The sequence below is a fragment of the Anomaloglossus baeobatrachus genome, chromosome 4, assembly GCF_048569485.1.
Source record: "Anomaloglossus baeobatrachus isolate aAnoBae1 chromosome 4, aAnoBae1.hap1, whole genome shotgun sequence".
Taxonomy (NCBI): domain Eukaryota; kingdom Metazoa; phylum Chordata; class Amphibia; order Anura; family Aromobatidae; genus Anomaloglossus; species Anomaloglossus baeobatrachus.
This window is the reverse complement of record NC_134356.1, coordinates 630711571-630855749: the sequence shown is the minus strand read 5'-3', so window position 1 is coordinate 630855749 and position 144179 is coordinate 630711571. Positions and strand designations below refer to the sequence as shown.

General features: G+C 49.8%; 2 protein-coding genes across 2 annotated transcripts in view; one reads left to right on the top strand and one right to left on the bottom strand.

Moving 5' to 3' along the window:
* The window catches only part of TACC1 (transforming acidic coiled-coil containing protein 1), a 156569-nt gene extending 98920 nt beyond the window's left edge, over nucleotides 1-57649 (bottom strand). Inside the window, exon 1 of the mRNA XM_075346378.1 lies at nucleotides 57506-57649. Coding sequence (XP_075202493.1) covers nucleotides 57506-57570 — 65 coding nt within the window. The 5' untranslated portion in view covers nucleotides 57571-57649. The remainder of the gene's footprint in view (nucleotides 1-57505) is intronic.
* Nucleotides 57650-83356: 25707 nt separating this feature from the next.
* Nucleotides 83357-138307, top strand: LOC142301955 (nodal homolog 2-A-like). The gene is made up of 4 exons (XM_075343017.1): nucleotides 83357-83414; nucleotides 86065-86216; nucleotides 128852-129609; nucleotides 137954-138307. The coding sequence occupies exons 3-4, from the start codon at nucleotides 128878-128880 to the stop codon at nucleotides 138104-138106; spliced, it is 885 nt and encodes a 294-aa protein (XP_075199132.1). The 5' UTR covers nucleotides 83357-83414; nucleotides 86065-86216; nucleotides 128852-128877; the 3' UTR covers nucleotides 138107-138307.
* The last annotated feature ends 5872 nt before the right edge of the window (nucleotides 138308-144179 follow it).

Below are 144179 nucleotides of genomic sequence, written 5' to 3'. Positions count from 1 at the left end.
CACCGGCAGGGGAAGTGCACGGGCAGGGGCAGTGCGCCGGACACCGGCAGGGGAAGTGCAGGGGCAGTGCGCCGGACACCGGCAGGGGAAGTGCACGGGCAGGGGCAGTGCGCCGGACACCGGCAGGGGAAGTGCACGGGCAGGGGCAGTGTGCCGGACACCGGCAGGGGAAGTGCACGGGCAGGGGCAGTGTGCCGGACACCGGCAGGGGAAGTGCACGGGCAGGGGCAGTGTGCTGGACACCGGCAGGGGAAGTGCACGGGCAGGGGCAGTGCGCCGGACACCGGCAGGGGAAGTGCACGGGCAGGGGCAGTGTGCCGGACATCGGCAGGGGAAGTGCACGGGCAGGGGCAGTGTGCCGGACACCGGCAGGGGAAGTGCACGGGCAGGGGCAGTGTGCCGGACACCGGCAGGGGAAGTGCACGGGCAGGGGCAGTGCGCCGGACACCGGCAGGGGAAGTGCACGGGCAGGGGCAGTGCGCCGGACACCGGCAGGGGAAGTGCACGGGCAGGGGCAGTGCGCCGGACACCGGCAGGGGAAGTGCACGGGCAGGGGCAGTGTGCCGGACACCGGCAGGGGAAGTGCACGGGCAGGGGCAGTGCGCCGGACACCGGCAGGGGAAGTGCACGGGCAGGGGCAGTGCGCCGGACACCGGCAGGGGAAGTGCACGGGCAGGGGCAGTGTGCCGGACATCGGCAGGGGAAGGGCAGGGGCAGTGTGCCGGACACCGGCAGGGGAAGTGCACGGGCAGGGGCAGTGTGCCGGACACCGGCAGGGGAAGTGCACGGGCAGGGGCAGTGCGCCGGACACCGGCAGGGGAAGTGCACGGGCAGGGGCAGTGCGCCGGACACCGGCAGGGGAAGTGCACGGGCAGGGGCAGTGTGCCGGACACCGGCAGGGGAAGTGCACGGGCAGGGGCAGTGTGCCGGACACCGGCAGGGGAAGTGCACGGGCAGGGGCAGTGTGCCGGACATCGGCAGGGGAAGTGCACGGGCAGGGGCAGTGCGCCGGACACCGGCAGGGGAAGTGCACGGGCAGGGGCAGTGTGCCGGACATCGGCAGGGGAAGTGCACGGGCAGGGGCAGTGCGCCGGACACCGGCAGGGGAAGTGCACGGGCAGGGGCAGTGTGCCGGACACCGGCAGGGGAAGTGCACGGGCAGGGGCAGTGCGCCGGACACCGGCAGGGGAAGTGCACGGGCAGGGGCAGTGTGCCGGACACCGGCAGGGGAAGTGCACGGGCAGGGGCAGTGTGCCGGACACCGGCAGGGGAAGTGCACGGGCAGGGGCAGTGTGCCGGACATCGGCAGGGGAAGTGCACGGGCAGGGGCAGTGCGCCAGACACCGGCAGGGGAAGTGCACGGGCAGGGGCAGTGCGCCGGACACCGGCAGGGGAAGTGCACGGGCAGGGGCAGTGTGCCGGACACCGGCAGGGGAAGTGCACGGGCAGGGGCAGTGTGCCGGACACCGGCAGGGAAAGTGCACGGGCAGGGGCAGTGCGCCGGACACCGGCAGGGGAAGTGCACGGGCAGGGGCAGTGCGCCGGACACCGGCAGGGGAAGTGCACGGGCAGGGGCAGTGTGCCGGACACCGGCAGGGGAAGTGCACGGGCAGGGGCAGTGTGCCGGACACCGGCAGGGGAAGTGCACGGGCAGGGGCAGTGTGCCGGACATCGGCAGGGGAAGTGCACGGGCAGGGGCAGTGCGCCAGACACCGGCAGGGGAAGTGCACGGGCAGGGGCAGTGCGCCGGACACCGGCAGGGGAAGTGCACGGGCAGGGGCAGTGTGCCGGACACCGGCAGGGGAAGTGCACGGGCAGGGGCAGTGTGCCGGACACCGGCAGGGAAAGTGCACGGGCAGGGGCAGTGCGCCGGACACCGGCAGGGGAAGTGCACGGGCAGGGGCAGTGTGCCGGACACCGGCAGGGGCAGTGCGCCGGACACCGGCAGGGGAAGTGCAGGGGCAGGGGCAGTGTGCCGGACACCGGCAGGGGAAGTGCACGGGCAGGGGGGCAGTGCGCCGCACACCGGCAGGGGAAGTGCACGGGCAGGGGCAGTGCGCCGGACACCGGCAGGGGAAGTGCAGGGGCAGTGCGCCGGACACCGGCAGGGGAAGTGCACGGGCAGGGGCAGTGCGCCGGACATCGGCAAGGGGGAGTGCGTGGGCCGCGGCTCCTGCTCAGACACATTGTGCGCTTTTTCTTTTATTCTTTGGAGCCTTTTGTTATTTCCTTTCTTTTTCATTTGCAACACAATAGGAAATATGGAGGAGAATCCTGGGAATGTGGAGAGCCCCGGGCCATGGAGTGAAGGGTGGAAAAGTGTCATTACAAACCAGCCACAAGTCTATGGTGTGGACCCAAGTCCACCGCCCCCCCATCACTCCTCATCCTATACCGGACAGGCTGCCGCACCATATTACCAGGGGATCGTCCAGCGGGTCTTGGTTTTGGCAAAGTAAGACTATGTTCACACAGGGCGTTTTTGCAGCATTTTTTTTTTAAAGGGAACCTGTCACCAGAATTTTCACTATTAGGCCGGATTCACACTTGCATCGCATCACCCGGCACGGCCGCACACTCTCCTGACATGAGCGTCTCAGCTAAATGTATTTCTATGCAGCTGACCCGCTCCTGTCCAGAGAGTGTGAGGCCGTGCCAGGTGATACGATGCAAGACTCAGGCGAGTCTCTCTCAAGTGTGACTCCAGCCTTAAACTAAAAGAATCCCTTTCTGCAGCTCCTGAGTTGCATTCTATAAGGGTTCATCTTGCTACTGGCCCCCCTTTCAGACCTAAATAACAACTTTATCAAATATTACCTTTTGCTTTGGTAATGAGGTTTGCTGGCCCCGGGGGCGGGCTGTGTTTCATCTGTTATCCCCCCTCCTGCCGCTGTTCGCCGTCCACCAGTGTTCATTTACATAGATGAGGCCGCCGCCCTCATGTTCCGCAGTGCTCCGGAAACTCATGCATGCGCAGTGGCACTATCGCGGGACTGAGCACTGTTTTCAAATCGCGAGCGCCGGTAATGTTATTGCGCAGGTGCGAGATTGTGGGCGGGTACTTGGATGACACTGGTGATGACATTCACATTCATCACCAGCGTCATCCAAGTACCCGCCCATAACCTCGTGCCTGCGCAATAACATCACCAGCGCTCGCGATTTGAAAACAGTGCTCAGTCCCGCGATCGTGCCACTGCGCATGCGCGAGACTTCAGGAGCACTGCGGAACATGAAGGCGGCGGCCTCATCTATGTAAATGAACACTGGGAGATGGCGAACAGTAGCTGGAGGGGGATAACAGACGAAATACAGCCCGCCCCCGGGGCCAGCAAACCTGATTACCATAGCAAAAGGTAATCTAATATATAAAGCTGTATGTGTATGTGTGTGTGTCCGGGATTGGCATCCGCACCGTCGCAGCTACAGCCACAAAATTTTGCACACTCACACTTCTGGACCCCGAGAGCGTCATAGGCTATGTTTTGAGGGGAAATTGTAACACCGCGCTTTACAGTTATTCACCAAAAAACCTGCCTCCATTAAAGCGAATGGAGCTGGGAGCCACAGTGCAGCCAGAACTTCAGAAGAATGCGCAGCCACGCCCTTAAATGAAATGTTGGTGTGTAAAAATGCAGCGAGGGAAAGAGACAGACACAGACAGGGAAAGAGGCAAACACAAAGAGACAGACACAGACAAAGAGAGAGACAGAGACAGACAGGTAAAGAGACAAAGACAGACAGGGAAAGTGACAGACAGGGTAAGAGACAGACAAAGAGACAGACACAGGGAAAGAGGCAGACAGGGAAAGAGAGGGAAAGAGACAGACAGGGAAAGAGACAGAGACAGACAGGGAAAGAGATTGAGACAGACGCAGAAAGAGACAGAGACAGTCAGAGACAGACAGGGAAAAAGACAGACAGACAAAGAGATAGAGAGAGACAGAGAGATATATACAGGGGGGGAGACAGACATTATAATTACATTTATATCTATTTGTTTTGTGGTTTTTGTGTGCAGAATACATTTTTGTTAATACATTCTATTTTAACAGCAGTTATTAACCCGGGTGCAGCCGGGTAGTACAGCTAGTATTTTATAAAGTTTTTATGTAGGTCTGAAAGGGGGGCCAGTAGCAAGATGAACCTTTCTAGAATGCAGCCCAGGAGCTGCAGAAGGGGATTCTTTTAGTTTAAGGGTACGCTCACACGAGCGACAAAAACGGACGAGAGCAATGCGAGAAATTCTCGCATTGCACTCGGACCAATACTAGTCAATGAGGGAGAGCTGTTGGTCAGCTTTTCTTGCATCCAGATTCTGGATGTGAGAAAAGCGGCAGCATGCTGCGATTTGATCCAGAATACGTCCGAGGCTCGCCAATACAAGTCAATGGGTGCAAGAAAAATCGGATGTCACACGGACGGCACACGGACCATCCTAGTGACATCCGTTTTTCTAAATACAATCCTATCATGTAGCACAGAACACTGTAAATTCTCCTGTACATGACTGTAAATGAGTAACAGCTGCTGTGCAAAAAAACGGATTGTATACTGACAGCATACTGACAGCACACTGAGTGCACACTGATGACAAGTGAGAAAAATTCGTCCGACTCTCGCAAACGAGAATGGGACCGTTTTTTAATATGTTCGTGTGAGTCCAGCCTAATAGCGAAAATTCTGGTGACAGGTTCCCTTTAAGTGTTTTTGGCTTGGCTTTATGCAAATGCATGCTAATAAAATTTGACAAAACAGTCAGGAAAAAAACTGCAGGTGTTTGTGTGTGTGCATGAGATTTGAGAAATCTCAAACTTTGCTGGGACGGTAAAAAGCAGCACTTTTTATTACCATGGATTTGCATAAAACCAAGGCAAATCTGCAGCTAAAAAACACAGCAAGAACTTACCAAAAAAGCCCTGTGTGAACATACCCTAAGGCTATATTCACACAGGGCTTTTTTGGTAAGTTTTTTTTTCCTGACAAAAACCTGATCTTGTGGCTGGAAATCTCCTTTGAGTCACCTGTGTTTATCATGCATTATTTTAGTGGGGTTTTTGGTGCGGATTTGCTGCTTTTTTTCTACAAAATAGGTTTTATTAATGAAAAAAAGCAGAAAATCTGCAGCAAAGAATTGACATGCTCATTCTTTAAAAACCTGACTAAAAACGCAGGTATTTGACAAAACAAGAAAAAAAACCTGGTGTGTGTGTGTGTGTGTGTGTGTGTGTGTGTGTGTGTGTGTGTGTGTGTGTGTGTAAGTAATCTCATAGACTTTGCTGGGACTGTAAAAAGCTTTTTATTAGTAGGTATTTGCATAAAACCAAGGCAAATCTGCAGCTAAAAAAACGCAGAAAAACTTACCAAAAAAGCCCTGTGTGAACATAGCCTAATATGGAGCAAGTGGAATGCAATAAAAAAAAATCACATTCTACTCGGACCAATATTACTCTGTGTCACTCCCATGAGCAATTTTTTTTCCAGCCCTAATTGGACCTAGAAAACAATTGCAGCATGCTGCGAGTGGAATGCGATCCTATTTCATGCGCACCCATTCATGTCTATGGGGACAAGAGAAACCTTGCACTGCACTTGCGTTACATCGGAGTGCACTGCGATATACGCATCAGCCGGCAATGGAAGAGATAGAGAGATAAATCTCTCCCCTCCGCAGCGCCGGCCCTCCCCTCCGCAGCTGTGGTCTAATCGCAGGATCGGACCACAGTCGCATGACACTGAGCTCCCACTGAGCTGCGAGTGTGAGCCGTGTGTCCTGCGAGCACTCGCACTAATCCTTGTGTGGCCCCAGCCTTATAGAAAAAACGCTAAAAAAAAATGCAACAAAAAACGCAGATGACTCCCAGTAGACATCCTGCCACAAGATCAGGTTTTGGTCAGGAAAAAAAACTGCTGCAAAAATGCCCTGTGTGAACATAGCCTCATGGACCCCAAAGGGTCAGGAGAAAATAACCCCCTTTAGGGTATGTGCGCATGTTGCTTTTTACCCGCTTTTTACCTGCTTTTTTGCTGCTTTTTCTTTTGCGCTGTTTAATGCCAAAATGGATGTGTTCTTCTATTCTAGCAAAGTCTATGGGAATTTGGGTTTCTTGTTCACACTATGTTGTTCAAAATGCTGCCTTTTTGAGGCAGAACTTTGGTCAAAAACTCAGCTTTTCAAAGAAGCAACATGTCAATTGTTTTTGCCATTTGGGTTTTGCACTGCAAAGCTGAGTTTTTGACCAAAGTTCTACCACAAAAAGGCAGCATTTTGAACAACATAGTGTGAACAAGAAACCCAAATTCCCATAGACTTTGCTTGAATAGAAGAACACATCCATTTTGGCATTAAACAGCGCAGAAGAAAAAGCAGCAAAAAAGCAGGTAAAAAGCAGGTAAAAAGCAACGTGCGCACATACCCTTAGAGCTGACTTTGGGGCCGATGTCCTCTCTCCACCTGTGGCAACTCAATCCAGAACTGACGGCCATCACTCAAGTCTTCTCCAGAGGGGAACACGCACAAGACATGCCCTATGCCCCAGCGTCATCCGGGAACCTGCTTATCCACTCTCCGCAGCCCTATTTGGCCACTAGAGTTCCACTGATGTTCCTGCATCACTAGCCTCCACGGTCACCTCTTTACCACTTTCATGGCCCACCATGAGTAGAGGACCACTGGTGCACCCTTGGCAGTAAAATGCACATACTACGGGCATATGCCCAAACTACAGACAAGCCTGGTGTTTATGTAGCACCCACGGGGCAGGTGATAAATACTCGTCGTCGGCCTGGTGATGTCGGGTCTGGGGATGTCATGGGGTGGCCCTTGTGCCCAGTTTTGTGGCCCCGAGGTGTGCAATAAAGGAAGGGGTAGTGATAATCGAGGTTTGATTTTGTGACGCCACCTGCAGTATGCGGCGAGGGAATTAGCCGCCACTGCTGTCGCTGTCCTCCGGGGCGGATGGTAGTAGCAGCTAAGATGTTTTTGCTCCCCACAGGTGGATGATGAGGGGAGTAGTAATGGTAGGCGCAAAAGCACGGGGCGGCGGCAAGAACAGGCGGACACAGTCTCTGTGGGTTCCCGGTGTTTTACTCACATTTCTGTAGGTAACCCAATTGCTGCTCCCGAAGTACTGGCCACCGCTGTGATGGGCCCCAGTCGATCCTGGATCCATTGGAGGTCAGACCCAGTGCAGTGGTTGGTGGGCCCTTCCTGCTTGCGCCTGTTGAAATGGATCCCCGTGCCCTAAAGCTACTTGGGGACCCCTGCACTTGACTTGTTGTCTCCCGTCCCGTATGCCGGTGCCACGGGTCCGCTGTGGGGCCTGACGTAGGGCTTGACTCCGGACCCTATGTAGCACTGTGCTCCGGGAACTGTGGTGGCCAGAGGGACATACAGTCCTGCAGATTCTGATGATCCAACCTGAAGTATGGTTCACCATAGGGTTCTGCACCCTGAGCTGCGCTGGTCCTGAGGGAGCAAATGAAGCTCTCCCTTCAGGGACCAAGGTCAAGATTACCAAATCCTCCTGTAACGGCAAGCCAGCCACTAAGCAGGACCCCGAGGTACCCCAAAACCCATTAATCCCTATACAGGGATCTGGAATTACTGCAGGGTCCAGGGGTTCACTGCCTATGGTAGGTGGCAGTCCAGAGATGGGGATAGTCAACAGGCCAATTCAAACCGAGATGTCAGGCGAGGTACAAAACAGTAGGCAGGAGGGACATCAATAAACAAAGCCGAGTTCATACAAGACAACAAACAAGGTGCACAGTACGAGGAAGGATGTGGCTCACAGCAACACAAGGCTATATCTGGCAAAGGGCCAAGAACACTGAAGGACATAAAAAGGGTGTGGTGCCTTCCCATAGGCTGAAGTAGAAGCTGATACTAGCTGGAAGGCACACACCCCTACAGTCAGTCAGCAGTACTGCAAGTTCCAGTCAGACCAAGCCTGGTGAATGTGCGGCGACTCCACCCACCAGAGCCACGGGAACTGACTTCTCCCTCATCACCAGCACTGCCTGCAGTGTGAGTAGAGCAGCGCCTGGTGACTGGGGCAGACATCACTGGAGTAGGACCTAGTGGAGACATGACAGTAGAACGGCGCCTGGTGACCAGGGAAGACGTCACCGAAGCAGGCCCAGGAGACGTGACACCTCCTATGTCTCTCAGTTTGGGCAGTGTCTTGGTGGTAGAGCTGCTCCAAATGGACAAGGAGTTTAGACGTTTGAGACCCTGGGGAGACCATAGCAGATGAGAGTAGAAGCTGGAGAGGTAAGAGTACTAGCGGGACTGAGCCCTCAAATTGACACTGTCCGCTGAATCTGGGATGGTTGAGAGCTAGACGTTAGACCTCCTTCACATGTCCATGTTTCTAGTACTTGTTGTATCTATCGCTTTAACAGATCCCACATGTATGGGCCTGCTCACATGTCCATCTTTTTATGCATATAGCAGGATAAGGCACAGCCACAGTGTAAGAGATGTTAAGGTGCACTTGTAGGTTTCCACACCATATGTCCAGAGAATTAGAAACAAGGCACTAATCTTTTTATGCACACTGTCCATGCAAACAACATGGAGACATATCTATTGTTTCTGGTAGCACCGATAACAAGGGCCAATGCGAGTCTATGGATCTATGAAAAATATGTGCAGCACACAAGGTAATAAGCATCAGCAGCAATCCTACATGAGGCAATAGTTTGGCTTGAACCGAAGTATTACACACTGTGAGTTATTTGGTAATTTGTATTTTTGATGATTCATTTTATTATTGAACATCTCCAGTGGTGTCGGTCAATGTTAAGCTCTTTATCTGTTGATGATCCAAGTTTTGGGCAGCACCAACCAGAACCTCCCAGACACTGATCAGAGAGGCGACTGTATTCCTTTACCATAAATATCCCATTTAAGAAGGGTCCACAATTCTCCACAGGGTTTAGGTCCGGTGAGGAAGGTGTCGGGTCGTTATTCTTTTATCTTTAAGGTCTTTACTGGCAGTCGAGCAGTGGAGACTCCGAAGCTGTGATGGAGCATTGTCCTGCATAAAAATCATGGTTTTCTTGAAAGATGTAAATGTTTTCCTGTCATTGCTTGAAGAAAGTGTCTTCTAAAAACTGGCAGTAGGCTTGGGAGTTTATTTTGAGTCCATGTTCAACCCGAAAAAGGTCCAACTAGCTCATGTTTAATCATCCCAGCCCAAAGCAGAACTCCACCTCCACTTTGCTGGCATCTGAGTGGAAGTGGCGTTCTGTGCTTGTTTTTGATCCAGCCCCGGACACATCCATCTGGTCAGTCAAGTTTCACTTTCATCTCATCAGTAGCCCAGTCTTCATGTTTTCTGTGTGTTCTTCAGCAGTGGTCGGGTTTCAGACTGCCGTAAGATGGTTGCTGGACATGTAGTCAATGGGAGGTGATTATCCTCTGTGATGTAAATCCGGATGCAAGTGTGGCGCCCTGGACAAGCCAGGGGCCACAGGTAACAACACCACCACACCCCATACTCCCTGTAGGCACATCAAGGTCAGAACACAAAATCCTTGTTGCCCTCCCCAGGGGCTGATGTCCACACCAGGGGGTGGAGCCAGGTGGTTGGTCTCCACCCACCAAGGAGTTCACAGTCCTGGAGGAGGGAAAAACACTGGCAGTTAGAGTTTGGAGGAGGAAGTGGAAGGAGGGAAGGAGTAGAGAGGAGAAAAGTGACAGCAAAAGAGCCTGAAGTTAGTCCGGGTGTGTGGCCCGGACAGAACAGCAAGGTTGGCAGACGGTGGTGACCGTCTGCAGGAGTGGCCTATCGGAGTTGCCGTAAGGACCGTGGACGGGTGGTGGCCCGGTGGTACCGGACCGGTACACAAGGAGAAGCCAGCACCATTGGCAGGGGCCTTTCGGATCCCGGCAAGGCTAGGAGTCGCCGTGAATTTGCCAAATCCGTTAGTGAAGGGGACCTCCTGGGTTTCCAAACAGTCAAGTCCCGACAGAAGGCAACCGTCCAACCGTGAAGGGGAGACACCGCCAAGGGCAACCGTCTCCCAGGGCCAGCGCCTGCGGGCAAAAGGGGCTCCTCCGGCCCATATCCAAGTCGGGGAGCGGGTTACAGGTGGGAACCCATCGCTACCAACACTGAACTTAGGTGCAGGGAGAGACAGTCACCACTAACCTGCAGGGAGGAACAACCGCAGCCGTCTGGGGGACCCGTCCATCCAGCCGAGTGTTTTACCAAGAACTGTGTCCTGATTACTGGCTGAGTGAGTACCCCCGTGCCGTGCGGCACAGCGCTGCCCCTGCGACCCTGCACCTCGCCAGGCCCCGCAACCCGCCTGCCATCCACCCCTACCTACCCCATCACCGGGCCCCGGGACAACCAACCCCCTACCCACGGAGGGGAGAAATACCATCAAAGCTGCTCCCTGTCACCGCTCCCGGGATCCCCGTCCAGAGTAGCGGTGGTGTCACCAAAATCACCACAACCGTGGGTGGCGTCACGGACAATATCCAAATCCCCCGTAATCAATTCCCCCCTTTTCACTCACGGGCGAGGAACGCCGCTCGAGTCCCCGGGATCCGGCCCACCGCTCGAGCCACCACCCAGCAGCAGCGGCCGCAGCAGCCGGACCCAAGCAGTGGGAGAGCAGAGCGCGTCCTCCTCCGCCCGCGACAACTTGGCGTCACGAACAGGATCTTACCGCTCTGCCGTCTGGTAGAGGTGCGCCTTGTAACCGCCGGAGGTGTCCGGCCGAAAATTTCGAGAAGCCGCCATCTTGGGCGCGAAGAATTCCCGCTCGAGCGTCTCCTCGAGTAGTGGAGGCGCGAAGGCCAAAACCCCGCCCCTATAGAGGAGGAGCCGGAAAGAGGCTAAGGGGACGGAAACAAGATGTCTGCGCCCGAAGGAGCCGCTGAAGGAGCGGCGGACGCAGCCGTGGAAGTACCCGCAGAGGGGAATGGGCCTGCCCAAGTCCCGGCCGCGTTGGCGGGGGGCGCCGCAGCCCCAGCTCTCGCTCAGGTGATGCCGTTCTCTTTGCCCTATGTGCCCGGAGCTGTCTGGTTACCACAGTACGATGGGAAACGTGATGCTTTGCAGGTTTTCCGGAAAAAGCTTAGCCCGCTACTGGAACTGTACCCCCTGACTGATAAGCAACGTGCAGCGCTAGTGCTGGGGCAGCTAACCGGCGCGGCTGAGCAAGAGGCGGAGACCTGGGCTGAGGGGGACCGGTCCTCTGTGGCCACCATCTTTGAAAAGCTGCAGACTGCCTTTGAGACCCGTACCGAGGCCGAGTTGCAGATGCAATTCTATCAATGCCAACAGCGGCCCGCAGATAGCATTCGGGACTATGCCCTGCGCCTGCAAACCGCACTCCGCACACTGAAGCGGGTGGACACCATCAACAGTGTGGACAGTAACAAGATGTTAAGTGAGCAGTTTGTGCAGGGGATGAGATCCTCAGAGGACCGCAAACAGCTCCGGCTGTGGGCTCTAGAACACCCTGACGCGGACTTTGCCGTATTAAAGGAACGGGCCATCAAGGCTCTACAACCTCCCGCATTAGAAGCTCCTGAACCAGCCCCGTGGCCAGTGGAGACTGCTCCCGTCGTGGTGGCCCCTACCCCACCAGTGCCTACAGCCCCGAGTGGGGAAATGGAGGAACTCTTAAAAATTAACATTAAACCCTATTAAAACTTAACATTTAATGGAGGAACTCGCTGCTCGAGTTCGCCGCATGGATGGGGACCTTGCTAAGATTCTCGCCGCACTCCAGCCTACAACCAGATCCCAGGCACCGGTGAAGATGCAACTCACCGACAGCCCGGAGGACGTCCCCTGGATGCAGCGGAGAAGGGCCAATGACTCCCGGAATGGGCCCCCAATCTGTTACAAGTGCAGCAAACCCGGCCACTACTACCGACGGTGTCCGTTAAACGAGCAACCCCTGGGGCCACGGGCCAATCCTCAGGAGTAGAACCCCATGGCCCCCCCAGACTGGCGGGACCGGTACATCGGGGCCCGGCCCATAATCCCCGTGGCTGTGGACGGCATACCGGTGATGGCTCTCCTGGACACTGGATCACAGGTAACCACCATACCATACACACTGTATCAACGGTATTGGGGAACAGACGATCTGGCTCCCCCAGATGCCAGCATAACACTGATTGCCGCTAATGGACTCCCATTGACCCAAGTGGGATACAAACAAGTAGCCATGACCGTGGGGCGAGCTGAACTGCAGCACCAGGCTATGATTGTGATAATGAATGAACCCAGTGATCATAACCCGAAGATAGTGCTAGGGACCAATGTGATGGAGCACTGTATGAGTGATGTGCTGACCCTATTGCAGCAGCTGGCCGCCACGGCGGCAGGAAGCCAACAGAGAGCTGTGCAGCGTGAGATCCGAGCCTTGATGTACCGCCAACATGTGAACTCGACAGGAGGAGAGATTGGTGGGGTGAGAGTGATGGATGTTGCCCCGTTGATTGTGCCTCCCAGGAGCGAGATGATGATTTGGTGTAGGGCACCAGTAGGGCCCCAGGGGCGTGACTACCCTGGGGCGTGACTACCCTGCCATGATAGAGTCCATGCCCTCCGAACACTGGCCCACAGTAATGGCCGCCCGAGGGGTGGTGGATGTAAAGAAGGGGAGAGTGCTTGTGAGAGTGCTGAACTGTGGAGAGGAAGAAGTCAGGCTTCCCCGGTACGCTACACTTGCCAAGTTGCTCACTCTGGATCCCCACACCATCCATGAGGCAGCCCCCCCAATCTCACCACCTGCTGCCAACACTCCCCCGCCCCAAGGGGAGGTAGATGAGTGGCATCGACAGCTACATGTAGGCACTGACGATACACCTACACACCACAAAGAAGGGGTATACCGGGTGGTCCGGGAGTATGAGCAGGTTTTTAGCAAACATCCTCTAGACTTTGGGCAGATTAAAGGGGTTCAGCACCATATCCCCACCAGTGAGCATCCCCCTATTAAGGAAAGGTACAGGCCTATTCCCCCTGCACACTACCAATGTGCCAAGGACATGTTGAGGAACATGAAGGAGGCAGGGGTTATCAGGGACAGTAGTAGTCCCTGGGCCGCCCCGTTGGTGCTGGTTAAGAAGAAGGATGGCACCATGCGGATGTGTGTGGATTACCGGAAGATCAATCAGATAACGCATAAAGATGCTTACCCTCTGCCCCGTATTGAGGAGTCCTTGTCCGCGCTGAGAACCGCAAACTACTTCTCTACTCTTGACCTCACCAGCGGGTATTGGCAAGTGGCCGTGGCGCCCGAAGACCGAGAGAAAACTGCCTTTACCACCCCTATGGGGCTCTGTGAATTCAACAGTATGCCATTTGGGCTGTGCAACGCCCCTGGTACCTTCCAGCGGCTGATGGAGTGCTGTTTGGGGCACCTGAATTTCGAGACCGTCCTGTTGTACCTGGATGATGTGATTGTGAATTCACAGACATATGAAGCCCACCTGGAGCACCTAGCTGAGGTGTTCGCGTCCCTTGCTAAGTACAGGATGAAGTTGAAGCCCTCCAAGTGTCATCTGCTGAAACCCAGAGTGCAGTACCTTGGGCATGTGGTGGGAGCAGAAGGTGTCGCCCCCGACCGCGAGAAGATCACTGCCATCCAGGACTGGCCGAGGCCAACCACGGTGAGGGAAGTAAGGCAGTTTTTGGGCCTGGTAGGGTACTACCGTCGCTTCATCAAGGGCTACACGAAGATGGCTGCCCCCATGCAAGACCTCCTCGTGGGACAAACCAAAGGTGGTAGACCCCTCGGAGCCCCGCTGAAAGCGGCCTTGACTGGAGAGGAGATCCTAGCGTACCCGGACTACAGCCACCCATTCATCCTCTACACCGATGCCAGCAATGTGGGCTTGGGGGCAGTCCTATCTCAGGTCCAAGACGGGAAGGAAAAAGTGATTGCTTATGCTAGCCGAAAACTCCGACCGACTGAAAGGAACCCAGAGAACTACAGCTCCTTCAAGCTGGAGCTCCTGGCGCTGGTGTGGGCTATCACTGAGCGGTTCCGCCATTACCTGGTGGCAGCAAAATTCACTGCTTTCACAGACAACAATCCGCTGACCCACCTGGACACAGCCAAGCTGGGCGCGTTGGAACAGCGGTGGGTGGCCAGGCTAGCCAACTATGATTTCACCATCAAATACAGGGCCGGCCGTGCCAACGTTAATGCTGATGCACTCTCCCGGATGCCCCACCTGTCGGAAGAGGGGTGCGAGGATGACGACCTCAAGGAGATAGAGTTGCCTGCATTTCACCAACCGCCAACTGAAAAGGTGCATGTCTACCAACAACGGGTGAACCTGGACCCACTGCCCAGTCAGGAGTGGCAGGAAGCTCAGGACCAGGCGCCCGCTGTCCACCTAGTCAAGACCCTGGTGGAGCAAGGCGCTACTGGGATAGACCCTGCCGCCCCGGCTGAAGCCCAACGCCTGTGGCGAGAACGGACCCGGCTGTACCTACACCAGGGAAAGTTGTACCGTGAGCTGATCAACCCAAAGACTCATGAGAAAATCTGCCAGTTGGTGATTCCCCAAGCTAATGTACCCACCGTCCTACAGGCATACCATGATGGTGCTGGACACTTCGGATGGAAGAAACTGGAGATGCTGTTGAGAGAGCGGTTCTATTGGAGTGGAATGCGGGAATCTGTGGAGGCCTGGTGCCGAGAGTGCGGTCCTTGCACACTGAGAAGGAAGGATGAGGCCAGCCAGAAGGCCCCCCTACACCCGATCGTTACACATCAACCGCTGAAGCTGGTCACCCTGGACCATGTAAAGCTCACCCCCAGCCGAAGTGGGTACACCTACGCTCTGACCATGGTAGACCACTATTCCAGATTCATGGTGGTCGTCCCAGTCAAAGACCTAACTGGCCGTACCGCCGCTAGGGCGTTCCATTCTTATTTCTGTCGACCACATGGATATCCTGAGAAGGTGCTTACTGACCAAGGCCCGGCCTTTGAGGCGGAGGTGTTCCATGAGTTTTGTCAGTTGTACGGCTGCAAGAAGATCCGGACCACACCTTACCATGCTCAAACCAACGGCATGTGTGAGAAGATGAACCACCTGGTCCTGGGCCTCCTTAAAACGTTGCCGCTAGAAGAGCGGAACCTGTGGCCGGAGAAGCTACCTGACTTGGTCGATATGTACAACAATAACCCTTCCAGCTCAACGAAATGCACCCCAGCCTACCTGATGAGGGCTCGCCCCGGCCGGCTACCGGTGGATCTGGATATAGGATTGGAGGCCCCAGAAGCACTCCCTTCGACAGCTGACTGGGAAACTCGACGGAGGGTGCAATACCGACAGATTCAGGAATACGTTGAGAAAAACTTGAGTCGAAGTTGGGAACAACAGGAGCAGCGCTTCAACCAGAAGGCGTCTGCTGGCCCTTTCCAGCCTGGAGATATAGTGCTGAAGCGGAAAAGGAGAACCCACAAGCTGGATGATCAATGGGAACAAAACCCATATGTCATACAGCCCACAGGGTGGGAAGACCTACCAGATCAGTCGTGACCAAGGGGGCACTTTGGCCACGGTTTCCCGGGACCATCTAAAGAAGTGCCCACCAGCATTGAGGTCAGCGGCTGAGGTACCAGTTCCTACCCCGGTGGAGAAGGCAAAAGATGTCATCCACACCGCAATGGGTGACTTTCCAGCGGACTGGCCTACACAAAACGGCGCAGTGATTCTTCCAGTGATACTGTTCCCACAACCCGTGGAGGAGGAAGTGATGGAAGTGGTCAACCGTGAGCCAGTGCCAGTGCCCAGGGATGAACCTGTGCCCAGCTCCCCTATGCCTCCGCCTACCCCACACGATAGCAGGGGGGAGGAACTGATTTTTCCCTCTCCCCCGCTGCCTGTCACCACTGACACCGGACCCCGGAGGTCCACCCGTCCCAACCTAGGTAGACCCCCACTTAGGTACAGGGAAACCACTATCTAGGGGGGGGGGAAACCTTGTGTGTTAAAAGTTTTGAAAGTTTGTGCAAAAATGATAAGTAAATGATTAACCGATGAAAGTCACCTGATTGTCATGCTGATTGAAACCGGTTGTTGCCGGCACCGTTGTCCCCGTGGGGACTGTCTTAAGTTTGCGTAAGGGACTCCTTACAGACAAGCCCGTGAACTTGCAGGGCAACCACAAACTTGTGGAGTGTAAATAAAAATGTTGTTGTTACAGCTTCCACCGTTACCGCCTCCGGAGAGGCAGATTGGAGGAAGGGCCCGCAGTGGAGTAGGCTGAGGCCCAGCCACCACCGGAACCGGTGGCGATCCTCTGGAGGGGAAGGACAGATCCCGCTCGGGTAACTTGTGCAGGACTGGGGTCAAGGGGTGCTGCCTGTTTGCTTAGGGGCAGCATCAGGGCCAGGTTGCTTGGGTGGGTGAGAGCGGAAGCCGTAACCGTTAACCGTTAGTAACGTTTAAGTAAAAGTGCCTCCCGTTGTGGGATGATGTTAGTATGCTTGTATATGTTACCGTTTTCTTATCTTTTGCAGTTTAAAAGAAAAATAAAACCGGTGATGGACGGGCAGCCCGAGGACGGTCTTCATTTTGCTAAGGGGGAATGTGGCGCCCTGGATAAGCCAGGGGCCACAGGTAACAACACCACCACACCCCACACTCCCTGTAGGCACATCAAGGTCAGAACACAAAATCCTTGTTGCCCTCCCCAGGGGCTGATGTCCACACCAGGGGATGGAGCCAGGCGGTTGGTCTCCACCCACCAAGGAGTTCACAGTCCTGGAGGAGGGAAAAACACTGGCAGTTAGAGTTTGGAGGAGGAAGTGGAAGGAGAAAAGGAGTAGAGAGGAGAAAAGTGACAGCAAAAGAGCCTGAAGTTAGTCCGGGTGTGTGGCCCGGACAGAACAGCAAGGTTGGCAGACGGTGGTGACCGTCTGCAGGAGTGGCCTATCGGAGTTGCCGTAAGGACCGTGGACGGGCGGTGGCCCGGCGGTACCGGACCGGTACACAAGGAGAAGCCAGCACCATTGGCAGGGGCCTTTCGGATCCCGGCAAGGCTAGGAGTCGCCATGAATTTGCCAAATCCGTTAGTGAAGGGGACCTCCTGGGTTTCCAAACAGTCAAGTCCCGACAGAAGGCAACCGTCCAACCGTGAAGGGGAGACACCACCACCGCCAAGGGCAACCGTCTCCCAGGGCCAGCGCCTGCGGGCAAAAGGGGCTCCTCCGGCCCACATCCAAGTCGGGGAGCGGGTTACCGGTGGGAACCCATCGCTACCAACACTGAACTTAGGTGCAGGGAGAGACAGTCACCACTAACTTGCAGGGAGGAACAACCGCAGCCGTCTGGGGGACCTGTCCATCCAGCCGAGTGTTTTACCAAGAACTGTGTCCTGATTACTGGCTGAGTGAGTACCCCCGTGCCGTGCGGCACAGCGCTGCCCCTGCAACCCTGCACCTCGCCAGGCCCCGCAACCCGCCTGCCATCCACCCCTACCTACCCCATCACCGGGCCCCGGGACAACCAACCCCCTACCCACGGAGGGGAGAAATACCATCAAAGCTGCTCCCTGTCACCGCTCCCGGGATCCCCGTCCAGAGCAGCGGTGGTGTCACCAAAATCACCACAACCGTGGGTGGCGTCACGGACAATATCCAAATCCCCCACAATCAATTCCCCCATTTTCACTCACGGGCGAGGAACGCCGCTCGAGTCCCCGGGATCCGGCCCACTGCTCGAGCCACCACCGAGCAGCAGCGGCCGCAGCAGCAGCAGCCGGACCCGAGCAGTGGGAGAGTGCAGCGCGTCCTCCTCCGCCCGCGACACAAGCTCTAGTACATTTACTTCTATGTTCTTAGGGCCGGGTTTTTACTAGCAGAGGAGAGATGGGCAGGTCTGGCTGGTAACATACCCCCACCCATCGGTATGATATGGGAGTTAAAATGGAGACTGTTTATCTCACACATGGTCTGTGTGTGGAGGTTGTTACACCTCCAGTGGGAAACCTCTGTATAGAAGTAGAAAGAGAAAAATTCAGCTCACCGAGTTGCTGCAATCCGCTGCCTGTCAGGACCCGCGCACGGAGGGCCAGGCTTGCCAGAGAAACAATCAGGAGAGAGGAAAGTCCAGCGCAGTCCAATATATCCAGTTAAAAATCACATTTATTTGGTAAATCCATTAAAAATAGAAAGATGCAAAGAGGTCAGCAGGATAATACAGGGATATTGTGCAGACCCCACAGAACTACGCGTTTCGACGTTCAGTCTTAGTCATGTTCTGCACATGCACATGACACAGAACATGACTAAAGCCTGCTTTACACGGTACGACCGATTGTGCGATTTCACAATCGATCGTACCCGCCCCCGTCCTTTTTGCGTCACGGGCAAATCGCTGCCCGTGTCGCACAAAGTCAGTAACCCCCGTCACACACTTACCTCTCGTGCGACCTCGCTGTGGGCGGCGAACGTCCACTTCCTGGAGTGGGAGGGACGTTCGGCGTCACAGCGACGTCACACGGCCGCCGGCCAATGGAAGCGGAGGGACGGAGATGAGCGGGATGTAAACATCCCGCCCACCTCCTTCCTTCCACATAGAGCCGGCGGCGGCCGCGGGAGGCAGGTGAGTTGCTCATTGTTCCCGTGGTGTCACACGGAACGGCGTGTGCTACCACGGAAACGATGGTCAACTAAATCAACCGATATTATGGAACCTAACGAGCAGTACCCGACTCACGATTTGTGAACGATACTGCGTCGCTAGGAGGTGTCACACAGGCCGGCATCGCCAGCGATGCCGGATGTGCGTCACAAAAACCGTGACCCCGACGATCTATCGCACGATAGATTGCCTGGTGTAAAGCAGCCTTAAGACTGAACGTCGAAACGCATAGTTCTGTGGGGTCTGCACAATATCCCTGTATTATCCTGTTGACCGCTTTGCATCTTTCTATTTTTAATGGATTTACCAAATAAATGTGATTTTTAACTGGATATATTGGACTGCGCTGGACTTTCCTCTCTCCTGATCTGTACAGAAGTGGATCTTATCCCGGTGGGTGAGCCCACAGACAAAACTGGCTTGCTATTTTCTATTATGTTCCTTTATACCTTTGTAAGGCTTGCATTGTTTCCTCCTGGAAAGCTGTTTATGTGACCTTAAATAAACCAACTGGACTGATGAAATGAAAAGCGCTCCTGACGTTACCTGAAGCAGCAGCTGAGTGAGTAGCATCGTCACACTCCCTCACCTCGGCTGTGTCTGAGCACTGAACACCTGGCACTTCTGGGCTCTCCATAGAAGCTGCAGTTCTGGAATATGACAGCAGCGGAGGATAATGGCTTCCTGGTCGCTTCACATTTGATTCTTCTCAAATCTTTGTCACTTAATATGTGTCTTTTTTTACCTCAAACTCATTTTTTGTGATAATGTTTACTATCTGCAACACAACTTGATTTGTTTGTGTGATCGCGTTCCAGTATCTTAGCAGTTTGCAGAGTGCTGCATTTGCCTGAAGAAAACAAGCTGCCTAATAATTCTGCACACCTTTATAAAGCGCGTTGTTTCTTTAGGGCTCATCCTTCCTCATTACACAAATACACATCACCTAATCTGCTTCCAATAAGTTTATACAAGTCACGCTTGCTGGGTGCAGCAAGCTTGGCGAGGTGCATTCAGACCTCTATGCGTCTGATGCACAACAAAAAACACATGAAAAGGGGGGCACTGGGGACACAAAAACAACGAAGGGCCCTGGAACTAGTGAGAGGGGTAGGTGGGCACTTGATAACCTCACCTGCAACTGTCCCTTCTCTCCTCACCAGTCCCTATAAGTCTCCGCAACTGTTGCCGAACAGGAACCTGAAACCCTCGGAAGACCCTATAGTAACCCTGACTAGTGAGGGGCAGGTGGGGTTCACTAGACCTCACCGCTGCACTAATAACACACCAGGGAAGTAAAGACAAACAGGGGGAAAATTAACAACCAAAAGGATATAGCCTGATCACAGGAACTTGACTAGCAGAACCTTCCTCAAAGGCGGCCAGGACATAAATGACTTTGTCTCTTCAGCAGGGAATGCTGGGATACACCACTATTTAAAGCTGAAGGGCGTGACTATTTAGTAAGTGCAGCTGATTACTCAGCAAGGAACTGCTTTGGAAAAGCTGCAATAGCAAAATTGGCACTTAACCACTTCAGTGCCAAGAGAAATTAAATTCATTTAAATGAAGAGAGCCAGATGAGAGGCTCCAGACCAAAGGCTGTAACTGGTCTCAACATGCAGGGAGGAGATCATGACAATACAGCTTGGAGATGGACAATCTGAATAAAAACGATGATATGATCAAATACTCACTGACTAATAATTGTGCACACAGTATAGTAGACACAGAGGAGACACTTCCTGACACCTGCAACAATCTGCTGACACTTGTGGCCGTCTACTTGCACTTTCCTAAGCAGTATCAGGAGTACATCCCACATTCACGGTGCTGGTCACAACGCCCCTCATGGTCACTTCTCTCAAGCAGGAATATCTTTCTTGTGTGGCACTTTGCACACTTTTATAGCCTACCCTTCATAGCCCCGCCATTACAGTACCTCACACACGGGCATCTTCTGAGCCATCTCTGGCATGGCACTCCCCGTCACACTTTGGTATCTCCTTACAGGCTCCTCAGGGGTGTCTACGTTTCTTCCTTCACAAGCAGTTTTTTCTTCACCTCATTTAGGTGGATAGACTCTTCACAATCATGAATAAGCTTCTGTTTCCATTTACCGTGACACACCTCGCCCCTATATGCAAGTAGCCTCTCTGGAAAAGAAGAGGTCAGCAACCCTAGTGCAGTGTTCCTCAACTCCGGTCTTGAACCCTCTACGGATCAGTATTTCCAGGATTTCCTTTGTATTTCACAGGTGGTAATTACATCTTCTGTCCAATACTAAGGAAATCCTGAAAACATGATCTGTTGGTGGGTCTTCAGTTCTGGAGTTAATAACAACCTTTTAAAAGGGTCTTGCAACATGATTTAGGATTAGAAGCCAAACCAGAAACTCCATTTGCAGACACGTGTTTCAAGGTGTTTGCCTCTCATAAGTGCACAAGCAGCAGAACTGATTTTTCTGGGTGAGTAGACTTTGATGGGATCTAAGGGATAAAGTTTTGCTTTGTGGAGAGCGTCAAGTTGATGTAGGGAGACGTATAGGACATGCAATGCTCCCTCGTCCATCTAATGGGAGGACTCTTACATAGCTTGACCTGTCTCCTCTACCGTAGATGGTGCCTCAGAGTAAAAAGCTTCAGCCTACCTAGGCCTAGGACAGCACATTGTGACGCCCTGGCCTATCAGGTCGTCACAGGGTATTGCGCAATCTGCCCTTCTGCACGGTATCCACATCCTCCTTGGTTAGGGGTCCCTGGTCTTTGGTGATGCTAAGAACAAGCTAATCAAAATCCTAGAAACACTCTGCACCACACCCACCACACACACCAATGGGTAGCTTGAAGGGAATAGGGCCACCCACTTGGGGGGGTTGGTTAGGGAGGGTCAGGAGTGTCAGGAGACAGACACTTGAGAGAGGGGTAGCATTGGAGGAGGTTGGGAGTAGGGCTCCTTGAGAATACTAGGTGGCAGACCAAGGGCCTGGTAGGAGCTGGAACCCCGGTCGCGGGGATCGCGAAAAGAGGCACGGAACTGCCGAGGAGGGCAGCCGACGGCCTTGTGCCATCTCCGGGCAGGGGCCAGGGCATAACGGGGTACATGGACCCCAGGCCGGGAAGTAGCTTCAAGCATCCTGGTAATTCACCCGACGAGGACAGAGCCTTCAAGATTCGTTGTCCACCCGCTCCAAAATTGGGGTACTAGCGCAACGAGGGGATAGGACTTTCCCAATACACACAATAATAATAACGAATAACGTTTGGAACACCATTCTAAGTCTGAACTGGGTGCAAAAACCTAAAAAAACATCACTATGGGGAGATAAGGTATGCACACCAGTGACTATGTAAGGGGAATACATGAAATAGCAGAAACTGCTGTGTGAATACTGACTTGAAAAATCCAATAGCTATATGCAAGAGTGAAAATGTGAAAAATGGAACCTGCATTACTGCCATGAACATATGAATCAAGAGAAATTTAGCTACTGAATTGATCAATGCAATAGAGCCCCAACACTACGCCAAAGTATTTCTCTACGTTGGGGTCCCTAGCTTGTGTGTGTCCTCTCATGCAGTTAAAAAAACTTTTTAAGGTTTAGGTTTTTGCACCCAGTTCAGACTTAGAATGGTGTTCCAAACGTTATTCGTTATTGTTAGTAGTTTTTCGTTTGTGAACCCTCCCCAACCACACCTATTGCCAATCCATATCATACGCATAAATAGCCTGGGTCTCAGCTTCCCATACACGGTAAGTTTTTTTAACTGCATGAGAGGACACACATAAGCTAGGGACCCCAACGTAGAGAAATACTTTGGCGTAGTGTTGGGGCTCTATTGCATTGATCAATTCAGATTCCATTTTTCACATTTTCACTCTTACATATAGCTATTGGATTTTTCAAGTCAGTATTCACACAGCAGTTTCTGCTATTTCATGTATTCCCCTTACATAGTCACTGATGTGCATACCTTATCTCCCCATAGTGATATTTCCCAATACACAGTCCACAAAATCCCAAGCGTGAACCCTGAGAGTAAGCTCACTCCGTTAGCCATATGGGTGAACGGGACCCGACTAGTTCTACACTACAGGGGCCAATCAGTAGAAAGGTGACAAGGCAAAGGTCACAGGCTAACAAGCAACACCAATGGGCACGGGATCCAGGCGTGCTCACTCCCTGCTGCAGCGGTGCTGAGAACTTTGGTTTACAAGTTGTAGGTGTCAGCGTCATTGGACTGAGTGAGTACGCAGTGACCCTTACCTCCCCAACGGTATCCCTTTGTCAACATCACCGAGCCCCGGGGCATTCCCTCCTACCCACGGAGGGGTCAAACACCTGGCTGCCATCCCATCGCCACCGGGTGCTTCCAACGGCAGCAGTGGTACTCCACCTTACTACACACCGTGGGTGACGTCACGAACTTTAAACACACAACCCCCTGTAAATATCCCCCTTTTTATTTCGAGTGGCCGCACGACCCCTACCGGGTCCGGAGACCCCTCGAGCCACCGCGGATCAGGATCCGAGCAGTTCTGGCTGCTGGCACGGGGGCGGCAAAACATGACAGGGGAAGCTTACGCACCCCCACTGCTAGCTTCCTCCTTACCAAGTCTGACCCTACTGGAAGGAAAAGTGCCAGTATATATGCTCTGTAAAAAGCTACATGGCCTTGCAACACAGACTGGTCTATGACCCAGCCGTTTCACCTGTCACCTTAGCACACTCAAATGAGACAGCAAAGAAACCCTCACCATATACTGGCAGTAGCTAAAACCGTCTATCCGCTACCAAGTGACATGAGGAATTTCTTAAGGCTATGGTGACTCTCCCTGCTAAGTTCAGTCTTGACGTCATCACTCACTCATGTAGCACAACGTCTATCCATCACACATCTGCAAAGATTGCAGCAGAGAGGAGGCACCAGACCGGAGAGCAGTGACACCAATTGGATCGGGCCGCCCCTTAGGTGAGTATTATAAAGGTGTTTCTTATGTTATACAGCATGGCCTTGACTCTTATACAGTATACAGTATTCTGGAATGTTGTATATAGGAGCTCAGTGGTGGTGGCCGCAGCTTATAGTCGCCAAATCTGGTGACAGGTTCCCTTATATAGAATATTACAATGAGCTCAAAGCCTTCAACTATGTTGACCACCAGAAACTTTGGAATACCATGAAGGATATAGGCGTGCCAAACCATCTGATCAGCCGCAGCAGGAACCTTTACATCGACCAAGAAGCAACAGTCTGAACAGAACACGGTGACTCGGCATGGATCAAAGTAGAGCGAGCTGTCAGACAAGGCTGCATCGTGTCATCATTTCTCTTCAATATATATGCAGAAGTTATTTTCAGGAAGGCTGGACTTTCCAAAAAAGAAGAAGGAATCAAAATTGCTGGACAAATCACCAATAATCTTAAATACACCGATGATACAACATTGAAAGCAACAAGTGTAGATGGAGTAAAAGGACTTATGGAGTGTCAAGATGGAAAGCTCAAACTTGGGACTCCTTTTCAATAAAGAGAAGACAAAGATATTGACTACTGCAAGGTACGGGACATATTTGAGATGGACGGCGACAAACTGCAAGTTGTAAGGGATTTCAGTCTACTCGGATCAATGATCACTCAAGATGCAGCGACGACACCATAAGTCAACAGGAGATTAGCTACGGGCAAATCAACAATGAAGTCATTGGACAAGGTCCTCAAATTGTGAAGTATTTCACTGGTGACAAAGACATGATTCGTACATAGTCTGGTCTTTTCTGTGGTAACATATGGATGCAAAATCTGGCCGATAAAGAATCAAGATATAAGAAGAATCAACGTCTTCGAAATGTGGTGCTGGAGGAGGATGTTGTCAATAACATGTCTGGCAAGAAGAACAAAGTAACCAAGCCAGATATGTCACTCAAAGAAAGCACCACTAAGCTACGACTTTCTTACTTTGGACACATATTAAGAAGAGAACAGACACTGGAGAAAGACATCATGAATAGAATAGAAGGAAAAATGTGAAGAGGAAGACCAGCAACCCAATAGCTTGATACAATCAAGAACACGTTGGAGAAGACTCTGGTGGACCTATCTAGGGTTGCACAAGATGGATCTTCCTACAGAGCGTTCATTCATCAAGTCGCCATAACTCAAGATAAAGCTGAAGGGCATTAAAAAAAAAAGATGGCTCTTTGCAATTTATTTTTTTTGGAGGGGGGAAGGGAAAGGAGCATACAAGAAAATTACTGATTGTAAAAACTGACACACTATTGGAATCTGATGGAAAACGGTCCATTTTTACCATTCGAGAACAAAATGTAATGGCTGATTGGAGCCACAGACTCAGACTGGCTGTAAGGGGAGTCTAGAGAAAAGCCACTCACAAAGCAGGACCCCAAGAATTCAGCAACCCTTTAACCCCTATACAGGGATTTGGAATTACACAGAGCCCCTACCTGTGGTAGGCTGTAGTCTGTGGTCGTCAGGCAGGGTCAAAAACCAGGAGATACTAAACAGGAACAGAATAGGCAGGCAAGGGCGTAGTGAGGAGACAAAGCAGAGGTCAAATCCGGAACTGGCAGCAAGGTACAAAAACGACAGGCAGGAGGGTAGTCAAAAAACAAGCAAAGGTCAGCGCACAGGAATCACAATACACACAGCACATGAGCCAGGAGTACAGAACTATCTCTGGCAGTGGTCATGTGACAGGAGGAGGAATAAGAAGGGTGTGGTGTCTTCCCATTGGCTGCAGGTGAATGTTGGCAACTTCAGCTGGAAGACACACGCCACCTACAGTCAGCGAGTGCTACTGCAGGTTCCAGGGAAACCCAGACTAGTGGATAAGCGGAGCCTGTGCTCCGCAGAGCCACGGGCACTGACTCCTCTCCCATCACCAGCACTATCCATGGTGGGAACATGGCGTCGTCTGGCGATCGGAGAAGTAGTCGCAGGAGCGGACTCAGGTGGGGACGTGACTCAAAATGGATGTCTGAATAAGGTTTGAAAAAGGTATTAGAGCTCCGTTGTCATGTCTAGTGATACCAGCTGAGATGAGTGCGCTGTCGGCAGATACCAGTACACATGGATCCACTCAATGTGGGAGTGAACTGAACTGCAATGCCCCTTTAGTATGCTGGTTTCAACACTCAAAAATCACCACATTCACAATCTATAGCAGGAAAACATATAAACAACATCAAGGTTTTGTAGATGCTATTTGGCCTTTGGACACCTTATTTTAAATAACTGAACTAATTTTTCATGAGAAGTTAAATTTACAGCCCCTATAGGACAAAGGTTCAATCACTTATTGAACTATATGTTCAAGAAAGTTGGAGTATTATGAACCAGCACCAAAAGTAGGTACCATTTTAGGTATGGTCATTGTTACAAAAAGGTTTGTGCCCCTATATATGTGTTTGTTGACTCTGGCTTGGTGGAATTTGGGTTAGTGTGTCTCTCTTAGTGTAGATACTTGGGCACTTAGAAATGATGGTAACTCAAGACGGTATGGCAAATAGGTGAGAAATTCCAATGGAAGAACCAACAACAGCTGCCGACCGAGTCATCCCGAGCGGAGGTCTCTCCGACTTGTCTCACTGCCCATCCAGCTGTCTCCTGGTTATTCATCAGCATTCTCATATAATGATATATTAAACATTAAACAAGATTAAACCTTCTCCAAACTTACTGAGGCATATGGAGCCTCTGGTATGTAGAGCGGAGGGGTGCAGTCAGAGATCAGGATGGGTAATGATGGCGGTAAGCACAAAATTATGATAGACACAAAGAATCTGAAGCTCAACTCCATCTGTAGTTGGAAATGTTCTACTTGTGTAGTACCAGTGACGTCCCACTAATATCAGCAGACCACGCGGTCCGCTATGGAGTCTGTGAGTAGAGGAGAGGTCCGGTGCCAGTGCTGGAACAGCTCCCCTCTCCCCACCCAACATCATACTTTTAACTGCATCTGCATCCTGGAGGGCATACTGTTTGGAGGGCTGTGTGTGGACCATTATACTGTGTAGGGGGACATTATACTGTGTAGGGGGACATTGTACTGTGTCAAGGCCTGTGTGCAGACAATTATATGATGTAAAGGGCTATTATAGTGATGGGAGGGCCATTTTACAGTGTGGAGGGTTGTGTGCAGGTCATTATACTGTGCAAGGGGCAATTACACTGTGTGGAGGGCTGTGTGTGGCCATTATACTGTGTGTGGCCATTATACTGTGTGTTTAGCCATCATACTGTGGGCAGGTCATTATTCTGTCTGTGGGCCATGTGAGGGCCATTATGCTGTGTATGGGCCATTATACCATGTTGAGGGATATGTGGGGCCATCATACTACGTGTGGGGCAATTATACTATTTGGGGGGGCTAGTGGGAGCGATTATGCTATGTGGGAGCCATTAAACTGAGTAGGGCCATTATATTGTGTTGAGTGTCATGTGGGGGCCATCATTCTATGTGGAGGGCTGTGTGAGGGTCATTATACAATGTGGAGGGCCATTATACTGTTTGAGGGGCTAGTGGGGGCCATTATGCTGTGTAGTGGCCATTAAACTGAGTATGGTCATTATATTGAGTGAAGTGTTGTGTGTGGGCCATCATACAGTGTGGAGAGCTGTGTGGGGGTCATTATACAGTATGAAGGGCCATTATACTGTTTGGATTGCCGTGTGCAGTCCATTATACTGTCTGTGGGCCATTACACTGTGCACAGGCCATTATACTGTGTGGAGAGCTGTGGGAACATTATACAGTGTGTGGGGCCGTTATACTGTTTGTACAGCTAGTGGGAGCCATTATGCTGTGGAGGGGGCCATTGTATTTCGTGGAGATTTGTGTGGGAGCCAGCATACTGTGTTGAGGGCTGTACAGAGCCACCATACTGTTTGTGGAGGATGTATGTCTGCCACTGTAAGGGGGTCAGGGCTACGTCAACCCCTGCATAAGTAGCCGAACACTTAGGGGTTATATTCAATGTATGCTGATGTATGGTATTTTGTGTAAATGTCCACCAGGTGGCAATGTGGCTTAGTATTCAGCAACAGCAGACCTGGCACCTGGGTAGGCAGATTAGGAGTTAAGTAAGAGGAACAGAAGAGCACATATAAAAAGGACAGGAGATAGAAGTGGGTTAGGAGAGTCCCCAGGAGGAGAAACTGAGAACAAGGCCCGTATGGGACCTGTCCGAGCGCAAGTGAATCCCTGTGGGTTGGACGTAAGGACCCTAGGACTATTTGAGTCGGTTCGTACAGTGCTACGTCAGCCGGGAGAATGAGGGGTATAGTGGTGTTTTATGAAGCCCAAGTGCCAGGAGAGCGGTTGGCCATTAAATTGTATTGTGGAGGGGAGTCTAGAGGGAGACCCAACAGGACCATGAACGGTGCCCGTGTAGTGCAGATGAAGATAGATGCTAATAATGCTGTGAAGACAAGAAGTAGCGTTGTTTGAAAAGTATACTACGGTGTGCCGTTTATTGACTCGGAGAGAAAAAGAAGTGTATGGACTGTGGCGGAATCATCCTTTACGTAGTGCGGTGGTGGGAAGGCAAGGGGTTACAGAGCGGCTGCGATGCGGCCTGGTATCCCCTGAACACACGACCACCACTGCCTGCCCCATCCCCATTACACCACTATACAGTGCTGGGGTCACTGTGACGACAGCAGACGTTTTAGGGAGTATTGTGGGATTATAATACTGCGCATGTGGAGGGCAGTGTGGACGAATTCACTGTGTCGTATTATACTGTGTTTGGGGGGCATTTTTGTTATTGTGGCGCCCTGGACAAGCCAGGACGTCACAGGTACTGCAACAACACACCCCACACCCCGGTTAGGAACATCTGAGTCAGACACAAATCCTTGTTGCCTCCCTCCAGGGGCTGATGTCCACACCAGGTGGGGTGGAGCCAGGCGGTTGGCCCCACCCACTGAGGAGTTCACAGTCCTGGAGGCAGGAAAAGGGAGTTAGTTAGAGTTTCGTAAGGGAAAGTGAGAGGAGTAAAGTGGTAAAGGAGCAGACTGACCATGTCCGGGTACGTGGCCCGGGCACCTACGAGCAAGGTTGGCAGACGGTGGTGACCGTCTGCAAGCGAGGCCGATTGACGCACAACCATAAGGACCGGGGTCGGGCGGTGGCCCGCCGGTACCGGACCGGGGAGCGAAGAAAAGCCAGCACCATTCGGCAGGCCCTACGGACCCCGACCAGGCTTGGAGTCACCGTTAAACCGGTCAAATCCGTCAGCGACGGGAACCTCCGGGGTTTCCCAGCAGTAAAGACCCGACTGAAGGCAACCGCTCAACCAGGAAGGGAAATACAGCTACCACCACAGCTAGAGTTCCCAGGGCCAGAGCCTGCGGGAAAACAGAGGCTCCTCTGGCAAACACACCGCTGGGGAGCGGGCTACCGGGGCCGAGAACACACTGAAGGTGCAGGGAGAGATAGTCACCGCCAACCTACCGGGAGTGACCACCGCAGCCGTCTGTGGGACTCGTCCATCCAGCCGTTTGTTTTACCAGAGACTCCGTGTACGTTACTGGCTGAGTGAGTACTACCGTGCCGTCTGCCACTGCGCTGCCCCCGCGACCCTGCATCTAGCCAAGCCCCGCAATCCATCTCCCAGTCGCTATCCCCGGGCCCCGGGACCACCAAATCCCCCTACCCACGGAGGGGAGAAAACATCTCAGCTGCTCCCTGTCATCGCTCCCGGGATCCCCGTCCAGAGCAGCGGTGGTGTCCCAACCTCACCACAAACCGTGGGTGGCGTCACGGACAATATCCCCAAACCAAACCACCCCTTTCACTCACGGGCGAGGAGCGCCGCTCGAGTCCCCGGGATCCGGCCCATCGCTCGAGCCACCGAGCAGCAAGCAAGCAAGCAGCAGAGCAGCGCCGGACCCGAGCAGTGGGTGAGCGCAGCGCCCTCCCCGCCCGCGACATTATCATACATTATGGGGGCCATGAAAGGGGTATCTTAGTATGTGGGAAAACTAAGGGGCTTCAGTAAGGGCAAAAATATTAATTTTTAAGAGCTGCAAAGTTGTGCGAGATACTCTTTTCTAATCCCTCCAAATATATTGTGTGTGTGTGTGTGTGTGTGTGCGTGCCTGTTTGTGTGTGCGTGTGTGTGTGTGTGCATGTGTGTGTGTGGATTAAGGCCAAATTAGATCTTCTGCTATGGAATTGTACCGCCCCGGTGCTCGTCGGTGGGTGGCTCGAGCTCTCCACGGACCCGGGGATCATGTTGCTCTGAAAGGGGGGTTGGCGCTGCACGTAGGGACTTCGGTGGGGAGATCAACGGCCTGAACCGCGGTGGTTTGTAGGGAGATTTAAGTTCGTGATGCCACCCATGGGTTGTGGTGAATGGATGGACACCACCGCTGCCATTGACTAGGCTCCCGGGGACGATGTTGCGCAGCTTGGTGTTGACCCCCTCCATGGGTAGGGGGGGATGATGGTCCCGGGGGCCCGACGGAGATGCTGAGGCGAGGGGATGGATGCGTGCTGGGGTGTCGGTGCGGTGCGCAGCCCGAAGGCACTGGTGTACTCACTATGATAAACACGCTGGAGTCTCTGGTAAACCAAACAAGATGGTGAACGGTGCCCGCAGCTGGCTGCAGCTTCCCCTTAACAGGTTGGTGGTTTCCGCCTTTCTCCTGCACCTCTTTAGTGTAACTGTTATGACTCTTATGCCTAAGCAACGGTAGTCTGCTCCCCGGCTTGCTGTGTGTCGGGAGAGCCCTGGTGGCCGCAGACGCTGGGCCCTTGGGTCTCTATGCCTTGGCGGTGGCTTTACCCTAATGGTTGGGCTGTTGTCTTCAGTCGGGTCTTGTGTGGGAAAGGTCCTAAAGTCCAGTCCTCAATCAGTTGATTTGACTTAGCCTAGTTGTTTCTGGGCCTCATACTGGGTCTGAGTACCCCTCCTGGTGCTCCGGTTTCCAATCGGTTCCTCGGTTCCGTACCGGCGGGCCTCTGCCCGTCCCCGGTCCCTACGGTTCCACCGGCTGTAATCCCAGCTCCTGCAGGTGGCCACCACCGTCTGCCTCTTTGCCAAAGGTGACTGGGCTCCAACCCAGACACTTGGTGTAGACTTTGGCAGGCCTGAGCACAGGTCTGCCCTTGAACTTGACTCTCCTCACTCCTTCCACCGTCAAGACCCATCTCTCCTGTTTTTCCCGCCTCCGGGCCTGTGAACTCCTCGGTGGGCGGAGCCAACTGCCTTGCTCCGCCCCCTGGTGTGAACATCAAACCCGGAGGGTGGTGACAAAGGTTTGTAGTTTGGCTGCTGTTACCTTTCTAAGGGGAGAGGTGTGTGTGCATGCGACTACCAGGGACGACCTGACTAGTACAGGGCGTCACAGAATCCCATGATTTTTGTGTAGGCCACTGGTTGTAGTTGTAGACTATGAGGGAGGCTTATGATGCTGTATGCACTGATGGGTCAGAGTCAGTTTTTTTCATTGATTTGGACTGGCAAAATACCTCATGTCAGGATAAAATAGGTTGTCCGGGAGGTGCAATGAGAGTTATCACTGGATTTCATATTTAAAGGGACCATGTTCTGAGTTCTGACTTGTTGAAGTAGGCAACAGCTGCAGGCTTATGCTGCGGGACTGTATTGAGCAGACATGGTAGGGCGCTGTGTTAGAGTTTGTCAAATTGTTTTGTATGATCTCTTTGGTTTGTGTCCCTTCTTCCCTGTAATCCTCCATGTTGTGATGATAAAGATAACAGTTACTTTATGTCCTTGATAAAATAGTTAATTGTCCCACAATGTGTGAGCGCTGATGAATCTGCTAAAAGCTGAAAGTTGCAACATCATTATCCATAGAACAGTAAGAGTGCATCGGTGCGAGTTACTGAACTGTAACTTCCAGGAAAGATGTAAAGAAACCCACATAACAGAATGTGATGGGACGGGGGTGTGCATGGTGACAACTCTTAGTTTTCCTACAAATTAACTCCCACAGTGGGATCTTCCAACACGCCTCCATGACAGTATAATGAAAAGCTTCCAAAAGGGCACAATTAGAGAGCGTTTATAGCTTATGATGCCAGCCATTTTTATATTACCTCCTAATACTGACGGCTAGACTTTAGGATTGAGCGTAGATTTCACGTAACACTCCTGCCTCCCCACCTGTAAGCCCTACAATGGGTAAGGGGAGGGGTACTGAACTTAGCAATATGGAAATATGTACCATTGGAAAGTAATATTATACTGCCACTCTGTGGTTATAAGTGGTACTTCAATTTAAAGAAGATTTATCCTTAGAAGTTACTACTAAGTTACTACTAGGAGCCACTTATCAGTGTCACGGGTGACAGACAGTCATGTGGTTTCTGGCAATAGAAGGTCACAGCGTTTGGCTGAGCAATATGCTCCCTGATTTTCTATTGTTCCTCCTGTTAGTATTCATTGAACTAGGTAGCTTTCCAGCTGGATTTTCATCTATTAGGACTGAGGGGTGCTAAACTTCCAACCAGCTGCTGATTATTAGTATTCCCCTTGTGTTTACATACTCCCTTCTTCCCTGGACTGGTGCTGGTGATATTATTCAGTTCATTCTAGCTCTGGTTGCAAGCATGTGGCTTGTACTCATCTTTAGTATCGTTACTGAAGCTCTGCTGAATGTCTACCTGAGTCATTTAACGATAAGTAGTTAATGCATTTTCCCCCTGTGTGTCCTCCTTGAGTTTTCCTTTAGCATTTAATGGGGTTGACAAAGAGCTTATCCCATCCATTCCCTATTTAGGGTTCAGCACTAGGGATATCTAGGGTCAGGTATCCAGCTCGGCGCATAGGTGCGGAACCTATCTAGGGTGGTGAGGGTCCCCAGGGACCAGCGTTAGGTTTGGTCAGGGGTCACCATCTCCCCCTTCCGTTATCTTGTACCGCTAGCTTGGTACTTTCCCGTACCTAGCGTGACAGTCAGCCTCATAATACCATTTTAATGATGCCTGTATAAGCCCTAAACGCTAAATATAAGTGCTTCAAAATTAAGTTTAATGGTCCCTGCTCTACACCAGGACCACTGTTAAACAATACAACTGCATATGTTGGAGCACACCCACAGCATTGTAATGGAAATCCCTTTATGAGCACAAAGGAGAAAAAGGATGGCTCCCGGTGATGGCAGGCAGGGAGAGAAGGGGCAATTAAATTAGTTTCTAATCACTTAGTTCTCCTGTAGATGTCCATAAAACTTGGTCTGAGCATAGACTGCAGGATCTCATCCACTAGCTATGTATATGTGCATGTAGCTCTGTCAAAGACAAGTCCAGCAATACCTCTACATGGTCAGTCCGTTCCTCCGTTACTGAGAAATCAGAATTCATTTGCAGATGAGGCTGAAGAGCTACTTGTAGATCTGAAGCCTTCGCCACTCCAGCTTTATTCCCTGCTCAGCGCTGCTGCCTCCTCCTTGACTGACCACCTCTGCACTGTGTGACTTTAGGAAAAGGAACTGTCAGTCAAGCAGGAGAAGGCGGCACTGGGCGGAGAATAGAGGTGGAGTGACGGAGGCTTCAGATTTACAAATAGTTCTTCAGCCTCATTTCCATGTCAATTCAAAATATCTCATTAGTGGAAGAAAGGAAATGTACAGTATGTCATGGACACCTCATTTACCTCGCAGGCTGTAAAAATGCTGTGATGGCCTCTCTATTTCAACCATGTCTATACCCGTGGCAGGTGGGGGATGATGCACATTTGGGGACCTAGATCAAAGTCTGAAATCAAGAATTTGGTCTTCATTGGAGGAATCGTATGTGCAAGAAAATGTCACATATAACACCCATAAAAAATGATTTTTGGGGGGGAAAATATAAGGTATCCTCCTCTACTCCTATTAGTCTAACATACAGTGGATATACAAAGTCTACACACCCCTGTTAAAATTCCAGTTCTTTGTCATGTAAAACAAAATCATGCCAAGAAGAATCATTTAAGAACTTTTCCCACCTTAAATGTCATCCACAATCTGTACAAATCCATTAAAAAATAAACAAATCATGTTGAGGACTAAAATAAACATAACAAAACTAAAATAATGTAGTTACATAAGTGTGAGCACCTCTTATTATTGGGGGATTAGGCAATCACATTTACACTCATGTTACATAGTAGTCAGTACAGAGACGCCATCATTTACAGGGATTCTGATTAACCCTATATAAAGTTTCGCTGTTCTAGTAGGATTTTGCTGGATTTCCTTAAGGCTACTTTACACACTGCGATATCGGTCCCGATATCGCTAGTGTGGGTACCCGCCCCCATCTGTTGCGCGACACGGGCATATCGCTGCCCGTGCCGCACAATATCGCCCAGACCCGTCACACATACTTACCTGCCCGGTGACGTCGCTGTGACCGGCGAACCGCCTCCTTTCTAAGGGGGCGGTCCGTGCGGCGTCACAGCGACGTCACTGAAACGTCACTGAACCGCCGCCCAATAGCAGTGGAGGGGCGGAGCTGAGCGGGACGTAACATCCCGCCCACCTCCTTCCTTACGCATAGCGGCCGGGAGGCAGGTAAGGGGAGCCTCCTCGTTCCTGCGGTGTCACACGCAGCGATGTGTGCTGCCGCAGGAACGAGGAACAACTTCGTTACTGCTGCAGTAACGAGATTTGAGAATGGACCCCCGTGTCGCCGATTAGCGATTTTGCACGTTTTTGCAACGATGCAAAATCGCTTAACGGTGTCACACGCAACGGCATCGCTAATGCGGCCGGATGTGCGTCACGAATTCCGTGACCCCAACGACTCCGCATTAGCGATGTCGTAGCGTGTAAAGCCCGCTTTAAGTGCATTTTACAGCAAAGGCCATGGACAATAAACAGCTTACAACACAGCAAAGGGACCTCATCATTGAAAGTTATGAGTCAGGAGAAAGGAGCAAATTTTTTTCCAAGGAATTAGATACACCATGGAACAGTGTGAAGACGTCATCAAGAAGTGTCACAACAGTGACATTACCTAGAAGTGCAAATAGCCTGTAACATCTGCCTGGAACCACAGTCTCAGGATGGCTGTCACGGACAGACTAAACGCTAGCCGCACACGAAGCAAAGCAGGATACCGAGAACCCCAAAACCCTTTAACCCCTATACAGGGATTTGGAATTACTATAGGCCCCCGGAGATTGCTACCTGTGGAAGGCTGCAATCCCAAGAAGAGTGGTTGTCAGGCAGGCTCAAACCAGAGGGTACAGAAAAGGGACAAAATCGGCAGACAAGAGTGCGTAAGGAAATCTGGCAGAGGTCAAAACCGCAGATGGCAGCAAGGTACAAAAACAGCAGGCAGGAGAGTAGTCAGAGAGCAGGCAGAGGTCAAATCACAGGAATCAATATACAGAGCAGAGTGAGAACCAGAGACTAGCAGGATAAACTAGACTCTGGTGGTGACCATCAGACAGGAGGAGGAATAAGAAGGGTGTTGTGGCCTCCCATTGGCTTTGGTTGTAAGGTGGTAACTTCAGCTGGAAGGCACATGCCGCCGAAGTCAGCCAGTAGTCCTGCAGGTCCCAGGGAAACCCAGCTTGGTGAATGGGCAGAGCCTGTGCCTACCAGAGCTACTGGTACTGACTCCTCTCCCATCACCAGCACCGCCCACAGTGGGAAGACCGAAGCTGATGTCACAGGAGACTCTGGTGTAGATGTGACATAGCCCCTTCAGAGAGGAAGAGGACTTGAACTTTAGTGGCAATCCTAAAAGTCAATATCTACCCTTTAACGAGCCTACCCATATGACTTATAACAAAAAGGCAAACCAGAACCTCCATTTGCCGACACGTGTTTCAGTGTGTTTGCGCCTCATCAGTGCAAAGTAGGAGATCTGATATGGTTAGCTGAGAGGCCTCTAACTAGGAGACAGAAGGGGGACATTGCTTCTTGTGGAGATTGCGAAGCCGCTGTAAGGAAGCCATACAATGCTCCTCAGGGAATTTAAATATCACATATCCTCTTCCGAGACTTTAGATCCCAAGTCAGAGGCCTTTCACCTAACCAAATCAGATCTCCTGCTTTGCACTGAGGAGAAGAAAACACACCAAAACATGTGTCTGCAAATTGAGTTTCTGGCTTGGTTTCTGATCCTAAGTCATGTGGCAAGGTTGTTAAAGGGTTGATATTGACTTTTAGAATTGATACATACAATTGGTGGCACTAGAGTTCAAAGCCTGAAAAAGCTATTTTGCAAATTGAAATTCCCTAAAGGCCACTTTACACACAGAGATAAATCTGCGGCAGATCTGTGGTTGCAGTGAAATTGTGGACAATCAGTGCCAGGTTTGTGGCTGTGTACAAATGGAACAATATGTCCATGATTTCACTGCAACCACAGATCTGCCAAAGATTTATCTATGTGTGTGACGGGGCCTTAAGGAGCATTGCATGGCTTCCTTACTTCGATGGCACACTCTACATGGAGAAACCTTCCAACTTAGATTATTTAGAACTGGATGTCACTCACAAATTGATGAAAAGACAAAAATAAATTTGGTCTGGGAGGCTGGCAAGTGGCCTAAAGTAAGTAAAGGAGCTGCAGTAATTCTGACAAGTACTGGTTGTGTACTGCATGTGACAACAATCCTGTATTCTTCATATATCTAGCCTGTGGCGTAATGGAAGCCTTTTCTGACAAAGAAAACATTGAAGCCCGGCTATATCTTCCCAAAACACCCATCAAGTCTGCCAAAAGCATGTGGGAAAATGTGTAACGGTCTGATGAGACCAATGTTGAACTTTTTGGCCATGATGCCAAAAGGATTGATTGACACAAAGTCAACACTGCACTTTACCACAAGAACACCATACTCACAGTGAAGCATGGTGGAGGCAGCATTATGCTTTTGGGGCTGTTTTTAGCAGCTGTAACTGGGTGTTTAGTCAATATGTAGGGAATAGGCAACAATTCTAAGTCTCAGTCAATTTTGCAAGAAAACCTTCAGGCTTCTGCAAAAAAAAAGCTGAAGATGAAGAGGAATGTCATCTTTCAGCAGGACAACAACCATAAGTGACCTCCTCATCATCAAAAGAATGACTTTGCCTGAAGATTAAAGTTTTGGAATGGTCTAGGAGGAGACTAGACCTCAATCCAATTGATAATTATCAACTAAGATTAGGTCTGGCTCCTGGCTGGGCAATTCCAAAAATGATAATCTGTCCTATTCTAAAAATTATAATCTGTGGGTCAACCTGAAGATGGCACTGTACACAAGAGATGCCCCCATAATCTGAAGGATTTAGAGTCATTACAAGGAAGGGTGAGCAAAGATTGACAATTCTAGATTCGCCACCTTGATGGACTCCTCACCAAAAAGACTGAATACTGTCATAAGTTCTAGGGGCACTTCAAAAAAGCATTAGCTTAAGGGTGTGCATATTTATGCAACTACATTATTTTAGTTTTTTATTTTTACTTTTCATCACAAATACATTTCAGTTTATTTTTCAATTGAGAAGTACAGATTATGGGTGACTTTAAAGGAAAACGTTCTAAAATGATTCTTCTTGCTATGATTTTTTTTTTTACATGACATTTTAACAAGGGTGTGTAAACTTTTTATGTGCATGGTTTATACTACAATCACACATCTGGTAAAATAAACAATTTCAACATAAAACTCAACAATGGAAAGTTATTGAAGCCGCCATGCATAGAAATCACTGATACACCATCTAGTGGTCACATATGGTACTACAATTGACCTCAAGTGATCCTTTTTTTATCCTGGGTACAAGTAATGGCATGTAGCCAGCGCACCATAAAGGAGCATTTATTTCTATCATATTAGTCACATTTCCCAGGGCGTTGCTTGCATCATTTTTGCCATTTTAACTGTTTTAGAGCTGCAGGCCAATCAATAACACATCTCTATAGTCAGAGCTGGATGATGTCAGTGACCGTGCACCCTCCTGTAATGCCAAATTCCTGAGGAAAACACTGATTGTGATACAAAGCTGCTATCAAATGATTACAAAGCTTTCTGTATGTGACCAGGTCTATCCATCACCCTATCACGCTAGGTACAGGGAAGTACCAAGCGAGCGGCGAAAGGGAAGGGACACCCTATATCTGGAGAAGGGGGAGATGGTGACCCCTGACCAACCCTACAGCTGGTCCCTGGGGTTCCTCACCACCCTAGATAGGTTTGACATCTCTGCGCCGAGCCGGATACCTGACCCTAGGTATCCCTAGTACTGGGCCCTAAATAGGGAACGGGTGGGATGAGCTCTTCGTCACCCCCTCTAAGTACTAGAATAGACACAAGGAGGACACACGGAGGAAAAAACATGAACTACTTATCCACAGATGACTCACGCAGGAGTTCAGCAATGATACTACAGATGAGAGCAAGCCACCTGCTTGCAACCAGAGCTTGAATGAACTGAATAATATCACCAGCACCAGTCCAGAGAAGATGGGAGTATTTAAGCACCAAGAGAATACTGATTATCAGCAGCTGGATGGAATTAAGGCACTGCTGGGTCCTAAAGGGGAAAAGAAAAATATCCAGCAGGAACGCCACCTATACCAATGAATACTGACAACAGGAACAATAGAAAGTCAGGGAGCATTCTGCACAGCCAATGCTATGACCTTCTATTGCCAGAAACCAGATGACTGTATCACCTGTGACACAGCCTCCTCCAATAAAAAAAACAGCTTTCTTGTGTCACGTATTTCAATTGGAGGAGGCCAGTGGACAGGCCCGATCACATGTCCCTCTGTTAGTGGCCATTTTGAGAACAAGGGGAGCTCTGTAGTCTGTGAAGAAGGCTGAACAAATATGTCCAGGAGGAGGACCTCTAATTCCTATATTATTTGTATTATTATTATTTATCATTATAGCGCCATTTATTCCATGGCGCTTTACAAGTGAAAGAGGGTATACATACAACAATCATTAACAGTAAAAAATATATACTATATACTAGGAAGTGCTACAAAATCAAGTTTCCAAACATATATGCTCAAATACAAATAAAGTGAACAATCCCTTTAAGGCTGGAGTCACACTTGTGATTGGAAAATCGGACCGAGTTTCATGCTAGAAAGTAGCATGAGCTCTGTCCGAGTGTTGATCCATGTGCAATGCAACTGCAATGCGATTCTGTGATTTTTCTCAAGCTTGTAGTCCGTGTGCAATCCGTGTGTGATCCGTTTTTATTCTCAGCAGCTATGTCATCTGCCATTCAGGTCTGCTACCTGGCCGCTGACAGCAGAGACCGACAGAGCTGAATGATCAGAATGACCTCAGATGAACTTCACCCGACTTCATTGTCATCCCTCGGCTCTGTCTGTGTGTCGTCGCCTGATTTTCGGTCACCGGTGAAAGTTTCACCGGTGACCGCAAATTCCCTGAGTGACTTAAGTGATCTGCGCTATCAGCGGTGCCGTCACTGACGATATCCGCGGCCACAGCTGAAGTCCTCCACCTGAGATCTGTGGCCGTGGGTAACCTGAGTGACGTCATCGCTGATAGCGCGACTCACTTCAGTCGCTGTGGGGAGCTCACAGAGAGAGGTCATGGTCTGTGGCCGCTCTGTCAGATTCTGATGTAGTAGAGCTGAAAGCGTCGTGTGACCTCTGTGGATTACGCCGGACCTGGAGGGGTATTTGGGGACTTGAATAAAGTGGTGAAAGAGGGTGTTTTTTTTGTCATTTATTTCAAATAAAGGATTTTTGGGCGTATGTCTTTATTTTCTTTAACTTACAGGTTAATCATGAAAGGTATCTCGGGGAGACGCCTACCATGATTAACCTAGGACTTAGTGGCAACTATGGGCTGCTGCCATTAACTCCTTATTACCTCGATTGCCACCGCACCAGGGCAATTCGGGATGAGCCGGATAGAGTCCTGGGACTGTCGCATCTAATTTATGTGGCAATTCCGAGCGGCTGCTGGCTGATATTTTTAGGGTGGGGGGCTCCCCATAATGTGGGGCTCCCCATCCTGACAATAACAGCCTCCAGCCGTATGGCTTTACCCTGGCTGGTATGAAAATTGGGGGGGACCGCACGTCGTTTTTTAATTATTTATTTAATTTACTGCACGATATAGACCTGCCCACTGGCAGCTATGATTGGTTGCAGTGAGAGAGCTGTCACTCAATGTGGGGGCGTGTCTGACTGCAACCAATCAGGCGCCAGTGGGCGGGGAAAGCAGTGAATACTAGATGAAATAATGAGCGGCCGGCTTTTTCAAAAGTGGAAAAGGCGCCGAAGCTTTGTGACAGCCGTGCAGCACCGCGCCGGTGATCGATGATTGGTGAGTATGAGAGAAGGGGGGAGAGGAATAGACCGACAGAGAGAGAGAGACCGACTGACAGAGATAGAGATTGACCGACATCGACAGACCTCACTCATTTCCAGTGTTTTCTGCAACATGCGATAAATGTATTTAGAAAAACGCATGTCACTAGGATGGTGTGTGTGCCGTCCGTGTGACATCCGTTTTTTTCACGCACCCATAGAGTTGCATTGGAGTGACTCGCACGAGAAACTCTACAAAACGCAGCCTGCTGCGATTTTTTTTCTCAGTCTGATTTGGACTGAGAAAAAAATAGCAGATCGGAGCTGCCTCATTGATTAACATTGGTCCAAGTGCAATGCGAGATTTTCTCGCATTGCACTCGTGCGAGTTAATCGCAAGTGTGACTCCAGCCTAAATTAAATTTTGGATTGGGAATAAGGAGCAAGTTTTTGACGGCTATATGTTTCCTCCTTGAAAGGTTGAAAAGTAGGGTCTTTTACCCTGCCGAGAAATGTCCGATCACTCATGCTGCCATTATAGGGCCACAAGCACACGGCAGTAATGTGCATCTGTGTTATGACACTAACATAATTATATAGACCCATATTCTACCTCTGTGTGCCCCCAAATTGTATATGGAGATAATTTGATTTCTGTGGGAAAAGTGTGGGTATGCAACCAGGCCAGCCTATACTGGCGCTGCCCTGTGTGGTACCTTCTGTTGATGCTACTGGAAATATTGGACCCATACAGTGCACAAATAACCAAACTATATAGAGTGCCTCTCTATAAATGCTATACAGTATGGTGCCATATATTAGTTAAATACTTCTATCTAGCTGCCTAATTAATAAAGTTATACAGTCTGGTCTGTAAGTCAAGTATCTAAATATCATACTGCTACAAAATGCTCAAAAACACTGACGCACCATGAAAACAATATATATATATAATATATATATATATATATATAAAATCTGATATGAGTGCAATACACTTATACAGTTTATAAAAAAAATACTGCTATACATGTCATCAGATTTTTGGTGGTCCCAGGCCATTTGCGGTGACATTGCATGTACAGGATGGTTACCCCTGACAGTGACCCTGGGTGCAGCATGTCAGGTTGTATTGCAGAGGTATTATTTCCTATATGTATGTCATTTAGTATTTTATTAGTACCGCACAGAGAGCACTGGAGGGAATACAGAGATCCCCCCCCGCTACATTTTACACACTGGAAATATGAGATCTTTGAGAAATGTTCTCCTCTTGTGATTCATACTCGGAGGTCATGATCCATTGTATTGTTTGGAGCCTGGAGCATTATATACTGTTGGTGGGAAATTGCATGCGGTCACAAATATTTTTTTTTTGCCTCTTCTTCCAACAGCTATATACCGTATATTATATATATATATATATATTATATATTTTATATATATATACATATATATATATATATATATATATATATATATATATATATATATACACACACACACAGTATATATGTGTATATATATATATATATATATATATATATATATATATATCATATACAGTGTGTGTGTATATATATACATTGTATATATATATATAAATATATATTTTATTTTTTTTTTAATTTATTTATTTATTTTTTTATATTTTTTATTTATTTTTTTTGCATTAGCGCTCTGATGATTTTTTTGCGGTGTAGTTTGGAATGACACTTTTCACTTTTCCATTTAATGGACTGAAAAATAGAAAAACATCCAAGTAGGGCAAAGTAGTGAAAAAAAAGAAAAACCGCAATAGATTTTTACGTTTTTCGTTTTTATGGGAATAAAAATGATGACACTGTAATCCACACATCTGTATCCATAAAGTTTTATCAAAGCTAAGTAACGGGAAATAAAGCAATTTTAGATAAAACATGACATTACCAAAAAGAGACAAAAACCACAGCTAAAGAAAAAGAATAAAAATAAATGCAAAAACACAATGGAAAAAAATGCAAGTGACCTAATTTAGCTAATTGGTGGAGAAATCTTGCAGAAAATCTTTAAAAACTCATGGTGGAAACTTAGGCGATGTTCACACAACGTTTGCCTTTCCGTTCAGTTGTCCCATCGGGCTCTTACGTCTGAAAACGGGATTCTGGGGTATGAGATGGCGATGGGGCTGTTGACTATAATGATGTAGACGGAGTCAGTGTGCTATAAATGTATACATTTTTGGCTGTAAATGCCTGAAGGTGGGCAGAAAGTCATAGTTGTGCATTGGTGCCCACCTCTAAAGGGTACTTTACACGCTGCGATTTCGCTATCGATATCGCTAGCGAGCATATCCGCCCCCGTCGGTTGTGTGTCACAGGCAAATCGCTGCCTGTGGCGCACAACATCGCTAACACCCGTCACACGGGCTTACCTGCCTAGCGACGTCGCTATGACCGGCGAACCGCCTCCTTTCTAAGGGTGGCGGTTCGTTCAGCGTCACAGCGACGTCAGTAAGCGGCCGGCCAATAGAAGCGGAGGGGCGGAGATGAGCGACCGGAACATCCCCCACCTCCTTCCTTCCTTCCTCATTGCCGGTGGACGCAGGTAAGGAGAGGTTCGTCGTTCCTGCGGTGTCACACATAGTGATGTGTGCTGCCGCAGGAACGACGAACAACCAGCGGCAGGCACCACCAACGATATTATAAAAAGGAGCGACGTGTCAACGATCAACGATTTTTGAAGTTTTTGCGATCACTGATCGTCGCTCCTTGGTGTCACACACAACGATATCGCTAACGGCACCGGATGTGCGTCACTAACGACGTGACCCCGACGATATATTGTTAGCGATATCGTTGTGGGTAAAATACCCTTAAGGCTGGATTCACGCGATCAAAAGGTATCCGATGCAAGATCATCACATGTGATATGCTAATGACCCTCGGCTCCTGCTCTGCTGCCAGTGTGAGCCGAGTGTCATACAACTGTGATCTTATCCTGCGATCGGATCACAGCTGCGGAGGAGACGGAAGGATTAATCTCCCCATCTCCTCCATTGTCCACTGATGCGCATATCGCACTGCACCCCGGTGTCATCTGTGTGCAGTCTGATGTTTCACTCGCACCCATAGACTTGCATGGGTGCAAATTACACGGTTCCCGCTGACAATCGCAGCATGCTGCGACTTTTCTCTCATTGAATAACATTGGTCCGAGTGTAATGAGAGATTTTCTCACATTGCACTCGTCCGAGTCATATACTCGTGTGAGCGTGCCCTAATAGGTAAATATGGATGAAAATGATGCCCGACAGAGCACACTGCCTCCGTCTGCATCATTCATGCCAGTGGCCTCATTAAACCCAGTTTTGCAGGGATTCGGACATAGACCCCGATGGAGTCACTGAATGTATGGACAAACGTGAGAACGCTGCGTAGCCTAATATTTAGGAGAAGCTTTGCAGTTGCTTTTTCCCTACACAGGTGCACAGTAATCCCCATTAGTCACACAGGGACAGCGGGGATATTTGGCATTCGTTCATTCTCAATAGCAGATCCGTGTGTCCGGGAGGTGCAGGACGTGTTTATGGATTATCCGATCGTCCATATATATTGTAAATAAATGTGTCCTGTAATAAGTGTTGGAAGACCTCACCGGGGAGGCACCACACCCAGCGGACCACGGCCGTCTATAGGAAAACACACAAGTGCCGAGACAGGTGCACATCCTGCTCAGGGTGTGGTGACATATGCAAAGTCCTGGCAGCTTGTTAGCAAACACTACCAGTCCAGTGAGTCCTGTAACCCTTTGTTGTACGAGAAATAGTAGACCGGTATTGAACTGGAGAAACATATTCATCTACTGTCCCAAATGGTGCAGGAAACTTGCCAAAAAAGGGGAAAAAGAAGGCAAATTTCCAGGGGACTTACCTGTGTGTGTTCCTGCAGTCCTTTCAGTATAGCCAGGTGGAGTGCGCAAGCCAGCAGGAGACTCCCCTCTGTGGAACCCAAATGCCACAATAGGGAAACTCTTCAGGCCATGTTCATACCTAGCGTAAATACTGCGTCTTTTTTCAATGGTCTATAGCTGTACGTATTTAGAACGTGTCCGCACCATAATATTCAGTCACAAAACTCTCTGATTATTGAAGTTATTTTATGCGTTTTCTCCTTTAGTTGATGTATCAAGGGAGGAATTTGCGTTGAAGACTGCTAATGGAGTCCTCATTTGGGATATCCAGAGACGATGCCATATTAGCTGTGTATCGGTGCCAATATATATATATATATATATACCAATGTATATAAGACAAAGAACACAGACATGCTCTCTTTTCAGCCAGCGTCACCAACTAAACTAGTTTAATAAGATAGATCCAATTATACCGTAAGCATGAATAACCTTGAAGCTAACAAGGAGTGCTTTCACTCCCCGATTTCTCACATCACACTCCTGCCCTCCCGTACATTCCTTTTGTGTGAACATTACTGATAAGAGTTGTAGCTTCACATTTTGGCTTCATGATCTTTGGTTAACTCCTTCATGACTATACAACTTTGAATTATACTATAGATCTGTGCGATGGCTACATAGACAGACAGATAATTATATAACTACATCTACATTTTCATTATTTATATACACAGATATTCTAATTACGTTTAAACAAACATACTACAGCTCAGGTGACCGCCACAGATGTGGTTCTGGTGCAGATCTGAAAGGCTTTGATTCTGCACGTAAAAAAGCAACAACGTTTCTTAGGTCCCTTTTCACATTGCACATTGCATGAGCTACGTTCAGGTGTCCCATTGGGGCTTCCGTCTGAACCCCCTGCAGATTTTGGGCGTATGTGCCGACGGGGCCATTGACTATAATGGTGCAGATGGAGTCACCGTGTCCTCTGTCGTGCACCATTTTCGGGCGTATACGCTTTTTGGAGGCGGACACCAGGTCGTAGTAGATTGCGTCTGTGTGTCCTCCTCCAGAAAGCGTATGCACCCGAAAATGGTGCATGACAGAAGACACGGTGACTCAGTCTGCACCATTATAGTTAATGGCCCCATCGGCGCATGCGTCCGAAACCCGTTTTGAGGAGGGCTTGGATGGAAGCCCCAATGGGACCGGTTAACGGGGATTGAAACGCAATTTGAAAAGAACCTAACATGAATCTTTTTCAGACCATCCATAGAAGCACATGGAGAAAAAAAACAACAAAAAAAATGCACGGATCAGCAGCATCACTTTGCTTGGACAGAAAACGGTGAATTTTCTGCACAAGAAGCCATAGAATATGAAAGAAGCTGTGGTGTTTGTACATTTAGCTGACGCTCCATTGCTAAAAGTAAAAAGAGGGGCTAAATCCATACAAAATCAGCACTGAAAAGGCGCAGATTTTCATGCTTATTTATTTACTTTAGAAAAAATGACTGGATGCGTGAACTCGCCCTCATGCCACGTTCACACAGAGCTTTTCATGTGGATAATTCTGACTGGGTTTTCAAAGAGAAATCCAGTCCAGGAATTCCTGTGATTTTGGAGAGTTTTACAGATCTCGTGCAGTTTTTTTTTTGCTTTCCCACATTTTGTTTTGTCACGTTTTGAGTGGATTTGACAAGGAATCTGCATCATTGAAATGGTGTTTCACTTTTCTTTTTCTCCGCGAGGATTTTAAAAGCTCATCAGAAAAATACAGTAACTCTCTCTATGACCAGCATGATAAACAAAAAAAAACAAAAATCACATCAAAATGGTTTAAAAGAACCCTGGGTGCTTCTGAAACCATGCCCCAAAAAGTTTTTTTTACGAGAGTTTTTTATGTTAATTTTTTAGCTCAGTGTGAACATACTCTTACAATGGCTGCACATGCTGCAGATGTGTTTGCAGAAGTGATAAACCTCACCTACATTACTGGTATTGGTACGCTGTCGATTTGCTGCTAACACCTCAAACCTCTATAAGGTTAAAGGGAACCTGTCACCAGATTTGGCGACTATAAGCTGCGGCCACCACCACCAGGCTCTTATACTCTTATATACGGCATTCTAACATGCTGTATATAAGAGCCCAGGCCGCTGTGTATGTGGCGCCATGGACTAGCCAGGTCGTCACAGGTACTACAACACACACCCCCACCCTGAGACAGGCACATCAGCCAGACACAAAATCCTTGTTGCCTCCCTCCAGGGGCTGATGTCCACACCAGGGGGTGGGCCAGGCGGTTGGCCCCACCCACCGAGGAGTTCACAGTCCTGGAGGCGGGAAAAGGAAGTTAGTTACAGTAACAGTTACAGTTAGAGCAGTGAGAGTTGGAGGAGGAAAGTGAAGTAGTAGTGGAAGAACAAACTGACAGTGTCCGGGTACGTGGCCCGGGCACTAAGAGCAAGGTTGGCAGACGGTGGTGGCCGTCTGCAGGAGAGGCGAATCAACGCGGAACCGTAGGACCGGGGACGGGCGGTGGCCCGCCGGTACCGAACCGGGGAGCGAAGTGAAGCCAGCACACACAGGCAGGGCCTGCGGACCCCGACCAGGCTTGGAGTTGCCATTAGAGGTCAAATCCGTCAGTGACCGGAACCCCAGGGGTTTCCTAACAGCCAAGACCTGATTGAAGGCAACCGTCTGACCAGCAAAAGGAAATACAGCTACCGCCACAGCTAGAGTTCCAAGGGCCAGAGCCTGCGGGCAAAAGGGCTCCTCCGGCACATATACACGCTGGGGAGCGGGTTACCGGTGGGAATCCATCGGGACCGAACATACACAAAGGTGCAGGGAAAGGCAGCCACCACCAACCGTCCGGGAGAAGTCACAGCAGCCGGCTGCGGGACCTGTCCATCCAGCCGTTTGGTTTACCAGAGACTTTGTGTACATTTGTGGCTGAGTGAGTACGACCGTGCCATCCGGCAACGCGCTGCACAGCCCAGGCGACCCTGCACCTTGCCAACCCTGCCTCCCCGTCACCTCACCGGGCCCCGGGACCACCAACCCCTACCCACGGAGGGGGGAAACAACATCCCAGCTGCCCTACCATCGCTCCCGGGATCCCCGTCACCAGCAGCGGTGGTGTCCAACCTCACCACAACCCGTGGGTGGCGTCACGGACCAAATCCCCAAACCAAACTACCCCCTTTCACTCACGGGCGAGGAGCGCCGCTCGAGTCCCCGGATCCGGGCCACCGCTCGAGCCACCGAGCAGCCATCGCAGCAGCGCCGGACCCGAGCGTTAGCGAGTGCAGCGCAGCGGTGTCCTTCCCCGCCCGCGACATGTAGAACATAAAAAACACTTTATAATACTCACCTAAGGTGCGTTGCAGTGCAGACTGGTCACATGGATGTCTCTGTTCTCCGATAACAGTGCCTCCTCTTTCGCCATCTTTGTCCTCCTTCTTCTGAAGCCGGGGTGCATGATTTGCCCTACGTCATCCACACTCGCTGGCACTGAGGTCCCGCTCAGGCGCACTACAATACCTTTATCTGCCCTGCTCAGGGCAGATCAAAGTGCGCCTGCACAGGACCTCAATGCCGGCGAGTGTCGGTGACGTAGGACGTGTCATGCACCCCGGCTTCAGAAGAAGGAGGACAAAGATGGCCAAAAGAGGAGGCGCCAGTACCGGAGAATGGAGACATCCATCCGACCAGTCTGCACCGCCCCTTAGGTGAGTTTTATGAAGTGATTTTTACGTTCTACACAGCGGCCTGGGCTCTTATATACAGCATGTTAGAATAATGTATATAAGAGCCCACTGGTGGTGGCCACAGCTTATAGTCGCCAAATCAGGTGACAGGTTCCCTTTTAAGTGGATGGGCTTTATAGAAACCTCCTGCCCACTGTGTTGTTTTTTTACACATCATAAACTGACCTGCGGTGCATGTTTGAAATCCGCAACATGGCAATTTTGCTGAGTTCTACAGTACGTTCACATTGGTATATGACTCACACAAGTGCAATGCGAGAAAATCTCACATTGCACTCGGCCCCATGTAAGACAATACTGAAGCTTAGATCCGCAAATTTTTCCTCAGCCCTAATCGGGATCGCAGCTACTGCTCTCTGTGAGGTAAAACATTTCCTTGGCTGTTTAAAAACATATTTTACCTCACAGTAAGAATCAGCTGGGTTCCCGTGCTGCAATGTCTTTTGCATCCTCCTCGGCCCAGGAGCTGTGGTATGATCAGACCATGTCCCTGTACGGTCAGACACGGCCATTACACAGTACACAGCAGGAACACATATATAAGATTATCTCAGCACAGGGACATTTTTTTTTTTTTTTAAACACATTCAATTGTGGAAATTATTATTATTCAAGATCTATTGATTAAAATGTGCTGTTTCTAGGACAACCCCTTTAAGGGGATGTACCACACCGGAAATTGGCTATATGCACACACAGTCTTTTTGCTGCAATTTTGAGCAGAAATGCTACATTTTTAAGAATTTTAGCATTTTTGAAGAGGATTTGAAAAATTTCCTTTGCTTCCACCCAGTTTCAGCTCCAAAAACGTCTCAAAGTATCCTGTGCACATAGACAATGAGGAAAATCTAAGTTTTTGGGCAGTTCTGAGGAGGATTTGAAGAGTTTCTTCTTCAAAATCTCCTTGAAAACCTTTGTGCACAAAGCGTAAAGGCCCTGTCACACACACAGATAGATCTGTGGCAGATCTGTGGCAGATCTGTGGCAGATCTGTGGTTACAGTGAAATTGTGGACAATCAGTGCCAGGTTTGTGGCTGTGTACAAATGGAACAATATGTCCATGATTTCACTGCAACCACAGATCTGCCAAAGATTTATCTCTGTGTGTGACGGGGCCTTACTGGATCTAGATAGGACTTTTCTGATTTCGGTACCTGATTTATTTCACCACTAATCTAGTGAGTACAACTTCATCTTCGGTACCCGCTCTACATGTACAAGATGGATATTCAATGAAATGGAAGGACCCCCCGTAATAAACAGATACATTTATTACTTTAACATTGTTATACAATCAAAGCCAGAAATCCAGGACCTTTCCATGAAGGTCACCCAGACACGGTGACACGCTAGGTACGGGGAAGTACCAAGCAAACGGCAAAAGGGAAGGGAAACCCTGTGTCCAGGGAAGGGGGAGATGGTGACCCCTGATCAAGCCTACCACTGGCCCATGGCTTCCCTCATCACCCTAGATAGGTTCCACACCTATGCGCCGAGCAGGATACCTGACCCTGGCTGGCCCTGACATAGGTCCTAGGTAGGGAACTGATGGGATGAGTGCTTAGTCAACCCCATTAAGCTATTGTCATGGACGTCTCCCTGTTTATGGAGACTAGTGGCATCTTGAGGATTGGAGCCCCTTATCTCTATCTAAAGCCTGCTTTACACCTTACGATCCAGCATACGATATCGTATGCGATCGTAACCGCCCCCATCGTATGTGCGTCACGTTCAATTTTACCCGTCCATACGACCTCGATGTGGGCGGCGAACGTCCATTTCCTGGAGTGGGAGGGACGTTCGGCGTCACATCGACGTCACGTGGCAGCCGGCCAATAGAAGCGGAGGGGCGGAGATGAGCCGGACATAAACATCCCACCCACCTCCTTTTTCCGCATTGCTGGCCGGGAGCCGCAGGATGCAGGTAAGATCTGTTCATAGTTCCCGGGGTGTCACACACTGCAATGTGTGATACCCTGAGTACGATGAACAACCTGACGTTCAATTAATGAGGAATGAACGACGTGCGTGCAATGAACGTTTTACCATTTATTCGCAATCGCACGTAGCTGTCACACACTGCAATGTACCTTACGATGCCGGATGTGCGTCACTTACGACGTGACCCTGCCGACACATCGTAAGATATAGTGTAGTGTGTAAAGCAGGCTTAATTTCCTTTGGCATGGAAGTAGTTAAATGTCAGTTTTCTGCCAGCAGTTCTCCTGCAGTTGAGGTCAGCTGCACCTGCTTTATTGAGTTTAAGTAGCTAGGTCTACCAGCAAGCTTTGCTGACTATACAAACCATTTGTATGAAAGCCGCCTTAGTGGAAGGAGCTGCTGAGGATCTTCCAGAAGTCATATCTCCATTTGGTTCTTTATTCCCTGTTTGTCTCCCTACCCTCTTCTCTCTTTAGTGCAGTGGTGGGTCTAGTGAACCTCACCCACCTCTCACTAGTCAAGGTATCTATAGGGTTTTCGCAGAGACCCAGGATGCTACTCGGCGACGCTGCGGAGACGGTATAGGGACTGGTTAGGAGAGTAGGGACAGCTGCAGGTGAGGTTAGGAGGTGTTCATCTACCCTCTCACTAGTGCCAGGGCCCACCGTTGTTATTGTTTCCCCGGTGTTTCACTTTGTAAGTGGTGTTTTTTAGGTGTGTTTTTCGTTGTGTCTCAGACCTCGGTCATTGCATGACAGCTCTAAAGAACGCACAGAGAAATACACACAGGGGAAAGGAAACAACTAACTCATCTCCAGATGACTCAGGGAGAGGAGCTACAACAACAAAGTTTCTACAGATGAATACAAGCTGAATGCTTGCACTGAAGACTCGTAAAGGGTATTATGGGGAGATAAGGTATGCACACCAGTGACTATGTAAGGGGAATACATGTAATAGCAGAAACTGCTGTGTGAATACTGACTTGAAAAATCCAATAGCTATATGTAAGAGTGAAAATGTGAAAAAGGAATCTGCATTACTGCCATGAACATATGAATCAAGAGAAATTTAGCTACTGAATTGATCAATGCAATAGAGCCCCAACACTACGCCAAAGTGTTTCTCTACGTTGGGGTCCCTAGCTTGTGTGTGTCCTCTCATGCAGTTAAAAAACTTACCGTGTATGGGAAGCTGAGACCCAGGCTATATATGCGTATGATATGGATTGGCAATAGGTGTGGTTGGGGAGGGTTCACAAACGAAAAACTACTAACAAATAGGAATAACGTTTGGAACACCATTCTAAGTCTGAACTGGGTGCAAAAACCTAAAAAAAATCACTATGGGGAGATAAGGTATGCACACCAGTGACTATGTAAGGGGAATACATGAAATAGCAGAAACTGCTGTGTGAATACTGACTTGAAAAATCCAATAGCTATATGTAAGAGTGAAAATGTGAAAAAACAGAAAGAGAGAAATACTTTGGCGTAGTGTTGGGGCTCTATTGCATTGATCAATTCAGTAGCTAAATTTCTCTTGATCCATATGTTCATGGCAGTAATGCAGATTCCTTTTTTCACATTTTCACTCTTACATATAGCTATTGGATTTTTCAAGTCAGTATTCACACAGCAGTTTCTGCTATTTCATGTATTCCCCTTACATAGTCACTGGTGTGCATACCTTATCTCCCCATAGTGATTTTTTTTAGGTTTTTGCACCCAGTTCAGACTTAGAATGGTGTTCCAAACGTTATTCCTTATTCGTAAAGGGTATTAGACCTATCACCAGCACAGAGTAAGGGGGAGTGAGGGTATTTAAAGACACAAAGGGAAGTGCTGAAGATTAACAGCAGAAAAAGTGAGGAACTCCACAGGGTCCTAAAGAGAAAGGGATTAACGCCAAGCAAAGAAAAAGGGAAAGTCAGAGAGCAGCTTGTGTAGCCAAATGCTGCAACCTTCTACAGGACTGTCACACCCGTGACACATGGCTTGGCTACCATGATGGTCTCTGCTCTACCTCTGGTTCAGACTCAGAGAAGGATGAAAGGGCAATGCTTGGGGCCTCTAGCCTTCTCTAACATACACTGCGCCCAGCTCTCCTGTGTCTTCTATTAAAAAGCCAATGTCAGAAATCTATAGAGGCGACTTATCCAACATTCCGATATCAGACCTTCACTCTCCCAACAGTCATCTGTCCGGGACCCCCATACACATTGGACTGTCGGCTGCACCCACTGATATCAGAGGGTTCGTCGGATGTTAGTCTAATGTTTATGAGGTGGATTTACTCAATGTGACTTAAGGCTACTTTACACACTGCGATATCGGTCCCGATATCGCTAGTGTGGGTACCCGCCCCCATCTGTTGCACGACACGGGCAAATCGCTGCCCGTGCCGCACAACATCGCCCAGACCCGTCACACATACTTACCTGCCCGGCGACGTCGCTGTGACCGGCGAACCGCCTCCTTTCTAAGGGGGCGGTCCGTGCGGCGTCACAGCGACATCACTGAGCGGCCGCTCAATAGCAGCGGAAGGGCGGAGCTGAGCGGGACGTAACATCCCGCCCACCTCCTTCCTTCCGCATAGCGGCCGGGAGGCAGGTAAGGAGAGCTTCCTCGTTCCTGCGGTGTCACACGGAGCGATGTGTGCTGCCGCAGGAACGATGAACAACCTCGTTACTGCTGCAGTAACGATTTTTGAGAATGGACCCCTGTGACGCCCTGGGCAAGCCAGGGGTCACAGGTAATGACATCACCACACCCTACACCCCGGTTAGGCACATCAAAGCTAGACCCAAAAATCCTTGTTGCCTTCCCCAGGGGCTGATGTCCACACCAGGGGGTGGAGCCAGGCAGTTGGTCTCCACCCACCAAGGAGTTCACAGTCCTGGAGGAGGGAAAACGGAAAGTGAGAGTGAAGCTAGGGAAGTGAAGGAGTGAGGAGGGAGAGTGTGAGAAGGAAAGTGGTAGTAGAGTAACTAACTGAGAGCGTCCAGGTGTGTGCCCCGGACAGAGACAGCAAGGTTAGCAGACGGTGGTGACCGTCTGCAGGAGTGGCCTATCGGAGTTGCCGTAAGGACCGTGGACGGGCGGTGGCACGGCGGTATCGGACCGGTACACAAGGAGAAGCCAGCACCATTGGCAGGGGCCTTTCGGATCCCGGCAAGGCTTGGAGTCGCCGTGAATTTGCCAAATCCGTCAGTGAAGGGGACCTCCGGGTTTCCAAACAGCCAAGTCCCGATTGAAGGCAACAGTCCAACCGTAAGAGAGAGACACAGCCACCGCCAAGGCACCAGTTTCTTAGGGCCAGCGCCTGCGGGCAAAGAGGGGCTCCTCCGGCCCATATCCAAGTCGGGGAGCGGGTTACCGGTGGGAACCCATTGGAACCAACAGAAGTACTAGGTGCAGGGAAAGAGACAGTCACCATTAACTACCGGGGTAAAGCAACAGCAGCCGTCCGTGGGAACCGTCTTTCCAGCCGTGTGTTTTACCGAGAACTGTGTCATCGTCTCAGGCTGAGTGAGTACCACCGTGCCGTGCGGCACAGCGCTGCCCCCGCGACCCTGCACCTCACCAGGCCCCGCACCCGGCCTGCCATCCACTCCTACCCCATCACCGGGCCCCGGGACAACCAACCCCCTACCCACGGAGGGGTGAAACAACAAGGCTGCTCCCTGTCACCGCTCCCGGGATCCCCGTCCAGAGCAGCGGTGGTGTCCACACAATCACCACAACCGTGGGTGGCGTCACGGACAATACCCCCAAAACCAAACCATTCCCCTTTTCACTCATGGGCGAGGAGCGCCGCTCGAGTCCCCGGGATCCGGCCCATCGCTCGAGCCACCGAGCAGCAGCGGCCGCAGCAGCAGCGGCAGCCGGACCTGAGCAGTGGGAGAGCGCAGCGTCCCCTCCTCCGCCCGTGACACCCCCATGTCACCGATGAGCGATTTTGCACGTTTTTGAAACGATGCAAAATCGCTCATCGGTGTCACACGCAGCAACATCGCTAATGCGGCCGGATGTGCGTCACCAATTCCGTGACCCCAACGAGTTCGCATTAGCGATGTCGTAGCGTGTAAAGCCCCCTTTAGTCATTGTATGGCGGTATTATCACTGCACTCTATGGCAGTAACACTTATATAGCTTGGTTATATTTTAGTATATTATACCTGAATACATTTCCATCTGTCACTTTTTACCCTTCAGCTGAATGCACACGTCGTCCCTCAGAGGACAATTATCAGGGGTCAGATTGTACATTTTATTAGATTACTATGATAAATCCACACTGCAGATTATAATAATGCTGCATTGTCCGTCATCAAGGACAAAGATTCCAAAATAACCCTTATATATAACTCGTGACCAAAAGTAGCCACTTCACCCGATTGCGCCACATTCCTGCCACACTCCTTATACTCCGAGAAGTGACTCTATCTTTATGTGTAAATAAGACGTGGAAAAGTGAAAGAACGATACCCTGAATATGCATGTGGCTCAGTGGTGACGCCAGCATAACATAGTAAGGAGACTATTCCATCGATGTGTCACTTACTTTTCTGGGTGCAGCAGTTGTGATACAATCAGTATTTTCTCTGCTGCAGATCTATCTGTCACGCTAGGTATGGGGAAGCACCAAGCGAGCAGCGAAAGGGAAGGGACCCCCTGTGTCTAGGTAAGAGAAAGATGGTGACCCCTGACCAATCCTACCTACCACTGGTCCCTAGGGTCCCTCACCACCCTAGATAGGTTCCGCACATATGCGCCGAGCTGGATACCGGACCCTAGGTATCTCTAGTGCTGGTCCCTAACTATTGAACGGGTGGGATGGGCTCTTCGTCAACCTCATTCAACACTAGAGAAGTCCCAAGGAGGACACACAGGGGAAAAGTACATGAACTACTTATCCACAGATGTCTCAGGTAGACGTTCAGCAATGTTTCAGCAACGATACCACAGATGAGAGCAAGCCAGCTGCTTACAACCAGAGCTAGAATGAACTGAATAATATCACCAGCACCAGTTCAGGGAAGATGGGAGTATTTAAGCACTAAGAGAATACTGATGATCAGCAGCTGGATGGAAGGAGAGCTCTGCTGGGTCATAAAGGGGAAGAGATGAAAATCCAGCAGGAAAGCTACATATTACAAAGAATACTGACAGCAGGAACAATAGAAAGTCAGGGAGCATTTTGCGCAGCCAAACACTGTGACCTGCTATTGCCAGAAACCACATGACTGTCTGTCACCCGTGACACTAGCAGAGCACTGAAAGCTGAGCTGTGTATAACCCCACCCAGACCACTGATTGACAGGTGTTAATATACAGTGTACCCAGAAAGCTGCCACTCAGTGAAGGGAGCAGGGTTGGACCAGGAGTCACAAGACAAGTAGTCCTCTAATGATAATGTCTTGCTGATAAAACGCTGCAGTTTTTCTCTCCTTTTGGTGTTCCATGTTTTAAGTATGGCTGCTTTGTTTTTGATACTTTCTTTCACTAAACTTCAGATGTGGATTACATGCGTTTTTAGTGCATTTCTGCAGCAGAAACGCAAAAAAATGCATTTTTTTTTTATCAATAAGAAGTTAGAGAGCCGTCATAGCTCTGCCTTCTTCTTGATGTTCAATTTGTCCGGAGCAGGGAGAGGGAAGCCAGCGCTGATTGGTCGCGAGGCTCTCATTAGCCATGTGAGAGCGAGTGCCGACACCGCTGGAACAGCACCAGCACTGGAGAGCAGTGTAAGCTTTGTTATTTTAAAGGAATCTGTCAGCAAGTTTTTCCCACATAATCTGAGAGCAGCGTAATGTAGGGGCAGAGATCCTGATTCCAGCGATGTGTCACTTACTGTAGTTTTGATAAAATCACTGGTTAATTAGCAGTAGATTATCATGACAGGACTACTTGGCCTGCTGCAGGTAGTCCAGCATATGCATGAGCTCTGTATAACTGCTAAATCTGCTGCAGAGAAAACATTGATTTTATCAAACTGACAGCAAACAGCTCAGTAAGTGACACATCACTGGAATCAGGATCTCTGTCTCTATATTATGCTGCTCTCAGATGGGGGAACAAAAACCTGCTGACAGATTCCCTTTAACATGGTCACTGATAAGGAGTTGTCCGAGTAGTGGATAATCCCTTTAAGGATCAAGCGTTGTCATGTATTTTAGATTTTAAGGTCGAAAAAACAGAGTAAATGCCATTCTTTAAAGTTAAAGGATAGGTCAAATCTGTGAGTTTTTGGGAGTTTGACAGCTGGGCTCCCCACTGATCCTGACGACGGGTCTGAAATGCCCCTGCGATAACAGATTGGTGGTTTTACATACACCACCGCTCCATTCATTCTCTATAGGACTATTGGAGATAGCTGACTACAGCCCTTAGGTTTTTGCTCAGGACCTGTGGAGGTCCACATAGTCCGACCACTATCGATGATGATGGGAATAAGCCTAAAAACGGAGAGTGCACCAAAACCCATTATTGTGCAAGGCAGTGTTTTTAGGAATAATTATTAATAACTTGTAGATAGGAGCGAAACGATCATGGTCGAAGGGATCGAGACCGGGCCCGGAGATGTAGGGGGCCCGCCAGCCCTAGCCCCTGCTTTAGCTGGACGTGTGTTTGAGGCCACACATTCAGCTGAAATGCATTGTGGTGCATAGCCCCGTAGGGTCCCTGCACTGCAATACACTCTGCCGGCCAAACAGCAGCCAGCAGCTTTCAGCGGTGTCCCCATGACTGAGGCGGTGCAATGATGTCATGTGTTGCTAAAACACGTACGTCATCCACTGCGGGATGGCTATAGATTAGGATGCCACACAATGTGGGAGCTGGGAAGGGTGAGTACAGTATATACCAGGAGGGGCTCAGGAGAGGAACATATATACCAGGATGGGTGACATATATACCAGGATGTGGGGCGTATATACTAGGATGTGGAACATATACACCAGGATGGGAGACATATTTACCAGGAAGGAGCCCAAGATTGGGGACATTTACCAGGACGGGGGACATATTTACCAGGAAGGAGCCCAGGATAGGGGACATTTACCAGGATGGGGGACATATTTACCAGGAAGGGGCCCGGGAGGGTTGACATTTACCAGGATGGGGGACATAGTTAGCAGGAAGGAGCCCAGGATGGGGGACATTTACCAGGATGGGAAACATATTTACCAGGAAGGAGCCCAGGATAGGGGACATTTACCAGGATGGGGGACATATTTACCAGGAAGGAGCCCAAGATTGGGGACATTTACCAGGATGGGGGACATATTTACCAGGAAGGAGCCCAGGATGTGGAACATTTACCAGGATGGGGGACATATTTACCAGGAAGGAGCCCATTATGGGGGACATTAAAACAGGATGGGGGACATTACTACATAATTGGGGGGAGGGCAACTCGTATGTCTGATAGGATTTAGAATGCTAAATGTATACATATATACATACATCAGACCAACATGCGGGGATGGATGGGGCCCAGGTCCAAATTTTACACCGTCCTATCGAACTGTAGCTATGTCACTGTTTGTAGACCCCTTGATCCTCCTATTAAACTGGTCTTCATTGAGTCCTATGGTTAGAGTGTAATACAGATCTGACTGATTGACTTCTCGTGAAGGTGTGATAGCGGGAAACCAGACAGAAATTATGGGGTAGAATATTATAAGGTGGTAACATTACTGCCCCCTCCAGAGTGACCCCACCACGTCATCCACTCCACAACTAGTTCTACAAGTCAACATTAATAACCTCAGAAAGTCGTGAAGAAATGACATATATATTATATACTGCCGTATGAGTGTGCTGAGTGTGTACAGTCTCCTCATCACCTCCCATCTCTGCCCTGATGATGTTACTTAGCACTTGCACACAAGTCCATGACTCTGCAGACAGCATTACGCAGCCGGATTGTGGGGAGAAGTGTATAGGGGAGGCTCTTACTCACCAGGGCTTGGGCTCTTGGGGTTTCTCAGGCTGACCCTTCTTTCTTTGGGACAGTGCTCCCCCCATAGTGATATAAGGGGGTCTTCCCAGCCGGTATTTCCCTTGGAGATCTCCTGAAGGAGCTTTGATCTGCAGTGTGGATGTCGCTGCATTGCAGGGAGGGTGAGCAGAGCTGCTGACAGTCACTGATCCACCAATGACGGCACTCCCTGCTCTAACCTGGGAGCTTAACCCCTGGTGCACTTACTCACTAAGCCTCCTCTAGGTGCACTGTCATTGTCTCATAGGCTTCTCTTAGTTTTTCCATCAAGTTCTGTCTAAGAATAATGGAATAATTGGGAAGACCCTGAAAGGGATATTTCCATCTTAACTTGTGACAAAACTTTTAAGAATGGATTCAGAGGTTGTAGCTACTTAAACGTATTATTGATCAGGGGGGGTCGTGAGAGGAAGAAGTGGACTCTGTACAAGCGTGAGCCCGATAAGAAAGTAAGGCTGTGTGCACACATTGCATTTTTTATGCAGTTTTTCAGTGCAGATTTGTCACAAAACCTGAAAGGTTTCCTGATGCCACCAAAGTGAATCACAATCCTGAAGTAAAAAGGGTTTATGTGGTCTTCTGATAAGTCTGCAGTCACACATCTGAATCCTGACAGCAAGTGGTGTGCACACTGTCAGGATTCACCGTGATTGCCAGTAAGTGCAGGCACTCACATGACCACTAGTATATGATGTGCATACTTCCAAGTACATTCCCACTAGATGTGCACAGCCTCACTCAATACCAGTAAATTGACAAAAGCCGAGGACGTCTATTCTGCATGTAAACGCATGTGCAGATCGCCCGCTCTCAATCCTGACAGTGTGCACTCCACACGCTTTCATGATTCAGAAGTTTGCAGTCACTCTACATGACTGTGCACTTTGATCACGAGATTGGACAACCCCTTATTGAAAAACTTAAAGGGGCAGTGCGATCTTCTGACAAGTCTGCAGTCACACTTCTGAATCCTGACAGCAAGTGGTGTGCACACTGTCAGGATTCACAGGGAATGCCTTGTGCTCACATGACCGCAAGTATAGAATGTGCAAACTTCTTGTTACATTTCCACTAAGTGCCTTGCTTAATACAAGTGAATTGACAGAAGCCGAGCACATCTATTCTTCAACTGCATGTGCAGATTGCCCGCTCTCACTGGTGAATCCTGACCTTGTGCACACCACACGCTTTAACAATTCAGATGTTCGCAGTCACTTGACTCACAAATTATAGACAACTGCTATAAATAAATATTTATGGGAAATAATTAACCCCACCCCCTCCCCCCGGATTTTCTGCCATTATTTTTTGTGTTTGGTCCCTTTACCCTACAGTATAAATAACATTAACTTTATTCTGTGAGTCCATACGATTATCCAGATACCAAATTTATAAACTCTAATTTTTTATGCTTTACTATATTTCTAAAAGACAAACAGTGGAGTCACCGTATTCTGGGAACCACAACTTTTTTTTATTTTTGCATCGATGGAATTGAGTGAGTGTCCGCTTTTTATGGGGAGGGGGAAATTGCACTTTTTTTTTACCACCAGTTTTATTTATATAGATATACATTTTTGGTCTTGTTTTTATTCCATTTTTCTTGGAAGGCAGAGTAGGCAAAAAAATATTGTATTTTTCTTTTTTTCATTGTTTTTTTTTATCATATTTCATTAGAGTGGATTGTTATGCATCTGGTATAGCCAATTATGTGTTTTTTTTAATTATTATTGATTAGAAGAATTTTTGTGGGGGGTTTTGTTTGAAAAAAATGTTGAACTTTTTTTTAGTTTTGTTTCTAAGGCTGCTTTCACACATCCGTTTTTTGCACTGCGGCACAATCCGGCTCAAAAACATATGCAACGGATGCGGCGAAAAAAAACTGGATCCGTTGCATAAGTTTTTCCATGCGGCCCATCCGTTTTTTGACGGATGCGGCTTGATACTGAGCATGCGCAGTGCAAAAAACTGCATCCGGTGGCCGGATGCGGTTTTTGTCGCAGGACGTCGCATCCGGCGTCCATAGGCTCGCATTGTGAATCGCGCCGGATCCGGTGCGGTGCGTTTTTTTTTCACCGCACCAAAAACCGTGCCATGCAACGTTCCATCCGGCCGCCGCATGGGCTAAATGTGCCGCATCCAGCAAAAAACGGGCGCAACGCAAGACCATGCGGCACAATACGGCAGTAATGCAAGTCTATGTGGGAAAAAAACGCAACTGGTAGCAAAAAAAAACGGTTGCGTTTTTTCTGCTGAGCGCCGTATTGTGCCGCACGGCAAAAACCGGATATGTGAAAGCCGCCTTAATTATTAGAACAGATACAGAAAATATGCAACTGGGAAAGAATGGGTATAGAGGCCGCTCTGCTGTGGTGAAGTAAACATATGTGATTTTCCTAATGAAGGAGAGGGATTTCTCCGAAACGCGTAGAGAAATAAATCACTATTGACTGTGTCCGGTAGGTTTTCTTCACCACGGCAGCACGGCATGTCTACCCATTCTTTCTCCCTTGGTTATTGCTGGCATTTACGTGGGGCTGCTGCAGCCGTATACTGTGAGCTTTTTCATTTGGTTGTGATTCACAAAACCTATCAAGGTGAGCCAACCCAATACTCATCCCTAATTATCAATCTTGGATAAGATCCTATTTTACGCTTTATTCCTCCAGCAAACTACATATTTGCTGGATTATATAACAGGCAACCTTCGCACCCGCATTTTTCATGTTCACTCCACGGTGACACTTTCCATTAGAATTTTACCATTATGATACTATGCAAATTACCTTTCCAAACAGATAGAGGAGAACTTGGACATATTACTTTACTAGAAATGCAAAGATCACTGCTGACACCTAGTGGTAGGTGAGCGAATTTCAGGACTCATTGAGGCTGCTTTCACACATCCGGTTTTTGCTGAGCGGCACAATACGGCGCTCTGCAGAAAAAACGCAACTTTTTTTTTTTGCCGCCGGTTGTGTTTTTTCCGCATAGACTTGCATTAGCGCCGTATTGTGCCGCATGACCTTGCGTTGCGTCCATTTTTTCCCGGATGCGGCACATTTAACCCATGCTGTGGCCGGATGGAACGTTGCCTGGCACGTTTTTTTTGTGTGGCGAAAAAAACGCATTGAGCCGGATGCGGTGCGATTTACAATGCAAGCGTATGGACGCCGGATGCTTTTTTTGCACTGCGCATGCTCAGTATCAAGCCGCATCTGTCAAAAAACGGACGGGCCACATGGAAAAACTTATGCAACGGATCAGTTTTTTTTGCCGCATCCGTTGCATAGGTTTTTGAGCCGCACTGCTAAAACCGGATGTGTGAAAGCAGCCTAAAGGGAACCAATCACCGGGATTTTCGTATACAAGCTAAATCCAGTGCTATACTGGCACTATCAGGCAGATTCTATACATACCTGTAGTGGTCAGCACGGATGTTTAGGTTTTGAAATCCAAGAAAGTAAAGTTTATAAATCCATCAGCTTCTTGAGTGACAGCAGCTGAGGATCAGATAATATCTGGGGGTATTTATAGTTATCCCGTCCCCTGTTATAATTAGCATAAGTATAATACAATTGATTTAAATTTTGACTTGCAGGACCTGTATGAGGTCATACCCATGTGACCAGAAGGGGCGGGGCCTCAGCCAACAGAAAAATGTTGCTTATTGTTATCATCTTTGTTGGCTGAGGCCCCGCCCCTTCTGGTCACATGAGTATGACCTCACACAGGTCCTGCAAGTCAAAATTTAAATCGATTTGTATTATACTTATACTAATTATAACAGGGGGATAACTATGAATACCCCCCAGCTATTATCTGCTCCTCAGCTGCTGTCACTCAAGAAGCAGCAGATTTTATAAACGTTACTTTCTTGGATTTCAAAACCTAAACATCTGAGCTGCTCACTACAGGTATGTATAGAATCAGCCTGATAGTGCCAGTATAGCACTGGCTTTAGGTTATATACGGAAATCCTGGTGATTGGTTCCCTAATGTCTACCAAACTTTATTATGAACATATACACTACAGTTCAAAAATTTAGGGTCACTTAGATATTTCCTTATTTTATTTTTTTTTTCAATGAAGCCAACATTAAATTAAACAGAAATACACTCTATACATTGTTAATGTGGTAAATGACTATTCTAGCTTCAAACCAGGGCCGTCGTCAGCACCCGGCACACATAGGCAAGTGACGGGGCCCTGGACCGATGAGGGGGCCCACTCGCAGACGGCAGGGTGGCGTACCACTAATGGCGGCAGGCCACGCGACCATTATGGAGCTCATGAGTCAGAGAGGAGAGGCCCAATGCCAGCGCTACACCGGCCTACCTCACCTCCCGCGGGCACCCCCTCGCCCCCGCTGAGGATCACACTTTCAGTTGTATAGGCATCGCAGTTACAGTTGAAAGCAATAATGATAGAGGGAGTGGCGCGCTGCCTCTATCATCATTCTACTGCTGCGTCTGTCTCTACGCTCTGCCTCTGACAGCTCAGGACAGAGGAGCGTGATGACATCATTACTGTGTGCACCTGTGTCCTGAGCTGTCAGAGCGGCAGAACAGTGGACATGCTGAGGAGACCGGAGCAGCGGGGGAACGAGGAGGAAGTGATTATGTATTGATCACGGTGGCCAGAAGACTTCATAGTGCTGCTACATGTGGCTGCAAAGTGCTGCTACATGTGGCTGCAAAGTGCTGCTACATGGAGCTTCATAGTGCTGCTACAGGTGGCTGCATAGTGCTGGTACAGAGGGCTGCATAGTGCTGCTACAGGGGGCTGCATAGTGCTGCTACAGGGGGCTGCATAGTGCTGCTACAGGGGGCTGCATAGTGCTGCTACAGGGGGCTGCATAGTGCTGCTACAGGGGGCTGCATAGTGCTGCTACAGGGGGCTGCATAATGCTTAGTGCTTCTACATGAGGCTGCATAGTGCTGCTACATGGGGCTGCATAATGCTGCTATATAGGGCTGCGTAATGATGCCAGATGGGGCTGCATAAAGCTGCTACATGGGGCTGCATAAAGCTGCTACATGGGGCTGCATAATGCTGCTACATGGAGCTGCATAATGCTGCTACATGGGACTGCATAATGCTGCTACATGGGACTGCATAATGCTGCTACATGGGACTGCATAATGCTGCTACATGGCGCTGCATAGTGCTGCTACATGGGGCTGCATAGTGCTTCTACATGGGGCTGCATAGTGCTTCTACATGGGGCTGCATAGTGCTTCTACATGGGGCTGCATAGTTCTGCTACATGGGGCTGCACAGTTCTGCTACATGGGGCTGCATAGTGCTGCTACATGGGGCTGCATAGTGCTGCTACATGGGGCTGCATAGTGCTGCTACATGGGGCTGCATAATGCTGCTATATGGGGCTGCATAGTGCTGCTACATGGGGTTGCATTATATTATGTGGAGCAATCTGGGGTGCATTATATTATACGGATGAATATTTGATGCAATATTGTATATGGATGAATATTTGGTGCATTATTCTATATGGAGGACTATGGGGGCTGCATATCACTATGGAGGAATATGCGGGTGTATTATATGGAGTAATATGAGGCTGCCTTAAATTATGTGGAGCAATATGGATGCATTATGTTATATGGAGGAATGTGGGGGCTGCATACTTCTATACCCCCAGAGCTGTATGTCCCCTCCACCCCAGTGCTCTATACCCACCCCAGAGGTCTATGTCCCTTCCACCCCAGTGCTGTATACCCCTCAGAGCTGTATCCCCCCCCTCAGGAGCTGTATGCCTCCCCATTGCTATATGCCCCCCTCCTTAGTAATTTGTATGCCCCCAAATAATGTGTATGTCCCCAGCCTCCCATGAGATGTATATAGAGCAGTGTCTGTGTGTGGCTATGTCTGTTAGTGAAGGCCACCAATCGGTGCAGCACAGACATGCCCGGGAGGAGCTGGACGGGAGACAAGCAGGGAGGTGAGTGAGGCTGCTGCCGGCTTCCCCATATTAATAATATCTCTAATATGTCTGTGTGTATGATGTGTGTCAGTGTATATGACTGTGTATAGATTTATGTTTGTTTATGTGTTTTTCTCAATTTTTCTTTAAATATGTATATGTACATATGCCTGTATGTGTATGTATCTGTACGTGCGTGTGGATGGGGCCCATTGAGACTCTTTCACCCGGAGCCCACAAAAACCTTAAGCCGGCCCTGTTTCACACGTTAAATTAAACAGAAATCCACTCTATACATTGTTAATGCGGTAAATGACTATTCTAGATGCAAATGTCTGGTTTTGAATGCAATATCTCCATAGGTGTATAGAGGCCCATTTCCAACAACCACCACTCCAGTGTTCTAATGGTGCATTGTGTTTGCTAACTGTGTTGGAAGGCTAATGGATGTTTAGAAATCCCTTGAAAACCCTTGTGCAAGTACGTTGGCACAGCTGAACACAGTTTTGCTGATTAGAGAAGCTATAAAATTGACCTTCCTTTGAGCTAGTTGAGAATCTGGAGCATTACATTTGATGGTTCCATTAAACTCTCAAAATGGCCAGAAAAAGAGAACTTTCATGTGAAACTCGACAGTCTATTCTTATTCTTAGAAATGAAGGATCTTCCATGCGAGAAATTGCCAAGAAAATGAAGATTTCCTACAACGGTGCGTACTACTCCCTTCAGAGGAGAGCACAAACAGGCTCTAACCAGAGTAGGAAAAGAAGTGGGAGGCCGCGCTGCACAACTGAGCAACAAGACAAGTACATTAGAGTCTCTAGTGTGAGAAATCGATGCCTCACAGGTCCTCAACTGGCAGCTTCATTAAATAGTACCCGCAAAATGCCAGTGTCAATGTCTACAGTGAAGAGGTGACTCCAGGATGCTGGCCTTCAGGGCAGAGTGGCAAAAAAAAAGCCATATCTGAGACTGGCTAATAAAAGGAAAAGATTAATATGGGCAAAAGAACACAGACATTGGACAGAGGAAGATTGGAAACAAGTGTTATGGACAGACGAATCGAAGTTTGAGGTGTTTGGATCACACAGAAGAACATTTGTGAGATGCAGAACAACTGAAAAGATGCTGGAAGAGTGCCTGACGCCATCTGTCAAGCATGGTGGAGGTAATGTGATGGTCTGGGGTTGCTTTGGTGCTGGTAAAGTAGGAGATATGTACAAGGTAAAAGGGATTTTGAATAAGGAAGGCTATCACTCCATTTTACAACACCATACCATACACTGTGGACAGCGCTTGATTGGAGCCAATTTCATCCTACAACAGGACAATGACCCAAAGCGCACCTCCAAATTGTGCATGAACTATTCAGAGAAGAAGCAGGCAGCTGGTATTCTATCTGTAATGGAGTGGCCGCCCAGTCACCAGATCTCAACCCTATTGAGCTTTTGTGGGAGCAGCTTGACCGTATGGTGCAAAAAGTGCCCATCAAGCCAATCCAACTTGTGGGGGGGGGGGGAAGCATGGGGTGAAATATCTCCAAATTACCTCCGCAAATTAACAGCTAGCATGCCAAAGGTCTGCAAAGCTGGAATTGCTGCAAAGGAGCATTCTGTGCCGAAATCAAAGGGTGAAGAGAAAAATATTATTTCAAGTAAAAATCATTATTTATTATTAATTATTATTATTATTATTTATTATTATAGCATCATTTATTCCATGGCGCTTTACATGTGAAAGGGGTAAAAATAATAGTGACAAGTACAATAATCAAAAACAATACAAGTGTCACGCTGTACAAAGTGTTGGTAGAACGTAGGACAGCGTATTCCCCACTAGGTGGCAGCAGAGTAGTGAAGGAGAGACAAAGTAACGAAAAGGCAGCTGAAGTACAGCAGAGTAACTTCAGTAGGCAGTTCTGGGGAAACCACCAGGGGCAAAAGAGTAGTCAAACAGAGTCTAAAGCCAGGAAAGTCGGGTTACTGCAAAGGGAGGATCAAAACCAAGTTAGAAAACAAAACCGAGTCGGAAGCCGAGAGATCAGGTATGCAGAGGGAAACACAAACAGACAGGAGTGGGAAGTCAGGGGCTGGGACAGACGGACAAGTGAGGAAGGTACAGGTCAGGGCACGGTAACAAGGAGTCAGATCAAACAGGAATTCTCACCAGAGCAAGCCATAGGCTGCAGAGTAAATCTATAACCAGCACCAGGATGCAATTGCAGAGACCAGATATAGTGTCTCCTGAAACCAGAACGAGGCTGATGGGAGTTACCCACTGACATGACCAGGCCGGGTCTGGGAAACTCTGGAGCAGAGAATACTGGTCCTGGATCATGACAACAAGGCACAGACAGGTACAGGAGGATAGAGGTCCCTGCCTGCGACGGCTCACAGTGTACAAGGGATGGGTGAGGATACAGTAGGTGAGGGTAGAGCTGGTTGTGTGGCACTATACCAGACTGAGGGCTACGGCAGGTTGTAGGCTTGTCGGAAGAGGTGGGTCTTCAGGTTTCTTTTGAAGCTTGTCAAGGTAGGTGAGAGTCTGATGTGTTGTGGCAGAGCATTCCAGAGTATGGGGGAGGCACGGGAGAAATCTTGTATGCAATGGTGGGAAGAGGAGATGAGAGTGGAGCAGAGAAGGAGATCTTGTGAGGATCGAAGGTTACGTGCAGGTAAGTACCGGGAGACTAGGTCACAGATGTAGGGAGGAGACAGGTTATGGATGGCTTTGTAGGTCATGGTTAGGATTTTGAACAGGAGTCGTTGGGCGATGGGAAACCAGTGAAGGGATTAGCAGAGAAGAGAGAGAGGAGAGGTCGGGGAGTAGCGGGGGGACAGGTGGATTAGCCGGGCAGCATAGTTTAGAATAGATTGTAGGGGTGAGAGACTGTTAGAAGGGAGGCCACAGAGCAGGAGGTTGCAATAATCCAGGCGGGAGATAATAAGGGCATGTACTAGGGTTTTTACAACTTCTTGGGATAGGAATGTACGGATCCGGGAAATATTTTTGAGTTGGAGGTGAAAATAGCTTGGATGTGTGGCTTGAAAGAGAGATCAGAGTCTAGAGTTACTCCCATGCAGCGAGCGCGTGGCACTGGGGAAAGTGAGCAGCCATTGACATTGATGGATATAAATAAATAAATAAATAAGTAAATAAAATAAATCTTGTCAGTTGGGGGGGCGGTGAAGAGGAGGAAAGACAATGAATTCTGTTTTGTCCATGTTCAGTTTTAGGAATCGAGCAAAGAAAAAGGATGAAATAGCAGACAGACATTGTGGGATTTTTAACCTAGTCAATGTCTGGACTATATTTTCTATTCATTATGCAAATCATTTGATAAGTAAAAGTATGATTTTTCACGGAAAGAACAAAATTGTCTGGGTGACCCCCAAACTTTTCAACAGTAGCATATATATATATATATATATATATATATATATATATATATATATATATAGGAATCTGTGCATAGTTTGACTATTTAATTTCTTTGTAGTATTTGTGCAGAAGACTGTGCTGCCATCTGCTGAACCCAAGTGAAACTGCAGCTAAAATAAAAATGTTCCCTGTATATTCAAATGAAATCAAGTCTCAGTTAAAGTTGATTTTTACTGGATATTCTCACACAAATATATGCAGACTAGTATATGCATGTGTGATGAAAATTGGTAACTGCAGATTGGCCAGAGTTTGAAATTTTCAGCCATATGCAGGATTCTTCCAATTTTTTTAAATTAACAGGATCCCTTTAAAATTAAACCAATGAAGTCACAGGATGGTTCCTAGAGGTAAGCGAAGTACCCTGATCATGTTGCTGCCAGCAGATAAGCTCACTTCTATTTGGCATATCTATATTTTCATAGGGGAACACCAACTTGATAAGTAAAACATTAAAAAAAAATGATGATATATCATTAAATATTAAGGCATGATATATCACTAATAAAAGCCGTCACTTTATGATTGATCAGTTTCGGTCTCTGAGACCCTCAATGATCTTGAGGGACAAAAAAGGGCGCCGGTGCAAAAAGAGTATATGGGACCTTTGCAGCCAAGAGCTCATAAAATGCATAATTGCACCTGCTTTGGAAGTACAAATGGGCCTCCTTACCACTTGGGCCCCTGTGCAAAGTTGCACCAATGGTATATCCATCCTTGGAAGGGGCCACAGCTCTGTTTTAGTGCTATAGCCCCTTATCTGGTTTTCCCTGCCCACTGGTTCCCCGGCCATCTTGCTTTAACCGCAACTGGACCCATTGACTCAAGGGCACTGCAAAATCCTAAGGACGTTCTCAGGACTGGTGGGGGTGCCGGAGGTCAGACATCCACTGATCATAAACTTATGACATATCCTAACTATTGCTTCATGAAATAGAAATCCTCCTAAAATTCTAACAATCCAAATTGAATGAAACTACACCCATGGATTATGGAGCTTCTGACCAATTGTGACTCAGACAACTAAATAAGGTCTTCAGAGAAGACTTAAGATTGTTTGTAGACTCTAATTGCAGAAATAGTAGAGAACAAAACCGTACATTGAAAGAACTGTTTCCCAAAACAAGTAGAACTGGTGAAATAAGCTTTTCTGGAAAAATAGCTTGCCAAGGGATTAATACCTAGCGTCAAGGATAATTTTAGATATATTGGACAGTGGGCAAAACTCTTAGGGGTACTTTGCATGTTGCGACATTGCTACTGCGATCTCGTCGGGGTCAAATCGAAAGTGACGCACATCCGGCGCCGGTAACTACGTCGCAACGTGTAATGTCTAGAAGCACCGCTAAACGATCGCAAAAGCGGCAACAATCGGTGATCTGTGTAGTGTCGGTCATTTCCATAATTTTGCTGCAGCGACAGGTACGATGTTGTTCCTCGTTCCAGCAGGCAGCACACATCGCTGTGTATGAAGCCGCAGGAGCGAGGAACATCTCCTACCTGCGTCCCGCCTGCAATGCGGAAGGAAGGAGGTGGGCGGGATGTTTACGTCCCGCTCATCTCCGCCCCTCCGCTTCTATTGGCCGCCTGCCGTGTGACGTCGCCGTGACACCGCACGACCCGCCCCCTTAGGAAGGAGGCGGGTCACCAGCCAGAGCGACGTCGCAGGGCAGGTGAGTGCATGTGAAGCTACCGTAGCGATAATGTTCGCTACGGCAGCTATCACAAGATATCGCAGCTGCGACGGGAGCGGGGACTATCGCGCTCGGCATCGCTACCATTGGCTAGCCGCCGGATGTGCGTCACTTTCGATTTGACCCCACCGACATCGTACCTGCGATGTCGTAGTGTGCAAAGCCCGCCTAAGTCACGGGGATGCCAATGAAAGCTGCCGGCTTCTGTTTGGCCTGCAGCGTGTATCACAGTACAGGAACCCAACAGGTCTCTGCACTGCAATGCATTTCAGCTGGATGTGCGCCTTTGGACGCTCAGCCAGCTGAAGCAGGTGCTGGAGTCGATGGGCCCCCTTCCCCACCAGGCCCGATCACAGTGGCAATCCCTGCGACCATGATCGCTCCGCCCCTGCCCTAACTGTTCCTGTACATGGCTCCTACTGCTTAGTGACACTATTTTATGTACTAATTTGCAAAATTGTCTATGCAACTTCCAACTATGTAAAAACTAAGCATGAGAATGTCAAGGTTTGCATCATTAGAGGTAAAATATATATAGACCCATTCTCAGGGATGGTTCCTACCTTGTAAGAATCTTCTGCAAAGACTCCGAAACCCGGATTCACACTGTCTTGCCGGCCACAAAGATAAAGTTAGCGGTCCCCACTCAGCAGTAGGATCCTGCGTCTCGATTTCATCAATGAGTGATGACGGTAACACAAGTATATGAAAGGAAAAATTATTAAGACTGAAGATCTCCTGACACTGAACTACTGTAGCTTCTTTGTTTTCGATCCACCCAAGAGTTGTCATGGATATCTGGAATCAGGAGAGAAACATCTGGTTTTCACGTGGATTCCTGCAGTTACAGCAGCCGTGGGGAATGTCGGAAAGAAGCGGATGACAAATCCATGGCTGTACTTTTCCTTAATGAACTTCTGATGTCACAATTAAATATAATGAATAGTATGGACCTCCGATCAATTATCCGAGTAAAGGAGTAAAGGTCCATTCAGACTGCATGATGAGCGGCGTTAAACTGAGCTCCATAAAAGACCAAATTTTTTTACTATATACTGTGCTACTACAGGAAATAAGTATGCGTCCAAGGTAAAATCAAACTCAACATGCGTCCAAGGTAAAATCAAGTTAATACAAAAAAATGTACACAGGACATGACAAAAAAAGTGAATTAAGAAAAATCCCATGGGAAGTGCAAATGTACGCGTTTCAACCTGTGAAGGTCTTAGTTATATTGTAGCTCATGTTCAAGTGCTACCATCGTATAAAGCCATCATGATGGTAAGCAATTAAGAATATTAGCATACAATTACCATACTAGAGAAGAAAAAAAAAGAGCAAAAGGAAAAAAAGGAACAAGAACAAAGAGAAAAAAAGGGAGAAAAAGAGAGAAGAGAGAAAAGAGGAAAAAGAGCAAAAAGAAAAAAGGGGAAAATAGAGAGAAAATAGGAAAAAAGAAAAAAGAGGAAAAAAAAAACTAAAAAAAAAATTAAAAAAAGAGAGGAAAAAGAGCAAAGAGAAGGAAAAAAAAAGAGAAAAAAGAGCAAAAAGATTAAAAAGGAGAAATAGAAAATATAAAGAAAAAAATAGAAAAAAAGAGAGATAAAAGGAGAAAAAAACTGCAGTAGTTTGAAAAAAAAAAAAAATCCAGGTTCAAGTCCCCTATGGGAACTAAAGAAAAAAAAAATAGAAAACATAAGAATTTGAATCACCCCTCTTTTCCCTAGTTAAAAATAAAGAAATTGTCAGGCTGCCAGCAGGGGGAGCTGGAGTCCTGCAGAGAAAGACACTACACGGAGCTGAATGAGCAAGGAGGGGAACTCCCAGTGTGTCCTTAGGCCTCTGCCACACTCACGTGAAAATCATGCACGTGCTGAGAGACACGTATTTCCCCTGCGTGTTGCGTGCAGGTAAGTACGTGTCTCTGGTACGTGCGGGACACGTGTGTTCTACGTGTGCTATCCGCGATAGCACATGTAGAACCGGTAATTTACATACTCACCTGGTCCTTTCTGCTGTCCGCGCTGCTGTCCGTGGTGCTGATCTTTGGTCTCCAGCCCTCCCGTCTCCCCGCTGCTGCTGCTGCCAGGCAGTGAAGTGAATATTAAATGAGAATAATGAGCGGCGGTCAGCAGCAAGAGGCAGCAGCGGCAGAGACATGAGGGCTGGAGAAGGTGAGTTAATGTTTTGGGTTTTTTTCACTGACACGTGTGTTTTCTCCGGCGCGTGTCACACGGGACCGCATCCACACTACACCCGTGTGGTACGGGTGCGGGCCGTTTGACACCCGTGCTGCCGGAGAAAACACTGACATGTCAGCGCTTTGAAAAACGCACACACGTACAAACGCACACGGACACACGTTCCTTGTGGTTTTACGTGTCTGTGCCTGCTACCATAGGGTAGCATTGCTTAACCTGTCTCCGTTCCGCCGGTACGTGTAAAAAATGACAAACACGTGCCGGGGGCACGGATATGTGTCGCAGGCCTAATGCAGTGTCTGCCAGCATCAGCCGGACAGATGAAGCTGTGGGGCATGCGGGGGATGGTCAGACGGGTCTGGGTCATACACAGTACGGGCAGCAGGAAGATCGGACGAACTAGCAGAGGAGGAGTCGAGATCAGGCCAAGGTCAGTACCAGAGGAAACAACCGAGTGGGGAGGTAGGAACAACCGGGGATATTGTGGGAAGGAAGGAGGTGGGAAAGAGGAATAGCAGAACAACTAGGGGACAGAACACAGACAGAGGCTTAGGGCACAGAAAGGGAACGGATCAGGATCACACTTACAGGTGTCGCGGGCGGAGGAGGGGACGCTGCGCTCTCCCACTGCTCGGGTCCGGCTGCTGCTGCTGCTGCTCGGCGATGGCTCAAGCGGTGGGCCGGATCCCGGGGACTTGAGCGGTGTTCCTCGCCCGTGAGTGAAAAGGGGTAGGGATTGATTGGATGGTGGCTTTGAGTATTGTCCGTGACGCCACCCACGGTTGTGGTGATATTGGTGACACCACCGCTGCTCTGGACGGGGATCCCGTGAGTGGTGACAGGGAGCAGCTTTGTTGTTAGTTCTCCCCTCCGTGGGTAGGGGGTTGGTTGTCCAGGGGCCCGGTGATGGGGGAAGGGATGGATGGCAGGCGGGTTACGGGGCCTGGTGAGGTGCAGGGTCGCAGGGGCAGCGCTGTGCCGCATGGCACGGTGGTACTCACTCAGCCAATGATGAAGACACAGTTCTCGGTAAAACACACGGCTGGATGGACGGGTCCCACTGACGGCTGAGGTGGTTTCTGCTCCCGGCAGGTTGATGGTGACTGTCTTTCCCTGCACCTATGTACGGTAGATGGTTACGATGGGTTCCCACCGGTAACCCGCTCCCCAGCTTGGATATTGGCTGGAGGAGCCCCTTTTTGCCCGCAGGCTCTGGCTCTGGAAAACGGTTGCCTTGGCGGTGGCGGTGTCTCCCTCTCACGGTTGGGCGGTTGCCTTTTGTCGGGACTTGGCTGCTGGGGAACCCAGGAGGTTCCCTTCGCTGACGGATTCGACAAATTCACGGCGACTCCTAGCCTTGTCAGGGTCCGTAAACCCCAGCCAGATGGTGCTGACTTCTCTTTGTGTACCGGTCCGGTACCGCCGGGCCACCGCCCATCCACGGTCCTTACGGTAGACTCCAATTGGTCACTCCTGCAGACGGTCACCACCGTCTGCCAACCTTGCTGTACCGCCCGGGCCACACACCCGGACGCTGTCAGTTAGTTGCTCCACTACCACTCTCCTCCCTTCCACTTTCACCTCCAAAACTAATCTGTTTGCTTTTCCCGCCTCCAGGACTGTGAACTCCTCGGTGGGCGGGGCCAACCGCCTGGCCCACCCCTGGTGTGGACATCAGCCCCTGGAGGAAGGCAACAAGGGTTTTGTGTCTGACTTCGGTGTGCCTGACCGGGAGTGTGGGGTGTGTTGGTGTTGTGCTCTGTGGCCCCTGGCTTGTCCAGAGCGCCACACAGGGACCATCACTCACAGGCAAAGCAGCGCTAAGCTTATAGCCGGCACTGGTTCACCGGAGATGACAGTATTTAAAGCATCCCAGCTCCGGAAGTGAGGCACGGGAGAAGGCTCCATCCCCTAGCCATGTGGACGGGGAGGGGAAACCGTGACAGAAATGTAAAAAATAAAAAGGTATACATATATGATATCGCATCTGTAAAAGCCCAATCTATCAAAATATCAAACTGTAGCGCGTTTAATATGAAAGTTTTATAAAATTGCTCAACCTGTATGATAAATACTTTGAAATCTAAATGCCAAAACTACCATTTTTTTGTCACCAAACCTCCCTTAAAATTTACAAAAAAAGCTATTAACGTAGTTCCTAACCAAACATGGTGTGAAGAAAAACACTAGCGTGCCACGCAAAAAACTAAAAGCTCTCACACAGCTTCATTAACAGAAAAATTGAAAAAGTTATGAGTCTCAGAAATTAAATGGCGCTTCTTCCTTTCTGAGCCCTACTGTGTTCTAAAACAGTAGTTTTCCATCATATAAGAGGCATTGACAATTTCAGAGAAAAATAATACTGCATTGTAGGGTTAATTTTCTCCTATCACCCCTTGTGAAAATGAAAAATTAGGATTAAAAATTGTGGAAATGTGTGATATGTTGATCCAAGTGTTAGATCAAATATGGCAATAAAAGTCAGTTGGTACAAGAAAAAAAAAATCGGACAGCACTTGGATGCATAACATGTAACAAGTAACTTGTGCCTTACACTTTGGGAATCTTATTTATTTTGCTGACAGGAAATCCTTCAGATTTTGTGACAAAACTGAGCAGAAAAAAATGCAACAAGAAAGTGTGCACAACCACATAGGGGAAAGTTAGGAAACGTTTTTCTCATCAGTGAAAAAAGTGCTGAAATTCTGAACAAACTGATAAAAATCAGTAATGAAACTTGGTCTGTTTTTCTTATATGTGAAAAAACTGATGGCTGAATGCGGCTTTAGGCCATGTGCGCACGCTGCGGATTTACCGCGGATTTTACCGTGGATTTGCTGCAGAAAATGTATCTAATATTTCTGCAGAAATTCCCCAGCAAAACCTATGGGTTTAAAAAAAATGCTGTGCGAACACTGCGTTTTTTTATACCCGTGGAATTTCTGCTGCGGAAATAATGTGCATGTCACTTCTTTTCTGCAGGTACCTGCGGTTTTTGCCATAGATAATGGTAAAAAAACGCAGATACCAACCCGTGGAAAAATCACGGCAATACCGCAGTAAAACCGCGGGTGTGTTATTACCGTGGTTTTTGCTATGGGTGCGGCATTCTGCCAGAGGGTGCGGATTTTTCTTAAGAAAAGTCAATTTTCTAGTGCACAGATAGCCTAAGGCTATGTGCCCACGGGGACAGTGTCCTGCGGTTATATCCGCAGGTGCTCTCAGAAATCCGCAGCACAACGTCTGTCTGTTTCCATGCTGCGGATGTACAGCGGAATGTCCTGCGGATATGGTGCGGGCATTCTGCATTGAGGATACAGTACCATGGCATCAGCACTGCATCCTCAATGCAGAACAAGTGCTGCAGTGATCGGGGCGTTCATATTACTTACCTCCATTAACGCACCACCTCGCTTTCCGGCGGCCGGGTCACTGTCAGCGTCTGGTGCACTGTGCTGGAGAAGGTGGGCGGGCCTGCACTAGCTCCGGCTGTCACATGACCGAAGCTCGTGCAGGCCCCGCCCACCTCTTCCTTCCTGTACCTGGATCGATGGCGCTCCTGTGCACCGGATGGAGAAAATGACATCGTTGTCTTCTATCAAGGCAGGTAAGTATATGGGACCCTGCGGAGAAGTCCGCAGGAATAATTCCCATGCTGCTGATTTTTCCGCAGGGAAATCCGCATTATTTCTGCAGCGGGAAAAAACGCAGCGTGGGCACAGCAGTTCCCAAATGCCATAGAAATGGCTGGGGAGTAGCTGTGCTGCAGCTTGTTGAAAAATCCACGGAATTTCCGTGAAAAATCCGCGGCAAATTCCGCGCATTTTCCACAGCGTGGGCACATAGCCTTAGTCTTCCGGAAGAGGTCTGCATTGGAAAAGTCACACCAAAGCTGACTTAGCCAACCAGAAAGGTTCACTTTTTTTCTTCACACTGTTATGACAGACATGGCCTTCCTCTAAGTTTGGGGTACTACTCCTCAACTTGTTCCCCTCTGCTATCTTTGATCTCTTCTACAAGCTTTGGGGTCTGTGTTTTTTTCCCCTGACTCCGTTTATCTTTGTCCAATTCTGGGCCCCAGTACCTCTCTAGCCAGATGACTCTCTAAGTCCGGCTGCGGTGAGCCGTAGGCTCCAGACCACTCTAAGTAACCTCAGGTTTTCCTGACCGGCTCTAGTGTGACACCCTGGACTAGCCAGGTCGTCCCAGGTAGTCACACACACACACCACCCCCTCCCCGAGTAGGTGACAGCAGCCAACCAAGAAACCCTTGTCACCACCCTCCAGGTTTGATGTCCACACCAGGGGGGGCGGAGTCAGGCGGTTGGCTCTGCCCACCGAGGAGCTCACAGGCCTGGAGGCGGGAAAGACACAAGTTCAGACAGAAGTTCTAGAGCAGAGTGTGAGGAGTAACCTTGACAGTGAAGGAGGGAGGACGAGTTCAAGGGCATACCTGTGACCAGGCCTGCCAACAGACTACTCCGGTGGCTGGGTTGGAGCCCAGTCACCTTTGGCAAGGAGGCACACGGTGGTGGCCACCTTCAGGAGCTGAGATTACAGCCAGTGGAACCGTAGGGACCAGGGTCGGGCGGTGGTCCGCCGGTACCGAACCGGTGAACCGATTGGAAACTGGAGCACCAGGAGGGGTACTCAGACCCAGTACAAAGCCCTGAACCGACAGGGCTGAGTCAAATCAACTGAGGACTGGACTTAAGGACCTATCCCACACAAGACCTGTTAGAAGACAACAGCCCAACCATACAGAGTAAAGCCACTGCCAAGGCATAGAGACCCAAAGAGCCAGCGTCTGCGGGCAAACGGGTTCCTACGGCATATACCAGTCGGGGAGCGGACCACCGTTGCTTAGGCATAGGAGTCAAACATTCATACAAAGAGGTGCAGGAGAAAGGCGGAAACCACCAACCTATTCTGGGAGAAGCTGCAGCCGGCTGCGAGCCCCGTTCATCACCCTGTTTGGTTTACCAGAGACTCCAGTGTATTGTGTCATAGTGAGTACACCAGTGCCTTCGGGCCACGCACCGCGCCGCACAGCATCAGCACCCAGCATGCACCCGTTCCCACGCCTCAGCACCTCCCTCGGGCCCCCGGGACCATCGCTCCCCTACCCACGGAGGGGTCAACACCAAGCCGCACAACACCGTCCTCGGGAGGCCTAGTTAACTGCAGCGGTGGTGTCCATCTAATTACCACAACCCATGGGTGGCGTCACAAACTTACATCCCAAACCAAACCACCGCGGCCCCGGCCGTGGAACTCCCCGTCAAGTCCCCGCGTGTAGCGCCAACTCCCTTGCAGAGCGACCGGGTCCGTGAGAGGCTCGAGCCACCACCCACCGTACGAGCACGGATCCGAGCGGTTCAGCGGTCGCAGCCGAGCTCGCGGGGCGGTACACTAGCACCGAGGCCACGTCTTCTCTCACTTGAACCCTATTCTACACTGGTTCCTCTCGAGACCTCCCAACTGTCCTCTTTCCTGCATCTGTCACTTCGCATTTAACCCTGCCTCTTCCATCCTGTTGCTTCCTCATCCCAACCACTAAGTGCCATGTTTGGTGACAGTCCCACTTTACTGTAACTGGAACCAGCACCCAGCTGGCAGCATTAACATATTAACATATACAATTGGTATAACATATAAAATACAGTACAGGGGTCAGGCCACCCTCTACATGGCCACATTACAGATGTCATAACTTCTTTAATTTTCTATCAATGTATCCGTGAAAAAAAAATGACACAGCACTCTGATGCTATCTGAGTGCTGTCCGTTTTCCACAGACTGATAGATAGGAGAAGGTGGAGAAACTTTTTTTTCTTCTCATAAGTGAAAAAACTGACGAAACACAGATGAAACTTTGTTGAAAATCGCTGATAAAACCTTGTCCATTTTTCTCGTACATCAAAAAAACTGTTGTCTGAATGAGGCCTAAGTTTTATTGAAGGACATGCTGACTCCATTTTTACAACTTTTACTTTGAGGTTTGATTTCCAATGCCATTCTCATCTGTGGATTGGTGCTGCTGTCACATCTCAAACTAGGAGAGAGTCCGGCGTGAGCCTAAACATAATACAAGTGGTACACGAACTACAAACAAGGGGTACACCGGGGACACTTTAACAACGGTGGGCCGTAGCGCTTGTGAGAGGAAAGATGGACACCTCCTCCACTCACCTGCCACTGTACCCTATACTCCTAGCTAGTCCCTATATAAGTTCTTCACCTATCGCTGAGCTGGATCCTGAAGCCTTGAAAAGACCATACAATAGCCCCTGGCTAGGGAGTGAGCAGGTGAAGGACGCTAGCCCCACTGCTGCACTGAGACAACACACAGGGAAAGGAAAACACACATGGGGTAATACAACAACAGAATGCTGCAGTCAGCACCAAGACTGCATCCCACACAGCAACTTCTACAAAGGGTGTCAAATAGCTCCTTCCAGCCCCCAGGTCAGCATCCCAATGGCAATGAGAATAACCGGCACCCTCTGCTAGAAGCAGAGGATATATAAAGGGACTGGGCGTGGCAATCAAATCATAGATGCCCATAAATTTAGTGATGTGCAATAATGAGATCAAAGAGATACAATAAAAGTTTCAACCAAGAGTAGGAATGTTGAAAGACGCCAATGGGAACAAACAAACTGAGCCAGAACAGATCAAGGAAAGATGGAAAGAATACACTGAGCACATCTACAAGAATGATTCAGTGATACGGGAAGAAACTGAGACTGGAAATGATAGCGAACCAAACATCTTAAAAGACAAACTATTTACTGTGATAAAGCGTTTTTCAAAAAACAAAGCACAAGGATGTGACAATATTCCAATACAACTAATAAAGTCTTCTGAAGCAGCAGTTGATGTCTTCACATGCCTGTGTCAACAGATATAGACAATTGGTAAATGGTCCAAGGACTGGAAAAGATCGGTGATTATACCTATTTTGAAGAAGGGAGATGTTACACACTGTGGAAACTATTAGACTATTGTAGCACTCAGGGGGCAGGGGGTTAACCTTACTCGTCTCGGGCCGGTGCTGTCAATCTGGGATGTTGCGGTGGCTTGCCCAGCTTCGTGCCCCAAGGTGTACACCAATAAGGAGGGAGGATGATTGGGTTTGTAATAGGATGATTGTCGTGATGTCGCGGGCGGAGGAGGGGACGCCGCGCTCTCCCACTGCTGCTCGGGTCCGGCTGCCGCGGCTGCTGCGGCCTGCTGCTGCTCGGTGGCTCGAGCGGTGGGCCGGATCCCGGGGACTCTAGCGGCGCTCCTCGCCCGTGAGTGAAAGGGGGTTGTTGGGTGTGGGGATTGTTTATTGTCCGTGACGCCACCCATGGTTGTGGTGATTTGTAGCACCACCGCTGCTCAATATGGGGATCCCGGGAGTGGTGATGCGGAGCAGCCAGGTGTTGTGTTGCCCCTCCGTGGGTAGGGGTTGGTGATCCCGGGGCCCAGTGATGGTGTGGAAGGTGCAGGGCCTGGTGGGCGCAGGGACGCGGGGGCAGCGCTGTGCCTTGCGGCACTGTGGTACTCACTCAGCCTGAGACGTTGACACAGTTTTACGGTAAACCACACGGCTGGAAAGACGGTTCCCACGGACGGCTGCACTTGCTCTCCCAGTAGGTAACGGTGATGTCCCTTTGACCTGCACCTAGTGTTTCTGTGTTGGTAGCGATGGGTTCCCACCGGTAACCCGCTCCCCGGCTTGGATATGGGCCGGAGGAGCCCTACTTTGCCCGCAGACGCTGGCCCTGAGGAACTGGTGCCCTGGCGGTGGCGGTGTTCCTCCTTAATGGTTGGACTTTTGCCTTCAGTCGGGACTTGGTTGTTGGGGGATCGACGTCCCCTTCACTGACGGATTCGGCAAATTATGGCGACTCCTAGCCTTCCCGGGGTCCGAGAGGCCCCTGCCCTGGTGGTGACTGTCCTTCGTATACTGCTCCAGACCGCCGGGCCACTACCCGTCCGCGGTCCTTCCAGCAACCTCCGAGCAGTCCCCCTCCAGACGATCATCGCTGTTGCTGACCTTGCTGACCTGTCCTGCACTTAGCTGGACCAACTTCAGGTCTTTCTACGCTCACTTTTGCTCCTTTTCTTCTTTGCTCCACTACCACTTCACTTTCACTTCACTTAGACTCTGTTGTTTACTCCTTCACTCCCCTAGCTTAACTGCTAGTTCTTCCCGCCTCCAGAGCTGTGTACTCCTCGGTGGGCGGAGCCAAACGCCTGGCCCACCCCCTGGTGTGAACATCAGCCCCTGGAGGAAGGCAACAAGGATTTTGGTAGCTTTGGTGTTCCTAACTGGGATGTAGGGTGTGGTGGTGTAATGACCTGTGACCCCTGGCTTGCCCAGGGCGTTACATTCCCCCTTAGCAAAATGCAGACCGTCCGCGGGCTGCCCGTCCAACACCGGTTTTATTTTTCTGAAAAAGGTAAAATGTAAACATATTTATTATAACATCATCCCACAACGGGAGGCACATTTCTTAAACGTTACTAAACGGTTTTACGGGTACGGTTTCCGCTCTCTCCCACCCAAGCAACCTGGCCCTGATGCTGCCCCTAAAGCCCAGGCAGCACCCCTTGACCCACAGTCCAGCACAAGTCACCCGAGCGGGATCTGTCCTTCCCCTCCAGAGGGTAGCCACCGGTTCCTTTGGTGGCTGGGCCCCAGCCTGCTCTGCTGAGGGCCCTCCCTCCAACCTGCCTCTCCGGAGGCGGCAACTGCGGAAAACGGTACGGTAAAACAACATATTTACAAGCCACTTAACGTTTGTGGTTGCCCTGCAAGTTCACGGGCTTGTCCATGGATAGTTCCCATGCTAAACTTTTTTAAACGGTCCCCACGGGGACAATGGTGCCGGCTCCGGCCGGTTCAATCACTGTGAATCTGGTTAAACTTCGGTTATTATTTTGCTTATCATTTTCAACTTTTTAAAACTTTCAAACATTTTTAAACATGAACGCACACAGACTTCCTGACCCCCCCTCTTTAAAGGACAGTCTCCCTGCGCAGCTGCTGTTGCCGCCGCTCCCAGCCGGGAGCACTTTCTGTTTGCTCCGGTTCAGTGTGTGCAGGGGACGGACCCAGCCAGAGTCCCTCCGTGTCGGCTACGACCGGCACCTTCAGTAATAAGGGACCCCGCTGTGACATGGCCTGCTCTGCCTCCTGGCAGCTGCATCCCCGCCGTGCCTCCGGTGCATCTTTGCTGACGGCCTCAGACTCCGGCTTCTTCCATTGAAGCGAATCAGGGTGGTCACGATCTTCTGCTGCAGGTCTGTCCGCCGGGGCGGATTGGCAGGGTACCGCTACCGGTGGTGGTGGTAGCGGGCCTAGTGGCGGGGCAGCAGCAGCCAACACGGGTAACGGGGGAGGTAGCAGGGCGAGCGGGTATGGACCGGGTCCCTCAGCCGCGATGACCGACCCACTAGGGGCACAGGGGCGTGGGTCACTTACCCTCCCTTCCAAGACTCCCTCCGTCTCGCGTCTCCGTATGGCCGCAACCACTTCCGCCATGTCGGCCTCCCACTCCTCCATGAGGAGCTGCATGCGGATCTGCAGACGGCTGCTTAGCTGGACGGTCCGGACTTCCACCCACGCTGCGGGGCCAGGCGCGGGGACCACGGTGTTGTCGGTCGGACTCAGCATCTTTAGCAGCGGCCCCTTCCAGGAACCAGTCAATGGCCGCAGGGTCCTGGCGTCCCTGCTTCTATAGCTGCGTTCACATGCAGCCAGCCGCCATCGTGTCCCCCTTAGCTTCTTTCCGGCCACTCCTCTATTGGGGCGGAGTTTTGGCCTTCGCGCCTCTGCTACTCGAGAAGACGCTCGAGCGGGAACTTTTCGCGCCAAAGATGGCGACTTCTGGAAATTTTCAGCCGGATACCTCCGGCGGTCACAAGGCGCACCTCTACCCAACGGCAGAGCGGTAAGATCCTGTTCGTGACGCCAAGTTGTCGCGGGCGGAGGAGGGGACGCCGCGCTCTCCCACTGCTGCTCGGGTCCGGCTGCCGCGGCTGCTGCGGCCTGCTGCTGCTCGGTGGCTCGAGCGGTGGGCCGGATCCCGGGGACTCTAGCGGCGCTCCTCGCCCGTGAGTGAAAGGGGGTTGTTGGGTGTGGGGATTGTTTATTGTCCGTGACGCCACCCACGGTTGTGGTGATTTGTAGCACCACCGCTGCTCAATATGGGGATCCCAGGAGTGGTGATGCGGAGCAGCCAGGTGTTGTGTTGCCCCTCCGTGGGTAGGGGTTGGTGATCCCGGGGCCCAGTGATGGTGTGGAAGGTGCAGGGCCTGGTGGACGCAGGGACGCGGGGGCAGCGCTGTGCCTTGCGGCACTGTGGTACTCACTCAGCCTGAGACGTTGACACAGTTTTACGGTAAACCACACGGCTGGAAAGACGGTTCCCACGGACAGCTGCACTTGCTCTCCCAGTAGGTAACGGTGATGTCCCTTTGACCTGCACCTAGTGTTTCTGTGTTGGTAGCGATGGGTTCCCACCGGTAACCCGCTCCCCGGCTTGGATATGGGCCGGAGGAGCCCTACTTTGCCCGCAGACGCTGGCCCTGAGGAACTGGTGCCCTGGCGGTGGCGGTGTTCCTCCTTAATGGTTGGACTTTTGCCTTCAGTCGGGACTTGGTTGTTGGGGGATCGACGTCCCCTTCACTGACGGATTCGGCAAATTATGGCGACTCCTAGCCTTCCCGGGGTCCGAGAGGCCCCTGCCCTGGTGGTGACTGTCCTTCGTATACTGCTCCAGACCGCCGGGCCACTACCCGTCCGCGGTCCTTCCAGCAACCTCCGAGCAGTCCCCCTCCAGACGATCACCGCTGTTGCTGACCTTGCTGACCTGTCCTGCACTTAGCCGGACCAACTTCAGGTCTTTCTACGCTCACTTTTGCTCCTTTTCTTCTTTGCTCCACTACCACTTCACTTTCACTTCACTTAGACTCTGTTGTTTACTCCTTCACTCCCCTAGCTTAACTGCTGGTTCTTCCCGCCTCCAGAGCTGTGTACTCCTCGGTGGGCGGAGCCAACCACCTGGCCCACCCCCTGGTGTGAACATCAGCCCCTGGAGGAAGGCAACAAGGATTTTGGTAGCTTTGGTGTTCCTAACTGGGATGTAGGGTGTGGTGGTGTAATGACCTGTGACCCCTGGCTTCCCCAGGGCGTCACAGTGACACCACCTGTGGTACGCGGCCAGAGATTAGCCGCCGCTGCTGTTGCTGTCCTCCGGAGCGGATGGTAATAGCAGCCAAAGATGGTATCGCTCCCCACAGGCGGAGTGGGCCCTGGTAAGGATGATGAGGGTAGTAGTGATTGAGAAGGCCATTTGGCCCCGAGGCACGGGGCGGCGGTGCAGGTAATAAGGGTCTGAGTCAGATGCTGCGGTTCCAGGTGTCTTTAGTCACTCTTTGTGCCGATCGCCCGAGTAGTACTGGTCACCCACTGTGATAGGCCTCCTCGAACCCGGATTCCTTCGGAGGTCAGTCTGGTGTCGTGCTCGGTGGGTCCCTTCCTCCTAGCGCCTTATGTGTTGGATCCCCGTGGCTTAAAGCTTCTTGGGGACCCCAGTCCATCTCGAGTAGTACTCTTGTCCCTATTTGCAGGTGCCGCGGCTCCGCAATAGGGCCTGGCTGTGTCCAAGGCCCTGGTTCTTATCTGGCACTATGCTTTCTGGTTCTGTGTGGCCAGGGAAGCTTGCAACCTCCCCGTCCCAGCAGATTCTGGAAAACCAACTTGAAGAAGGATCTTCCCTAGGGTCTTGCACCCTGAGTATCGCCGGTTCCAAGGGAGCAATGAAGCTCTCCCCTCGACAACCGCATGAACTGCTGTGTCCCACCTGAGCACTGGTAAGACACGTCTGCTCCTTTCCTCTACTGCTGGAGAACCCCTAACTGTTGTGTTGGCTCCTAACTCCCCCTGGTGGCTGCTCCTCCCCAGGTCCCTGTCACTAGTGGGTGGTGCCCTCCATGTTTGAAGGCTACCTTAAGACCCTACCTTAGCCCAGTCCCATTGGGGAGGGCAACCTGGCGGCGTATTTGAGTATGTAAGTGGTGAAACCGGTACCGACCTCCTCCGTATCTAAGTTAAGCACTACACCTTAAATCACGTGCAGTACTCTGGCGACTTAAACCTCAGGGGCGCCACACTATTGCGCTCATACCTCATGCCAACAACATACTACTGAAGATCCTACATGGTTCCAGCCTTAATTTGACAAAGAGCTGCCAGAGGAGCAAGCAGGATTCAGAAAAGGCAGAGGAACGAGTATAATGACCCAGAAGGAGCCATTATAAAACTTTCTGTATTCACAGGAGTCTGTAGGACAATTTATGGTTTGATGTATTGCCTGGTGTCATTCTGTCAAATGTATTGTAAGTTGTTGCTCTGTAATACCACTGGAGACCAGCAGGTGGTGGTATAAGTGTTGGCAAGGTACTGTATAGGAAGGTTTCTGATCAATATCCTCTATAGCCTGGTCACTATGGTAACCAGGGAGAGATGACAGTTGACAGTTGGCAGTTGAGACAAGCCGGGCTGGAGGTGATGAGAAGGTGACACGAGGTAAGCTCACCCCATACCAGGTAATGGCAGTATGTTACAGCCAGGACCTGCCTTTAACAATCGGAGGTGGAGTTGGAGCTCTGCCCACGACTGTTAACCTATTCAAATCCTGCTGTCAAACTCTGACTGCGGGATTTAACAAGCACCAACATGTGGGTGCGCCATTTTAAGCTCCCATGGCTGGGCTTCAAAGGAGACTGTGATTTTCACTACATGCAGCAATGCTGTGGCATTGCTGTATATAGCACAAGTAATCAGAAATTGTAGGTTATAGTCTCCTAAGAGGACTATTAAAAACAGTAAGAAGTAAAAGAAAATATGAAAAAATAAAAAACACAAACTTTCAAATCACCCCCCTTTTTTCACAGATGAGTAAAAAAAGTAAACAGAAATACACATATGTGGTATCGCCGCATTCAAAAAAGTCAGATCTATCAAAATCTAAAAATAATTAATACGGTCGGTAAACACTGTAAACAAAAAAATTCAAAAATGCCAAAATTACATTTTGTGGTTGGTGAAATACCACAAAAAAATGCTGCAACAAGTGATCAATACGTCACATCTATCCCAAAGTGGTATCATTAAAAACATTGTCTCATCCCACAAAAAAAAATAAGCCATCACACGGCTCCATTGACTGAAAAATGAAATCGTTATAACCTTCAAAGCTGATAGTATTTTTCACTAAGTGATAGGATTGCTTTCTAATTACTGATAGATTTCAGCTGGGGTCCTCCTGACTCTCCATAAATTTTGTACCTCTCTTTCTTCATGTTTTCAATACTTTTTCCCTGTGTCATTTCTCATATTTGCCCATCTCTAAATGTATGGTCATCTATGGTTTGATTTCTTTACCTGTGTGGATTGGATGGATTGTTACTGACGTCTGGTGTGAAATTCTCACCAGCACCTTTAGAAATATGTTTACTTTGAAAATTAGTGACAAGTTCAAGGCTATGTGCCCACGGGACAACGTACCTGTGGATATATCCGCAGGTATTGTGTCGCCCCTGACCTGATCAGGCACCACTGAGTACTGCACCCATGCTGGGTCAGTACAACCCAGGTAATCCCAGAGGCTGATTGGGGTGTGGACACACAGACACCAGTAACCAGGAACACACACACAGCTAGAAGACCCCTGAGCAGACTCAGGGAGGGGGCGTGGCCCTCGCCTCCCAGCTAGTGATGGGTGGTGAGACTGGAGACGAGGCGTGTGCAGAGGCAGCCGAAGGAGCAGAAGGCGTGAAGCCGCGTCTGGAGGGCAGAGTGGAGCAGGGCCCTGCCAGACACTGCACCGTTCGTGGCTGCTGGCGGGGGAGAACGGCTACCTTGCAGGGCCGCCTGAAAACCACCTAGGGCCGGAGTGCTGAGAGGTGGCTGAGTAAGGGGACTGCCTGGTAGACCAGGCCCGCACGGGAAAACAGGTTCCCAGAGCAGGAACCTATTTACTAGGCCTGCTAAACCTGCTGGTGAGGGCACTGCATGCCCTTCACCAACCTACACAGAGTCCGCAGCTATAGCAGCAACGAGGGGTCCCATAACTGACAAAAGGCAAGCAGCCAGAATTACTTGGTCCACGCGGCCCGCAAATGGGCCAGAAAGGGGAGAACGGCGTATGCGACTTCCCTGGGTGATCCCAGCAAGACTTCAAGTCGGGGTCACCTCAAAACAAGAAGGGCTAGGAAGGCGAGTCAGTAGTTACCCCTACATCAGCCGAAGGGATACCTGGTTCCACCTGGTTCACCATAGCATCGCCCGGGTTGACTCACCCCTGCCACCTGAAAGTGAGTAAAAACCCTGAAAGACTTTGCTGCTTGGGTGTGTGTTCTTCTGCGACTTGTGGTACTACACACTTACACTGGGCCCTGGGGCCAGCCTCACTCTCGGGAGGCTACAACATCTGAATGCATCTAACATCGGCCCCAGGCATCCCCTAAACTGCAGTGGCGGTCACCCCTGATCGCAAATACCGAGAGTGGCGTCTTGAATCCCCCATTGAAGGTAACCTATCTGTGGCCAGAAGATTTCCAAGCCTGTGGAGACCCTGCGGCGTCCTGCATCAGAAGGTAATGCGGGACTCCACTGTATGTCTGCAGGTTTCTCGCAGCAGCTCCCCGGAATCCGCAGCTGTCCATTGCATTATTGTTGCACTAAACCTGCGGGACAAGTGCGGAAATACCTGCGGAATTCCCGCCCTGTATCTCCATAGTGGAAAGGCTGGACATCCGCAGATATTTCCGGAAGAATAATTGACATGCAGTTACGTGCGGCTGCGGGACATCCGCAGCATATTCCGCAGCCGCACCATTGATACAGCACTGCCCAAATTCCATAAGATAACATGGGGAGTGTCTGTGTACTTGCTTAAACCTGCGGGTTTTCCACGGCAAAATCCGCGGGTTTTCCACGGCAAAATCCACGGGTACATTGTCCCATGGGCACATAGCCCAATGCCTATTTCACCCGCTGTGTGTGTGTGTGTATATTATATATACAGTATATATAGATATTGTAATATTGTATGTACATATACAGCTAGCTGGTATCTATTAGCAGCTGCTGGTATCTGTAGTAAGGTTATTACAGGCTCATTATTATCTCATTACGGTTGTGGATTGACCCTCTTTCTCTGCACCTCTTCCAGGGTCTTCAGTAAACATCCCTGATGTTTTGACAACTGGCCTAAGTTTCTGTTTTGTCTAAAATGGAGTGGCACATGTGAGAGCCAGAAAAATTAACATACAAAACCATATCAAAAAGGAGGAGAGAGGGGAAATGCAGGATCCTTACAAACAGGTATTGTATTTATATTCTGCGGTCATTGTACATTGTCTCCTAGGGGGCATTAATTGGATATTGTATGGAATCGAATCCTTTAGAGACCCTATCCCTTCTATCCTTTAGAGCTACACCAAACAAGTGTTAAGCCCCTGTCACACACAGAGATAAATCTGTGGCAGATCTGTGGCAGATCTGTGGCAGATCTGTGGCAGCTCTGTGGTAGATCTGTGGCAGATCTGTGGTTGCAGTGAAATTGTGGACAATCAGTGCCAGGTTTGTGGCTGTGTACAAATGGAACAATATGTCCATGATTTCACTGCAACCACAGATCTGCCAAAGATTTATCTCTGTGTGTGACGACTCCTTTAAGCTGGTTCAACTGTACACATTTTAGGTGATTGATCATTGCTGGTCTGTGATAACTATCGCTCAGGATAACTCCATCTCTTATGACAAACGTCCTTACAATATTCAATATAAATGTTTTTTTGCATCGATCGGTGACCTTGGATGATATTATCTGGCCTGCAATCGGTGGGTCCAAATCTTTTGTTTGCAATATTTCATACAGATACTTTCATCGCTTTAAGGGTGAAGGTAGACTTAAGCCCATCAAGGTCACCCTATAGACTAACATGCAAAAAAAAATGTATACTACCCAGTTTAGTTTTTTTTTTACAATGACGTTCCATGGATGTTAGAGGTCTCTTATTAGTCCAATCTTGGCCCATTAACAAGCAATGATTGACCATATGGTTGATGGGTGACTGTGTTATATGGCCTGCTTACAGGAGCCATTTAAAACTGGTGAGAATAGAACAATCATAATTAAGTTTATTAACGATCATTTAATACGATTAAACTGTTTTTGAAAAGTACAAATATTACAATGGTTGCTTCATGAAGACAGTCTGATTATGCACTGCATGTGTCGCGGGCGGGGAGGGCGCTGCGCTCACCCACTGCTCGGGTCCGGCTGCTGCTCGCTCGGTCGGTGGCTCGAGCGGTGGGCCGGATCCCAGGGACTCGAGCGGCGCTCCTCGCCCGTGAGTGAAAGGGGTGGTTTGGTTTAGGGATATTGTCCGTGACGCCACCCACGGTTTGTGGTGAGGTTGGGGCACCACTGCTACTCTGTACGGGGATCCTGGGAGCGTTGACAGGGAGCAGCTGAGATGTTTTCTCCCCTCCATGGGTAGGGGGATTTTTGTAGTCCTGGGGCCCGGAGTTGTTGGCTGTATGGTGGGTTGCGGGGCTTGGCCAGGTGCAGGGTCGCGGGCAGCGCAGTGCCAGACGGCACGGTGGTACTCACTCAGCCAGTAACGCACACTGAGTCTCTGGTAAAACAAACGGCTGGATGGACGAGTCCCACAGACGGCTGCGGCGGTCACTCCCAGTAGGTTGGCGGTAACTGTCTCTCCCTGCACCGGTGTTCTGTTCTCGGCCCCAATGACTTCCCACTGATAGCCCGCTCCCCAGCGGTATGTTGGCTAAGGGAGCCCTTCCTTTGCCCGCAGGCTCTGGCCCTGGGAGCTCTAGCTCTGGCGGTAGCTTTATCTCCCTCACGGTTTGGACGGTTGCCTTCAGTCGGGTCTTTACTGCTGGGAAACCCCGGAGGTTCCCGTCGCTGACGGATTTGACCGGTTTTACGGCGACTCCTAGCCTGGTCGGGGTCTGTAGGCCCTGCCGGATGGTGCTGGCTTCTCTTCGCTCCCCGGTTCGGTACTGGCGGGCCACCGCCCGTCCCCGGTCCTCACGGTTGTGCGTCAATCGGCCTCTCCTGCAGACGGTCACCACCGTCTGCCAACCTTGCTGTCAGGTGCCCGGGCCACGTACCTGGACACGGCCAGTCAGTTCCTCCACTACTACTTCCTCACTCTACAACTCCTAAACTCAACTGCTTTCCTTTTCCCGCCTCCAGGACTGTGAACTCCTCGGTGGGTGGAGCCAACTGCCTGGCTCCGCCCCACCTGGTGTGGACATCAGCCCCTGGAGGGAGGCAACAAGGATTTGTGTCTGACCTTGATGTTCCTAACCAGGGTGTGGGGTGTGTTGTTGCAGTACCTGTGACATCCTGGCTTGTCCAGGGCGCCACATTTCCCCTTGGTTAAACGCAGACCGTCCGCGGGCTGCTCGTCCAATACCGGTTTTATTTTCACAACTAGAAAAATAGAAAACGGTAAAATACATATCAAACATAAGCATTCTTTATAAACGTGCAAGAAGAGGAAGCAGTCCAGCTCACCACACTGCCTTGCTGGTATAATCCAATCCTGCGCACGGAAATGGTTTGGCCGCCAAACAATTTATGGAAGAAGAAAAAGTTTCCAGCGCCAGGGAGGAGAGTTAAAAGTCCATTTTATTGAAAAATATCAAATATAAAAATCCAGCAAGTAAGGCATGAGTGTCGGATAGCCAGCAGAACAACGCGTTTCGACGTTAAGTCTTAATCATGTTCTGATAATACCTGCGTTCAGCTTCCTTTTGTTAGTTCCCCCTACTTCCCATAATCAAATACACATGTGTTGGTAACCCAGGATAGCTCCCTTGCCTTAGACTGTGGGAGATCCGGTAGGGTGGAAGTAACTGAAGGAAAAGCTGAGGTGGAAAAATATATAAAATAATACATACAAATAACACATATTTAAAATAGAGACATAAATAATTCTCTATAATTGGTAGTGGATAAATGGATTGTAAAGATCTTCAATTTTTGCAAATATAAAGTATATATTTCATAGCCAACAAGTATAAAGCATATTTCCCGAATATATATATATAAGCTAGATCGGAATTGTGATCCAATAAAAACAGTGGAAAAAAGAAAAAAAAATTTGTGTAAAAAATTTATAAATATTCAAAGGTATATGCCTATGGAGATCTCTAGAGGTATAAATTTGAGACAAGCCACGAATAAAGTGTATGAAGCACAGTTTGTATGAGTTAAATTATGTTGTGCAAAGTTGAAAACGCAATTGCGTGATATGAATAACGCATCATATGAACTAGGATGTAAAAGGCAGAAGTAAATCACAGGTAAAGTTATAGGGGGATATATTGATATTGTAGAAAAAGAAGGAAACCCCCTTTACATCTATTAATTAATTTTGCCTGACATAAAAGGGACAATTGGTATATGTCCAAAGTATAGGGCTACTAATGTAAGATTAAATCCTGGCGGTTGTTTAAGCCATTTGGGTATCTCGTACCCAGGGTGAAGATCCAGAATGTCTCTCGGTTTAGGAGTTTCCTTCTGTGGTCCCCACCCCGGGTAGGTCTGTGAACTAGTTCGATGCCCATGAATTGGAAACCACTGACATCCCCCTTATGTACTGAGGCAAAATGTTTCGATACTGCAGAAATAGCAACCGCATTCTGTTTAGTCACGTCCGAGAGATGCCTCCTGATCCTAACTTTTAAAGGTCCAGTGGTGCAACCAGTGTATTGAATATTGCAAGTTTTACATGTAATCAAATATACAACATAGGTAGAATTGCAATTTATTAAGGAACCTATGGAAAATGTTTTTTGATTGACAGAAGAATAAAAATGTTTTCCTTTTATTACGTTTTATTCGATAAGTTCTCCTACAAGAATCTGCTGTTAAAATAGAGTTAGTGGCTGTAGGTTTACGGTATGGATTATCTATCCATCAATAATTTAGATCTGGTTACTATTAATCCATACCGTAAACCTACAGCCACTAACTCTATTTTAACAGCAGATTCTTGTCACAGTTTGGCCACCAAAAACAATATCCCGGTAGGAGAACTTATCCGAATAAAACGTAATTGTTCACAATCAAGTGATTATGTTAGGGAGGAAAACCAGGTCTGTGACCGTCTTTCTCACAGAGGGTACCCTCATTGGGTTTTAAATAGAGCTAGGAAAATTGTGGGAGAAATTAATAGACAAGATCTACTGTATCTTAATAAATCCTCATATAAAAAGAGGAGTATGGATAATAACATAGTTTTTTCCACTAACTATAGTAATCAATATACTGCCATCACCCATATAGTAAAAAAATATTTACCGATCTTAAATGAGGATACAACATTGAAAGTACTTACTCAGGGTAAAATCAAATGTGTTGCTAAACGAGCCCCGACTCTTAATAGCATCCTCTCCCCAAGTCTTTTTTCTAGTGTTGATGAACATACTGAGAGATCCTCCTGGATTAACATAAAGGGCTTTTATAAATGTGGTGCAACCAGATGTAAAACATGTAATTTTGTCCAAAAAGGAAACATTTTTTATTCTTCTGTCAATCAAAAAACATTTTCCATAGGTTCCTTAATAAATTGCAATTCTACCTATGTTGTATATTTGATTACATGTAAAACTTGCAATATTCGGGGCGTGGCCTGGACCTCATGTAGAGAGGAAGCAGCGTGGGTGAGCTCCTGCCTTGTTCCTGAAATATCCTGCACACCGGCCTTGCTGACAGGCAGTACCGACCCTGGAGGGCTGCAACACTACTTATAACACCTGGGGAAGCGAGCACAGCCAGGATATGCCGACCCGCAGCAGCAATAAAAGGGACAGAGACGCGCAGGAGCGTGCCTCTGAAGAATCCAATATGGCGCCGCCGGCATCCACACCATCCCGAGCTGGAGCAGTGGGAGTAGCAAGCAGGTTGGAGCGGTTTGCCAGAGTGGCCCCTGGCACAGAGCCTACCTACAACGAGGCACCCGATGGCAGCGCTGAACGGGCCCTGGAGCAGGGAGAAAACATACTCGATGGTGAGACTGTGAGTACCCTGGGCCCTGCATGTTCAGCAGCACAAGGTATGCAGACACACAGGCCTGTGCTGGCAGAGGGAGGAGGGGGAGATGTGGAGCAAACAACACCTGTTTTCACTGAGGCCATACTGAGAGACATTCTGGCAGCAATTAACTCTTGCAATACCACATTGGCCACTCTAAGCAGCCAGATGGGAACTGTCACCTCAGATATGGCCTGTATTAAACGTGAGCTGCAAGGGATGACTGTCAGAATGGGGGAGCTGGAGGAAAGAGTGAGTACAACAGAGGATAAATTACCACCAATGTCACGAGAGCTGGGAAAGGCCACGCAAAATATCTCCACACTGCTAAACAAGGTGGATGATTTGGAGAACCGCTCCCGCAGAAGTAATTTGAGACTGGTGGGGGTCCCAGAGAGGATGGAGGGCAATGAACCATTGAATTTCTTTGAAAAATGGCTTAAAGACACCATGGGAAAAGACATACTATCCTCTTTCTTCACCATTGAAAGGGCGCACAGGGTCCCTGCGCGTGCCCCACAGCCGGAAGCACCCCCACGTCCTATTCTGATTAAACTACTGCACTATAAAGATAGGGACACTATCCTGCGCAGAGCCAGAGATATCAAAGAACTTGCACTTCCATGGAGAAATCAGGAAATATTGATATCTTCCTCCCATCAATTGCAACGTAAAAGAGCGCAATTTATTGAGATCAAAAAACGCCTGCGCAACCTACAAGTGCCATATTCCATGATGTACCCTGCTAAGCTGCGGATTGCGGCGAACGGAGAGACTCATTTTTTTGATACGGCTGGGGCGGCATTGTCTTGGCTGGATATCAATGAGAGATCCCTGAGGAGGAAGAATACCTGAGATTCTCCTTTCTGCCGCTAGGCGTTGTTTTTGTTTGGGACGCTATGCTGGTGAGCTCATTACAGTTAAATTCATCTAGGATCCAGGATGGGAGACGGCCGGTTCATTGTGGACACACGCTGCACTAGCGAGTTGTGGGCCCCCCTCCCTGCATGGACTTGGGGTGTATTTTTAGCCCTGATTCTCTCTATTTGGGAGAAATGTGTAAGATACACTTGATTTTGAGGGCAGGGGCACTGCGCACTGGTCTGCGGAGCCCTATCTCTCTCCTTGTTTTTCTTGTTTATTGTTGTATGATGCAATGTGTTTGGGAAGTGTGGTGTGCCTCAGTCGTGTCGCTCAACCTAATGTTTTTGAGAATCGGTGGAGAACGCCTCTCTCCTCCAGGTATGAAGTATCCGTCCGGATCATATCTTAGTCTACGCTTATGGCGACATCTTTAAATATTGTAGCGTGGAATGTTAGAGGGCTCGGAGATGCGAACAAAAGATGTGCTATATTTACTCACCTACAGAAACTTTTACCGGCTATTTTATGTCTCTCCAAGACCCACATGGTCAGGGATAATGTTCATTGGCTGAGGAAGGGATGGATCGCGCATGAATATCATTCCACATACTCGACCCATGCACGGGGTGTGAGTGTGTTGGTGCACAAATCCATCCCGTTCTCATGTACCAAATCAGTGGTTGACCCGGGGGGCAGATTTGTATGTTTGCTTTGCACAACGTATGGTATACAATTTATTCTGGTTGCGATATATATCCCTCCACCATATTCAGTCGAACCGGTAAAAAGGATTTTGTCTATTTTAGATTCCCTTCCATCTGTGTCGACGCTTTTGATAGGGGATTTTAATAATTACTTACATCCCTATCTAGATAAATTACACTCGGGAAACATATCGGAGAACACCGCCCCGACTTCATTTGCTAGAATGCTAACAGAGCTGGGTTTTGTAGATCTTTGGCGTGCCCAACACCCCACAAACAAACAATTCTCCTGCTACTCTAGCTCCCACCACACCATGTCACGGATAGACTTGGCTATTGGAAACGCACTTATGGCCTCATATACACAAAAGGTGGCCTACCTACCTAGAAGTGTATCTGATCACTCACCATTACATGTTACGCTTGCATGGGGAAACCCCCTCGCTCTGCCCAGGCCTATCTGGAAACTTAATCCCTTCTGGATCCAGCTTATTGGGGGATCTTTATATGATAACATTCTAGAATACTTTCATCTTAATGAGTGCTCTGCACCGCCACACATAGTTTGGGACTCTATGAAAGCTGTGGTAAGGGGCATATATATTAGAGAAATATGCATACGCAAAAATCAAACCAAAGGTTACACCCAGAGTCTGATTCAGAAGGTATCTGATGCGGAGGCTGCGGCGGTGCTCAACCCGACAGTAGAAACTAAAAACACTCTAGAGAAGGCACAGATGTCACTCAAAGAAAATCTCATGTCGGTGGCAGAAAATAAACGCTATTTCCTTAAACAAAATTATTTTATGGCGGGGAGGGCGTGGGGCACCTACTGGCCACAGTCATTAGAGCACAGGAAGGATCTTCCTATATAAATAGGTTAAAGACGGAATCAGGTGACTTTGTAACAGCAAGCGAGGATATAATAAGAGAAATAAAGAGGTATTATATGCGGCTATACACATCAGACTGTGACCTCACGGAGACTGAGATTGAGCAGTATTTGGATGCTCTCTCTCTTCCTACACTGAGTGATGTAAACAGGGAATTGCTGGACCGGGACATCTCATTGGAAGAACTGGAGGAAGCGCTTGGCCAGACACAAAATTAAAAAGCTCCGGGAACGGATGGCCTGCCTGGAGAGTTTTATAAAACGTATGCACCCTTACTGCTACCCAAACTACTTAAGGTATTTGAAGAATCTGAAAGGCAGAGGGTCCTCCCGCCCTCTATGAGGGAAGCCTTAATAGTCTTAATATTAAAACCCGGAAAAGATCCAGAGATCCCGGATTCGTATCGCCCAATTTCTCTCCTACAAACAGACATTAAATTGCTGGCCAAGGTGCTCGCCAATAGGATGTCCCGAGTCATCTCATCTATAGTGCAGAGTGATCAGACAGGATTCATTCCATGCAGAGCCACATCTATGAATCTCAGGAAATTATATTTGGGAATTCAACATAGTTCTGAGGTACCGGGGGAAAGGGCAATTTTGTCTTTAGACGCTGCTAAGGCGTTCGATAGCCTTGAATGGGAATATATGTGGGCTGTACTTCGGAAAATGGGCTTTGGACATAGATTCAGAAATTGGGTAAAACTGCTATATGACTCACCGGTGGCGAAGGTTAGGGTTAATGGCAGGGTCTCCGAGTCTTTTCCTCTTGGAAGAGGTACTAGACAGGGGTGCCCGCTTTCACCCTTGCTATTCGCGACTGCAGTGGAGCCGTTGGCAGTGGCAATACGGAAATCCAGGGAGGTAGAGGGATTTCGGTGTGGAGCCGTGGAACAAAAGATATCATTATACGCAGACGATCTACTCTTATATTTAGACAGGGTACGTTCCTCGATTTTGCCGGCAATGAATATCATTCGGGAATTTGGGCAGAGGTCTGGTCTACGAATCAACTGGTCCAAGTCGGCTTTAGTGCCGTTGGACCCCCTTCCGGGGGACTTTTCGGACTTACAGATTCCAGTTCCTGTGGTCCGGGAGTTTAAATATCTGGGAGTAATTGTCAGCCCAATCCCGAAGGATTTCCAGGCCTTAAATCTGGAACCCCTGTTACAGCGATTCAGAGCAAAAGTGCATACCTGGTGCCGTTTGCCGCTATCAAATATCGGCAGATCCAATTTAATTAAAATGGTAATGATGCCACAATTACTATACCTTATACATAATTCTCCAGTGTGGATATGTAGGGAATTTTTTGTAAAAATTAATACAATATTCCGGGAACTTATTTGGAAGAAAAAGCAAGCTAGGATTCGACTGGAAGTGCTACAGCGGGGAAAGGAGGAGGGAGGACTGGCGGTACCAAACCCATATATATACTATATAGCCTCCCAGATGCAACATCTGAGGGGTTGGGGCAAAGAAGGAGGGTATGATACCAGTGGTGATATAGTGAGAGAGGGATCGGTATGGAAATACCCAGGTTGCCGGTTGGATGTGGGACAAAGACAGATAAATGGGGCACGATATCCCACACTGGCTATGATATTCCGGGTGTGGGACAGGGGTAAGTCTCTTTTGGGGATAAGCGGACCTACAGAGCTCTGGCCACTGTGGCAGAACCCCGACTTGCCAGAAATTAAAAAATTAGTAGGGTTCAGAGGATGGGAGGATAAAGGGATCCATTTAGTGTCACAAGTACTACAAAATAATACTCTTAAAAGCTTTGAACAACTGAGAACGGAGTTTCACCTTCCGCATGTCTTCTTTTATCAGTATTTGCAGCTGAGACACGCACTGGAAAGACAGGGGAAGACAAACCCGGTAACAGTGACACATAATCAAACATTACATAGGCTGCTTACATCTGAGTCCTCTAAGGGTCTTATTTCGGAACTATATAAAAAATTACTACCTGCCCATCTGGAAACACATCCATTGATTGTTAAAAGCAAATGGGAACGAGACGTCGGTCCCCTGACGGAAGGCCAGTGGTCTGATATATTGGAACAAGTTCCTAAACTGGCGGTATCGGAGTGCCAAAAGCTGTCTCAAATATATCTCATCCACAGGGTATATAAAACTCCCAGTCTACTATTCAGGATGAGACTTAGACCAAACGCACAATGTGTTAGGTGTGGACAGGATGATGCCCATTTGATGCATGTTATGTGGGAGTGTGGACACATTGGTGATTTCTGGAACCAAACCCTGGGACTTATAGATCAAATATATCATATCACAATACAACCGTCGCCCCGCCTGTGCCTGTTGAGTCTGTGGGAAGGAGAAGTGGATCCGGATTCTCCAACAGCTCTGGGAATAGCCCGTATCTTGTACCAAGCAAGAAAGCTACTAGCATATCACTGGTTAGACCCTCTACCACCAACATTACCAGAGCTCAAAAACAAATTAAATAACGTCATAAGATTAGAAAGGGGAGTTTATTTAAAAAGAAAAACATTGAAAAAGTTTTACAGCATTTGGCGGCCATGGATGGAGTTGCCGGGCCTACCCTCTAGTGCACTGGTTCGGGATGCAATGCTGGACCGGTTACTGTTGTGCCTGCAGTGATGGCATGTGTGAGGAAGGGAATTAAAACTAGTTTTTTCTGTGACGAAGTGGACTTTGAATGAAGAGGTGAGAGAGGACTGGAAGGGTTTCATGGATGACTGCACGGAGAGGGAGGAGCAGGAGAGTATAGCAATATGATGTGGAGCGACACGGCTGATGGAGGAGGTGTTCCTGTTAGTCTGAGGCATTATTGCATAATTTAAGTTTTGTTTATTTGTAGAGCCACGATGTTTGTAGGCTCAAGCTATATAATATAATTATGATTTGAGAACTCTATTATTATATTTACATACATGCAGAGAAAGAACCTGATTTATAAATCACATGTGTTTATCTGTTTATTGTTATCAGTTATATGAAAAGTGAAATACTCTCTGTATCGATCCCTAATGATTTAATAAAAAAAGATCTGATTAAAAAAAAAAAAACTTGCAATATTCAATACACTGGTTGCACCACTGGACCTTTAAAAGTTAGGATCAGGAGGCATCTCTCGGACGTGACTAAACAGAATGCGGTTGCTATTTCTGCAGTATCGAAACATTTTGCCTCAGTACATAAGGGGGATGTCAGTGGTTTCCAATTCATGGGCATCGAACTAGTTCACAGACCTACCCGGGGTGGGGACCACAGAAGGAAACTCCTAAACCGAGAGACATTCTGGATCTTCACCCTGGGTACGAGATACCCAAATGGCTTAAACAACCGCCAGGATTTAATCTTACATTAGTAGCCCTATACTTTGGACATATACCAATTGTCCCTTTTATGTCAGGCAAAATTAATTAATAGATGTAAAGGGGGTTTCCTTCTTTTTCTACAATATCAATATATCCCCCTATAATTTTACCTGTGATTTACTTCTGCCTTTTACATCCTAGTTCATATGATGCGTTATTCATATCACGCAATTGCGTTTTCAACTTTGCACAACATATTTTTAACTCATACAAACTGTGCTTCATACACTTTATTCGTGGCTTGTCTCAAATTTATACCTCTAGAGATCTCCATAGGCATATACCTTTGAATAGTTATGAATTTTTTACACAAATTTTTTTTTCTTTTTTCCACTGTTTTTATTGGATCACAATTCCGATCTAGCTTATATATATATATTCGGGAAATATGCTTTATACTTGTTGGCTATGAAATATATACTTTATATTTGCAAAAATTGAAGATCTTTACAATCCATTTATCCACTACCAATTATAGAGAATTATTTATGTCTCTATTTTTAATATATGTGTTATTTGTATGTATTATTTTATATATTTTTCCACCTCAGCTTTTCCTTCAGTTACTTCCACCCTACCGGATCTCCCACAGTCTAAAGGCTACTTTACACACTGCGATATCGGTCCCAATATCGCTAGTGTGGGTACCCACCCCCATCTGTTGCGCGACACGGGCAAATCGCTGCCCGTGTCGCACAACATCGCCCAGACCCGTCACACATACATACCTGTCCGGCAACGTCGCTGTGACGGGCAAACCGCCTCCTTTCTAAGGGAGCGGTCTGTGCGGCGTCACAGCGACGTCACTGAACCGCCGCCCAATAGCAGCGGAGGGGCGGAGCTGAGCGGGACGTAGCATCCCGCCCACCTCCTTCCTTCCGCATAGCGGCCGGGAGGCAGGTAAGGGGAGCTTCCTCGTTCCTGCGGCGTCACACGCAGCGATGTGTGCTGCCGCAGGAACGAGGAACAACCTCGTTACTGCTGCAGTAACGAGATTTGAGAATGGACCCCCATGTCACCGATTAGCGATTTTGCACGTTTTTGCAACGATGCAAAATCGCTTATCGGTGTCACGCGCAACGGCATCGCTAATGCGGCCGGATGTGCGTCACGAATTCCGTGACCCCAACGACTCCGCATTAGCGATGTCGTAGCGTGTAAAGCCCGCTTAAGGCAAGGGAGCTATCCTGGGTAACCAACACATGTGTATTTGATTATGGGAAGTAGGGGGAACTAACAAAAGGAAGCTGAACGCAGGTATTATCAGAACATGATTAAGACTTAACGTCGAAACGCATTGTTCTGCTGGCTATCCGACACTCATGCCTTACTTGCTGGATTTTTATATTTGATATTTTTCAATAAAATGCACTTTTAACTCTGCTTCCTGGCGCTGGAAACTTTTTCTTCTTCCATTCTTTATAAACTTCCCTTTACGGGAGGCACTTTCTTTTAACGTTACTAAACGGTAGTCAATTTTTATTAACGGTAACGGCTTCCGCTCTCCCCCCCGCCCAAACAACCTGGCCCTGATGCTGCCCCTAAGAAGTGGGCAGCACCCCTTGCCCCAGTCCAGAACCAAATTGCCCGAGTGGGTACGGTCTCTTTCAGGGAACCCACGTCCATGGGGGACCCCTGACCCCCGGAGGATCGCCACCGGTTACAGTAGTGGCGGGCCTGGGCCATCCCTTTTCTCCAGGCCCATCCTCCCAAATCAGCCTCTCTGGAGGCGGTCACGGTATAAGCCAACAAAGATATTTACATGCCACTAAGTTTGTGGTTGCCCTGCAAGTTCTCGGGCTTGTCCATAAGAAGTTCCTTACGCAACGGTTGCAGAAAGTCCCTACGGGGACTAGTTGCCGGCAACGGCTGGTTCAATCACGGTGTCAATCTGATAAACTTCTTCGGTTGATTCAATCTTATCATTCAACAACATTTAACAACATACAAGTACATCACCCCCCTAAATGTTAGTCTCCCTGTACCTAAGTGGGGGTCGACCTAGGTTGGGACGTGTGGACCTACGGGGGCCAAGGTTGGTGGTGGTAGGCAGTGAAGTAAAGGGCACGGCTAGTCCCTCCTCCCGGCTATCATGTGGAGCAGGCAGAGGCATAGGGGAGCTGGGTGCAGGCACGTCCCTGGGCGCTGGGGCATCAACGGCCACTTCCATCTCTTTTTCCTCCACGGGTTGTGGGAACAGTATTACAGGAAGGATCACTGCGCCGTTCTGTGTTGGCCAATCGGCCGGGAAATCGCCCATCATGGTGTGGATTACCCCTTTCTCCTTCCCCTCAGCCGGTTCGGTGGCCAGGGCTTCAGTTGCCGTCCTCAATGGTGGGTGACACCTCTTCAGGTGATCTCGGGAAACCGTGGCCGAAGTCTTCCCCTGGTCACGGCTGATCTGGTAGGCCTTTCCATTCTCCCAATTGGTGGGTTGTATTACATACAGGGCCTCCTCCCACTGGTCGTCTAGCTTGTGGGTCCTTCGCTTTTGCTTCAAGACGACATCTCCGGGCATGAAGGGACCTGCAGCCGCCTTTTTGTTGAAGCACTGCTCTTGTTGCTTCCGACTCTGGCACAAGTTCTTTTCTACATAATCCTGGACCTGTCGGTACTGTGCTCTTCGTTGAATGTCCCATCCCGCGGTCGAAGGGAGCACTTCTGGGGCCTCCAACCCCATCTCTAGGTCCACTGGCAGTCGACCGGGCCGAGCTCTCATCAGGTACGCCGGTGTGCACTTTGTAGAGCTAGAAGGAATATTGTTGTACATATAGACCAGATCAGGTAGTTTCTCTGGCCATAGGTTCCACTCCTCCAGCGGCAACATCTTGAGGAGGTTCAGGACCAAGTGGTTCGTCTTCTTGCACATGCCAATGGATTGGGCGTGGTAAGGCGTAGTCCGAATGTTCTTGCAACCGTACAGCTGGCAGAATTCTTGGAACACCTCCGCTTCAAAGGCCGGGCCCTGGTCGGTAAGTACCTTCTCCGGGTATCCATGTGGCCGACAGAAATAGGCCTGGAATGCTCTAGCGGCGGTACGGCCGGTCAGGTCCTTGACTGGGACAACCACCATAAATCTTGAATAGTGGTCCACAATGGTCAGGGCATAAGTATACCCACTTCGGCTAGGGGTGAGCTTCACATGGTCGAGGGCCACCAGCTCCAGCGGTTGATGTGTAACGATTGGGCGTAGCTGGGCCTTCTGGCTGGCCTCATCCCTTCTTCTCAGTGTGCAGGGACCGCATTCTCGGCACCAGGCCTCCACAGATTGCCGCATCCCGCTCCAATAGAACCACTCTCTTAACAGCATTTCCAGCTTTTTCCACCCAAAGTGTCCGGCACCGTCATGGTATGCCTGGAGGATAGTGGGCACGTTAGCTTGAGGAATAACCAGCTGGCGAACCTTTTCGTGGGTCTTCGGATTGATTAACTCCCGATACAGCTTCCCTTGATGCAGGTATAACCGGGTTCGTTCCCGCCACAAGCGTTGGGCCTCGGTAGGGGCGGTAGGGTCCATTCCAGCCGAGCCCTGTTCAACCAGGGTTTTGACCAAGCGGACAGCGGGTGCTTGGTCCTGGGCTTCTTGCCACCCCTTACTGGGCAGCGGGTCCAGGCTCACCTGTTGTTGATGAACCCGCAACTTCTCGACTGGCGGCCGGTTAAACGCAGGCAGCTCGATCTCTTCGAGGTCATGATCGTCCAGCCCCTCTTCCGACAGGTGAGGCATCTGGGAGATGGCATCGGCATTGGCATTTGTACGGCCGGCCCGGTATTTGATAGTGAAGTCGTAATTGGCCAGCCTGGCCACCCACCGCTGCTCCAATGCACCCAGCTTGGCTGTATCCAGAAGGGTTAGTGGGTTATTGTCCGTGTAAGCGGTGAACTTGGCCGATGCCAGGTAATGGCGGAACCGCTCGGTAATAGCCTACACCAGTGCTAGAAGCTCGAGCTTGAAGGAGCTGTAATTCTCAGGGTTCCTTTCGGTGGGTCGGAGTTTTCAGCTGGCATAAGCGATCACCCTTTCTCTTCCGTATTAATTCTGGGCCAATACCGCTCCCAAGCCCACATTGCTGGCATCAGTGTAAAGGATGAAGAGGAGGCCGTAGTCGGGGTGCGCTAGGATCTCTTCCCCGGTCAACGCCGCCTTCAGCTGGTGGAAGGACTCATCGTGCTTTTCCTCCCACACTAGCGGAGTCCCGGTAGGCCTACCACCCTTGGTCTGTCCCACGAGGAGGTCTTGCATGGGGGAAGCCATCTTCGTGTACCCTTCTATGAAGCGGCGGTAGGAGCCCACTAGGCCCAGGAACTGTCTCACCTCCCTCACCGTAGTCGGCCTCGGCCAGTCCTGTATGGCAGTGATCTTTTCCGGGTCTGGGGCGACGTCTTCCGCGCCCACCACGTGTCCGAGGTACTGTACCCTGGGCTTCAACAGGTGACACTTGGAGGGTTTCAGTTTCATCCCATACTTGGCAAGGGACGCAAACACCTCAGCTAGGTGCTCCAGGTGAGCTTCATATGTCTGTGAGTACACGATTACATCGTCCAGGTACAGCAAGACAGTCTCAAAATTCAGGTGTCCCAGACAGCATTCCATTAGCCGTTGGAAGGTTCCAGGGGCGTTGCACAGCCCAAACGGCATGCTATTGAACTCAGAGTCCCATGGGGGTAGCGAAGGTGGTCTTTTCGCGGTCTTCGGGGGCTACGGCCACCTGCCAGTATTCGCTGGTGAGGTCGAGGGTAGAGAAGTAGTTGGCGGTCCTCAGCGCGGCTAGAGATTCTTCAATACAGGGCAGAGGATAGGCATCTTTATGGGTTATTTGGTTGATTTTCCGGTAATCCACACACATCCGCATTGTGCCATCCTTTTTCTTGACCAGCACCAACGGAGCGGCCCAGGGACTGCAGCTATCCCGAATAACCCCTGCCTCTTTCATGTTTTTCAACATATCTTTGGCGCATTGGTAATGTGCGGGCGGAATAGGCCTATACCTTTCTTTAATAGGGGGGTGCCTGCCGGTGGGTATGTAGTGTTGGACCCCTTTAATCTGCCCAAAGTCCAGCGGGTGTTTGCTGAAAACCTGCTCGTATTCCTGCACTACCCGGTATACCCCGTCCCTGTGATGTGTTGGGGTATCGTCAGTGCCTACATGCAGCTCTCGACACCACTCACCCAACTGGGCAGGGGGCGTGTGGCGAGTGGTGGAGGGCGAGGAGGTTGGGGAGACTGTCTCTTGGATGGCGTGGGGGTCCAGGGTTAGTAGTTTGGCGAGGGTGGCGTACCGTGGGAACCTAACCTCTTCCTCCCCACAATTTAGCACTCTCACGGGCACCCTTCCCTTCTTAATATCCACTACCCCCCTGACGGCCATTACGGTGGGCCAGTGTTCTGAGGGCATGGGCTCTACCATGGCCGGGTAATCATGCCCCTGGGGACCTACCGCTGCCCTACACCAGATCATCATTTCGCTCCGGGGAGGCACAGTTAAAGGGGCCACGTCCATCACTCTCACTCCTCCAATCTCTCCTCCCGCCGAGTCACTTGCTGCTGGTACATCAAGGCCCGAATCTCTCGCTGCACCGCCCTTTGTAGACCTCCCGCTGCAGTGGCGGCCAGCTGTTGTAGTAGGGTCAACACCTCACTCATGCAATGCTCCATTACATTCGTTCCTAGCACCACCTTTGGATCATGATAGCTGGGGTTATTCCTTATCTCGACCATCCCTTGGTGTTGTAGCTCGGTTCGCCCCACAGTCATAGCCACATGTTTGTACCCCACTTGGGTCAAAGGGAGGCCATCAGCGGCAATCAATGTCATGCTGCTATCTGGAGGGGCAAGTTCATCCTCCCCCCAATAACGTTGATACAGTGTATACGGTATCGTGGTTACCTGAGATCCAGTGTCCAGGAGCGCCATCAGCGGGACGCCGTCCACAGCCAGAGGGATGATGGGGCGGGCCCCGATGAACCGGTCCCACCAGTCGGGGGGCCACTGGGTTCTACTCCTGAGGATTGGCCCTTGGCCCCAGGGGTTGTTCGTTTAATGGACACCGTCGGGAGTAGTGACCGGGCTTACTGCACTTGTAGCAGATCAGAGGTCCATACCGTGGGTCAGTAGCCCTTCTCCGCTGCATCCAGGGAACATCTTCGGGACGATCGGCGAGCTGTAACCCCCCCCAGGGGCCTGGATCTTGTTGGAGGCTGCAGTGCGGCGAGGATCTTGGCGAGGTCCCCATCCATACGACGGACCTGGGCAGCCAGCTCCTCCATCATTCCGCCAGAATTCACAGGCGCTGCCGGCGTTGGGGGAGAAGGAGCTACCACGCTTGGAGCCATCTCAGCCGGCCACGGGGCCGCTTCCGGGACTTCGTATGCCAGGGGCTGCAGAGCCTTAATGGCCCGTTCTTTCAGCACGGCAAAGTCCACATCAGGGTGTTCTAAGGCCCACAGATGCAGCTGTTTACGGTCCTCCGGGGATCTCATCCGCTGCACGAATTGCTCCACCAGCATTTTGTTACAATCAGCATCATTGATGGGGTCCACCCGCTTCAGCGTCCGGAGAGAAGTTTGTAGACGCAGGGCATAGTCTCTGATGCTGTCGGTAGGCCACTGTCGGCATTGGTAAAACTGCATTCGCAGTTCAGCCCCGGTGCGGATTTCAAAGGCAACCTGTAGCTTCTTGAAGATAGTGGCCACAGAGGACCGGTCCCCCTCGGCCCAGGTCTCCGTCTCCTGCTCAGCTGCGCCGGTTAGCTGCCCCAGCACCACCGCTGCACGCTGCTTCTCAGTCAGGGGGTACAGTTCTAAAAGCGGGCTAAGCTTTTTCCGGAAGACCTGCAAGGTATCAGGTTTCCCGTTGTACTGCGGCAGCCAGGTAGCTCCGGGCACATAGGGCAAGGAGAACGGCATCACCTGAGCAAGGGCGGGGGCCGCGGCTCCCCCCGCTCCTGCGGCCAGAGCACGGCCGGGCCCATTCCCATCTGCCGGCACGTCTGCGGCTACGTCCACCGCTCCCCCAGCGGCTTCGTCGGGCGCCGACATCTTGTTTCCGTCCCCCTTGGTGTCTTTTCGGCACCTCCTCTTCAGGGGCGGAGCTTCGGCTTTCGCGCCTCCACTGCTCGGGAAGACGCTCGAGCGGGGACTTTTCGCGCCCAATATGGCGGCTTCCGAAAATTTTCGGCCGGACACCTCCGGCGGGACACAAGGCGCACCTCTACCAGACGGCAGAGCGATAAGATCCTGTTCGTGACGCCAAGTTGTCGCGGGCGGGGAGGGCGCTGCGCTCACCCACTGCTCGGGTCCGGCTGCTGCTGCTGCTCGCTCGGTCGGTGGCTCAAGCGGTGGGCCGGATCCCGGGGACTCGAGCGGCGCTTCTCGCACGTGAGTGAAAAGGGTGGTTTGGTTTAGGGATATTGTCCGTGACGCCACCCACGGTTTGTGGTGAGGTTGGGGCACCACCGCTGCTCTGTACGGGATCCCGGGAGCGTTGACAGGGAGCATCTGAGATGTTTTCTCCCCTCCATGGGTAGGGGGTTTTGGTGATCCCGGGGCCCGGTGGCGGAGGTCGAAAGGTGGGTTGCGGGGCTGGGCCAGGTGCAGGGTCGCGGGGCAGCGCAGTGCCAGACGGCACGGTGGTACTCACTCAGCCAGTAACGCACACTGAGTCTCTGGTAAAACAAACGCCTGGATGGACGAGTCCCACAGACGGCTGCGGCGGTCACTCCCGGTAGGTTGGCGGTAACTGTCTCTCCCTGCACCGGTGTTCTGTACTCGGCCCCAATGGCTTCCCACTGATAGCCCGCTCCCCAGCGGTATGTTGGCTAAGGGAGCCCTTCCTTTGCCCGCAGGCTCTGGCCCTGGGAGCTCTAGCTCTGGCGGTAGCTTTATCTCCCTCACGGTTTGGACGGTTGCCTTCAGTCGGGTCTTTACTGCTGGGAAACCCCGGAGGTTCCCGTCGCTGACGGATTTGACCAGTTTTACGGCGACTCCTAGCCTGGTCGGAGTCCGTAGGCCCTGCCGGATGGTGCTGGCTTCTCTTCGCTCCCGGTTCGGTACCGGCGAGCCACCGCCCGTCCCCGGTCCTCACGGTTGTGCGTCAATCGGCCTCTCCTGCAGACGGTCACCACCGTCTGCCAACCTTGCTGTCAGGTGCCCGGGCCACGTACCCGGACACGGCCAGTCAGTTCCTCCACTACTACTTCCTCACTCTACAACTCCTAAACTCAACTGCTTTCCTTTTCCCGCCTCCAGGACTGTGAACTCCTCGGTGGGTGGAGCCAACCGCCTGGCTCCGCCCCACCTGGTGTGGACATCAGCCCCTGGAGGGAGGCAACAAGGATTTGTGTCTGACCTTGATGTTCCTAACCGGGGTGTGGGGTGTGTTGTTGCAGTACCTGTGACGTCCTGGCTTGTCCAGGGCGCCACACATGCGAAGACGGATGTCCTTTATGGAACTACGACTGTGAGCTAGAGTCCCTCACAAAGAGCAGACCTTGCTCTGAAGGACCTAGTATCTCTATGTGTTACATGCTCGGCTTTTCATTTGAACGGCTGACATATAATATAACATTACTTCCACAGAAGCTTCAGCAAGGGCAATGTACGGCAATAACTAGTTGATTGCATTAATCAGTGTTCCCCAACTCCATTCCTCAGGAGCCACCAACATTGCATTGCATGTTGTCAGGATTTCCTTACTATTGCACAAGTGATTGTCATGTGCTGTCCGTCCGCACATTGCATCATGATCTGTTCACATTGCAGAGTCCGACAGGCAACCTGGTCTCTCTTAAGTGCTCAGCTCGGCTGGGCATCGGCTGAGATGTTTCACTGCTCCCAGCCCCATGTAGGGGTTAATCCTTGTTGTAGCAGCGTGCTGAGAGCCAGGTTCCTGATTTCCTTCCACTGCCGGTCTCCTCATATTTAAGGCTGGGGTGTGTAGTAGTAGACCACTAAAAATAGTTTCTGCTTGCAGTTACGATATCCCGGTGTCCGTGGTGATCCTCCATTTGGTGATCAGCGATTTGATGTCCACGCTGTATGATAGCTCCCTGGTGCGACTTTCTCATTACCCTTTGGTTTATTCCCTCCGTTGTCTTTTTGTCTCTCCTCTGTGGATATTTGCGGTGAGGACGCAGGAGAGGTTTTCTTCTGTTGACTCTTCCATGAAGGCCATATTTGTGCAGGTGTCTCTGAACAGTAGAACAATGTGCCACAGCTCCAGAGTCTGCTAAATATTCCTGAAGGTCTTTTGCAGTCAAACGGGGGGTTCTGACTTGCCTCTCTAGCAATCCTACAAGCAGATCTCACAGATTTTTTTCTTGGTCTTCCAGACCTTATGTTGGCCTCCACTGTTCCTGTAACTGCCATTTCTTAATTACATTTCAAACTGAAGAAAGGGCAACTTGAAAACACTTTGCTATCTTCTTATAACCTTCTCCTGCTTTGTGGGCCACCATCATTTTCATTTTCAGAGTGCTAGGCAGCTATTTAGAAGAACCCATGACTGCTGTTTTTTGGCACAAGGTTAGAGGAGGCAGGGTTTTTATAAAGCTATGCAATTTTCATCACCTGGCCTTGCCTAATGATGATAGTCAACAAGCCATAACCCTAACAGGCTTATTAGGGTCTAAAACCTTGGTCAAAGTTATATGAGCTCACAAATCTCTAAGGGTGTTCAAATTTTTGCAACGGCCCATTTTCATTTTTGTCATTTTGTGCGTAAAATACAAAGAAAATGAGTCATCTTTAACGTTATGCCTTTTAGAGGCACCGGGCCAAGGAGACTCTGTGTGGTGACATGGCTTTGGACTGGGTGCATGATACTTGCTACTTCAGGCTCATGTTCAGCACCCCTGCTGTCAGTCCTCGATGCCATTTTATGTGTAAGATATGCAACACCAGCGTTCACTTGGTCAACTAGTTTTTGTTTACTTTTATTCTTCACACCATTATGACAGACATGGCCTTCCTTTCTCTCTCTGTGGGGTGCTACTCTTCATTCTGTCCTTGCTATTTCAGATCTAGTCCTTCATACCATGGAGTCTGCTCTTTCTTCCCACTAATACCACACACCTTTATCCAGTTCTGGACCCCGATTTTCTAGCCGTACGACTCTTTAAGCCCGCCAGGGTGAGTCTTAAGCCCGCTACACACGCTTCAATATATCTCACAATCCGTCGTTGGGGTCAAGTTGTAAGTGACGCACATCCGGCATTGTTTGTGAGGTATCTGCTTGTGACATCTACTTGCGATCAGGATTGAACGCAAAACCGTTGATCGCAAACACATCGTATCATTCTCTAGAATTGAGCGTTTTGTTGCACGAACCTAGTGAATTGTAACGTGTGACATCCCTCATACGATTTTGATGTCTGAGGCTATGTGCGCAGGTGTGCGCTCTGCACCGCAGCTTAAAAAAGGTCCGCTTCAGAGCGCAGCTGAAAAGCTGCGTTCTGAAGCGCCTCACAATGTCTGTCAGTCACTAATCTCTGTCAGTCGGTCACTATCTCTGTCCCTCACTCTCTGTCCATGTCAGTCTATCCCCCTCTCTCATATACTCACCGATCCCCGATCCCCGGCGCTGCACGGCGTTCACACTGCTCCGGCGGCTTTTACTGTTTTGAAAAAGCCGGCCGCCCATTAAACAATCTCGTATTCCCTGCTTTACCCGCCCACCGGCACCTATGATTGGTTGCAGTGAGACACGCCCCCACGCTGAGTGACAGGTGTCACACTGCACCCAATCACAGCAGCCGGTGGGCGTGTCTATACTGTGTAGTGAAATAAATAATTAAATAATTAAAAAAAACGGCGTGCGGTTCCCCCCAATTTTAAAGCCAGCCAGATAAAGCCATACGGCTGAAGGCTGGTATTCTCAGGATGGGGAGCTCCACGTTATGGGGAGCCCCCCAGCCTAACAATATCAGCCAACAGCCGCCCAGAATTGCCGCATACATTATATGCGACAGTTCTGGGACTGTACCCGGCTCTTCCCGATTTGCCCTGGTGCGTTGGCAAATCGGGGTAATAAGGAGTTATTGGCAGCCCATAGCTGCCAATAAGTCCTAGATTAATCATGTCAGGCGTCTATGAGACACCCTCCATGATTAATCTGTAAATTACAGTAAATAAACACACACCCGAAAAAATCCTTTATTAGAAATAAAAACACAAACATATACCCTGGTTCACCACTTTAATCAGCCCCAAAAAGCCCTCCTTGTCCGGCGTACTCCAGGATGCTCCAGCGTCGCTTCCAGCGCTGCTGCATGGAGGTGACCGGAGCTGCAGAAGACACCGCCGCTCCGGTCACCTCCACGCAGGTAATGAAGACAGCCGTGCGATCAGCTGAGCTGTCAGTGAGGTTACCCGCTGTCACTGGATCCAGCGGTGGCCGCGGGTAACCTCAGTGACAGCTCAGCTGATCGCGCTACTCACCGCTGCTCCTATCACCTCCACGCAGCAACTGAGGTGAGTAGCGCGATCAGCTGAGCTGTCACTGAGGTTACCCGCGGCCACCGCTGGATCCAGTGACAGCGGGTAACCTCAGTGACAGCAGCTGATCGCGCGTCTGTCTTCATTAGCTTCTTTAGCTTCTTCATTACCTGCGTGGAGGTGACCGGAGCGGCTGTGTCTGCTGCAGCTCCGGTCACCTCCATGCAGCAGCGCTGGAAGCGACGCTGGACCATCCTGGATTACGCCGGACAAGGAGGGCTTTTTGGGGCTGATTAAAGTGGTGAACCAGGGTATATGTGTGTGTTTTTTATTTCTAATAAAGGATTTTTCGGGTGTGTGTTTATTTACTGTAATTTACAGATTAATCATGGAGGGTGTCTCATAGACGCCTGACATGATTAATCTAGGACTTATTGGCAGCTATGGGCTGCCAATAACTCCTTATTACCCCGATTTGCCAACGCACCAGGGCAAATCGGGAAGAGCCGGGTACAGTCCCAGAACTGTCGCATATAATGTATGCGGCAATTCTGGGCGGCTGTTGGCTGATATTGTTAGGCTGGGGGGCTCCCCATAACGTGGAGCTCCCCATCCTGAGAATACCAGCCTTCAGCCGTATGGCTTTATCTGGCTGGTTTTAAAATTGGGGGGAACCGCACGCCGTTTTTTTTAATTATTTAATTATTTATTTCACTACACAGTATAGACACGCCGACCGGCTGCTGTGATTGGGTGCAGTGTGACACCTGTCACTCAGCGTGGGGGCGTGTCTCACTGTAACCAATCATAGGCGCCGGTGGGCGGGGAAAGCAGGGAATACGAAATTGTTTAATGGGCGGCCGGCTTTTTCAAAACAGTAAAAGCCGCCGGAGCAGTGTGAACGCCGTGCAGTGCCGGGGATCGGGGATTGGTGAGTATGAGAGAGGGCTGCTAACTTCAGTAATTTAGGAGATTAGCGGTCACCGGTGAGTCCTTCACTGGTGACCGCTAATCAGGACGCGACACAGACAGAGCCGCAGCATGACAATGAAGTCGGGTGAAGTTCACCCGAGTTCATTCTGACAGTGCGGCTCTGTCTGTGTCTGCTGTCATCTGCCATTCAGCTCTGCTACATGGCTGTCTGAGTCTGCTGTTAGCGGCCATGTAGCAGAGCTGAATGGCAGATGACATAGTAAAAACACATCCCTACACATTACACACGCTTGGCAAGTCAATAAATAAAAAAAAAAAAAAGGTGCCCAATGCATACGTCACAGAACACATGATCTAAAGGATCGCACATAACATTGATCAATTTAACATAGACTACTAACGCACGTGTGACAGCAAATGAACGACCAACGTGAAATCTCATAAGATCCCGTATGCAACCTGGGCGTGTCACATCGCAAATGCGATTGTACAACTAATTGCAACGTGTAAAGTGGGCTTTAGGCTCCGGACTTCCATAGGCTACCTCACTGGTCCTATCACTGAGGCCACGTCTTCTTACTATTATTATTATTATTATTATTATTTATTATTATAGCGCCATTTATTCCATGGCGCTTTACAAGTGAAAGAGGGTATACGTACAACAATCATTAACAGTACAAGACAGACTGGTATAGGAGGAGAGAGGACCCTGCCCGCGAGGGCTCACAGTCTACAGGGAATGGGTGATGGTACAATAGGTGAGGACAGGCGTGATATCAGCCAATGGGGAACTAGTAGACAAGTCATGAGTCCTCTCGTTCTGTAGCTAAATTCATAACTGTCACAATGAGAGCGTTGGCGTCTGCCTACGACGCTCCCAGGCCAAGTTATGGCCATATCCCCTGTTGTGGATATTGTCCATAACTCCAGCCAGGGGTGGAGCAGTGCTCCCTCTGAGGTCACTAAGGTAGGAGGGGACCTGGATTTGCCCAGGTTGATAACCCTACTTCGGCCATTTTCCAGTGTTCTTTCGCTGGGGGTCACGTGTAGGAAACATCTGTGGGAAGGATCCTAGAAACCTGGTCTACAGCGCCCCCCTGTGGCCAGACGCACAAGGTAACTGCTGGAACTGTGTATGCCTGTTTGTAAACCATGCTTTATCTGTAACTGTACTCTGACATATGTATATTCTGTAGATTCCCTATTGTATATATTGTAGTTTCTAGTGTGCTTTAGGCTGATTAAATTATATAATTAATCTTGGGCTGCTCTGTTATCTCGATCTTGGATCCCACGTCTGTGTGTTCGGCTAATAGTTACCGTGAAGCGGTTGGTGGCAGCGAGTTGTGCCAAGGATTATTGTGGGGAGGCCAGTGAGATTCGGGGAGGTTTTATATATTCCGCCCGCGGAGGTCGGGGGAATATATACCCTACTCTCACCGGGGACCCTTCAATAATCGGCATAAGTAGTATAGCGGCCTCCTTGCTTATTGTCGGGCAATTCCATAATTGGCCTGACTATAAGAGGGGCGCTAGAGAGCGCATCACGTGCTCTGTCTGTCGGTCGGGAGGTATAAAGGAGGGGTGACCCCCACTTGTTACCCCCCGATTGTGACGTACTGGTAGCCAGCGCGGGGGATTTCTGAGTGACCCCCCCCCGGTGGTTCGTGACATATCACGCCTACTATGAAACCACTTCTCGACTGACTTTCTCCGGAGCTCCCTCTCCTAACCATACACCCTGTCATCTGTCAGTTCTTTCTTTTACTACTTTAACCCTATCATATCTAACATCTCTTCTAAAACTCACTCTACCGCCGGCTCACCTGACTTCTAGATGTCAGCATTTGTTAACCTGATAAACAGTCCTAACTCTGCTACATCTGGAACATGTTCTTCTCTAAAACAGTAAACTATCAACACATACATTTATAATATTCAACAGTAAATGGTAAATGCATAATATATAGCACAATTACATCAGGGGGCTAGTCTATTACACACCAGCGCTATCATCCTTAAAGAACCATGCGGTCTACAGAACAGAGATCCGCAGTGCAGGGAAATCCTGTTTCCCTTCTTTACCATGGAGATTAAAGAGGTGGTACACTCCTTTTCATTACTAACCACATCAATATTGTGCTTTGCTCATCCCCTTCATGTGACCCATGACCTCTGTTGTCCGGTGATGTCACGTTAACTTCTTGTTGACCTGACATCACCGCATATGGCCCCAGTCTTCCTGAGTAACTGGGCTGTGGGTGGCGTTTCACCACTCATCACTGCCCAGCATAGCTTCTGCTTGCGGACAGAGCAGGGAGATGCTGGGCTGTGAGGAGCGGTGAAATGCCACCCACAGCCCAGTCACTCAGGAAGACTGGGGCCCGCCTCAGTTGACGTGACATGACCGGATCCCAGAGGTCACGGAGCCTGGGGGTTGTCACGGGCGGAGGGGACGTGCTCGCCATGCTCGGGTCCGGGGCTTCTGCTGCTGCTGCTGCTCGGTGGCTCAAGCGGTGGGCCGGACCCGAGGACTCGAGCAGCGCTCCTCACCCGTGAGTGAAAAGGAATGGTTTGTTTGGGGAAAGAGTTCGTGACGCCACCCACGGGACGTGGTGATGAGGGCACCAACCTTGTTGTCACTGCCTGGGCTCCGACCCAGACACTTGCAGTTCGTGTCCTCCTACTTTCACCTCCAAAAACTATCTCCTGCTTTTCCCGCCTCCAGGCCTGTGAACTCCTTGGTGGGTGGGGCCAACCGCCTGGCTCTGCCCCACCTGGTGTGGACCTCAGACCCTGGAGGGAGGCAACAAAGGTTTTTGTCTGACTGTTGTAACTGTCTAGGGTGGGGGTCTGTATGTTGTTATGTATGTGACTACCTGGCTAGTCCTGGGCGTCACACTCCCCCTTGGTAGAATGCAGACCGTCCGCGGGCTGCCCGTCCACCCGCTTCAGCGTACGGAGGGCTGTTTGCAGGCGCAGGGCATAGTCTCTTATATTATTCGCAGGCCGCTGTCGATGTGGCGCCCTGGGCAAGCCAGGGGTCACAGGTCATAACACCATCACACCCTACACCCCAGTTAGGAACACCTAGGCTACCAAAATCCTTGTTGCCTTCCTCCAGGGGCTGATGTTCACACCAGGGGGTGGGCCAGGTGGTTGGCTCCGCCCACCGAGGAGTACACAGCCCTGGAGGCGGGAAAACCAGGCAGAGACGTGAGGGAAGTGAAGGCGTAAACAGTAAGAGTAGGGACAGTGCAAAAGGACAGTTAAGAAAGCCTGAAGCTGGTCCGGGTGTGTGCCCCGGACAATGACAGCAAGGTCAGCAGACGGCGGTGATAGTCTGCAGGGGGACTGCTCGGAGGTTGCTGGAAGGACCGCGTTCGGGTGGTGACCCGGCGGTCTGGAGCAGTATACGAAGAACAGTCAGCACCAGGGCAGGGGCCTTTCGGATCCCGGCAAGGCTAGGAGTCGCCATAATTTGCCAAATCCGTCAGTGAAGGGGACGTCTGTCTCCTAACAACCAAGTCCCGATTGAAGGCAACAGTCCAACCGTAACAGAGAGACACCGCCACCGCCAGGGCACCAGTTTCTCAGGGCCAGCGCCTGCGGGCAAAGTAGGGCTCCTCCGGCCCATATCCAAGCCGGGGAGCGGGTTACCGGTGGGAACCCATCGCAACCATCATCATCTTAGGTGCAGGAAAAAGGGACCGTCACCGTCACCTATTGGGGAAAGCAAGTGCAGCCGTCCGTGGGAACCGTCTTTCCAGCCGTGTGTTTTACCGAGAACTGTGTCATCGTCTCAGGCTGAGTGAGTACCACAGTGCCGCAAGGCACAGAGCTGCCCCCGCGTCCCTGCACCCCACCAAGCCCTGCATCACCCACCTCATCACTGGGCCCCGGGACAACCAACCCCCTACCCACGGAGGGGAGGATTAACATCTGGCTGCTCCATACCACCACTCCCGGGATTCCCATACAGAGCAGCGGTGGTGTCAACAAATCACCACAACCGTGGGTGGCGTCACGGACAATAAACAATCCCAAAATCCCAATCCCCTTTCACTCACGGGCGAGGAGCGCCGCTCGAGTCCCCGGGATCCGGCCCATCGCTCGAGCCGCCGAGCAGCGGCAGCAGCAGACCGCAGTGCCAGCCGGACCCGAGCAGTTGGAGAGCGCGGCGTCCCCTCCTCCGCCCGCGACAACTTGGCGTCACGAACAGGATGTTACCGCTCTGCCGTTGGGTAGAGGTGCGCCTTGTGACCGCCGGAGGTATCCGGCCGGAAAATTTCAGAAGTCGCCATCTTTGGCGCGAAAAGTTCCCGCTCGAGCGTCTTCTCGAGTAGCAGAGGCGCGAAGGCCAAAACCCCGCCCCAATAGAGGAGGGACCGGAAAGAAGCTAAGGGGGACGCGATGGCGGCTGGCTGCATGTGAACGCAGCTATAAAAGCAGGGACGCCAGGACTCTGCAGACATCTTGTTCCTGGGAAAAGCTGCCAGCAGCATGTGGATGCCGTCCCGTGACACCGTAGCCCCCGCGCCTGGAACCGCGGCATGGGTGGAGATCCGGACCGCGCAGCTCTACCAACGGCTGCACGTCAGGATGCAGCTCCTCATGGAGGAGTGGGAGACCGACATGGCGGACGTTATAGCAGCCGTGCGGAGACGCGAGGAGGAGGCGGAGGAAGGGAGGGTGAGTGACCCACGCCCCGATGCCCTTGAAGGGCCGGTCATCGCGGCTGCGGGACCCGGTCCAAGCCCTCTCCCCCCGCTGCCTCCCTCGCCACCCGTCTCGGAGGCCGTGACCCCGCCACTAGGCCCGCTACCACCGCAACCGGTAGCAATACCCAGCATCCCCGCCCAGGCGGGCCGACCTGTAGCCGGAGCCCGTAGTCGACCGGAGGTGTTGCCCTGGAAGGCCCTGAAAACCGCACCGGAGGCGTCTCCAGAGAAAGTCCCCGAGCCGGAGCTGATGAACCGTTCCGAGCCGGAGGCCCAGCTGCGGAAAGCCCCTGTGCCCATCCCCCACACCTCGGCTGAGGTAGCGCCGGGTTGTCGCTACAAGGTGGCGCCCAAGGCCAAGGCACCGCGGGACTTGCCGCCCAGATCCCTGACAGTGGGCAACGTTCAGGATGTCCCGCGGGGCTCGACCCGTTTGCCGGAGCTCGCAGCAGCACCGTATTGGGACAGGGAGCCGGTACCGCTGGGCCTGGAGATCGGTGAGAGAGAGAGGAAGAAGGCGGAGCTGGTGGCCCGAGCAATTAGAGAGAAAGAGAGCCTCCGTCAAGCAACGTTCCGGGTTCGGGGCCCGCTGTACGAAGGGCAGGTGAGGCGGTTTGATGTCCGCCGGGGCTATGGGTTTATATATGAACCGGGCCTGGAGGCCGAAGTGTTTGTAGCCCGGCGGGATGTGAATGCCCACCTGCCTGAGGAGCATCCCGGCCGTAACCTAATGCCGGGCGACATTGTGCAGTACACCCGGCACTGTGGGGAGAGGGGGTGGTTTGCGCTGGACGCTAAGCTACGGGGCAGCCAGGAGTCCCGAGTGAGCGCCGCTCCCCCTCCCTCAGGTGATGTTGAGGACTCGGAGTAAGGGCAGCGGATGCCCGCTGCAGCAGTCCCCGTTGGGACCACCACTGAGTTGTGTTTGTTTAAAAGTTTGTTGAAGAATGATGATAAGTAAAATGAAACCGTGAAGTTCATCTGATTAACCGTGATTGGAAACCGGCCGTAGCCGGCACCGTTTTCCCCGTAGGGACCGTTTAAAAAGTTGCATGGAGAACTTTCCATGGACAAGCCCGTGAACTTGCAGGGCAACCACAAACGTTAAGTGGCATGTAAATAAGTTGTTTTACCGTTACCGTTTCCGCAGTTGCCGCCTCCGGAGAGGCAGGTTGGAGGGAGGGCCCTCAGCAGAGCAGGCTGGGGCCCAGCCACCACAGGAACCGGTGGCTACCCTCTGGAGGGGAAGGACAGATCCCGCTTGGGTGACTTGTGCTGGACTGGGGTCAAGGGGTGCTGCCTGGGCTTTAGGGGCAGCATCAGGGCCAGGTTGCTTGGGTGGGATAGAGCGGAGACCGTAACCGTAAACCGTTTCCAACGTTTAAGAAATGTGCCTCCCGATGTGGGATGATGTCATGAATTGTTATGTTACCGTTTTACCTTTTTATATATTTTTCAGAAAATAAAACCGGTGTTGGACGGGCAGCCCGCGGACGGTCTGCATTTTGCTAAGGGGTATGTGACGCCCTGGGCAAGCCAGGGGTCACAGGTCATAACACCACCACACCCTACACCCCAGTTAGGAACACCTAGGCTACCAAAATCCTTGTTGCCTTCCTCCAGGGGCTGATGTTCACACCAGGGGGTGGGCCAGGCGGTTGGCTCCGCCCACCGAGGAGTACACAGCCCTGGAGGCGGGAAAACCAGGCAGAGAAGTGAGGGAAGTAAAGGAGTAAACAGTAAGAGTAGGGACAGTGCAAAAGGACAGTTAAGAAAGCCTGAAGCAGGTCCGGGTGTGTGCCCCGGACAGTGACAGCAAGGTCAGCAGACGGCGGTGATAGTCTGCAGGGGGACTGCTCGGAGGTTGCTAGAAGGACCGCGGACGGGTGGTGACCCGGCGGTCTGGAGCAGTATACGAAGAACAGTCAGCACCAGGGCAGGGGAGCTGCCCCCGCGTCCCTGCACCCAAGTTGTCGCGGGCGGAGGGGACGCGCTCGCCACTCTTGGGTCCGGGGCTTCTGCTGCTGCTGCTCGGTGGCTCGAGCGGTGGGCCGGACCCGGGGACTCGAGCAGCGCTCCTCACCCGTGAGTGAAAAGGGATGGTTTGTTTGGGGAGAGAGTTCGTGACGCCACCCACAGGACGTGGTGATGAGGGCACCACCACTGCTGGTGACGGGGATCCCGGGAGAGATGGTAGGGAGCAGCTAGGATGTTGTCCCCTCCGTGGGTAGGGGTTGGTGATCCCAGGGCCCGATGGTGTAACAGGGAGGCTGGATGGCTGGGGTGCAGGGATGCAGGGACAGCGCAGCGCGGTGCCGAACGGCACTGGTGTACTCACTCAGACAATCAATGACAGAGTCTCTGGTAAACCAAAACGGCCGGATCCCGCAGCCGGCTGCAGTGTTGTTGTGCTCTCCCCGGACGGCTGATGGTGGCTGTCTTTCCCTGCACCTTTTAGAATGTTTTGACTCCTGTGGTTGCCCACCAGTAGTCTGCTCCTCGGCGTATGGGTGCCGTAGGAGCCCGTTTTGCCCGCAGGCACTGGCCCTTGGATCTCTAGCCTGTGGCAGTGGCTGTATATCCTCTCGGTGTGGACTGTTGCCTTCTGTCGGGTCTTGGTTGTTGGGAAACCCCTGGGGTTCCTGTCACACTCGGATTTGACTATTATCGGCGACTCCAAGCCTGGTCGGGGTCCAATGGCCCTGCCTTGTGTGCTTAGCTTCACTCCGCTGCCCGGTTCGGTACCGGTGGGCCACCGCCCAACCCCGGTCCTACGGCTCTGCAGAGTTCCACTAACTCCTGCAGACAGCCACCACTGTCTGCCAACCTTGTTGTCAGTGCCTGGGCTCCGACCCAGACACTTGCAGTTCGTGTCCTCCTACTTTCACCTCCAAAAACTATCTCCTGCTTTTCCCGCCTCCAGGCCTGTGAACTCCTCGGTGGGTGGGGCTAACCGCCTGGCTCCACCCCACCTGGTGTGGACCTCAGACCCTGGAGGGAGGCAACAAGGGTTTTTGTCTGACTGTTGTAACTGTCTAGGGTGGAGGTGTGTATGTTGTTATGTATGTGACTACCTGGCTAGTCCAGGGCGTCACAGGGGTCACAAGAAGGGGATGAGTGGAGCACAACAGCACCACTCACAGACACTATTGTCAACACAAGGTATTTCAGAGAAACCTTGTTTCTCAACATATCGATGTGGTCAGTAATGAAAAGAGGTGAACCACCCCTTTACCTATAGCTATCAGTGGCAGTAGCTCTGGGTGGGCCTCTGGGATCGTTGGACTTGGGACGATCGCACAATCTGCCCACCGGTAGCTATGCTACTGCCACAATCGTTTACAGGACAAGAAAGATGATGTTTACATCCTGCTCTTCTCCGCCCCTCCGCCGCTATTGGCCGCCTGCCGTGTGACGTCGCTATGACGCCGCACGACCCGCCCCCTTAGGAAGGAGGCGGGTCGCCGGCCAGAGCGACGGTCGCAGGGCAGGTGAGTGCATGTGAAGCTGGCGTAGCGATGTCGCAACGTGCAAAGCCCGCCTTAGTCTCAGGCACATCATGAGCCACCATATGCTTTATTATGGCAATAGGTTAAGGAATTATTACGGAAGGATACTCATTGCAGGGAAACATCGGAACACCTCAAACACATTAGATGGTTGACTAGTCCCACTGAAATCACTTGATTCATCCACCATTCATATAATGGCCAATCTCTCTATCAATATTTGCTGCTAGGAAGGTGGAAACACCTCTTTACATATAATATGATCTGTTAGCCCCGATAAACTTTTGACGGTTTATTGGTCTCACTGAAATTGGTGGTTTTAGCCAACATCCATCTTAACTGCAATATATGCCATCAGGAGAAACCACAATATATATTAAGGTAGATGGTTGTCCTGATGAAATGGATGATTTTGGCCGACATTCATCCAATATGTCCAATCCTTCTTTCTCTTCACATCTGCTGCCATGGAAAATCAAATCAGATGGTTAGCTGGTCCCCTCCGTACAGTATATTTAAATTGTAGCATTCCAGCTAAAATCAGTGGTTTGCCCATCATTCATCTACTGCGTATGGCCAGTCATAGGAAGGAACATCATGTGTCACCATATGTTGTCTCCATACAGCACTATGTGATGGAGATATACCTCCCAGAGAGACAACATCAATAATACTGAACCATTGGTCTCATAGCTATCTGCTAGGTCCTCAAGGACAAGAGGCAATCAGTTTAAGATCACTGTTCTATCCAAATAACAAGTGTTGTGCAGGGGGCAGGTGCACATCTTAGGCAAGGTATTTGTCCTGGGCACAGCTGTCAAGGGGTGCTGTTGAGCCGCCTGCATTTTGCCGTTCCCCGTAGTGGGAGTCAGCCGTTTTCTGATCCGGCTGGCGAGATGCCAGATGGCTCAGTGAAGGGGCAGGCTCACAGCGATCAACTGTACTCATGTCTTTCAGGCACAAGTACAAGTGAAGCCCTGACCATCAGCACTTCCGGGTCAGGGTGACTTCAGCAGCATGATCAAGCCATCTGATCACACTGCTGACGTCACTGCTCGAAACCACATAAGAGTTAGAAATTTGGTGTGGTGAGTGCTCCAACGTAGCTGAAGACACAGAAGACTTATTTCATTTAAAGGCAGTGTGAATGAAATTTGAGTACACAGTATGGGGAGAGAGGGTGGGGAAAATGTGTAGAAACACAGTATGAGGAGTGAGGGGGGATGTATGCGGACAGTATGGGAAGCAAACAGGAGGGATGAAATTGAGGACACAGTTTTGTGAGCGAGAGGGTAAATTAGAGGACATAGTATGGAGAGTAATGGGAAAATTTGAATACATAGTATGGAGAGAGATGGTGGCGGGAATGTATATGGACAGTATGAGGAAAAAACGTTTGAAGAAATTTGAGGATACAGTATGGGGAGCGAGGGGGGAATTTGAGGACAGTATGAGGAGTGAGGAAGGAGAATTTGAAGACACAGTATGAGGAGCGAGGGGGGTGATGGGTGCGGACACAGTATGGGGAGAGGGGAGATGGATACAGACAGTATGGGGAGCAAGGGGTTGTACGTAATCAAATATAGTATGAGGAGTAAGGTGACATAAGTGCAGAGGAAGTGAGGAGACAGTATGGGATGAGAAAAATATGAGGGGGCACAGAATAGTTCTGGGTAGTGTTGGAATGGGAGGTATGGAGAGGGTGTAGCATGAGGGCCAGTTTGAGGTCATAGCAAGGAGGGGACAGTATGCCAAGGAGTGAGAGTATGATGAGTGAGGGGGCACAGTATAGCTACTGGGCAGTATAGGGGGACACTGTGAGAGGACAGTTTGAAAAGTGAGCCCATTATGGAAAGGAGAGAACAGTGTGGATGGCATGTACCATAAGAGGGAATGTACAGAAATGATTTTTTTCAGGGGCACAGCGTAGGGTAGGTATTTTTATTCAGGAGCATTATAATGACACTGCTATTTTTAATGCCATTGTGTCTGGATGTGCTGCAGAAAAACGGTGAAGATGGAAGTCTGCAGATGTAGGCGGTGGACTTGCCCGTGTACTGGTTATCCTATGTATTCCCTGTGTTATACCAATTGTATTGTAGAAGTTAATATGTAATGCTGCTACGGTAGCTAGGTGCAGGTTCCAGATGCAGTAGAGTGGGACTGTTGCCAATAAGCGCCACCTTGTGGTTGGGCTAGGATAGCAGGGGAGTGGAAAAGATGGGATCAAGGGGGAAGTGACAGATGCGAGAATGAGGACAGTAGGGAGGTCTCGAGAGGGAACAGTAGAGAATATGGTAATCAAGGGAAAATGCTAGTCCAGCGATGCAAACAGAACGACCCAATTTGAGGATATCCATAAAACTTCACGGAGGAGCACCCAACTGAATTCCCATTCAGTATATCTGAATTCTTATATCTTGATTATGACTAAAGCCCCAGTGTCTGAAACGCGTCAATCATAGGAAATTTTATCCTCACCATGTATTTTATCTATTAGGAATTAAAGATGTTTTTTTAATCTTCAACAATTTCTGTCTGCATGGATGTTTTGTGCCGGAGCACCTCCTCACTTTGATTGTCTACAGCCTCCCTTGTTCTACTGAGCACCTTACAGGAGCTTTCATCCAGCTGAATTCACAACAAACTGGTGAGCTGAAAACCCTTTTTTTCTACTAAACTGAATTCTTACCCTGGGTGCCGAAAAATCTAGATTCTCTTCTTCAGGAGTCATATTAGTTTAGAACTCCTTCACATGTCACTTCAAATCCCAATCTATCCTGGTCTAAAAGTGACCATACACATTATATACTTGGCTGAACACTCATATAGCTGGCAGCTATTCCTCCAGACAGCACCAATACATCTGAATGCTTAGCTGGGAGGGAAAGTGGTGTAAGCCCCTACTAGAAATCTGTGACCACAATTAATCTTCGATAAATGCCAAGATTTGGGCATGTAATAAAATCAATCCTTCATTCCCCAAACATTTCTTCTCACAATTTCTATCCGGTCTCACTCAAATTATTGGATCCAATCAATGTTCATTTAATGTGTATGACCCCCTTAACAGCCGAGCAATGTACCAGTCTACCTTTTAAAGGTGTCTATACATATAAAATTTGATTTCAACCTAAACCAACCATAGTTGGCTGCTTTGGTACAACAAACTACTGTTCGTTTAGACAGATTACTGGACAATGAATATTTGTTGGTTTTCGAAACACTGTTTTGGCATGAAAGAATTTTTCATCCAATGATAAGCACTGGCTGGCTTTAAATGTTTTTTTGGCTATCCATGAACGATTGTTCGTCCGACTAATTAATATTCTTAGAAGGCCCAAGTTCACCTGACTGTGACGTCTGCTCGGGACCTAAGACTCAGGATGGCTGTCACGGACAGAATAGAGGCTAGCCGCAAACACAGAGCGGGATCCCGAGAATACCGAAAACCCCTTCACCGCTATACAGGTGATGCGCCCACGGGGTCTTGGGGGTTACTTGTCACCGGGCCGGTGTCAATTCGGGATGTCACAGTGGCCAGGCCTGGTTTCGTGATCTCGGCGGTGTTAATAAAGATGGGGATCTTCTATGAATACGGGAACAAGTGCAGCAGGACTTTAGCGAGAGCACTCAGACAACAACAGGCGACAACCTTTATATCAAAAATATCCCCATCACATCCCCAGGGTTCAATATTACACTCTTCGGTAGAAATAGCGGAGGCGTTCCAAAAATTCTATGAGTCCTTATATAATCTAGAGACAAATGACCCTGCGAAGTCAAAATCATCTTTTGAAAGAAAAATTTCAGAGTACCTCAGAGAAGCAAAAATGCCGAGGTTGGAAGATTCTGACATAGCTATGTTAGAAACTCCAATCTCAAAGCAAGAACTGGTGGACGCAATTACGTCATCAAAACCGGGAAAAGCTCCAGGGCCGGATGGCCTTCCCCTGATTTACTATAAAAAATTTACAGAGATGATATCTCCACACCTCCTGTCAGCATTAAATTCCAGGGCCTCAGAGGGCTCAACCCCTAATGCAGATTCGTTGAGAGCACATATTACGGTATTACCAAAAATAGGGAAAGATCCAACACAATGCGCCAGTTATCGCCCGATATCCCTGCTGAATGTGGACACAAAATTATTTGCCAAGATCTTAGCGAACAGGTTGGCTCCTTTTCTTTCTTCAATAATTCATCCAGATCAGGCGGGCTTCATGGCGGGCCGTGAGGCACGGGATAATACTGTTAAGGCCATTAATCTGATACATAAAGCTAAAATGGGGGGTCTACCGTCTATGCTTCTGTCAACAGATGCCGAAAAGGCTTTCGACAGAGTAGACTGGACCTTTATGGAAGCCACGCTCGGTTGTCTTGGGTTGGGACGCGGCATGATGAATTGGATCATGTCTTTATACTCGGTACCCTCGGCAAGAGTCCGGGTAAATGGGATTCTGTCCGACCCATTTAAAATATCTAACGGCACCCGGCAAGGATGCCCATTGTCTCCGCTAATCTTCATCCTGACGCTAGAACCCTTCCTCAGACATGTACGAGCCAATTCTGATATTACAGGCATTGGGGTTGGCCAGGCAACACATAAAGTAGCTGCATATGCGGATGATCTTCTGTTTTTCGTTTCGGCACCAAGGATTTCGCTCCCAAACTTAATGAGGGAGTTTCAGAAATTCTCCAGCCTATCAAACTTTAAGATAAATTTCACAAAATCTGAGGCTCTCAACATAAATCTTACTTTTAAAGAAGTGGAAGAGTTGAAAACATCGTTTAGTTTTCGATGGGCAGCCCAATCCCTAAATTACCTGGGGGTACGTCTGACCAGTGACTTGGGTCTACTTTACTCACAGAACTTCCCATCTCTGTTATCTAGTATCAGGAAAGACTGTGACAGATGGGGGAAATTATTATTCTCCTGGTTTGGCAGATGCCAGATATATAAAATGAATGTCCTACCCAGAATTCTTTACCTGTTACAGGCGCTCCCAATCAAAATACCGTCTGGATTCTTCAAATCTCTGGAATCCATTCAGTCTTCGTTCATTTGGGGAGGTAAATCGGCACGCATAAAAAGAGCTATCTTACACAGGACCAAGGGGGGTGGGGGGATTGGGTTGCCAGATATAAGAAGATATCACTTAGCTGGGCATCTTACTAGAATGATTGACTGGTGCAGGAACGGGTCTCAGAAGGCGTGGGTACAGATAGAGCAGTCCTTTTCCCCAATACCCCTCAACAAATTACCGTGGGTACTCTCTGAGGTCCCTGCAAGATTGAAATCACATCCAACTATCGGACCAACCGTGACATACTGCAATACTGGGAAGGTGCAATCGGAGTTGATACCCAGACACTCGAGCCTGACACCGATCTTGAGCCATCCTGCTTTTGAACCAGGTAGAACAGACCCAGTATTTCAGGCATGGGTTCGGGGCGGGGTGGACCGGGTGGAAGACTTTGGGATTCGGGACAACTGGCCGCAGGTGGAGGGTTTGGGGGTTAGACAGGATCCCATCCCACTGGGTCTATGGAGATGCTTACAATTGACGCATTTTTTCAGTAGTCTCCCAGCTAGGACCCACTTTCAACGTCCTAAGACACAGTTTGAAAAATTGTGTATGGGTTCAGGCACAATACGACATTCGCTTTCAGTGGTTTATTCACTTTTGTCTTCGTCCCCTGACCAACAACTTCCCCCGTTTGCTTCACAATGGGAATGTGATTTGGGTATTCAGCTGACACCAATACAGTGGGAACGGATCTTCAGATTGGCACACACATCTTCCATCAGCTCCAGGTTCCAGGAGGCTAGCTATAAACTGTTATCCAGATGGTACAGAGTACCCTCCAGGTTACATGTCATGTTTCCAACAGTAGACCCCACATGTTGGAGATGTGGCACAGCAGAGGGTAACATTTTACATGTGTTTTGGGGGTGTGAGGCGATCCGGCCCTTCTGGAAGGGAGTGTCCGACACCATTCGCCAGGTTACTGGCAATGACGAGGAGCTGGGACCTGCTGCTGCCCTATTGCATCACTGTGGGGTCCCTGAAAAAACCTATAAGAATTCTTTGAGGAAATTCCTTATTATGGCTGCGAGAGTATGCATACCTGAAAGATGGAGGAGCACGACCCCTCCCACGTTGGTCCAATGGATCAATAAGGTCAATGACCTCATGTACATGGAGGATTTAACCTCCTCGCTGCATGATACATATGAGAAATTCTGGTCCACTTGGCGAGAATGGTTGGACTTCCAACATTCAGAGGAATATAGCGTCCTGGTGGGGGGCGATGTGGCTGCCGATGGAACCGCAGTTTGCAACACTTAGCTGAATTCCCCTCCCTACCCCCCCCCGATTTCCTCCCTCTCTCCCCCCCCTCTCTTCCCCTCCCCCTCCCATTTTTCTTCCTACTTTTCTATTCTTCTCACACTGATTGCCTAATAACTTCTCTTTCTTCTCTAGCCTTTCTATCTTTCTTGTTTCACATGTATTTGTGAGTCACCTTCGTTATCTGTTTTAATGTGAATCTGTATTAAAGCAAAAATGTGGTGGAACCTAGACTTATCAGGAACCCGGGAGGAGATATATGAAGGAACGTGATTCAGCAAGATACAAATATATATTTCCCGTTTGGCATCTTGTTAATGATATATGTATTGTAGTGCAAATTGGCCTGATTGGTCATAAGAACTGTATTATGTTATGTTGAAGGTTTTCACTTAAAAATAAAGAATTTAAAAAAATAAAGATGGGGATGGGGATGATGGGAGTAGTTATTCGTGACGCCACCTGTGGTTTGCGGCTAATATGGGAGCCTCCGCTGTGGGAGGTCTTCTCTGGGGCGGATGATAACACAGCTCGGAGGGTACAGCTCTTCACAGGCAGAGCTCAGGCCCCAGGGCAGCTGTTGGGTGTAGGAGTCGCCTATGGTGCAGGGGCGCAATGATGGGAGCTCCGGCAATGATGGGATGACACAGAGGGTGCAGTTCAAGTTTTTCACTCACTGAGATTACACCACCTTTGGAGTGCTGTGTTCCGCTATGATGGGCTCCAACCGATCCCGGACTGTGCAGAGGTCAAGGCCGATGTTTCCTTTTGTATGTCCTTTCCAGTGATCTTCCCTCCACCCCAGTTCCTGGGCCATTGAACGGGTCACGGGTGCCTGCTGCACTCCACGCAAACCCTGGGTCCCCCCTTCTTCTTAAGAACCCAGGTCGAGCTTCCAGCTCCTGACCATGGGCCCTTTTCTGTGCAGTGTCTTCCGACATCTCTTCCTGAGGCTGACCTGGCACTTGCTGCGCCTGGAACTAACTGAATGCTGTGTGAGATGGCTCTACACTTCCCCTGCAGGTTCCCCGCCTCCCGGGTTGCTGACATAGTGGGCAAGAGGTCCCATACCTCGTGATGGCCACCCCCGACTCCTACCCTGACCCAGTCTCAGTGACAGAGCTCCCAAGTTGTGTGTTGGATATGTTGTGGTGGTTTAGCGGCAATGACCTCCTCCAAATCCGAGATGAATACTGCACCCCGGATGAGGTGCAGTACCCTGTGACGCCTGAAGCTGAAGGGGCGCCACACAGGGATCTGGAATTACTACAGGGTCAAGGAGGTCGCTGCCTATGGACTGCTGCAATCCAGAGAAGAGTAGTCGTCAGGCAAGGTCAAATCCAGGAGGTACAAATAGGGACAAAATCGGCAGGCAAGAGAGTAGTCAGGAAATCAGGCAGAGGTCAAACTGGAAATGGCAGCAAAGTACAAACACGGCAGGCAGGAGAGTCGTCAGGGAGCAGGCAGAGGTCAAAACACAGGGATCAATAATATGAACAGAGACAAGCAGTCATACCTAGACTATATCTGGCAGCAACCAGAAGACTGGAGGAGGAATAAGAAAGGTTGGTGCCTTCCCATTGGCTCTGGCTGAAAGGTGGCAATTTCAGCTGGAAGGCACACGCCATCACAGTCAGCCAGTGGTACTGCAGGTCGCTGGGAAACCCAGCTTAGTGGAGCCTGCGCCCTCGAGAGCTACTGGTGCTGACTCCCACCATCACTACTGCCCACGGAGGCAATACTGCGGCGTCTGGTGACCGAAGCAGAAGTCGCAGGAGCAGACTCTAGTGGAGATGTGACACTGACGTGTATAGGGGCCTCAAGACAGAAAAAATTGGGCATCAGGGTAATGTTTTCTCTAATCCAGTGATATAACTCTAAAGGGGCTTTACACGCTGCAACATTGCTAGCGATTGCTAGCGATGTCGAGCGCGATAGCACCCGCCCCCGTCGTATGTGCGACATTTTGTGATCGCTGCCGTAGCGAACATTATTGCTACGGGAGCGTCACACGCACATACCTTGTCAGTGACATCGCTGTGACCGTCGAACAATCCCTCCCTCAACGGGGAGGTGCGTTCGGTGTCATAGCAACGTCACTGCGGCGTCACTAAGCGGCCGGCCAATAGAAGCGGAGGGACGGAGATGAGCGGGACGTAACATCCCGCCCACCTCCTTTCTGCCATATTGCCGGTGGAGGCAGGTAAGAAGATGTTCCTCGTTCCTTGTAGCGATGTGTGATGCAGCAGGAACGACGAACAACATCGTACCGGTGGCAGCAGCGATATGAAGGAAAGGAGTGACGTGTCAACGATCCCCGTTTTTGAACGATTTTGCGATCGTTGATCATCGCTCCTTGGTGTCACACGCTGCGATGTCGCTACCGGCGCCGGATGTGCGTCACTAACGACATGACCCGACGATATATCGGTAGCGATGTTGCAGCGTGTAAAGCCCCCTTAAGTGTTAACTGAAACCTATTATCCTGAGAGTAATCAACCAATCACTTAATCTATTGGATTAAACTGTATGTAAAGCAGCTAATTAATCTACACAGAAACTCAGTTATTGGTCAACATTCATCTGCTTTGTTTGAAGTATGGTCTTGAGTATCTCCCAAAATGAACCAATGCAGTAGGAGAGTTAAGACATTGGGCATTAGCATGAGTGAAGAAAGTGGTCTAGGCTTGCTTATGGGACATTATATTGAATAGGTTGAGTGTGTGAAGTGTTTTTAAAGTGTGAACAGTCATCTTTGCTATATAAGTCAGTCTCTCCCATCAGACTGAGACCTCTACAAAAGAAGATCAGAGTAGACATGACCTTACTGAGCACCCTTATCTGCCTAGCACTTATTTATGTAGTTCTGGCCAACACTCCAAGATGGCACAAAGGATTACATGATTCATTTGATAACAGAAAACACACTCAGAGAACAAAATACCCATTGTATATGATGAAGCTTTACCAGTCACTCAGTACGGGGAATACAACGGATCTATCTGGATTGGAATATCCAGCCATCCAAGAATCTGACACTGTCCTGAGTCTCAGTGCAAGGAGTAAGTACTGTTATTTATATTCTTATACCTTAACTTTCATCAAAATATCCTTGTTAGAACTGTATTTTATATTATATGAGCATTTGAAGGACATATAAGGTCAAGCTTTGATTCATGAAGTCCAATACGCACATCACTGGATCGATTGGTCAACTAAGCAAGAACATTTAGCCGGTATGCTCTTAAGAGGAATTCACATCTCAATACATTTGTGAACGCTCACTCTTAAAAATGCCTGTTTCACAACTATCTTGAAAGTGTAAACAGGCTTCCAATCACCCAATGAACGCGCAAAATGCTCATTTATCAGGTGAAATGATGTTTTGTGCAGCACAAAGGAACATTATTCTCAGCGGTGCATCTTCCTGAACCATGGCAGCCTATGTGCACTGAGCGATCTAGTATAGATCTACTGTAGTATAGATCTCGCTCAAGGCACTTCATTTGCTTTGGTCCGACAAACACAGATCGGTAAAAAATTACAAATTGGAGGTCATATAGTGTCACTGGTTGATCTGTGTAATTGGATCTCAAATTCAGTGGTTGGTACAGTTTGCTTGACCGGAGATTTCAAAATATATTCAGATTTTTTTTGTCTTAAGGCCTACCTACATATTAGATAGCTGTTTAGTGAATTAACATTTATTGCTCCCTACTCCCCCGTACATAAGAACGCTCGGCTAATCTCACCGTCAAACAAGAAGTTCAGCCATTGAAATTCAATAGGTTGGAACCTTCCCTCTCCCAACATCATGTGTAGGGGGACAATTAGGAGGTCCCCATGTATATTAGATGATCATCTGATTCCGAATAAACTGCTCAGATTGACCAACTTTTATCTAAAGTATATGATAGCCTTTATCTCTCCAAAGATAGAAATGTAAGTTGCATTATTATAAGATTTACATTTTTAACATCAAAGGGAACCTGTCACTAGATATTTCCCTTAGAATCTGAGCTCTTATATACATCATTCTAGAATATAGCATATAAGAGCCCAGGCCGCTCTGTATAACGTAAAAAAAGACATTTATTATACTTACCTGGGGGGAGGTTGGGTCCAAGGGGTGTCACTGGTCTCGGCTCTGGTGCCTTCTCTATCCTGTGCAGTTGCCGTCCTCCCTCCCAGCTCCGCGTGAATAACGCATCCTATGTCATCCACACAGAGGCCACCATTGCGCTCCTCCACATGCGCACTTTGATCTGTCCTGCTGAGGGCAGATCAAAGAATTGTAGTGTGCACATGCGAGGGTCTTTGACCTTTTCCCACTCCTGCGCATTAAAGTACTTTGCTCTGCCCTCAGAAAGGCAGCTCAAAGTGCGCATGTGGACAAGCGCAATGGAGGCCTCTGTGTGGATGATATAGGATGCGTCATCCACACAGAGCTGGGAAGGAGGAAATTACCTGCACTGGATTGAGGAGGCACCGGACCCGAGACCAGCGACACCCATTGGACCAGACTGCCCTGTGGGTGAGTATAATAAAGGTATTTTTATGTTATACAGATCAGCCTGGGCTCTTATATACTGTATTCTGTAATGCTGTATATAAAGGCTAACTCGTGGTGGCCAAAGTGGAAAAACCTGGTGTCAGGTTCCCTTTAATATCCATGATTATACAGAGAGTCCCTATTTTCTATTAAGTTCAGCAATAGATGATGGATATAGCATTAGGTTTAGGTACTGTACTTCTCTCACATGTTAGATAGGAATGGGAAGGTCCTTATCAGTCTGGTCTTCCATCTGTTTATTTATACTCTTCCTCCTCTGGTGATGGATGACAGACTTCAAAATGAAGCTAATGGTCATTAAGTCATTAGATTTTGTGTATTCGGGTTAGGTCTTGTACCAGAACAACAAAAAACGAAGCATACAGTCTCAATACACATCTCATGTTGTGACAATTGGCCAAATTGTTTTTGTTTTGTCTATCAGTAGCTGACAGGACTTACATGAGGAAAAAAGGGAAAAATAAATACATAAAACTGTTTGCTGTTTGACCGTCTGGATTCCAATATCTCTTCTTTGTGTATTCTCTAGGTTGCACTGAAGAAGGAGATCGCTGGATGATATCTTTTGATATGTCTTCTATCTCGAGCAGCACAGAACTAAAGTTGCTGGAGCTCAGAATTTTTTTCCCTCCCTTTCCTTTGACTCGTAACATCACGGTGGAGATCTACCATTGGAAGAAAAGTCACAACAAGCTCTTCATGGGATCCTTCAATACTAACTCTGCCACAAAAATGGATGAAAGCTGGAAGATCTTTAACCTGACCAGAATTCTTCAAAATTCCATCTACCCGGGAGAGCCAGATGGAAGTGTAGAATATCTTCCAGCAGAAGAACCAGTACAAAGCAGTGGTATAGATTCTGGCCAAACTCTACAACACGACACCAAACTTCTCACTGAGAATTCTTTACCATCAGATAGAGCCATGCTTGTTGTCTTTGCCAGAGAAAAATCAAACGCAAGATATTCTAGCAATTATAGCTTAATTCAGACTGTAGACTCCTTAAACTACAATAAGAAAGGAAGAACAACCAATAGTGGTCATCTAAAGAGACAAAGGAGGAACCACCAGCCAAAGTACAACACAATGGTCAACAGTACACCAGCCAGAGCCATAGAAGTGGGAGCACCTTTTTGTAGAAGAGTGGACATGTGGGTTGATTTTGATAAGATTGAATGGGGCGACCTAATTGTCCACCCAAAAAAGTACAACGCCTATAGGTGTGAAGGAGCATGTCCAATTCCACTCAATGAAAGTTTTCAGCCAACAAACCATGCTTTTCTAAAAGTAAGTATCAAACATGTATACCTGAATATTTGCATTCTTGAATTTGGTAGAAAAGTATAAATAATATGATGATTCTTTGTGATTAATGCAGATAAAATAGTTTTATGTATGTTGACACTTCTACATACAGTACATGCTTAAAGGGGTTAACTATGTGCTTAAGACCTAAGAGGCAGTAGTTGCTAATTGCCTGCCTACTGTGGCCGGCACCGATCTCTGCCGACACAGAGCAGTCACAGTTCACTACTTCCGGCTATTCAGTACCTTCCGCTGACGTCACATTGACAGAGCAGCAGCTTCTCTTCCACTTTGCTGACGGGGTGTGTGCTGATGTCATGATAATTGACAGCTGGCTTTCCGCTGCCTAACTTCAGGGAGTTGGCTGTCAATCAGCATGACATCGATAATCACCCCACCTTCAACAGAGCATCCCAGAAGAGGAAGAAATGCTCTGTTGACATTGAGCAGCAGAATTGCCACCATGAGTGGTCAGTAACCACTGAGCCGGCGCTGTGTAGAACAAGCAATTACCGGTAATAACTGAGCTCATTGGTAAAAAAAAAAGTCCTGGACAACCACTTTAGGGTTTAAGGAATTTTTAAACATGGGCATTTATAACAAATTATTTTTTTCTGGAATTCATATCTATAATGAAGTTGAGGTAACCCATGTACGTGGCTCCATTTCAACCCGAGCTGCACGATTAGTGACTTTCATTGGGGTTCAGGTCAAGTCTGGGTCCCTAACCAAACTTTTTCTAAATTCCAACTGAATCTGCCAAACCAAACTTGCACGGGTCTGATCATCTCAATTCATGATAGGCAAAAATAACATGAGATGTAGCACTGCTTTTTCTGTTAAAGGGGTAGTTCACTACTCAGCATTAGTGGCCACATCAATGTAACACTGATAGGGAAGTGTCGCGGGCGGAGGAGGGGACGCTGCGCTCTCCCACTGCTCGGGTCCGGCTGCTGCTGCTGCTGCTCGGTGGTGGCTCGAGCGGTGGGCCGGATCCTGGGGACTCGAGCGGCGTTCCTCGCCCGTGAGTGAAAAGGGGGTTTTGATTGTGGGGATTTGATATTGTCCGTGATGCCACCCACGGTTGTGGTGAAGTTGTGACACCACCGCTGCTCTGGACGGGGATCCCGGGAGCAGTGACAGGGAGCAGCTTTAATTTTAGTTCTCCATTCCGTGGGTAGGGGGGTTGGTTGTCCCGGGGCCCGGTGATGGGGTAGGGATGGATGGCAGGCGGGTTACGGGGCCTGGTGAGGTGCAGGGTCGCGGGGGCAGCGCTGTGCCGCACGGCACGGTAGTACTCACTCAGCCAATGATGAGGACACAGTTCTCGGTAAAACACACGGCTGGATGGACGGGTCCCACAGACGGCTGCGGTGTTGTCTCTCCCGGCAGGTTGATGGTGACTGCCTTTTCCTGCACCTTTGTAGTGTAAACGGTTCCGATGGGTTCCCACCGGTAACCCGCTCCCCAGCTTGGATATGGGCTGGAGGAGCCCCTTTTGCCTGCAGGCTCTGGCCCTGGGAACTTTAGCCTTGGCGGTGACTGTGTTTCCCTCTCTCGGTTGGACTGTTGCCTTCTGTCGGGGCTTGGCTGCTGGGAAACCCAGGAGGTTCCCTTCGCTAACGGATTTGGCAAATTCACGGCGACTCCTAGCCTTGCCGGGGTCCGTAAGCCCCTGCCGGATGGTGCTGGCTTCTCTTTGCGTACCGGTCCGGTACTGCCGGGCCACCGTCCGTCAACGGTCCTTACGGTAAACTCCGATAGGCCACTCCTGCAGACGGTCACCACCGTCTGCCAACCTTGCTGATCCGTCCGGGCCACACACCCGGACCAACTTCAGTCTGCTCCTTTACCACTTTTCTTCCTTCCACCTCCACTTCCCTAACTGATCTGTTTCTTTTCCCACCTCCAGGACTGTGAACTCCTTGATGGGCGGGACCAACCGCCTGGCCCACCCCCTGGTGTGATCATCAGCCCCTGGAGGAAGGCAACAAGGGTTTTGTCTGACTTAGGTGTGCCTGACCGGGAGTGTGGGGTGTGTAGGTGTTGTTCTCTGTGGCCCCTGGCTTGTCCAGGGCGCCACATTCCCCCTTAGTAAAATGCAGACCGTCCGCGGGCTGCCCGTCCATCACCGGTTTTATTTTCACAACTGGAAAAGATAAAACGGTAAACACATTACAATTAAAATAACATCTTCCCACATCGGGAGGTACTCTTACTTAAAACGTTGCGTAACGGTTATGGCTTCCGCTCTCTCCCACCCAAGCAACCTGGCCCTGATGGTGCCCCTAAGCAAACAGGCAGCACCCCTTGACCCCAGTCCAGCACAAGTTGCCCGAGCGGGTTCTGTCCTTTTCAGTGGACCCACGTCCATGGGGAACCCCTGAAACCCCCAGAGGATCGCCACTGGTTCCGGTGGTGGCTGGGCCCCAGCCTTCTCCACTGCGGGCCCTACCTCCAATCTGCCTCTCCGGAGGCGGTAACGGTGAAAGCCACAACAACATTATTTACATGCCACTAAGTTTGTGGTTGCCCTGCTAGTTCTCGGGCCTGTTCGTAGTAGTTTCTACACATAAATTGAAAAGGGGGTCCCAACGGGGACCAGTTGCCGACAACGACCGGTTCTAATCAAGCAGCAAATCAGATGAATCTTCTTGGTAATCATTCACTTATCATTTAAACTTTTAAAACTTTAAACGGTACTCTGGTGGTCCCAACGAGGACTACTGCAACGGGACTCCGCTGCCCTTACTCCGACTCTTCGGTGTCGGCTGGGGGAGGGGACGCGGTGGACACCCGGGCCTCCTGGCTGCCCCTCAGCTTGGCATCCAGCGCAAACCACCCCCTCTCCCCACAGTGCCGGGTGTACTGCACCAGGTCGCCCGGCATCAGGTTACGGCCTGGGTGCTCCTCCGGCAGGTGGGCATTAACATCCCGCCGGGCTATGAAGACTTCGGCCTCCAGGCCCGGTTCATATATAAAGCCATAGCCCCGGCGGACATCGAACCGCCTCACCTGCCCTTCATACAGGGGGCCCCGGACACGGAAGTTCGCTTGGCAGAGGCTCTCCTTCTCCCGGATCGTACGGGCCACCAACTCCGCCTTCTTCCTTTCCCTTTCTGCGATCTCCGGGCCCAGCGGTGTCGGCTCCCTGTCCCAATACGGTGCTGCTGTGAGCTCCGGCGCACGGGTCGGGCCCCGCGAGACCTTCTGGACACTTCCCACCACTGGCAATCTGGGTGGAAGGTCCTGCGGTGACTTGGCCTGGGGTGCTGCTTTGCAGCGGCAACCCAGCGCAACCTCAGCCGAGGTGTGGGGGATGGGCACAGGGGCTTTCCTCCGCTGGGCCTTCTGCACGGAGCGGCCTGTCGGCTCCGGCTCGGGGGAAGTCTCTGTAAATGCCTCCGGCTCGGGCTTCTGTACTTTCCAGGGCAGCACTTCCGGTCGGTCACGGGCTCCGGCTACAGGTCGATCCGCCTGGGCGGACATGCAGGGTACCACTACCGGTTGCGGGGGTAGCGGGCCTAGTGGCGGGGTCACGGCAGCCGATACGGGTAGCGAGGGAGGTAGCAGGGCGAGCGGGTTCAGACCGGGTTCCGCAGCCACGATGACCGACCCACTAGGGGTACCGGGGCGTGGGTCACTCACCCTCCCTTCCGAAGCTCCCTCCTCTTTGCGTCTCCGCACGGTCACTATAACCTCCGCCATGTCGGCCTCCCACTCCTCCAAGAGGAGCTTCATCTTGACCTGCAGCCGTTGTTGGAGCTGCGCGGTCCGGATCTCCACCCACGCCGCGGTTCCAGGCGCGGGGGCTACGGTGCTACGGGACGGCATATACATCTTACTGGCGGCCTCTCCCAGGAACAAGATAGCCGCAGGGTCCTGGCGTCCCTGCTTTTATAGCCGCGGGCTACATGCGGCCAAACGCCATCAGTCCCCCTTAGTCTCTCTCCGGCTCCTCCTCTACAGGGGCGGGGTTTTGGCCTTTGCGCCTCCACTACTCGAGGAGACGCTCGAGCGGGAATTTTTCGCGCCCAAGATGGCGTCTTCGGCAAATTTTCAGCCGGACACCTCCGGCAATAACAAGGCGCACCTCTACCCAACGGCAGAGCGGTAGGATCCTGTTCGTGACGCCAAGTTGTCGCGGGCGGAGGAGGGGACGCTGCGCTCTCCCACTGCTCGGGTCCAGCTGCTGCTGCTCGGTGGTGGCTCGAGCGGTGGGCCGGATCCCGGGGACTTGAGCGGCGTTCCTCGCCCGTGAGTGAAAAGGGGGTTTTGATTGTGGGGATTTGATATTGTCCGTGACGCCACCCACGGTTGTGGTGAAGTTGTGACACCACCGCTGCTCTGGACGGGGATCCCGGGAGCGGTGACAAGGAGCAGCTTTGATGTTAGTTCTCCCCTCCGTGGGTAGGGGGGTTGGTTGTCCCGGGGCCCGGTGATGGGGTAGGGATGGATGGCAGGCGGGTTACGGGGCCTGGTGAGGTGCAGGGTCGCGGGGGCAGCGCTGTGCCGCACGGCACGGTGGTACTCACTCAGCCAATGATGAGGACACAGTTCTCGGTAAAACACACGGCTGGATGGACGGGTCCCACAGACGGCTGCGGTGTTGTCTCTCCCGGCAGGTTGATGGTGACTGCCTTTCCCTGCACCTTTGTAGTGTAAACGGTTCCAATGGGTTCCCACCGGTAACCCGCTCCCCACCTTGGATATGGGCTGGAGGAGCCCCTTTTGCCTGCAGGCTCTGGCCCTGGAAACTTTAGCCTTGGCGGTGACTGTGTTTCCCTCTCTCGGTTGGACTGTTGCCTTCTGTCGGGGCTTGGCTGCTGGGAAACCCAGGAGGTTCCCTTCGCTAACGGATTTTACAAATTCACGGCGACTCCTAGCCTTGCCGGGGTCCGTAAGCCCCTGCCGGATGGTGCTGGCTTCTCTTTGCGTACCAGTCCGGTACCGCCGGGCCACCGCCCATCAACGGTCCTTACGGTAAACTCCGATAAGCCACTCCTGCAGACGGTCACCACCGTCTGCCAACCTTGCTGATCCGTCCGGGCCACACACCCGGACCAACTTCAGTCTGCTCCTTTACCACTTTTCTTCCTTCCACCTCCACTTTCCTAACTGATCTGTTTCTTTTCCCACCTCCAGGACTGTGAACTCCTCGGTGGGCGGGACCAACCACCTGGCCCACCCCCTGGTGTGATCATCAGCCCCTGGAGGAAGGCAACAAGGGTTTTTGTCTGACTTAGGTGTGCCTGACCGGGAGTGTGGGGTGTGTAGGTGTTGTTCTCTGTGGCCCCTGGCTTGTCCAGGGCGCCACAGAAGGCTTCTCTCAAATACCTTGTGTAGTAAATTCTGACTCTGAGCGGCACTATTGCGGCCCACTCATCCCCATCATGTGACCCCCGGACTCCATGACCTCTGAGATCCAGTGAAGTCAAGGTAACTTCTAGTTGACCTACTGTAACATCACTGTGGGTGGCCCCTGTCTCTCTAAATGACTGGGCTGTGGGAAGAATTTCACTGCACATCCCAGCCCAGCATCGCTCCTGCTTGCGGCGCTCCGCAGCGAAGGAGCGAGTGTGCGCAGGGGCGTAATGACCACGGTCACAGAGATTGCCACTGCGGGTGCAGGAGGCCCGCTTGCCCCAGCCCCTGATTCAGATGGATTTGTGTCCGGGGGCATCCAGCTGAAATGCATTGCAGCACAGAGACCTGTCAGTTCCCTGCACTGTGATGGGATGGCTACCGATTAAGGCCATGAATATTTATTGCTCCCCACGCACACGATCTTGCGCATGGGGAGCAGAGAATATGCTGACAGCTGACAGCATTGTAAGTGGCTGTGCATGACACTGACGTCATGTGCTGCGTCGCTTACATGCTGGTCAGTTTCCAGCATGCCATCATCGCAGGAGGTCCCTGGGGGACACAGGGACATAGGATAGTAAGTACAATTGTTTTGTTGTTTTCTTTACTGTGGGGGGCTATATAGCATGATAGGGGCTATACACCAAGATGAAGGGTAATACACCAGCATGAGGGGGCTATATACCAGAATGAGGAGGGTATATACTAGGGTGAATGGCTATATACCCCAATGGATGTCTATATACCAGGATGGGGGGCTATATATCAGGATGGGGGGGGCTATATATCAGGATGGGGGGGCTATATACTAGGATGGAGGGCTATATACCAGGATGGGGGCTATATACCAGGATGGAGGACTATATACCAGGATGGGGGCTATATATTAGGATGGGGGCTACATATCAGGATGGGGACATGCTTGGGACATATACCAGGATGATGCTATATACCAAGATGGGGACATGATAGAACCATATAAACCAGGATGAGCACATTATGGGAGCATATATACCAGGATGGGGCTATGATGAGAACATATATACCAGGATAGGGCCATGATGGGAACATGTATACCAGGATGGGGCCATATATACCAGGATGAGACCATGGTGGGTCTATACATACCATGATGGAGCCATATGTACCAGGATGGTGCCATTATGGGGCCATATATACCAGGATGAGGCCATGAATACCATGATGATGGCATGGTGGGGCCATATATACCAGGATGGGGCCATATATACCAGGATGGGGCCATATATACCAGGCTATATCCATGATCATTTTCATACACCAGGATGGGGCCATGATGGAGACATATACCAGGCTGGGGGCCATATATACCAGGATATAGGCATGATGGGGGTCATATACAAGGATGGGGCCATGATGTGGACATATGCCAGGATGGGAGGATGGGGGACATATTTATCAGCATGGGGGACATATTTGCCAGGAAGTAGCCCAGGATGGGGGACATTAGTACAGGATGTGGGACATTACTACACAATGAAGAGGGAGGGGGGCAACTTGTATGTCTTTATAGGTTTTAGAATGCTACAATGGCCCATATATCTGATAAACATATAGGGGGCCCAGGCTCAAACTCTGCACCGGGGCCCATCAAACTCTAGTTACGCCACTGAGCGTGCGAGATGCTGGGCCGTGAGGAGTGGCGAAACTCCACGCACAGCTCAGTCACTCAGAAAGACTGGGCTGCCTCAGTCATATTGGGTCAACTGGAAGTTGACCTGACATCACAGGATCTCATAGGTCACGGAACCCGGCGGTAACGTGATAGGAATGAGCTGACAGCAATAGTGCGCCTCAGTCAGACTTTACTACACAAGGTGTTTGAGAGAAGCCTTCCTGATCAATTTTACATTGATGTGGCCACTAATAATGAGTAGGGAACCACAGCTTTAACCTTGATGGAACCTGGACAGTCCACAATATAAATTAATAGGTAAATGTGAATATTCTCAAATGGGTTTTACTGAACTCTAATACTGACAACCTAACTTTAGGATAGGTCATCAATATGAGATTAGTAGGAGTCCAACTTCTGACACCTCCACCGATCAACTGGTGTAGTGGCCATAACTGGTATTGCAAGCTCTCTCCCATATAAGCGAATAGAAGGATTCCAGGCAATCACAAAGTGTACTGATCTGTACAATATATGTGTTAAAAAACACACAATGGAGTATCAATAATCCCAAATATTTTATTAAACAATCACACCATTAAAAGGAGTACACCAAAGTCTACTTCCTATACCCTGTAACAAAATTAAAGGACATAACGAGAAAATACCTCACTAAGTGGGGACCGAGATTGAAAACGAGTTACATAATGTTCATGCCATAGTCAGAGGGAGGTAAAGTGCAGAAATATCCACCATCTGTTCTATATGTCTCACAAAAGCTTCCCACAAGACATTTACATTAAATCCCCGACAGTATTTAGTCCGGGAAACCACATAGGTGAAGCCCTTCCCTCTACATACTGGAGCTTAACAGCACATAAAATGTACAATAAATGGGGAGGCAAACCTACATAGGTCTAAGTACATACCCAGGGACTATGACTGGTAGGGAGATGATCCGCGGTCCAAGCCCGACGTACGTTTCGGGTACCTTATTCAAGGGCCACCACTTGTTGTGGCCCGTTGTACTGAGCTGTGCCATTTTTGATGCTCCACGGAATCGTCAATCTGCTGACTACTGGAGGTACCAAGATTTAGACTCTCACCATCTGATATCCACCTAATCTGTCAAAAATTAAAGTCCTTGAAAACCCCTTTGAATGAATATATGTGACAAAGGAACACTGACTATTGTAAATTATATTATTGGACCAACATGATTCTAATGAACATGTACAAAAAATAAGGTTACCACTAGTGTGTTGAGGACTCACCGCTACTATTGTGTTTCCCTTACTTTTTCAGAGTTTGGTCAAGCTGTACGATTTTGAAAAAGTGGAGTGCTCCTCCTGTGTCCCTGTGAAGATGAGTGCAATGTCAATGCTCCTATATGAAGATGATATTGTTGCCTTGAAGCACCATGAGGACATGGTCGTAGAACAGTGTGGATGTAACTAAGGAATTCTGAAGCTTTGATGAATTTGCTTATCTATGTACATAGTGTAAACAAGATATGTAATTATATATTATTCAGTGGTGAAAAAAGCATTGAGCATGTCACCAATTTTATAAGTAAATATATTTCTAAAGCTGTTACACATTTACTTAAATGTATTTAATACTTTGAACAAAAGCCTTTGTTGGTGATGACAGCATCAAGACACCTCCTGTATGAACAAATTAGTGGCATGCATTCCTTAGGTGTGATTTTGGACCATTCTTCCACACAATCACTCTTCAAATCCTGAAGGTCCTGTAGGCTCTTTCTACAAACTCTGAGTTTAGTTCCTTCCATAGATGTTATATTGGACTCAGGGCAGGTGAACGGTTCAGCCATTCTAGCAGCTTTATTTTCTTTCTCTGACACCAGTTGACGTTGTGTGTTTGGGATCATGTCTTGCTGAAATGTCCAACCTCGTTTCATCTTCATCATCCTGGTCGACGGCAGCAGATTTTTATCAAGAATGTCTCTGTACATTTGTCCATTCAACCTTCCTTCAATTATATGAAGTTTGCCAATATCCAGCCGCACACCATGATGTTCCCACCTTCACACTTCACTATTGACATGGTGTTTTAGGTGTGCAGTGCTTCTTCAGTTTCAAATATGGTGTGTATTATGACATCCCAAGAGATCAATTTTGACCTCATCTGACCAGACTATATTCTCCCAATATTTCACAGGCTTGTCTGAATGCTGTTGAACAAACTTTAAAAGCACTTAAACATACTTTTTGTTCAGCAATGGAGTCTTGAGTGTTGAGCGTGTATAAAGACCATGGGGATTGAGTGCATTACTTATTGTTTTCTTTGAAACCATTGTTCCTGCTGATTCCAGGTCTTCTGTAGCTCTCAACAGGTGATCCTTGCCTCTTGGACAATTGTTTTGATATTCTATTCACTCATCTGTCTGAAATCTTACGGAGACCACCAGGTCATGGCTAGTTTATAGTGAAATGATGTTCTTTTCACTTTCAGATTATGGTCCCATCAGTGCTTACTGGAACCTTCAGTAGTTTGGAAATTCTTCTGTAATCAACGCCATCAGTTTGTTTTGCAACATATAAGGATACGAACGTCTTGAGACAGCTCACTGGTTTTACTTATTGTGACGCCCCTGGACTATTCAGGTTGTCACAGGGTACTGCACGCTCTTTACCTCTTAGTGCAGGACTCAACCCCCCCATGGTTCTGGGTTCCCAACTTGTAGTACTGCCTCCATCAGCATCCAAAACCCCAACCACACCTCACACCACACCGTCAGACACACCAGTGGGCTGCTGAGCTGAAATAGGGCCGCCCACCTAGGGGTCAGGCAGACTGGTGGGAGGGAGGTAGTGGAGTGCAGAGTTTAGAGTCAGTGAAGAGTTAGCCCTCGAGTAGTGATAAGCTGGGGGAGTTTGTGGCTCCCTGGGTGTTAGAGGTTGGGTCGGACACGGTGGTCTGGGCCTGGAGGAGTCGGAGACCCGGTCACAGGGTATTGGGACTGGGTGCCTGGACCTAGTCTTGGAGGACGGTCAGCAGCTCGAGTTCAATAACTGGTCCAGGACCAAAAGCACGGCAGGGTACTGGACCCTAGGTCGGGGAGTAGCTTTAGGCATCCCGGCAATTAACCTGCGGAGGATAGTCACTTTATGGACTGTCCCCAAGAAGCTCAGAGATCAGGGGCACTAGCGCAACGAGAGGGATAGGGCTTTCCAACCCAAGCAGCCCACAGAAATTCCACGCATGAGCCCTTGAGAGCACAGCTCCTTTATCCCAAAAAGGAGGGAGCGGGGCCCGGACAGCTTTATGCCTACGGGCCACAAGGACACTTTACAATTTGCGCACGTACTACAGGAGACGGATACCTGGACAGGCTCCCCCAAGAGGGCAGCAGCATCCAGAGACGTGATTCACCTTGTTGTCAGCGTCTTCTTTGCGGCTGCATCATCACCAAAGTTGCCTGAGTGAGTACATGGTCCTCCCCTGCATCCAGCTGGCCTTGCGCATCCCCGCTCCACCATCACACAGAGTCCTAGGTCTCCCCTACCCGTGGAGGGAACGTCATCTGGTTGCCCCACTCCATCTCCCCCGGGTACTCCCATCGGCAGCGGCGGTATTCCTTTACCACGAACCACTGATGGCGTCACAAACTCTTATCCACTGTAAATAGCCCCCCTTTACGGATTTGAGTGGCCGCAAGCCCCCAGGTCCGGAGACCCTCAAGCCACAGCAGCACACCCCGGAACCGAGCGGTTCGACCGCTGCAGGGGCGGCACACTTATTATGAGATGTTTTTTGTGTGGCACTTTTGTAATGACACCTTTTTTTATAGGCCATTAGTTATACAAGCTAATTTTATTTTTCACTAAGTAGAAGGGTTGCTTTCTAATTATTGATAGATTTCAGCTGGTGTTATGACTTTCCATGGCTTTTTGCACCTTTCTTCATGTGTTCAATACTTTTTGCCTATGTAATTTCTCATTATTTCACTTAACTTAATTTATGGACATATACTATATGGTTTTATTTCTTTGTCTGTGTGGATTGTATGAGTTCTTACCGACATCTGGTAAGAAATTACTGTCAGCAGCACCTTTAGAAATGTGTTCAATACTTATTTCACCCGCTGTATATTAAGTGCTTCATATAGTGGACATTTTTTATTATGCCTTTGTATATGTAATAATATAGAACATCCATTTATTTAACCCCTACAGTGAACACTGTAAAGAAGAAAAATTGCAAAAACATTGTTTTTTTTCATCATACTGCTGAACAAAACATGGGGTAAAATACAATCAAAAAAGTTATTAAAATAAAAATGGTATCCTAATTCTTGATTCTGACTCCGGAAGATCGCAATAATGCTCATTCCACATATATCCTGTGCTTAAGGTTTTTGTCTGAATCGTGTATTTTTAGAGATTTATACAAAGATGGAAGATTTTCTATAATGAGGCACATGGGAGCCACCTTGGACTTCATCTGCAGGTGTCCAACTTTTTAGGCTTACAGAAATGTGAGATTGAAGAGTTTTGTACACCTCTGAAAGATGGAAATCGATGAACAGAGGCCAGACAGAATACAGAGTAACTCATTAGTGAATGATTTCCTTGGGGGTTTCAACTGAATTACGTATTTTGGAGAGTAAAGGGGGCTTTACACGCTACGACATCGCTAATGCGAACTCGTTGGGGTCACGGAATTGGTGACGCACAGCCGTTGCGTGTGACACCTATGAGCGATTTTGCATTGTTGCAAAAACGTGCAAAATCGCTCATCAGTGACATGGGGGTCCATTCTCAAAAATCGTTACTGCAGCAGTAATGAGGTTGTTCCTCGTTCCTGCGGCAGCACACATCGCTCCGTGTGACGCCGTAGGAACGAGGAAGCTCTCCTTACCTGCCTCCCGGCCGCTATGCAGAAGGAAGGAGGTGGGCGGGATGTTCGTCCCGCTCATCTCCGCCCCTCCGCTTCTATTGGGCGGCGGTTCAGTGACGCAACTGTGATGTCGCTGTGACGCTGAACGAACCGCCCCCTTAGAAAGGAGGCGGTTCACCGGTCACAGCGACGTCGCCGAGCAGGTAAGTAGTGTGACATGTCTGGGCGATGTTGTGCGGCACGGGCAGCGATTTGCCCGTGTCGCACAACAGATGGGGGCGGGTACCCACGCTAGCGATATCGGTACCGATATCGCAGCGTGTAAAGTAGCCTTTAGATGGAAACCCCAATGTAAAAGCTAAGTGAAGAGCACAGGATAAATGTGAACCAAGCCTTAAAATGATCCAAAATGTTCTGTACCCCCAAATGGCACCAATAAAAGCTTCAATTCAATTCATTAAAAACAAGTCCCCACTGAGGTCCATTATCTGTTAATGAAATCTAGGGGGTTTCCAATTTACTAGTAGCACAAAGGTTCAGGAAGAGTGGCATGTCTCAACCCCCAACAAAAATTCAGTGAAATCTGTGTTCCCAAACCCAAATGCCCCCCACCTTTCTTTTGAGCCCACAGCATGCCTAAACCCCAGTTAGCGTCCATGTGTATGAAACCCACTTAAACTTCAGGGTGCATGTCTCCAGAGGCAAAAGCTGGGCACAATATATGGGGACTTGTTAGGGCCAGGTGGACGGGCAGACCCAGGAGGTGGATCCACTGGGCCGAACTCCTTGATGAAGGTAAGGGGTCCGGTAGCTGGAGCACTATGGGTAGCAGGACAGACCGTGCACAAGAGTAGAATGGAGAAGTCCCTGGGACCACGGAGTCACTGATGATAGTCCGGGTGACGGAGCTCAGGTTCGGAAGCCGAGATGTTGTCAGGCGGAGTCCGGAACCGATGGAGTGAGAGGACGGGTCACCACAGGGATCAGAGATGGAACGGACTGTCAGGATGGCAGATAGTCAGCGTTCGGGGTTCGAGATTCGGCAGGACCGGATGGCGAGGCAGGATCGGCTCTAGAAGAGAGAGAGGTGAGTATATCACAGGAACACAAGGAGACCTGACTCCTAGCTTGGGAAACATGAAGAACAGGCCCCGCCCACTTGGACACTAACCCCTTTTATACCCTGTACCTGTGTGCTCAATTTCCTGTCAGTGGACGCTGGCCCTTTAAGAAAGGGTCAATGACCGCGCGCCCTAACACGCATGCGCGAGGCCCGGGTGCCAGAAGCCAGGGCAGGAAGCGGTGAGGAGGAAGCAGGAGAGCCGGGCTGGGGCTGAGTAGCCGACGGGCGCCGGGAGCGGGGACCAGGACGCCTGGGGACCGCAGGCAATGGAGGCTGGAGACCGGGGAGCGGCGGACGCCGGACAGAGGAACCGGGGAGCGACGCAGGGAAGCCGGGGAGCGTGGCAGGTGAGCCGGGGAGCAGAGCAGGGGACCCGGGGAGCGTGACAGTACCCCCCCACGCCCCCCCTCCCCGCAACCGGGACAGGAAGGCACGTATCAGGGGAGTACCCACGTTCTCCCGGGGTTCCCAGGACCTATCCTCAGGACCTTACCCTGCCCAGTCCACCAGGAAGAACTGACGGCCCCGTACGGTTTTCATGGCCACGATATCCCTTACCGCATAGATGTCGTCATCGGCAAGAGGAGGAGGAGCCGAACTGGCAGCAGCGGAGAAGGGACCAAGGACAACCGGCTTGAGCAGGGAGACGTGGAAGGAGTTGGGTATCCTCATCGTGGCCGGGAGCTGCAGCTTGTAGGAGACCTCATTGATCTTGCTGAGGACTTTAAACGGCCCGATGTAGCGAGGTCCCAGCTTGTAGGATGGTAGCTTCAATCGGACGTACTTGGAAGCAAGCCAGACGAGATCTCCTGGAGAGAAACACGGAGGGTCCAGAAGCCTCTTGTCTGCGTGTCTCTTCATCCGCAGGGAAGCACGTCCAAGGGACGCCTTGACAGAGTCCCAAATCGTTGCAAAGTCACGGGCTACAGCATCAGCAGCAGGGACATCCGAGGAAGAGGATACAGGCAATGGGACGGAAGGCTGAAGTCCGTAAACGACATGGAAGGGAGAGCTGGAGGAGGACTCACTGACGTGGTGGTTATGGGAGAATTCAGCCCAAGGAAGAAGCGTGGACCAGTCGTCATGATGGGCGTTGACGTAGTGACGTAAGAAGGAGGTCAAGATCTGATTGACCCGTTCCACTTGGCCGTTCGACTGAGGATGGTAGGCTGAAGAAAAGTCCAGAGTCACTCCCAGATGTTTGCAGAGAGCCCTCCAGAAGCGGGAGGTAAACTGAGTTCCTCTGTCGGACACAATGTGTGATGGAAAGCCATGCAAGCGGAAGATGTGTTGTATATAGGCGTCAGCGAGTTCCTGGGCAGAGGGCAGTCCAGCCATAGGGACGAAATGAGCCATTTTAGAGAACCGATCCACCACGACCCATATGAATGTGTGTCCGGAGGACAGTGGCAAGTCCGTAATAAAGTCCATCGCAATGTGTTGCCACGGGACTGAGGGTATAGGCAGAGGCAGAAGACGGCCATATGGCAGGTGTTTGGGCGTTTTGTTCCTGGCACAAGAGGAGCAGGCTGAGACAAAAGA

What these genes read in the sequence shown, in the direction of transcription:
- LOC142301955 (XM_075343017.1), top strand. Translation starts at nt 128,878, where the DNA reads ATGATATCTTTTGATATGTCTTCTATCTCGAGCAGCACAGAACTAAAG. An exon ending in CAAACCATGCTTTTCTAAAA is followed by an intron (nt 129,610 to 137,953) that starts GTAAGTATCAAA and finishes TTACTTTTTCAG; the next exon opens with AGTTTGGTCAAGCTGTACGA.